At 42.5% G+C, this 144,179-nt stretch overlaps 3 protein-coding genes across 7 annotated transcripts; 1 reads left to right on the top strand and 2 right to left on the bottom strand.

The window, feature by feature from the left end:
• Positions 1–6,010: 6,010 nt before the first annotated feature.
• Positions 6,011–47,988, bottom strand: LOC141273106 (uncharacterized). 2 transcript variants are annotated; one of them, XM_073684495.1, is made up of 15 exons: positions 47,701–47,964; positions 43,706–43,842; positions 34,719–34,907; positions 34,520–34,643; positions 33,827–33,942; positions 26,856–26,958; positions 26,684–26,763; positions 14,067–14,204; positions 13,758–13,946; positions 13,586–13,688; positions 12,552–12,604; positions 8,869–8,940; positions 8,626–8,718; positions 8,367–8,463; positions 6,011–6,307 (listed from the first exon to the last, which is right to left on the bottom strand). In XM_073684495.1, exons 2-15 carry the CDS (start codon positions 43,781–43,783, stop codon positions 6,300–6,302), a joined length of 1,443 nt encoding a protein of 480 aa, XP_073540596.1. In that variant the 5' UTR covers positions 43,784–43,842; positions 47,701–47,964; the 3' UTR covers positions 6,011–6,299. The 2 variants fall into 2 exon arrangements, with proteins under 2 accessions (XP_073540596.1, XP_073540597.1); XM_073684496.1 differs by lacking the exons at positions 26,684–26,763; positions 26,856–26,958 and having other exon boundaries at positions 47,701–47,988.
• A 12,395-nt stretch (positions 47,989–60,383) lies between these two features.
• LOC141273104 (gastrula zinc finger protein XlCGF66.1-like) lies at positions 60,384–81,238 on the bottom strand. Of its 2 annotated transcripts, none has more exons than XM_073684491.1 (7): positions 81,047–81,238; positions 78,848–79,003; positions 78,607–78,747; positions 78,401–78,524; positions 78,164–78,318; positions 76,893–76,995; positions 60,384–62,760 (listed from the first exon to the last, which is right to left on the bottom strand). In XM_073684491.1, exons 2-7 carry the CDS (start codon positions 78,923–78,925, stop codon positions 61,874–61,876), a joined length of 1,488 nt encoding a protein of 495 aa, XP_073540592.1. In that variant the 5' UTR covers positions 78,926–79,003; positions 81,047–81,238; the 3' UTR covers positions 60,384–61,873. The 2 variants fall into 2 exon arrangements, with proteins under 2 accessions (XP_073540592.1, XP_073540591.1); XM_073684490.1 differs by having other exon boundaries at positions 81,063–81,236.
• A 33-nt stretch (positions 81,239–81,271) lies between these two features.
• On the top strand, positions 81,272–128,622 carry LOC141273108 (uncharacterized). 3 transcript variants are annotated; one of them, XR_012322062.1, is made up of 9 exons: positions 81,272–81,779; positions 102,750–102,847; positions 102,931–102,991; positions 108,472–108,569; positions 122,121–122,229; positions 122,848–122,936; positions 123,398–123,862; positions 125,200–125,644; positions 126,349–128,613. XR_012322062.1 is itself a non-coding variant. In XM_073684498.1 (8 exons), the coding sequence occupies exons 2-8, from the start codon at positions 102,791–102,793 to the stop codon at positions 125,536–125,538; spliced, it is 1,167 nt and encodes a 388-aa protein (XP_073540599.1). In that variant the 5' UTR covers positions 81,272–81,779; positions 102,750–102,790; the 3' UTR covers positions 125,539–128,622. The 3 variants fall into 3 exon arrangements, 2 of the variants coding, with proteins under 2 accessions (XP_073540599.1, XP_073540598.1); XM_073684498.1 differs by having other exon boundaries at positions 123,449–123,862; positions 125,200–128,622; XM_073684497.1 differs by having other exon boundaries at positions 125,200–128,620.
• The last annotated feature ends 15,557 nt before the right edge of the window (positions 128,623–144,179 follow it).

The raw sequence follows: 144,179 nt of genomic DNA, 5'->3' as shown, positions 1-144,179 counted from the left end.
ACACAACTACTATGTAGCTGCCACACTGTCTAGGACTATTGATTGGGTACGGAAACCAAATGAGAAACCTTGGCTTTCCTTAGAAGAGCACATGACTCCTATCCAACTGTGCTCAATTATCTTTTCCCCCTCCACACTTTCCCATAAAATTTCATTCTCCAATCCTCTCACAAGAGCATCGGTCAAAAGCTGGAAACTTGTCGCGTCCCACCTTGCGCCATCCCCATCTCCACTAACTCGAATATCCGACATCATAGCTCCAGACCTAGACTATGACTCATCCTCTACTACATCACCCTTAATAGATCAACTATATAATGAAGGCTCCTTTATATCCTTCCAAGATCTAAAGACATTACCCACAATGTCAAACTACACCTTCATCCATTACGAATCCCTAAAGAAAACAATACGACAATTCATTTCTAAAGGAGACTCCACAAGATCGCTAACTATATTCGAATCCATGTGCTCACAAGTAAAGACCCCAAAAAAGTTGCTTTCTTCACTCTATAATATTTTAAACACAAGGGATGTTTCTCTGAAAAGAGCCTTCCTATTGAGTTGGGAAAAGGAACTTGATTTTACCTTTACTGAATCTCAAATTAAACAAATCTATAAATTTTCCCACGGCCCCTCACAATGCGTTAGAGTCCAGGAAAATAATTACAAAATACTTTCCCACTGGTACAACCGCCCCATTCAGATGCACAGATGGTTTCCCACCACCTCAGATCTATGCTGGCGTTGTGTAACTGGAAAGGGTTCATACCTTCATATATGGTGGTCCTGTCAGGTCATCCAAACTTTCTGGAAAATAGTTTCCCAAACTATCTACGAAGTCCTCCACTTACATACAGCTCTAACACCAGAACATATTTTCTTGAACCTCCCTTTAGATCCAAGCAGAAAAACCGAGTCAAAGCTGTCTTTTTTCATTTTATCAGCTGGCAAACTTCTTATTCCTACACTCTGGCGCACAACCAACATCCCAAACAAAAAAACAACTTATTCTTAAAATTGATCAACTATACCTCATTGAAGAAGTAGCAGCTCTGGCACAAGGAAACCTCCCTTTTTTTACTCAAATATGGGCCCCATGGAGAAAATGTAGGAAATCTGTTAATTTTATCTCCTTAATCTCCTAGAATTACCAACATGACAACAAATCATTAATTTGCTTCCGGATCTAAAGCAAAATTTGCTTGAATAATTAGCGGACGCCATGTTTCGTTTGGGGAGCCCCTGATGTGCCTAAAAGGTTGAAACCCCCCACAAGTGACACCATTTTGGAAACTACACCCCTCAATTTTTTGATCAAGGGGTATAGTGAACATTTTGAATCCAGAGGTACGACACAGAATTTGATAACATTAGGTCATCATATTGAATAAGTTGTCATTAGTCTTGAGCACAAGTGCTCGCTACTTGAGTTTGCATCGGGTACTCTGGTATGCTCCAAGTATCGCGGGTGCTCGAGTGACATGCTCGAGTCCCCACCCGCATGTTTCACGGTTGTTAGACACCCAAAAAAAAAACATGCCGGGATCGCTCGTGCATGGCAGGCAATCACCGCAAGGTTTTTTTGGCTGTATAACAGCTGCAAAACATATGGGGCAGAATGTATACCCGAGCACCCGATGCAAACTCAAGTAGCGAGCACTTGCGCTCAACACTAGTCGCCATGTCGTCTTCATTTTTTTTTTCTTTACTTTTGAAAAAATCCCAACCCCAACACAACCCTAACAAGACCCTAGCACAGCCCTAACCCTAGCCCTAGCACAGCCCTAACCCCAGACCTAGCACAACTGCAACCCAAGCACAACCATAACCCTAGAGTTTATTTTTTATGCCGATCCTCGTGCGGTATAAGTGATTAGACCGATTTATTCTTCGGGTTGGTGCGATTACAGCGATACCAGATCGATATCAGGTTTTTATGATTGACAGCTGTCACACACTAAAAAACATTTTTTTTTTTTTGCAAAGACTAGTTTTTGCATCGCCATATTTTGAGAGCGATAATTTTTCCATAGTTTAGCCGACAGAGTCATGTGACGGCTTGTTTTTTGCGAGACAAGTTGACATTTTTATTGGTACCATTTTCGGGCACGTGACATTTTTTGATCGCTTTCTATTCTGATTTTTGGGAGGCAGCATAAACAAAAACCAACAATTCAGGAATCGTTTTTTTTTTTTTTTAAATGCCGTTCTGCGTGTGGTAAAATTAATAAGCCAGCTTTGTTCTTGGGGTCAGTACATTTCCAGAGGTACCACATTTATAATTTTTTTTTTTATGTTTTGGCGCTTTTACACAACAAAAAAAGTGTTTTATAGAAAAAAAGAATTGTTTTTGCATCGCTTTATTCTGAGAGCTATAACTCTTTTATTCTTTGGTTGATGGAGCAGTATGGCGGGTTTTTTTTACGGGACAAGATGGCGTTTTCAGCTGTACCGTATTTTTTAACATTCGTCTTTTTGATTGTGTTTTATTCCATTTTTTGTTTGGCGATATGATGCTAAAGCATTGTTTCAGCGTTGCACAGGCAGAAGTTACATTGATCGGACAATGCGCACAACATCCGGGTCACCATGACAACCACTGTACCCGGCTCAGACAGCGAGGGACGCCAGAGAGGAGGTAAGTATCGGCGCTTACCTCCCCTTGCCCCCGGAATTCTGCAATTGACATAGATCGCAGCATTTCGGGGGTTAATGTGCAGGGAGCGGTGCGGGACCGCTCTTTGCACATTGTCACAGATGACACCCGGCGACGTCCGCACATCCTGTGTGCGGGCGAAATCGCCAGGGCTTATTATTACGTATCTGGTCCAAAAGACCCAGGGCACAGATATGTATTAATACGCCCTGTAAATATCTGAGGTTGTGGGTTGTAAGCAATCACCTCAGCAGGTTAACGATGCAACAATATTTTATTAATCACAGCCATGATAATAACGCAATTTCAGGTAAATAGCCAAAATACAATTCTCTCAGTCCTTAAGTTCCCAATCTGGGTTCAGAAGTTCCACTGGCTTAGTATAAGGCCATACTCACAGTCTCCCAACTTTTGGTTGGCCCACAGATTTGGTCTCTCCAGCTAGTATAGTCTGTAGTCACAGTCCACGAACCTCTAGACAGCAGATAAAACGATGAAAGCACAAGTATCCAGTACCGACAGTCCTTTTAAGAAAGTTTAAATCCAAACAACATAATCCATAATGGTAACATGTTTATCCATCCTTCAAAGTCCACAGTCTCCATCCTCTTCCTTCAAAGTCCTTCCACATAACTCTTTGACTAAAATCATGTCTCTCTTCTCCTTCACTGGGATCAGCCCCCTGAATGGGCAGAAGAGCTCACCCCTCCCTCCCCCAGCTAATTGTGTCTTAGTGGAGATATTTTCTCAGGTGGAACCCATCCCCTGGGTTTGCATGTGAGACTCCCTGTGGTGACGGCTCCTCTGCATCCACTCTTTCCATCTACATAAGGGGTCTGTTGGCTGAAAGAACAATGGCCCAATGCCCCTGAGACGAGGTCACTGAATGGAATTGATACCCGAGATTGAACTGATGAGCAAACAAATCACTAACAAAACACAGCAAGCAAATTTCTAACAAAACACAAAAATAAGATCAACGAAAATGGGTGCTCAGTGCTGGAAAAGTATTTAGTAAGTGGCAAAGTCCTCACACGCCCCATGTCAGAAAGGGGTTAATTACCATACTTCTTACCATCTACCTCTGCTCGGGACTTTGATAGCACACTGGCACTTTACCTATCACCTGATTTATCTTCTCTGTTTACATCTTCTTACCCAATATCAACATACTGTCCTTTACTAATAGTCAGCATTCTTCCCCATGATTGTGGAGCCTGTGGAGCCTACTGAAACAGACTAAGGGACTTTTTAAACACTTAGGAAGCCTTTGCAGGTGTTTTTTGTTAATTATTCTAATTTACTGAAATAATGACTTGTGTTTTCATTGGCTGTAAGCCATAATCATCAACATTAACAGAAATAAACACATGAAATAGATTACTCTGTAATGACTCTATATAATGAGTTTCACTTTTTGTATTGAAGAACTGAAATAAATTAACTTTTTGATGATATTCTAATTTGGTGAGATGCACCTGTAAATATGTAGTCAGGCACTGCCATTCTATATATCCTGCTTTCTAGGACCTCTAGGTACCATTTTGTACTGTGTGCTCAGTAGACATATCTTTGTATAGGCAATTTGCAATTGTGGATTTATTTTGGGCATTACTATGTAGCTTGAAGTAATTTGTTACTTCTCACCCAACCAGCACTGTGGTATATGTAACATCTGTTCCTAGCCTTGCTTTCTCCACCTGTTGTTTACATTCCTTATCTGACTTTTACTAGAATTAATAAACTGTTATTTTAATTGAGTGTACCGTTGTTGTGTAGTCTTCTGTAGGTATACATTGAAAGTATGTGCAATAAATATGTAAAAGGTGCCGCTTCTATTTGTAGGGCTCCCACCTATCAGGAAGGTAGAAGTACTGTACCCTTCTCATGGGTGGAGTCCAGAAAGAGATCATGCATTAAGCTTTCTCCATTGTACTATATGCCTGACACAGCCACATTTTTCCCTTCTCTCAAACTACAATTTCACCCATTGTGCCAAAATATGGCTGCCCCAGAAATGAGCACACAGCACACCATTCATAATTACCCATCCCTACAGTGCTATGTACCACTGGTCTTCTCCATGACATGGAATATATATGGGACCAGACACAGCAGGCCGTGCACCCCGGGTCTACATGGACCTCACATAGGACTACCAGTTGAGTGGACCTGTTTGAGGTGAACTGCTAATACTATATTTAATTCTTCCATAAAAGCATACTTATATGATGGGTCAAGTCTTGAGAGAGCATTGGCTGGGGGGATGTTGTCTTTATTGTCGTGGATGATGAGGCTTTAGGTCACCATAGTTAAAGAGAATCTGTGAGCAGTCTATCTAGGGCCATAGAAAGTTGAATAGAATGATACCTAGATATCTGTAATCAGATATCTTATTCCAGAGAAATCCATATTTTTCTTAATATGTGTTGTATAATGAGCTGTAAAGAACTATGAGAGGGACATAGATCTCTCTGAGAATCTGTGTCCAGGGGTTATTTTAAAGGGAATCTGTCATCAGTTTTTTGCCATTTAATCTCAGAGCAGCATGAAGTAGGTGATGTGTCGATTGCTATAGTTTCAATACAATCAGTGTTTTACCAGCAGGAGATTATCACTGCAGGACTAGGTGTCCTGCAACAGGCAGTCCAGCTAATCTGTGTAACCCCGCCCCCACCACTGATTGGCAGCTTGTGGACAGTGTAAACAAGAAGCTGTCAATCAGTGGTGTGGGCGGGGTTATACGCAGCTCAGCATTCATAGCAATGCTACATATACAGCAGAGAAAACAGACTTTATCACAACTACACAAAGCAGCCCAGTAAATAATACATTGCTGGAATCAGGGTCTGTGCCCCTACACCATGCTGCTCTCGGATTCCACATCAAAACCTGCTCTGCTGATAGATTCCCTTTACGGCTACATTTCCACAGAAATGCAGTCATCCATATTCACTTGAACAGTAGGGGAAGTACCCAAACGTAGCCAAGACATTCTGAAAATGTACCTCATTTGTCACAGTGGTCTAATAGTGGATGATAAATCTGGTTTACACCAGGTGGCTTAATTTTAGACTACTTTCTAATCCCAATAAAGTGGGTGAACATAGTAGATTAGGTGAATTTTACAACCACTAACTACACCTTCTTTCACTAAACACTTTCTAAAACGGTCTACTAAGGTGCAAAAAGTGTCCACAACCCTTAATCGGTGCGACACACAGCATATAACCCATGATCTTGGCCCATTTTCATTAGTATACTGTATCACCCCCTACATTTTCAATTGTAACTGCCTAATTGTGCTAGTGCTACGTGCAACATCCACATCATGCAGACAAAAAGCATCTGTAAATTGTACATTTTAAATTTTATTCAACAAAAAATACTACATTTTTACAATTTAAAAAAATCGAAAGTCTTTTATACATATAATATTAAAAAAACACAACAACAACAAAAAGCGTTCTTTATTGACAATTCGGAAGCAAGATCATCATTTGTCAAGTAGAATCCACCAAAACTTCCGTATCAATCAGGATAAAGCTGCTTCTTTAAATGATCGATGTATGACAGAGGTGGGACACAATTTTTAGGTCAAACGTGCTATGCTTCAAACAAAGATGATGGACAACAATCCTCAAAATCCTAGAAAAGAAGAGGAAAAAAGTTGAAGTGCTTCTACCATTCTTACACGTGTCACTTTCAGCTACAATTGCCTCTGGACTAGTGTTGAGCGAGTACATTCTGTCCGAGTATGCTCGGGCCGAACTCCGAGTATTTACAGCTGCTCGGTGATATGGTTGAATCTCTCCTGTGTGCATGATTTGCAACTGTTTAACAGCTTTATTACATGTGAGGAATGTGTAAGAAATAGACATTCCTTACATGTATTAAACCTGTCAACCAGTCACAAATCATGCACACGAGAGCGATTCAAACATATCACCGAGCAGCTGTAACTACTCGGTGCTCGGCCGAGCATACTCGGTGAAAGGGTTAATAGAACATACTCGCTCAACACTACTCTGGACAACTGAGATAACTTAGCGTTGTGTAATTTTCTCCTGCACAAGACTATATTCCAAAATGAATAAGCACCACTCCAGGGTTTTTTTCCCCCATTTCCGCCAGATCTGTATCACTAATGCATGTTCCCGTCCCCTAGTATTACACTTACCAGCTGCCATCTTCTTCTGTTCTACAGGATGTGACCTGCTGGATTGCTCCAGTGTTTGCTGGGCGATCCGGAAGTCACAACTCAATGTAAGTCTATGAGAGCTGGAATGAGGTTCACTGAGATCTTGTGACCGTTACCTGTGATTCCTGGTCTGTCAGGCGCTGCGGTCACAAGATGGTTGAACGGGACAGGAGCGGCGCCAGGAAGAGCAAAAAACAGTGGCTGATATGTATTTCTCCTAGGGGCACGGAAAATGCATTAGTGATATTGCTCCAGGGGTGAAATAAATAAAAAGCACCAGAGTGGAGCTTTAAAGGGTTATTCTCTTCTTCTACCTTCAGAAGCACAGCACTCCCCTGCCTCCCAGCTTCCTGCTTAGTGTCAGGGGGGAAAGTGCGCTCCTGATGATTTGGAGCATTGGCATGGATGCGCTGCTAGCCTTAACAGTGCACTCGCCAATGCTGTAAGCAGAGGCAGCTTTTCCTCTGCAGTATCAGAGGAGAACAGGGCACTGAGGCTGGTGGGATCCAGTGATCAGGACAACGTCTGAGCAGTGCTGCAAACTTTATAGCAAAAAGCTTGTAAGTGCTGCACTACTTGCTTAGGAGACCAGCCACCTCTAATAGCTTACAGCGGTGGGTGGTAACCAAGGCAACGAGCAGTAAACTATAGCATTAAAGTTCTCTCCGTTTTTGATAACAGACAGGATTTTAAAGGGGTTCTCTGAGAAATTAAATAAAATAAATAAAACACATTTATGTATTCCAATTTGTATTAAATACCTTTATTTAGCAAAAAAGAAAGCTTTATTTAGTGCACTGTCAGGATTTTAAACATGTCAGCCCAGCAGTTTCCCAGCTGTGACATAGTAGGACAGGAGGTGTAAAGATATCTGCTGAGACAGACGTCGGGTGAGGGCAGCGTCCTGTCAGGTATCGTGAACGCGTATTCATCTGTTCATCGAACCTGACAGGACGAGGGGAGCAGCGGAGTGACTAAAGCAGAAGAAGATAACTTCTTTGCCAGACTGAGCAACAGTACAAGTCTTCTGTCAGCCCAGGCACTTCTGTTCAGTAAGTGACAGAATCCTCTCAGTATCATAAGCATCCTAAGTAAAAGTGTATGTTGCTCTGTATACATTGTCACCTGTGTATGTATGGTGTGCTACCTCCATCTTTTTTATATTACATTTGAGTATATACCTGGGAGGCTTTGCACCATGCTCTACACTGAAACAAAGCATTGATCTACCGCACAGATTTCACTTATTGCCCGACATGTAGAGTTAAGATCAGTGTCACTGCATAATATTTACAGGATATCAGCCTGAGGCCAAAATCAGACTTCAGTTTATCACGGTCCGAGTGAGAGCCTAATAGGCATATATCAGACTGTCAAGTTCAGGTCAGGAGATCCATGGCCACTCCGTGCATCACGCTCTGTACTTGGACTGTGATATACGGACTGCACTCATCAGTTTCCACCTCTACACCACTGCATATAGTGCATCTGCCAGGAAGATCTTACCTGGTCCCCACTCTGGGTCGTTTTGGAAGCACTGTGGGTTGTAATCTTCAGACTCCTTTACCATTTTCCGTAACCTATTCAAAAGAACTTGTAGGTCCTAATTGAATAAAAAGATAGTTTATTATTTCCCACAGAGTAAGACAATAAAAAACTAAATAATGGCAAAGAACGATGGGACTTAATAACCTTAATGTCATTTTTTCAGTTCTCCTCTACTTTTTGTTTGTTATATACAGTAGTTTGCACTACTTTATATTACCGGATCATTTATTTTTGACAAGGGAACTTCATCTTCTGATTCAGTTTCTGACTGGCTTTCATCATCTTCATAATCTTCACTGTCAGACACCGTCTGATTAACAAAACAAGGGAAAAAAATGCTTATGTCCGCAGAAAATTTGGGTAAAATTAAATAAAAATCATCCTCTTCCCTCCCATCAAAAATATATCTATATAAAAGCAATCATTTTGTGTAACGGTTTGCCAAGTTACAAATGCTTACCTCTTCGGAGTCAGAAAAGTCAGTATCTCCCTGGACTGTATTTGGTTGACTATACGGTGTATTTTGTGATGACTAAAAAAACAAAACAAATGGAAAGTTAAAACACATTAAAAAAAAACATTACAATTGTGCAAAGATGCTAAATATACTAGTAAATTTCCACAGGTGCGCGAGATCTGAAAACTCTGTGAACGTCATCTATATCAGGCCCTGTTCACACTACATTTATGTCGACATCTTTTTGTCAGATCAAGTACAAAACGAAGAAGTAACAGGTGAATTACAACTTCTTTGCTGTGGAGCAAAACTGTGTGGCAAGTCTTTCCATGTTTAGGCCTCCCCATGACAGGGCCTAAATTCCATTAAAGTAATTATGTAGAGCCTGAAACAGTTCTATTGGTTTAAGGAATTCAACTTTTTTGCAATAAGTATATATACAGTTAGGTCCAGAAATATTTCTACAGTGACAAGATTTAGCATTTTAGCTGTTTACCAAAACATATTCAAGATACAGCTATATAATCAATATGGGCTTAAAGTGCAGACTCTCAGCTTTAATTTGAGGGTATTCACATCCTAACTGGAATAAGGGTTTAGGAATTACAGCTTCTTACTATGTAGCTGCCTTTTTTTCAAGGGATCAAAGTAATTAGACAATTATCTCAAAAGCTCTTTAATGGGCTGCATGGACTTTTCCCTTGTTAATCTATCATCAATTAAACAGATAAAAGGTCTGGAGCAGATTCAAGGTGTGGCATTTGCATTTGGAAGCTAGTGCTGTGAACCCACAACATGAGGTCAAAGGAACTCTCAATGGAAGAGAAACAGACTATCATTAGGCTGAAAAAAAAGAAATCCATCAGAGAGATAGCAGAAATGTTAGGAGTGGCCAAATCAACAGTTTGGTACGTTCATCAAAAAAAAAAAAAAAAAAAAGCACACTGGTGAGCTTGGGAACTCAAAAAGGCCTGGGTGTGGTGGAAGGTCGCAGGATCCTATCCATTGTGAAGAAAAACGCCTTCACAACATCCACCCAAGTATTAAAGTCTACCACAAAGAGAAGACTTCATGAGAACAAATACAGAGGGTTCAGCATGAGGTGCAAACCATTAATGAGCCTTAAAAATAGAAAGGCCAGATTAGACTTTTACCAAAACATCTAAAGGAAACAGCCCAGTTCTGGCAAAGATTTCTTTGGACACATGAAACTAAGATCAACCTGTACCAGAATGATGGGAAGAAAAAATTATGAAGGTTTGAAACAACTCATGATCCAAAGCATACCTTCTGTAAAACATGGTGGAGGCAGTGTGATGGCATGGGCATGCATGGCTTCCAATTGCACTGGGTCACTAGTGTTTATTGAAGTGACTGAAGACAGAAGCAGTCAGATGAATTCTGATGTGTACAAGGCTATACTTTCTGCTCAGTTTCAACCAAATGCAGTAAGGTTGATTGGACGGCGATTCACAGTACAGATGGATAATGACCCAAAACATACTGTGAAAGCAACTCAGGAGTTTTTTAAGGCAAAGAAGTGGAATATTCTGCAATGGCCGAGTCAATCATAAAATCTCAACTCCATTAAGCATGCATTTCAGATGCTTAAGACAAAGCTTAAGGCAGAAAGACCCACAAACAAGCAACAACTGAACAGAGCAGCAGTAAAGGCAGGCCAAACATTACAAAGGAGGAAACCAGTGTTTGGTGACGTTCATGGCTTCCAGACTTCAGGCAGTCATTGCGTGCAAAGGATTCTCTACAAAGTATTAAAAAAGGTCATTTTATTTATGATAAAGTTAACTTGTCCAATTACTTTTCAGCTCCTGAAATCTGGAGGACTTGTAGAAAAATGGTGGCAATTCCTAAACCTGAAAGTCTACATTTCACTTGCATCTCAGTTGTTTCATTTGAAATCCAAAATATTGGCAGGCAGAGCCTAAATCACGAAGATGCATTTTTATTTATTTATCCTCCATATTATACTTCTGTATATTATGCAGTCATGACAGCTTGAACTTGTTCACATTTGCTGTTAGGAGGTGCTGGTCACTTTTTTGCAGTACACTATTGGAGGAGGTGATGGCCTACATATTTGGCTGAACACACCTCCCTTCAGCCTAAAGGTATCTTAGGATGGAATCCGCCTGAAAAAGTGCCCCATAGAATGAACATAGTACACAGTAATGTCAAAATGACACCGCCTCAAAATTCTGAATCCCTGCAGCAGTGAAAAGAAGTGACATGTTCAGGTGGTTTCCACTAGGAAACTGTCCGCTCTCTATACTACACCATATAGGGAGAAAGACGCCGGGAGCTGTGCCGCTGGTGAAGCAACCTGCCGGCATTTTGCTGAAGCGGCTTCACCTCGGAAGAGTTGGAGGCTGTGCCGGTGGCTAAATGACGTTGTGTGCTCATACTTTAAGACTGTTTTAATTGGAGCTGGATCCGACTTGCCCTTTAAATTTGTAGGGTTTTGTCCTGGGAGAGGCATGTTTGATAATAAATATTAGGTTTAGGGCTCATCAAAGAAAGTCACGCCTTGTCGTGGTTGGTGGGCTCTCATGAAATTTGCCTGTTAATGTGCTAAGTACCTTTATCTTTATAAGTATATTCTATATAGCAGTAATGCAGTCCAAATGTCATATATTCAATGTTTTCACACATTTTAGCACTTACAGGGGCTGCTGTATTGTTTGGATATAATTATACACACTACCTTTAGAGGTGATATGTTGTACTTCAGCTGATTTGTCCAAAAGAGAATATTTTATTAGTTGCTTTAGTGGGCATCTGTTGCCCCAGTATTTGTGTGGGTGGCTTCCAGTGTCAGACTGTGCTATGTATCGGCACTGACTGAGTTACTGCACTTGCACTCTCTAAAGATGGCAGCCGTCATTTTTTTTTCACGGTGCACGTGCCAATTATGTAAGTGACTGGATTGTTTCCTGGCTGATGTAAAGATGGGCAGTGGCAATACTGTTTTGATGTTATACAGAGTTTTCTTTGGGGGGCATGAGCTTTCACCCCCCTCAGATGCTGCCAATCACAGTTCAGCAGCATCTGAGGCTGATAAGACTGAATTATTGGCACCATCTGGGAGGGAGGGGTGAAAGCGCACGCCCCCAGAGAAGACTCTAAAAGAAACACCTTGCCGTACTGCAAGCAGAGATTTCATATATTGTGCTCCAAAAGCAAAAAATGTGAATATCTCTGCAATTGAGTGGCACAGCGCAAAACAGAAAAAGCAGCAGAATCAGGAGAGAGTAGGGATTTTTACAAGGTATTTAACTAACATATTTTGAGCAAGTGACAAGTATTCTTGATGACCCTCATACACATTAAACTAACGATGGCCAAACCCACCAGGCTCTGCTAAAAGTCTAATGTATTTGGGGAGCCTCCCAACACTACCCCGACAGACGATGTCAGGAGAGAGATGGGTCTGGCATGTCCAATTTTGGACTGCTGACCATTGTTCTTGGCAAGATAAGCTGCCACCAGGAGAGTCTGGAGAAGTCAGATGAGATGGCTGTCGGCTGAATGATCAGCCGAACCATCGTTCAGCTGACAGCTACCTATTGTGTCTTAAGTGTCACAAAACATCCCCAAACACATTTTCTAAAAGGTAAGGTGGCCAACTTTAAGGCATTGTATTTTAAATTAACTGGAGAAGTACTGACATTTCTGCAAGGTGCTGTATCTCTTTTCAGAAAACCTTGACTGGTGCGCTGACCTAAAGATCCAAAAAAAAAGAAAAAAATTCAGCAGTTAAGTTAACCATATGACATTCTTCTCTTAACGCCCCCTCACATAGAGAAAACCGATTACACACAACTTTCTAATACTAACATTCCACCCCCATTTGCCCACAGAAAGACAATTGTCTGAGTGCTGATAATTTAACAAACCGGGATAATAAAAGACCCCCTCTAGCAGTTTCAGCACCACGATTAACAAGGATTGTGACTCTTTTTCCATTATTTTCTCTAATTGTTCATGGAGCTGTGCGGCGATCCGAGCTGGAGTCAGCAGCAGTCTGTACATTGCTATGCGCCCTTGCACAGCTTGCCAGGAGAGCACATGATATATAGTCCTACTATTCTATTAGCTACATACAGTACAACCTAAGGGAGTTCCAAGCTTCCAGGATTTTCTCTCCAGAGTTTTTCCAGGTTAGTAGACCAGGCAGCAGCCACAGTGATACTACTCGTATAGGTTTGCTTTGGCATTACTTTACCGCCATCTTCAGCACATCCGGGCGTCACTCCACTTCTGCACCACCATCTTGTGACCGCAATTTCTGACTGACCGGAAGTCAGCGGCAACGCTTACAAGCTCTCAGAATGAGACTCTAAAGAGGATTACATTGAGTTGTGACTTCTTGACACTGGAGCGATCTGGCAGGTCACAAACTGCTAAAGACTGACCAAAGCGGAGCCGGGAAGAGTTGAAGATGGCGGCTGGTAAATATAATACTAGGTGCCGGGAGCTTAAGTTAGTAGAACCACTCCAGCGCTGCAATAAAAAAATGCTGGAGCGGTGCTTTCACCAAAGAATGCCCCTTTTGATGCAAACAGCCATAATAAATCTTGCCCCTTATGTGATCCAGAGACACCTTATAGTCAAACCGAATCTCTGGCAAAACTCAGTACTGTTGGCAGATATGCAGGCAAGCACTAATCTCTAGACATTAACACAGGGGGTTTCATCTTACCTGTTGATGTAAAGCGCTTCATGTACAGATCCTTGTGTTGTTCAAAATACTTCCACTCCTCCACAGAGAAGTAGACCGTAACGTCTTGACACCTTAACGGCACCTAACATGCAAATATAGTCATCATCCAGACATTACGCATGTAACTGGGCCATGTCCCAGCAGTGCTCACCTCTCCGGTCAGCAGCTCATTCAGCTTCTTGGTGACTTCTAAGATCTTCTGCTCATTGTGTAGCTCATGGGTCAGAGAGTCAGAGGTCGGCAGCATAAGCGGGCTCTGGATACTACTCTGACCGGCCGAGCCATGAATGGCGCCGCTGGGTATCACATGCTCACCAGACGACTTCAGAATTACATAATCCTGGAAATTGAGTAAAGTAATAAAATCTGTCCCTAATTAGCATCCAAACCAGAAGCTCCACAGAAGAATACTACTCAAAAACCAGCGGCACGTCATGTGACAATTCCCAGAATCCCTCACCCCTCTAGAGAGCAAGTAGATGATCTCCATTGTAAGGTCCAATATCCTCTTATTAATTTGACTCCTTTCCTTGTACATTATCAGATCTCTGAACACAGACTCCGGTGTAGGTGGGTGGAAATGACTGTGGGGGGACTTCTAAAACGAGAAGAGACGAGCATTAGCAAACCTCTAAGCAGCTCTAAATCTAATAATTACTTCCAAAAAATTACAAAACCTAGCCCGAATTATAAACGGGACATAAAACTCTGAATCATATGAATTTTGCTTTTCTCTTTACAAAGTTTATTTTATAATGCTTTTGAACTATATTTTTGCACAATATGGCATTACAGCAGGAAGGGGCCAATGCGATCACACTCCTCTATGTCAAGTAAAAGTAGACTTTTTGCACTCACCGAAAATCTGTTTCTCGCTTGTCTCATTGGGGCATACAGAACCATGGGACAGTCTGCTGCCACTATTAATACACCTAATTGAAAATTGGCTCCTCCTCAGCATACTATACCTTGCCTTCTAGCATCAGGCTTCCTCAGTATATTGTAGTGTCAGTTGGAGGCAAGGTCTGTCTCAGGTTAGACGTTAACCATTTTTCTTTTTTGTGTTTCAGAGGGATGTCTCTGGGTAACAGTAGGAAATTGTGCACTCTGTTTCACCCACATAGCGACGGAGAGTACAGACTGTAATTGCTCAGTCCGTATCCTCTTGTATCGATGTGGCCGGACCAAAAGTACCTTGACACAGTCGGTAGTCAGGTACTGGGGCGGAGGGAGGTCTGTAAGCCAACTAGCTCTTGAAAGCTGCTCCACTTAGCAGGCGTGTGCATGGAGCAGAAGATAAACAGATCTGGATTTTCAGGACAGGTAATTAAAACCCTGTAGTGAGCTTTTTCCCCCTCCTCCCTCTATGCCTTTTCTCGTTGTGGTAGCTTCTAGAGAGCACGCCTCCAGGGAAAAAAGGGAGTTATGGGGACACATTTCCCTGCCTTCCAGGGTGCATGCGTTTTTTTAGGAGAGGTCCTGCATGGTTGTGGTGGTGATGTTTGTCACATTAGGTGTTTAATCTTGTCGCCCGAGCATGCTCAAGCTAGGTACAGTATGCACGTATACACACTAAATATCAAACTTGAGTGTAATCTTGTGCTATTCTCACATTAGATCACTTTTTTTCATCAGCTCATTCACTGCTCCCACACCCCAAGCCAATCAAGGTTGTCTGTGAGCCTCACCTACTGGTCAATCAGCAGGTCCGGTGGTTTTCTGTCCAACAGCCAATCAGCAGGTTCAGTGTGCACACACCCCCAGCCAGTCAGCGTGGCTGGTGAGCCCCTGTTCGCCAATCAGTGGGCGACTGGCCCACCCTCTGACCAACTACAGTGGTCCATGCCCTTCCTCTTGTTTGGGCTCAATTTTCCCTGTGTGTGCAACCAGGATGGGTCTTCTACCATCACTCCTCGGCTTGCTCCAGTACGACTCAACGCACCGGCCGGCCTAGTTGCCCTCAATCACAATCCTGTTGGGTATCACCACGATCTCTGACCTTAGCGACCCTCGGACCAGGTAGGCGGTTTGTTGTTGGAGGATCCTACGCTCGCAGTGTCCCATGGCTCCCCCTCTCTTTGATCCCCATCTAGTTACCCAATACTGCTTGCATGTGTTGCAAGGTCGGGTTTCCTTCAGACCAGGCTGTAGCATTTTGCACTGCTGGTACCTCCCTCGTCCTCTGCCGATTGCTGCCCAGGGAATCTCTGTGACATGGGTATGAGGATGTGCCCCTCCCTCCCTATGGGCCCCCAGTTCCTCTGTACCTTAAACCTTGAATGCGGTTCTGGTTCTAGAATTCAGGGCCTTTACCACCCTTAGTACTATGGCCACTCCCAGTGTCTGCTCACAGCTTCACCTCATACCGCTGCCCGCAGTTATATGAAGTCATTCTTCAGCACCAACCAAGCGGTTGCTCAGTCAGGCGACCAACACTAGATGTGTCCAGGCAGTTGAGTCGTGCCCATCGGGGCCGAACCTGGGAGGGATTGTGTTCACCAGACTGCCCTGTTTCCCCCAAGGTAGGTGCAGGTTCTCAGTCTGTGGCGATTTACACTTCTGGCACCGTCTGCACCTTTGTTGTCACTTGAACACTCCACTCCTAAATGGGCTGTGACCTTGTCCCAGCAGGGGCCAGTTTGCCAGTGTGATATATTCCTGGTATGCGGTCATGAGCCATCTAACAGTCTACTCCCGGTCCTTGGTACACTGAACACCTCCCAGAGTGAATCAGAACGACCAACTGAGGCTGTACAGCCGGGTGAAGCTAGCAGAGAACCCAGCAACTCAGATGCTATTCTGTCTACCAACCGAAGTAGGAATGTCGGAAAGGCTGGCATCTGTGATGAGCACCTGCCACTGAATGGGATGACAAGAGCGACTCAGAGTTAAACAGGGGCTACGTTAACCACCTGAGAGACTGGTGACAACAAAAGGGGGGAGATGAATAATCCAATCCAGGGACTGTATTGATCTGACCCAAGAGGCTACAAGCCTGTTTTGTAGAGGCCTTGCTCAAAATTGAGCAAACTGCACTGCCTCAAACGTCGCCACCATCTTTCCTACTACCTTCATTCAAAATTGAAGGGAATGCCTGCCCGGATGCTTCAAAGTTCTGATGGAAGACTGAAGAGATAATCTCTTCTCCTCTGGAAGAAATACTGATGTCTGAACGATGTCGAACACCATTCCCAAAAACTGTAGCCGCTGTGATGGAACCAAAATAGAATTTGTGCTATTTTCAATCCAACAGAATCGCTCCAGAGTTTATAGAATGCTCTGCAGGCTCTCTAGATTCTGAGCAAAGGATGGCCCTTTGACAAGAATATCGTCCAGATAGTGGAAAACAGGCACAGGCGGTACAATAAGGCACAGAAAGCATAGAAAGTGACAAGTGCAGGCTGCGCTAATGGGCGTGCACAGTCCTTTCTCGACTCAGCCCCCAGTAGCCAACAGCCTACTACATCCATGTTGCAGGAATCTGTGCCCCGTGAGCTTGCTATCCCACGAGGAAAAAGACACTGAGGTGCTTTTGTGCCCCACACCACTTAAAAAGTGCCAGTAAGGTGGATCAGGAAGGGGCGGAGCCAGAGGAGGGGAACCCGGTATGCCAAGACACCGCTGCTGATTGGCTGAAAGACCGGCTGCGCTGATAGGATGGGAGTAACACAGCCGCCAACTTGTGGAAAAGTCCCACCCAATGAGCGGCCGAGGACTCCAATGGCCAAATACGCTTGCGATCTGCCTGCTGGAACCGGACCCGCACCAGTAGCATCTGGCCTGCTACTACCCAGATAGGGCGGTTTCAGAGAGTAACTGGTAACTACCACCCCAGGGAAAGGAATAGAGTGTGTGTGTGTGTGTGGGTGGGGTGGGGGGGCAGGGGGCAGAGAGTCATGACAGGGTTATACTTACCTGTCCTGAAAATCCAGATCCCTTTATCTTCTACTCCATGCACACATGACTATGTGGGGCGGCAGGCAAGAGCTAGTTGGCTTACAGACCTTCGCCCCGAAACCTGACTACCGACTGTGTCAAGGTACGTAGGTCTGGCACACCGACGCGAGAGGATACGGACTAAACAATTACAGTCTGTACTCTCAGTCACTACGTGGGTGAAACAAGAGTGCACAATTACATACTGTTACCCAGAGACATCAATCTGAAAAACACAAAGCATACATGGTAGCACCTAACCCAAGACAGGTCCGAGACAGACCTTATCTCCAGCTGACACTACACTAAACTGAGGAAGCCTGACTCCAGCATGCCAGGTATAGTCTGCTGGGGGGGGAACCATTTTAGTTAAAAGCAATAATAGTGTCCGCCTCCAGGTGGTAGCAGACTATACCACAGTTCTGTGTCCCCCTATGAGACGAACAAGAAATTATTATTTGATTTGTGTCGCCATTTTAAGAGACCTGTAAAGCTTTTATTTTCCACTTTTGAAGGCTTGTTTTTCACGTGGTGAGATGATGTTTGATAATAAGTATCTGCCTGTTTTTCTCAGCATTGCAGACACTAAGAAATGGCTAACGCTGAGGACCATAGATGCAGTGGTCAGCTAAGGAAGGTCAGCAGATACTTGTCTGTCATGTAATAACATCAGGGAGGCGTCTGATTGCCAATGTTATTAAGAACGATCTTCAGTGTAAAGAAGAACAAGGAGCAATGATCTCAATATCATCGAGTCTGCCTTACATAATGACCCTGGACACAATGATCCTGGAGGTCCCTTCCAACTGTAACATAAAGAAAAGGATTTGCACAAGCTTAGATTCACAAGATTTGATCCACAACCTCCCTGCAAAGTTCCTTCAAAATCTTTGCACAAGTGTACCTAGAGGAATTGATGCTTGCATGCAGTTTGGAAAACAAAGGGCGGTCACACCAAATATTTACAAGATTTAGATTTCTCTTTTATTCATTCATTCTGTTACTAGCTTTATAGTTTTGAAGGTAGACGTAAGTCCATTGAGATCAACCTATTGCCTAACATGTTGATCATGAGGAAGGCAAAAACCCCATGGGGCACACATTATTACCTCAATATTAGGGGAAAAATTCCTTCTCAACTATCAAACTAGTTGCCTCGATTAACACACCCATCACAGAATTTAGTGCCAATAACCTGTAATCTTATATTTTTCGAGAAATGCATCCAGGCCTACTTGTACTTTAAGTGAACAGACCATTATAACATCATGTGGCAGAGAGTTTCAGTCTCACTGCTCTTACAGTAAAGAATCCGCGTCTGTGATTATGATTAAACCTTCTTTCTTCTAAACGCCAAGGATGCCCCCTTTGTCCCAGTCGCAATCTAAAAAGACCATTAGAAAGAGCTCTGGACCTGCCTCTAACAATCGCAGGTGGAGTGGAGCTCCGCTCTTGATTGTTAATCTGTTAAATACCACTATCAATCTGTGACAGCGGCATTTAACATGCACCGGCATGGGTGCACGGCATTCCATGCGCTCATTGGCACGCCTGTGATGTGATCACAGGTAGCCAATGGGTTGCTATGACAGCCTGGGGTCTGTAGAAGACCTCTGTGCTTGTCATTACGGAGCTCCTTTAAAACTCAGCCTATGGCCGGGCTTCTAAGGAGACCATGATTTCTGCCATATGCAGTGATGCTGTGGTATCGCTGTATATAGAACAAGTGATCAGATGACGCTGCTTCAAGTCCCCTAAGGTGATTAATAAGAACAGTGAAAAGTAAAAAAAAAAAAAAAAAAAAAAAACAATGAAAAAAAAACAACCTTTAACGTTCAAATCGCTCCCTTTTTCTTCCATTAAATATGAAGATAATAAAAAAAAAATTAAAAATACACACGTGGTATCGCCAAGTTCAGAAAAGTCTGATCAAAATTAAAAAAAAAAATTAAATCAATCAATTTGTAAACATGGGAAATGGAAAAAAATTCAAGAACACCAAAATTACGGGTTTTTTGGTCACTGCAATTCCACAAAAAATGCTGTAAGAAGTGATCAAAACATCACATCTTGCCCTTTGGAAGTGCATTGAGCTGTAGGTTGGATTGCTGCTAAAAGGGGAAAAAAAACTCTTTAGATCTTCTTCCTTAGCGAGTGTGAACAAGCTGAGTGTGACTGGAGCGCAAGTGCAAACGGGAGTAAGTGTGTGACTTGTGATTGAGTGACTTGGATTCAGGGAGTTTGGAAGGGAGGAATTTGGACTGAATTGCTGTCTGTATTTTATTAATTCTTAACATTTCTTTTTACTTAACATTTCTGTATATTGCAATCCCCATTAGGAAATGAGCTCCATTATTGGCAATGCTATCCAGTGTACATCTTGCCACATGTATGCAATCCTTGAACAACCGGTCCTGGGTGCATACTGCTGTGCGAGATGTGTGCACGTTGTGCGTTTGGAAGCCCAGGTACTGGATCTAAATGAGCAGCTGGCAACACTGAGATTCATTGACAATATGGAAAGGAGTCTCCTGCTCACTGAGCAGCTGCTCACTGGGGTAGATGTGGGGGAGGGTGGTAGTATGGAGCTGCTGGACAGTGAGGCAGCTAGCTGGGTGACAGTTAGAAGGGGGGGTAGAGGGAAGAGTGCCAGGGAGGCTAGTCCTGATCTGGTACACCCCAATAAGTTTGCAAAGTTGGCAGATGAGGGAGGTGTCAGTACAGGGGTAGCACAGCTGCAGCAAGGCATGTCCTCTGAAAGCCGGAGGAGTGTCAGCTCCAGTGAGGGGGGAAATAGGAGAGCAGGGCAGGCCAGGCAGGTGCTGGTAGTGGGGGGACTCAATTATTAGGGGAACAGTTAGGGCAATCTGTCACAAAGACAGGGATAGTCGAACAGTGTGCGGCCTACCTGGCGCTCGAGTCCTGCACATCGCTGATCGGGTTGACATTACTGGGAGGGGCTGGTGAGGACCCAGCGGTCATGGTGCACAATGGTACAAATGACAAAGTTAGAGGTAGGTGGAAGGTCCTTAACCCCTTAAGGACCAGAGCTTTTTCAGCTTTTGCTTTTTCGTTTTTTGCTCCCCTTGTTCCCAGAGCCATAGCGTTTTTATTTTTTGGTCAATATGGCCATGTGAGGGCTTATTTTTTGCGGGACGAGTTGTACTTTTCAACGCCATTACTAGTTTTACCATATTGTGTACGGGAAAATGGGAAAAAAAATTCCAAGTGCGGTAAAATTGCAAAAAAAGTGCAATACCACAGTTGTTTATTTTATTTTTTTACCACGTTCACTGAATGCTAAAACTGACCTGCCATTCTTATTCTCCAGGTCATTACGAGTTCGTAGACACCAAACATGTATAGGTTCTTTTATATTTAAGTGGTGAAAAAAAATTACAAAATTTGGTACAAAAAATAAAAAAAAAATAGCGCCATTTTCCGAGACCTGTAGCGTCTCCATTTTTCGGGATCTGGGGCTGGGTGAGGGCTTATTTTTTGCGCGCTGGGCTGACGTTTTTATTGATAACATTTTGGGGTAGATCCGATGTTTTGATCGCCCGTTATTGCATTTTATTGCAATTTTGCGGCGACCAAAAAACGTAATTCTGGCGTTTAGAATTTTTTTCTCGTTACGCCGTTTACCGATAAGATTAATTCTTTTTTTTTTATTGATAGATCGGGCGATTCTGAACGTGGCGATACCAAATATGTCTATGTAGGTTTTTTTTATATATATATTTTATTTTGAATGGGGCGAAAGGGGGGTGATTTAAACTTTTATATTTTTTTTATTTTTTTTAATATTTTTAAAAACAATTTTTTTTCACTTGTTGCTTGCTTCAATAGTCTCCATAGGAGACTAGAAGCAGCAACTATCCGATCGGCTCTGCTACATACAGAGGACGAGCAGATCCCCTGCATGCAGCAGAAATGGTCCTGTGCTATGAGCGCCGAACACTAGGTGGCGCTCATAGCGACCAGATCATGACAACCACAGGCGTCTGCTACAGATCCTGGGTTGTCATGCCCACCCATCGGTGACCCGCGATCACGTGACGGGGTCGCCGATGGGCGGGGCTTATGACACGCTACCCGGAAGCGCACGTCAAATGCCGCTGTCGGAGATTGACAGCGGCATTTAACATGTTAACAGCCGCGGGTGGATCGCGATTCCACCCGCGGCTGTTGCGGGTACATGTCAGCTGTAAGAATCAGTTGACATGTGCTCGGTTCAGTGAGGGCTCAGCGCAGCAGCCCTCACTGAACGGAGGGTACGCAAATGTGCGTACTAATACGGCATGGGTTGCAAAGGAGTTAAAGATGATTTCAGGGAATTAGGCTGCAAGCTTAAAGCAAGGACCTCCAAGGTGGTATTCTCTGAAATACTACCTGTACCACGTGCCACGCCAGAGAGGCAACGGGAGATTAGGGAGATAAATAAGTGGCTCAGGAACAGGTGTAGGAAGGAGGGGTTTGGGTTCCTGGAGAACTGGGCCGACTTCTCAGTTGGCTACAGATTCTACGCTAGGGACGGACTGCACCTCAATGGGAAGGGTGCAGCTGTGCTGGGGGAGAAAATGGCTAGAAGGTTGGAGGAGTGTTTAAACTAGGGATTTGGGGGGGGGGGTATTCATTTTATAGGTGGGGAAGATAGTGCAGATAGTGACCTGGGCACAAATAAAGAAATTGGGGGTGGGGTTAGAACAGTTAATATAGTAAGAAGGAATAGAGGTACAAAGAGATGCATAAAATGCATGTACACTAATGCCAGAAGCCTCACCAACAAAATGGAGGAATTAGAATTAATTTTGTTGGAAAATAATTATGACATGGTAGGGATATCTGAGACATGGCTGGACGAGAGCCATGACTGGGCAGTTAATTTACAGGGATATAGTCTGATCAGAAATGACCGCACAAACAAGAGAGGGGGGGGGGTGTTTATATGTAAAATCATCCTTAAAACCTGTCTTGAGTGAGAATATATGTGAATCTAATGAAAATGTAGAGTCCCTGTGGGTGGAGATAAGGGGAGGGGGGAAAAATAATAAATTACTGATAGGGGTTTGTTATAAGTCTCCAAAAATAATGGAAGCAGCGAAGAATATCCTCATAAAGGAAAAAGATGAAGCAGCGACTCAAGTAGAAGTCATTATTATGGGGGACTTTAACTACCCTGAAATACATTGGGGAACAGAAACCTGTAGTTCAAGCAAAGGTAATACTTTTTTGACAACTATGAGAGACAATTACCTTTCACAACTGGTTCAGGACCCAACTAGAAGGGGGGCACTGCTAGACCTAATATTAACCAATAGTCCAGACCGCATATCAAATATACGAGTAGGGCGTCACTTGGGTAACAGTGATCACAAAAGAATACATTTTCATGTATCCTTTAATAAGATGTGTAGTAGAGGGGTTACAAGGACACTAAACTTCAGGAAGGCAAATTTCCAAAGGTTGAGAGATGATCTTAGTGCAATAAACTGGGATGATATCCTGAGACATAAAACTACACAAAGCAAATGGGAGACATTTATTAACATCCTGAATAGGACCTGTGCACAATATATACCCTATGGGAATAAACATGCTAGAAATAGGAGGAAACCACTATGGCTAAATAGAGCTTTAAGGGGCGCAATAAGAGACAAAAAGAAAGCATTTAGAGAACTAAAGCAAGTAGGTAGTGATGAGGCATTAAATAAATACAGAAAATTAAATAAATTCTGTAAAAACCAAATCAAGGCAGCAAAGATTGAGACAGAGAGAATCCTTGCCAGAGAAAGTAAAAATAATACCAAAATATTCTTTAACTACATAAATAGTAAAAAACTAAAAAATGATAGTGTTGGCCCCCTTAAAAATAGTCTGGGTGAAATGGTGGATGAGGATGAGGAAAAAGCCAATATGCTAAATGATTTTTTTTCAACAGTATTTACACAAGAAAATCACATGACAGAAAACATGATCAATGATAACAAAAATTCTCCATTAAATGTCACTTGCTTAACCCAGCAGGAAGTATGGCGGCGTCTAAAAATCACTAAAGTTGACAAATCCCCGGGCCCGGATGGGATACACCCGCGAGTACTGCAGGAATTAAGTAAAGTCATAGATAGACCATTATTTTTAATCTTTAAAGATTCCATAATAACAGGGTCTGTACCACAGGACTGACGTACAGCAAATGTGGTGCCAATATTCAAAAAGGGGACAAAAACTGAACTTGGAAATTATAGGCCAGTAAGCTTAACCTCTACTGTGGGTAAAATCCTGGAGGGTTTCCTAAGAGATGCTATACTAGAGTATCTGAAGAAGAATAACCTCATGACCCAATATCAACATGGGTTTACGAGGGACCGTTCCTGTCAAACTAATCTGATCAGCTTTTATGAAGAGGTAAGTTCTGGACTGGACCAAGGAAATGCAGTGGATGTTGTGTATATGGACTTTTCAAAAGCTTTTGATACGGTTCCACACAAAAGGTTGATACATAAAATGAGAACAATGGGGATAGGGGAAAATATATGTAAGTGGGTTAAGAATTGCCTCAGTGATAGGAAACAAAGGGTGGTTATTAATGGAAAACTCTCAGACTGGGTCTCAGTTAACAGTGGGGTACCACAGGGGTCAGTATTGGGCCCGCTTCTTTTTAACATATTTATTAATGACCTTGTAGGGGTCATACAGAGTAGTATTTCAATATCTGCAGATGAGACTAAACTCTGCAGGGTAATCAATACAGAGGAGGACAATTTTATATTACATGAGGATCTATGTAAACTAAAAGCTTGGGCAGATAAATGGCAAATGAGCTTTAATGGGGATAAATGTAAGGTAATGCACAGAGGAAATAAAATGTATAATTATATGCTTAATTGTAAAACACTGGGCAAAACTGTCACTGAAAAAGACCTGGGTGTATTGGTGGACGACAAGCTCACGTTTAGTGGCCAGTGTCAGGCTGCTGCTGCAAAGGCAAATAAAATAATGGGATGCATTAAAAGAGGCATAGATGCTCATGAGGAGAACATAATATTACCTCTATACAAGTCACTAGTGCGACCACACTTAGAATACTGTGTACAGTTCTGGTCTCCGGTGTATAAGAAAGGCATAGCTGAACTAGAGCGGGTGCAGAGAAGAGCGACCAAGGTTATTAGAGGACTGGGGGGGTCTGCAATACCAAGACAGTTTATTACACTTGGGGTTATTTACTGTGGAAAAAGGAAGGGTTAGGGGTGATCTTATTACTATGTACAAGTATATGAGGGGACAGTACAAAGACCTGTCTACTGATCTTTTTACTCTGAGGCCGGAGACGGGGACAAGGGGGCATCTTCTACGTCTGGAGGAAAGAAGGTTTAATCATAATCACAGACGCGGATTCTTTACTGTAAGAGCAGTGAGACTATGGAACTCTCTGCCGCATGATGTTGTAATGAGTGATTCACTACTAACATTTAAGAAGGGCCTGGATGCGTTTCTGGAAAAGTATAATATTACAGGTTATATATACTAGATTCCTTGATAGGGTGTTGATCCAGGGAACTAGTCTGATTGTCGTATGGAGTCAGGAAGGAATTTTTTCCCCAATGTGGAGCTTAGTGTTTGCCACATGATTTTTTTTGCCTTCCTCTGGATCAACATATTAGGCTATGAGTTGAACTAGATGGACTTAGTCTTCCTTCAACCTTAAAAACGATGTTACATCTATCTAAAAATAGCATCAATAAAAACAGTCTCACCCTGCAAAAAATAAGCAGTCACATAGCTCCATTGACTGAAAAATGAAAGTGTTCTGGATCTCGGAAAATGTTGAAAACTGCAAAACATTTTTTTTTGCAAACTTCTGATTTTCACCACTAAAATAATAAAAAAAAACTGGAATGTGTGGTATCACCATAATCCTACTGATGAGTAGAATCATATTGTGAGATCATTTTTACCATAAAATGTACACTGTAAAAACAATTCACAAAATATGTCAGAAATGCGTTTTATTCACAATTTCCCCCCACTTGGATTTTTTTTTACCGTTTTCCGGTACACTATGTGATAAAAGGAATGATGTCATTCAAAGGTACAACTCGTCCAGCAAAAAAAACAAGCCCTCATATGTCTATGTGGACAGAAAAATAAAAGATCTACGGCTTCAGGAATAAGAGGAGGGAGAAACAAAAAAAAAAATTTGCCCCGTCATGAAGGGGTTAATAAACTGTCTTGGTATTGCAGACCCCCCAGTCCTCTAATAACCTTGGTGCCTCTTCTCTGCACCCTCTCTAGTTCAGCTATGTCTTTCTTATACACCGGAGACCAGAACTGTACACAGTAATCTAAGTGTGGTCGCACTAGTGACTTGTATAGAGGTAAAATTATGCTCTCCTCATGAGCATCTATGCCTCTTTTAATGCATCCCATTATTTTATTTGCCTTTGCAGCAGCTGCCTGACACTGGCCACCAAACGTGAGCTTGTTGTCCACCAATACACCCAGTCTTTTTCACTGACAGTTTTGCCCGGTGTTATTTGATAAAATTAAACTAACTCTTCTATTTTTTAAAGCATTTTTTCCACACCTGCCTAAAACTTCTGCACAGTACTGTGTTTCTCTCCCTCTATTATCTATGTACACATCATCAACCACTACAAATGTATAGGTATATATAGAAATATAATGGCTGATGGTGTGTATATTTCCCCTAGGTTCCTGTCCTATACGGTGTAAATGAACCAGTCAGGCCATTTGGTAGCAGAGAACTGTGGATTTTCCTGCTCCATTTAGAGAAGTCCACAAGCTAATGGGAAATTTGCTGTGTGAGTAAAGCAATTGTCTTTTTTGGGATGCTGTGCACTCTTAGAAGTCTATGGTTTAATGGCTGGCCAGCCAAGCTTTTCTTTAGTATAATTTGTGTTTTGCTCAATTTTATACAAAGCCAATAATACTGGTGACAGCCAGTTGCATGACACTTGCCTTTTGGGAACGGTGTGTGAAAGTGCCCGTCTGCTCCAGGAGTCAGCGACCTGTGAGCGGATGCCCTAACCTGTCACTAATATACATATGTGTCTATACATTATATATACAGTCATAGCATTTGGCAAAAAATGTAGATACATAAAAATAAATATATACCTGCATAAAGTCTTCAGTCTTACATATGAAATATGGATTAATGGGGCACCCCTCTGACGTGCTTCTGATTGCGGATGTTTCTGTACGATATAAATAATGTGACTGAATGTAACGACTACATTGCAGTGAGTCCAAAATGAGCTAAAGAAAGATCAAACCGATTTGCTCTTACCTGGGCATATAGCTGTAGGAACAGCTTCCTCCTTACATGGATGAGGAGAGCTAATGTGATAGGAGTCTTCAGCTTCAACTTTAATACGTTTCATGACTCCATCCTAGATATTATACAGGTATTTAAAAATAGTGATACCCACATCAGTAAGCCCCTACATCACTGCCAGCCCCCATAACATCACTTCTTGAGGACTGTTCATCAGACACAGTCACGAGTCGGATTGGCTAAGTAGCAGGAAACCAGCACACTTGCATCCCCTGCACCCTATGCAGCATTTACATTTATAACCATAAAACAGGCATCACCAGCTGTGTGACCAATTTCTGGGGGCCTTTTGAAAGTCTGAGCTAGCTTATTCTAGCCCAACATGAGAATCCCACTTATGTGCATCAAGAGACGGTTGGTCAAAATTTGGAAAAGGATGTCCACCTTTCAACTTTATGGAGCTTGTAGGTCCAGAGTTGATGATCAATTTCTTAATGTCTTTGTATTGGAAAAACAAAGTTCCAACTGGTATAGATCTACAGCATACAGTTAAAAGATAAGAAACTGTCTGCCTACAGCCACCACTAGAGGGAACTCAAAGTAATAAATCACCAGGTACAGCCCCCGATTCCAGTAATGTGTTGCTGCCATTTTCATAAAATACCTGATTTCTCTGCTGCAGATCCAGCAGTTCTCTGAATGCTGAGCTCTGTATAATCCACCCACACCACTGATTGGCAGCTTTCTACCCAAGGACAGTGTACATAGAAAGATGCCAATCACTGATGGGGGCAGGGTTATATAGAGCTCATGAATGTGCAGGACTACAGGGCAGCAGGTTTACTAGTTCTCTAATGATAAATCTTCCTGTTACTAAAACAGTGATTTTTTCAAAACTACAGCAAGTAGCCCAGTAAGTGATATCACTGGAATCAGGGTCTCTGTCTCCACAGTATGTTACTCAGACTAGGTGGCAAAACCGATGAGAAACAGACCTCCCAGCTATTACAAGGTTAAGTTCCCATGAAGAGTTTTTGGTGAATTTTTTGATGCTGTGTACTTGCTGAGATGCTGAGATAAAAACACATTGTTATACAGTTCCAGCAAAGTGGATAGGATCTATAAAAATCAGAAGGTGTTAAAAATGCAAGTAATCCAATTTACCTAATAGGTGCAGAAATGTCACATCAAAAACTCACCAAATATTCATCATGGAACTGTAGTCTAACGCCCCGCCCACTATACTGCCCCGCCCACTATACTGCCCCACCCACTATACTGCACCACCCACTATACTGCCCCACCCACTATAACACTACATTGAGAGATTAATCAGCAAAACAACTTGAACCGATTTAAATGTACAACACCACCATGCTGTTTATTAGTAGACACTCCCTTTAAGCTCTACTAGACACTTTATGCAGCTTTTATTGGGAATTCTGGTGACAGTAGATATCTTACACCTGATGAAGCAGATCTATCTTCTTTCAAAGTCCATGTAAAAATGGCTTTATAGCTCGGAGATAGCTGGGCTCATTGTAAAATCAGAAGGGAAACATGCTTTTATACCCCTTCCTGAAAATGTGGGTGTGGTAGTTTAGAGCAGGCCAAGCAGCTCTGTCCTCACTATATCTGGGAAATGCTGACTGTGTTTTATATACCCATCTCACATTGATGAACTATCCAGTGGAGGAGTCACCAATCGTTAGACCCGGATAAGTGTGTTCTTCCATCCGCAGCATTGCCATACATGTTGATATGGTTTGTGCACACTGTGGGGCTCAAAAGGTGGCTTTGAGAATATGGATTTTTGCTGGATCGGTTTTTAGGGAGCCATGTTGCTTTTCCAGCGCCTTTGAACTACCAGGAATATGATTTTACCATTGACAGACGATATATCTGAGTAGTGGCTTGCTATTTTTTTGTGTAATAAGTTGAACCAGGGCTGTGAAGTTGGAGTTGGTATAAGATGGACCGACTCCCGACTCCTAAATATATAATAAATTGGGTTCATTAGTACAATGCAGGATGTGCTGGAAATGTTTCCATAAGAATTTGGGAAAGCTATGAAATGGCCTATAAATGTCTGTCCTGTTCCTGATCTAAGGGTCTGGACTTTTAGTGGAGATGGATCAGTGCTGCACTTTATGTACATGCTGAGGCCGTGCTGTGGAGTCGGAGTCAGTCGGAGGTATGGCTTACCAACTCCACAGCCCTGAGTTGAAGTATTTAGTGGTGCCATTTATTTAGGGAAAACAAAACATTTCTTTAGTCACTTCTTATTCCAATTTTTGAAAGACATAATGAACAAATAATCAGCAGTTCAGGAATTATCTTTATAATGCTTGACGATGTGTGGTAAACGTGATAAGACAAATTGATTCTTTAGGACAGTGCGATTATAGCGACATCAGGGTTATATCATTTTATGTTTTGCTCTTTTTGCACAGTAAAAATTGTTTTTCAAAAATGGATTTGTTTTCGCTGTATACTGAGAGTGAAAACTATTTTTTTTATGACAGTGAGGGCTTATTTTTTTTTGCAGCAGAATGAGTTGAAGTTTTTATTGGTACAATACTGGATTACATAACTTTTTTTTATTTTTTGGGGGTGGCAAAGTGAACAAAAACCAGTAATTCATTGTTTTAATTTTACACCATTCACTGTGCAGAAAGAGATAGGAAAACTTTTCTTTGAGTCAGTCCGATCACAGTGATACTACATTTATATATATTCTTTTGTGTTGCGGATTTTTCACGCTAAACTTTGTTTTTTTTTTACAAAACAATTTGTTTTTTGCATCGCCATATTCTGAAAGCTGTAACTTTATTGTTGGCTGACAGCAGTACATGAGGGGTTTTTTGAGGGAGGAGGTGATGTTTTAAATGATACCATTTATGTTTATGTAAGACTTTTTGATCACTTTTTATACTTCATCTTATTGGCACACAAAAATTTTATATATTTGGAGCTTATGTTCCTTTTTTTTTTACATCATTCACCATACAGGTTAAATTTTTGTATATTTTTACAAATTTATTTAGACTTTTTTTTTTTACCCAGTCACAGTATGAGATATCAACTTCAATTACTTGATTACTGGTCTAATATCCTGCAAGATTTATGTGTTGCAGGGTATTAGACCTGTCAGTCTGACACTGACAGGAGGCATGTTAGACCCTGCATATGGCACAGATTAACAGGCACCATAGTTGGGTGACGTTGAGGCCATTACTCGATCTGGGGTCATCATAACGAGAGGGAGTCCCTCAGCAGGGTGTCAGTTATGTTATACATATACAGTGATTTGCGAAAGTTTTCACCCCCTTGGAATTTTTCGTGTTTTGCTACCTCACAACCTGAAATTTCACTGTTTTTTTAGGGTTTGCATCAGTTCATGTAAAGAACATGCCTACAACTGTGAACATTTGGTTTTCTTTTTATTGTGAAGCAAACAACAAATAGGACAAAATAACTGAAGACTTCAGTGTGCATAACTATTCACCCCCCTAAAGTCAGTATTTTGTAGAGCCTCCTATTGCTGCAATTACAGCTGCAAGTCGCTTTGGATACGTCTCTATGAGCTTTCCACATCTTCCCACTGAGATTTTTGCCAATTCCTCAAGGTAAAACTGTTCCAGCTCCTTCAAGTTAGATGGTTTCCTCTGGTGAATAGCAATCTTCAAGTCTGACCACAGATTCTCAATTGGATTAAGGTCGGGGCTTTGACTAGGCCGCTCCAAAACATTCACACATTTCCCCTTAAAACACTCAATTGCCCTAAAGCATACTGCTAAAGCAACATTGTATTGTTGGAAGGTGAACCTAAGTCCCAGTCTCAAATCACTTACAGAAAAACAGGTTTTGCTCAAGAATATCCCTGTATTTTGCACCATCTATCTTCCCCTTGACTCAGACCATTTTACCTGTCCCTGCTGCTGAAACACACCCCCTCAGAATAATGCTGCCACCAAAATGTTTCACTGTGGGGATGGTGTTCTTAGGGTGATGAGCTGTGTTGGTGTGACGTTAGACATAGCGTTTACCTTGGTGGCCAAAAAGTTCAATTTTGGTCTCATCTGAACACAGCACATTCCTCCATACATGTGGGAGGCTCCCCAAATGTCTTTTGGGAAACTCAAAATGAGCCTTACATTTTTTGTGTGTAAGTAAAGACTTTTTTTTGCCCACTCTTCCAAAAAGGCCACCTCTATGGAGCAAACGGCTTATTGTGGTCGTATGGAGAGATACTCCAGTCTCTGCTTGGGAATTCTGCAGCTCCTTCAGGGCTACCTTTGGTCTCTATGCTGCCTCTCTGATTAATGCCCTCTTGCCCAGGCTGAGAGTTTTGGTGTACGGCCCTCTCTTGGCAAGCTTGTTGTGGTACCATGTTCTTTCCATTTGATGATAATGGATTTGATGGTGCTCCGGGGATTATCAGAGATTGGGGTATTTTTTAAAAACCCAACTCTGGCTTGTACTTCTCTACAACTTTATCACTGACTTGTTTGGAGATCTCCTTGGTCTTCATGGTGTTGTTTGTTTAGTGGCGCCTCTTGCTTAATGGTGTTGCAGCCTTTGTGGACTTTCAGAAAATGTGTGTATATACTGACAGACCATGTGACACTTAGATAGCACACAGGTGGTCTTCCTTTCACTAAGCATGTCACTTATGAAGGGATTTGCTAGGACCAGAAATTTTTAGGGGCTTCATCGCAAAAGGGGTAGAATATGTACACACATGCCAATTTTTAGTTATATGATCCCATAAATTGAATTTATGCCTATATTTTCTCACTTCATCAACTTAGACTATTTAGTTCTGATGCATCACACACAAATCAGATTACAAAAATATTTAAACACTGGTTGTAATGTAACAAAATAGGTAAAAAGTGTAGTGGGGTGAATACTTTTGCAAGGCCCTGTACAGCTGACAACTATTAAAGATTTTACCAGCTTTGCTTGCTTTTCGTGTCTGGTGGTTTGCAGGAACTCACTGCCTGCTGTGCCATACATACAGTACAGACCAAAAGTTTGGACACACCTTCTCATTTAAAGATCAAGAGAATGCCAAGAGTGTGCAAAGCAGTCATCAAAGCAAAAGGTGGCTACTTTGAAGAACCTAGAATATAAGACATATTTTCAGTTGTTTCACACTTTTTTGTTAAGTATATAATTCCACATGTGTTAATTCATAGTTTTGATGCCTTCAGTGTGAATGTACAATTTTCATAGTCATGAAAATACAGAAAAATCTTTAAATGAGAAGGTGTGTCCAAACTTTTGGTCTGTACTGTATATGGCAGTTGTCAGAAATGGCTGGGGTTGTAATCCTACAAAGACATTCGCTTTAATCCCTTCACACCTGGGCGATTTTTCGTTTTTTGCTCCCCTTCTTACAAGAGCCATCACTTTTTTATTCTTACAACCATTTGAGGGCTTGTTTTCTGGGGGACAAGTTGTACTGTTGAATGACTTGGTTAATTTTATTATGTGATGTACTGGAAAATGGGGGAAAAAAATTCTAAGTGCAGTGAAATTGCAAGAAAAAGTGCAATTCCACAATGGTTTTTTATTTACCATGTTCAATATATGGTAAAACTGACATTGCAAGAGGATTCCCCAAGTCAGTGCGAATACGCAAGTATCAAACATGTATAGTTTTTTTTTTTTTAAAGTGGTGAAAAAAAATTCAGAAATTTGTAAAAAAAATAAATAAATAAATAAATTTCTATTTGTCGCCATTTTATGAGACCTGTAACATTATCATTTTTCGGGATCTATGGCCGGGTGAGGACTTATTTTTTGTGCCCTGAGCTAACATTTTTACAGATACCATTTTTGCGGTATATACTATGCTTTAATCACCGCTTATTGCATTTCATTGCAATGTTGTGTCAACCCAAAAAATGTAATTCTGCGATTTTTTTTTCGTTATGCCATTTACTGATCGGATTAATTATTTATTTTATATTTTGATAGATCGGACATTTATGAACACGGCGATACCAAATGTGTATTTAAATTTTTAATAGTTCCATTTTTAAAGGGGCAAAAAGGGGGCGAACTTTTGTGTTTTTTTAATAATATTTTTTAACTTTTTCTTTTTTTTACTATATACTGTCATTAATAGTCCTCCTAGGATACTTGAAGCTGCGATCGTCTGCTCACCAGTGCTACACATAGCAGGGCTTCAGCACTTTTGCTAAGTATAGCAAAAATCCCGAACTCCTGTGAACACCGACTCGTGATAAGTATTCACAGGAGAATCATGATAACGGGCACAGGGGTCTTCAGCAGATCCCCGGCTGCCATGACAACCCATCGGCGCCCCAGGATCACATGATGGGAGTGCCAATGGGCGGGATCAATGACACGCTTCCTGTCTGTGCGTGTTAAATGCGGCTGTCAGTTATTGACAGTGGCATTTAACTGGTTAACAGCTGGATCCGCCTGCAGCTGATAGAGGCAAATAATGGCTGATTAATTCAGCAATAAAATAAAAGGAAAGGCTCACACGCAAAGGCAGAGACACGGCCGATTACGTAAATACAGTGCATTGTGAAAGTATTTGGCCCCCTTGAACTTTTCTACCTTTTGCCACATTTCTGGATTCAAACATAAAGATATAAAATTCTAATTTTTGGGGAAGAATCAACAACAAGTGGGACACAATCGTGAAGTGGAAAGAAATTTATTGGATACTTTAAACTTTTTTAACAAATTAAAAACTGAAAAGAAGGGCGTGCAATATTATTAGAATTTTATGTCTTTATGTTTGAAGCCAGAAATGTGGCAAAAGGTAGAAAAGTTCAAGGGGGCCAAATACTTTCACAAGGCACTGTATGTCATCAGTCGTGAAGGAGTTAATCTAATTTGCCAATAAACATGAATTGTAATTTTCTTTTTTCACAAGTTGAGAACATCCAAAATATTAATGTATGATACAATGAAGACTGAGCTTGTGAATTACATACCATTAAAACCACCTGCTGATCTTGTGAGCCATTGTGATTTTCCTTTTCAGCTGTCTGGTAAGAATGAGGAAGACTGGGACGTGCCTCTGATTCTGTATTTGTCCAAATGGAACCACCTGTAGCAACACACAAGAGTAACCAAATTATAGGTGCAGATCACATGATGATTGTATGCGTGTGTGCGCGCGCGAGCGTGTATAATATATATGTGCCCCTCAAAACAGCTCTCTTCTTAAAATGAATGTCAGCAGGTTTTTACTATGTCATCTAAGAGCACCATGATGTAGGGGCTGAGAACCTGATTCCAGTGATGTATATCACTTGCTGGTCTGTGTGTCACTGTTTCAATAAGTGTTTTTTTTTCAGCAGGAAATTATTACTATAGGACTAGATGTCTTGTGCCTCCTAATCCAACCCTGCCCACACCACTGATTACAGCTTTCTGTCAATGCAAAGTATACACAGAAAGCTGCCAATCATTGCTGTGGGCAGGTTAAACAGAGCTCAGAATTCAGAGAACTACTAGTTCTGCAGCAGATAGAGCCGTGATTGCATCAAAATAACAACATGCAGACCAACGAGTGATACATCACTGGAGTCAGGGTCTCTGTCCCAACACAAAGCTGCTCTCAGGTTACATAGCAAAAACCTGCTGACAGAGTCCCATTACCATTAATGAAAATCTCCTCCTACCTGTTGACATGAAAGTCTGCTGATTATCCATCATGATGTCCCTGTAGAAATCATTGTGTTCTTCTAAGTACTCCCATTCATCCATAGAGAAATAGACAGTGACATCTTGACTCCTCATAGGAACCTGACATATACAACGATACAGTCACCATCCAGACTCGTCCCCTGGTGTAAGGAGAAAAGGTCCAGCATCACTCACCTCTCTGGTCAGCAGAGCAATGATCTTTTTGGTGAGTTCTAGGATTTTCTCATCGCTGCTCTTCTCATTCTTCTCTGGGTGAGGTGAAGGCACCATGAGTGTGTTCTGGGCCAGGCTCCATCCTTCGGACACATGGGGTATACTGCCCGATGTTGCACCATCACCAAGCTTTTTAATGATGATATAGACCTAAAAGAAAACAACATACAGAGCTTTACTTACTATAAAACTGACATATGCTATTTATCTGTGCAGTTTATTTAAATTGAAGGCTCCTAAGTTCTTGTGTGTTTCGGATCACATGGATCCACATTCATAGTAAATAAGGATCCATGTGATCTGAAACGCGTAAGTACTTAGGAGCCTTTTTAAGCATGTGCATTTTTTTTTATCATGATCCATTAATAGTTAAAGGGGTATTCCCAACTCCAAGATCTTTTCCCAACGACCACTAGCAGCTAGCTATTAACTGTGACTATCAGTGGATGTAACCATGGATACCTAAGGTCCTGCGATGCCTGTGTATGAGGAAAGAGAGATAGCGAATCCAAAATACTACACTACATTTCTAATTGGAGGTATTTACTAATATTATAATTATTACACCTACTACATATTGGGATAGGATCTTAGAGATGGGAATACCCCTTTAATCTTTACTGCACTAGTTTTTTTTCTGTGGATGCTTGAAATTACATTTCATGGACCTTCTCCCAGTAAAAATGTGTATTTGTACGCAGGTGGGTGACCAAAGAGTTTTCTATAGTCTCCAAAATCACATATAAATAATGCTACTTATACACAGCTGACGTAAAAACAGCAGCTCTGGAGCACAAACTAGTGTTCTACCAAGTTCAAATCCAATAAAGGACTGAAAGGGGTGGTCAAAAACAGTTCTGAAACACCATAGGTCCCCTATGTAAAACAATGGCAGCTATACTTACTACAGCAGTGAGCTCTGTTGCAGCGATATCTGCGCTTTCTCTCCGGGGGCTCACACTGTGTCACGCGAGCCCTGGGTTGTTGTTATTTTACATGGGGGAACTATGGTGATGATAATGGTGTTGTTCAAGTAGTGGACAACCCCTTTAAAAGTCATATGGAGACACCATAGATATCAGTTTGTGGTGGTGCACAGACCTGGGGCATAATGTGACGTTTCAGCTCATCCTGAGCCTTTATTTCGCTGTGCAGGCTGTACCCAGTGCTACTATATCCGGGGGACCCATAGTGCTGCGAGGGCCCCACACCTTTCTATACCTGCGCTTTGTGTCCGGGAGTTCTTTGACCCATTAGAAGCCGATATCTACTGTGTGGCTATATGAACATATATTCTTCATTGGATTAACATGGAACCTGTCAATTAAACTGAATTACATGAGTTGAAGACTGGAGTATGCTCTATTCTCAACGGAGATTATTTCTGAGACTGTTCTCACTAGCACTTCCCACCCCATCTACACAGGATGGTACATTGATCTCAACATTTCAGGAACTTTCAGATGGTACTTTATTTATGCCAAACATAAGGATCTGTTTACACGCAGAGGATCTGTCAGGATTTAGGTGTGAATATACTGAAATGGGTTATTTTACATGACACATTCAGAAAAGTATTTACATGGAATAATGTACATGCTTTGGATTTTAAAATCATCATTCCTGTGAATTCTCGGAAGAAAAACTGCAGATTAGCTTCACTAAGTTACAACGCACAGCAAAAGTCTATGGGCCGTGTCATCTTTGCATTTCTGCCAGTTCTTTGGTATGAATAACTCACTATTAATTACTTTTTGAGTTGCGACAAATCCATAAAACAATTTGCGACTTTTATGGGCTAGGTTTCTGATTTTTACGTTAATGTAGCTTTTTTACAGATTCATAAAAGTAGGCATTAGACCAGGGGTCTTAAACTCAGCTGGGCATATGGGCCGCACACGGAAAAACATTTAATTTGGGGGGCCGCATTATTTGCATGACAAAGTGACATTTTTAGTAATACCATTTTATTTTCTATACACCTTTTGAACTGGTCCTCATCTTGCAGACATGGTCTACCCTCCAGGCCCCCCCAATACTGCGCACAGGGTCCCCGTCCCCCCATTACTGCGCACAGGGTCCCCGTCCCCCCATTACTGCGCACAGGGTCCCCGACCCCCCAATACTGCGCACAGGGTCCCCGTCCCCCCCAATACTGCGCACAGGGTCCCCGTCCCCCCCAATACTGCGCACAGGGTCCCCGCCCCCCCAATACTGCGCACAGGGTCCCCGTCCCCCCAATACTGCGCACAGGGTCCCCGTCCCCCCAATACTGCGCACAGGGTCCCCGTCCCCCCAATACTGCGCACAGGGTCACCGTCCCCCCAATACTGCGCACAGGGTCACCGTCCCCCCAATACTGCGCACAGGGTCCCCGTCCCACCAATACTGCGCACAGGGTCCCCGTCCCCCCAATACTGCGCACAGGGTCCCCGTCCCCCCAATACTGCGCACAGGGTCCCCGTCCCCCCCAATACTGCGCACAGGGTCCCCGTCCCCCCAATACTGCGCACAGGGTCCCCGTCCCCCCAATACTGCGCACAGGGTCACCGTCCCCCCAATACTGCGCACAGGGTCCCCATCCCCCCAATACTGACAACAGGGTCCCCGTCCCCCATACTGTGCTCAGGGTCCCTGTCCCCCCATATAGAGCTCAGGGTCCCAGTCCCCCAAACTGAGCACAGGTCCCCTGTGGTGTATTTCACATGACAGAGAAAAAAAAAAAAAAAAAAAAAAAAGATTCTCACCTGTCCTCCGTTCCCTCGGCGTCCTTTATGCACCTGTGGCCCGCAGGCACAGACCCCGTAACGATCGCGGCTCTCTCCAGCAGCAGCCATCAGCGCTGTAGTGTAGTGTATTGCTGCGCAGAGACCGGCTCTCTGCACAGCAACACCAGTGCCAGCCGCCGGCCTATCAGAGGGCAGCAGCTGACATCGGCGCGTGTCAGTGACGTCATACGCCGCTGCGCTGGGACGCAGACGTCAGCTGCTGGCCTCTAATAGGCCGGCGGCTGGCACTGGTATTGCTGTGTGCTGTGCAGAGAGCCGGTCTCCGCACAGCAATACTCTGCATTACAGCGCTGATGTCGGCGGCTGCTGGAGAGAGCCGCGATCGTCACGGGGTCTGTGCCTGCGGGCCGCAAGAAGCAGCCGGAGGGGCCGCATGCGGCCCGCGTGTTTGAGACCCCTGCATTAGACCTACCAGTAATAGGTTTTCCAGGAGTCCCTCATGACAGCACCCTCAGGAGGACGTCCTTCATATCTCTGATAGGGACAGGAAACACAGAAGAGTTTAAAAGGTCCCTCCCTCCACCCTCACTCCAGTGATTTTCCAAGTTTCCCACCAGGATGGATGCAACGCTATTTTATTTAGCTTCCTTCTATCTATGTTAACATCACACAGCAGAATGGAATATAAGGAGGGAATATAATAGGTGCTGTCATGAGGGACTCCTGGAAAACCTATTAGCGGTAGGTCTAATGCCTACTTTCCAGCATGTCCCTCCTGACAGCACCCTCAGGAGATTACCAGAGTATATATTCAGGGAGGGATTATAGCTTGGAGGACCTTCCTTCCGAAAGCCATTTTCTGGTTAGACAGAATGTCCAGCTTATAGTGTCTGCAAAAGGTGTTTAAACTTGTCCATGTTGTAGCCCTACATATTTGGTCCATAGATGCACCTGCTCGTTCTATCCATGATGTGGCCATTGCACGGGTAGAATGGGCTCTGATATTACCTGGATGGGTTTTTCCTTCTGAAGAATAGGCTAGATGTATCAGAGATGTGACCCACCTTGCCAGAGTCATTTTTGAAGCCTTTTTCCCTTTGTTTTTACCTGCAAACTGTACAAACAGGTTAGAGTCAATTCGACAGTCTTTTGTTGTTTCTAAATACTGAAGAACTACCCTCCTGACATCTAGGGAATGAAAGGCTAGGTCTTGCTCATTTCTATGGTCCGGACAGAACGAGGGTAAAACTATTTCTTGATTCATGTGAAAAGGTGTTACCACTTGGCAAGAATGCTGGATCCAGTCTGAGGATGATACAGTCATCCAGAATCTTTAGGTAGGGATCTTTTATTGAGAATGCTTGTATCTCCCCAATGCGTCTCACTGTGGTTATAGCCACTAGAAAAGCTGTTTTGAAGGAGAGAATTTTTTCACTTGCCTCTCCGAGGGGGTTCATAAGGATGTTTGCACAGATTACTTAAAACTACATTCAAATCCCAAGGGGGGGATATGAGTTTTTACTGTCGGTCTCATTCTCATTGTGGCTTTCATGAACCTCTCGATCCAAGGATGATGGGGTAGGGGAAATCCATGAAAATACTTAGAGCTGCAATCTGCACCTTTAGAGTGCTATGTCTTAGACCTTTGTCAAAACCAGCCTGCAGAATTTCTAATACCTCTGGGATGTTAGGACTAGAATCTTCCATTGCCGATTCCCCGTATAGCGTACAAAACGTATTCCATATTTTTGTGTAGATTGCTGATGTTACAGGTTTTCTACTATTTTTCATTGTTGAGATTATCGCGTCTGAGAGTCCTTTGGACCTTAGGATTTTCCTTTCAGGATCCAGGCTGAAAATTGTAGAAATTTTACCTTGGGATGGTATAATGGTCCTTGGAAGAGTAGATCCTGTCTTTCTGGCAGAATAATTGGATCCTCCAGGGCCATCTTCTTCAGTAAAGGAAATCAGCTCCTCTTGGGCCAGAAAGGTAAGATTATTATTACCCTGGTCCGATCTTCCTGTATCTTCCTTAACACTAGTGGAATTAAGGGTAGAGGAGGAAATGCGTAAGCCAGGTCCATGTCCCATTTCTGGGACAGAGCATCTACTCCGGTTGGTCTGTCTCTTGGGTTGAAGGAGAAATTTTTTTTTTGTTTTTTGCGTTTTTTCGGGTGGCAAATAGATCGACTGGAGGGGAACCCCATCTGAGTTCTATGTGACGGAAATCCTCCCAATTCAGCTCCCATTCTGTTTGTTGTATGTTTTTTCGACTGAGGAAGTAGGCCACCGAGTTCTGAGACCCTTTCAGATGTATCGCTGTTATTGAGAGTACTGTTTTTTCTGCCCACTGAAAGATCTTGTTCGATAAGGCTTGCAGTTGGTGATGTCTTGGCCCCCCTGATGTTTGAGGAAGGCCACGGTTGTCATATTGTCTGACAGGACTCTGACATGTTGATGTTTCAGATCCGTCTGACATGTTTTCAAGATTTTCCAAACCGCTAGGAGTTTTTTTAGGTTCGATGATCCAGGAAGGTATTGTGCGTGCCAGGTACCTTGTAGGTACTGATCTTCCACGTGTGCTCCCCAGCCTCTGCTGCTTGCGTCGGTGGTAAGTGTGATGAAGGGGGATCAACTTCCACATAACTCCCTTTTCCAGGTTGGTTCTTGAAGTCCACCACTTCAGAGATTTCTTTGCTGTTCCTGACAAGGTTATCTTCTTGTCCAGACGCTCCATCTTCCTGTTCCAGGATCCTCCACCGAACCGCAGGTATGGAGGCTTTCATCAGACCCAGAATCTTCATGCATTCTCTGATTGCCACCTTTGATTTCGTTCCGAAAGCGATGATTCTGTCTCTGAGATCTGTTCGTTTTTGTTCTGGAAGGAAAGACATCTGTCGTTCTGAGTCCAGAAGAATCCCTAGAAAGATCTTTCTTCTTCCCGGTAACAAATCTGATTTTTCCCAGTTTATAATCCAACCTAGATTCTTTAGAACTAATGTGGTTGAGGATAAACTGGCTCTTAATTGCTGAGGAGAGACTGCGATTAGTAGGAAATCGTCCAGGTATTAGCAATTAGAATTCCTTGTTCTCTTAAAAAAGCCATAACCTCGGCTACTAGTTTGGTGAAAATGCGTGGGGCCAAAAAGAGACCACACGGGAGGCATCTGAACTGATAATGCTGTATGTTCTGCCCGTCTTTCAATGCGAATCTTAGATATTTCTGGCTGTGAGGGTTAATGGTTACATGATGGTATGCCTCTTTGAGGTCTAATGTGCACATCACCATGTTCTCTCTGATCAGGGGAATCGTGGATCTGATGGATTACATTTTGAATTTTTGTACACCACCGACCTGTTTAATGACTTTAGGATTATAATTGCGCGGTAGTCGCCTCCTGGCTTTTTATCGAGAACAGGTTTGAATAGTATCCCGAAAACTGTTCGCCCACTAGCACCGGTATTACTACGACTGCAAGTAACAGCTTTCCGACATCTGTCCGTAATCTTTGCTGGACTAGTGGAGACTGAGTAGTAGTTAGATGGAATCTCTCTTGGGGAACCTTTACCATCTATATCTTGTACCCATCTGCAATTAACTGGAGTATCCATGGATTGCTGGATACCCCCGACCATGCTGCCAGAAAATGTTGGAGTCTCCCTCCTACTCTCATGGCGTCATTGTCTACATGAGCTATTTCCTGTACTAGAAAAGGTATTTCTGCTCTTACCCCCTTTTTAGTAGCTCCATCTACCCGATTTTCCCTTTCCAGTGTATTCTGGTCCCTGTTGGGGACGCGGTCTTCGAAAGGATGTTATTTTCCTGGGTTTTTCCTCTGGAAATCCCTTCTTTTCGTCCGAGGCCTTTTCTAGCATATCATCTAGAACTGGGCCGAACAATCGGAGGCCAGAAAAGGGGATGGAGCACAATTTGTTTTTGGAGTGGTTATCTCCAGACCAGGTTTTTAGCCATACTGCTCACCTGGCTGCACTAGATAATGCGTCATTTCTTGCAGCAAACCTAATTGATTCGGCTGAGGCGTCGGCAATAAACTCTGTTGCCGTTCTTAGCAGAGGGATGGAGTCTCTGATCTCCTCTCTGGAAGTTTTGTTCCTTAGATAGTCTTCCAACCAAATGATCAGGGATCTTGCTACCGAGGTTGCTGCGATGTTTGTTTTGATTACTGCAGCTGCAGTTTCCCAAGTTTTTTTAAGGAGGTTGTCTGCCTTCCTGTCCATAGGGTCTTTTAAGCATGACGAATCCTCAAAGGGGATTGATGTCTTTTTTGCTACTCTAGCTATTGGAATATCAATTTTTGGGATTTCCTCTGGTTCAAAAGGCAAACGAGATCTGAAACTTCTGGCAATTACTAAGCTTTTCTCTACCTCCTCCCATTCCTCTAAAATCATGGCTTTAATGTGATTGACAGGGAATACTCTGTTCATATGGGTTCTCAACCCTCCGAAAATTTCATCTTGTACTGAGGAGGGCGTCTTCCACTTTCATAGTGTTCCTGACTGCCGATAAAAAGTGTTTCAGTGTTTTCCCAAGCAAAAAGATATTTTTTCCTTTCTTCTGAGGGAACTGAAATAGATCCCTCCCTTTCATCCTGTTCAGGATCGGAGTAAACTGATCGTTCTTCCTCCTCCTCTGAGCTAGATTCTATCTCCCACCGGGGTCTCTTTTGCCTAGGTCCAGGTTGGGAGGTTTGTGTGGGGATTATATCTGCGACTGAACTTTGGACCTCCTTTCTTATTATTGATCTTATGTCCGACATAAAGGAGGAATGTTCATCCCTGACCACTCGGGCAATACAGTCGGTGCATAATTGCTTCCCATATGTGTCCGGTAGCTTCGGGTTACAGATGGCGCATCTTTTCCCTTTTTTCTTAGGGGTTGATGACGTTGTAGATTTTTAGAGCCCTCCTTGCCCTACAACAAGGGATCATACAGTAATATCCTACCGGGGACAGATGGTAGCAGGTAAACTTAGACCAGGAAACTCCCGTTAAACTCACATGTACCGGAGGGTTCTGCTGGCATATCAGGGCGACCAGTGGTTAATCCTTCCATGGCTGGTGACCAAGACACAATGATACCTCAGATCCAGCACCACAGTTAAGTAGCCTGTCTCACCTGTCTTCCATCTCCTTCGTCAAAATTAGGTGTTTCTCCTTTAATTGCAGGTCTGGCGCCCTTTTTTTCAAATGTAGACCGGAACCGGAAGTGCGTTCCAGGGTGTAACGCACGGCGGTTAATAGAGGCAGGCATTCCACTGCCCCTGTAACCGGAAATGCGGCTCACTCCTTCTCCCCTGCGCACATCGGATCGTGCACAGGGCTGCAGCGGCATGGACTCAGAGCCCCCTTTGCGGGGGAAAACGGTCTACCTCGGGAGCCACCTGCTTAACCGGCCAGGCTGAGGGACCCCTTGTCTGGCAGGGTGTCTGCCTCCGGACCGCGGCAGAAGGAAAAGTAGGAGTGCGAGGACCCCATCTCGATCCTCCTGTGTCCGGCCTCTGGAGCTCCTGCTCACTGGAGGTGAGTTCTTCGCAGTCCTGTCTCCGATAGGGACAGGAAAAACACAGAACGAGCAGGTGCATCTATGGATCAAATATGTAGGGCTACAACATGGACAAGTTTAAACACCTTTTGCAGACACTATAAGCTGGACATTCTGTCTAACCAGAAAATGGCTTTCGGAAGGAAGGTCCTCCCAGCTATAATCCCTCCCTGAATATATACTCTGGTAATCTCCTGAGGGTGCTGTCAGGAGGGACATCCTGGAAAGTAGGCATTAGACCTACCGCTAATAGGTTTTCCAGGAGTCCCTCATGACAGCACCTATTATATTCCCCCCTTATATTCCATTCTGCTGTGTGATGTTAACATAGATAGAAGGAAGCTAAATAAAATAGCGTTGCATCCATCCTGGTGGGAAACTTGGAAAATCACTGGAGTGAGGGTGGAGGGAGGGACCTTTTAAACTCTTCTGTGTTTTCTGTCTCTATCAGAGATATGAAGGACGTCCTCCTGAGGGTGCTTTCAGGAGGGACGTCCTAGAAATGTGACTTTTTTCTTTAAAGAAAAAGTCGCAAAATTTGGCAAACTCTACTCCAGTCGCCCCAGGGGTAATTACTTGTATGCCAGTTAAAAGGAGATTGAAAAGGGATTTAAAAAACAAACAAACGTATTTCTCATGCTCCTTGAATCACTCACCTCTCCGGTCAGAAGGAACATGATCTCTAAGGCAAGCTTTAATGCACTTTCATTCAGCTGACTGCCGTACATATCCATCCTGAAGACCCTGAGAGTGGACTACGGTCCTGATGGTAGGGGGCGAAAGGCACCTCTCTCTGGAAATAGAAAACAGTGGTCACCACTTCCTTTTTTTTATTAGAATTAATACATCTTAGAATTTAAAAAGACATTTTGGGCATCTGTCTGATTCCAGTATATTTTCCCTGAATAAAAAATGTACGGTATCTTAATTATGAATCCCTTCAAAAATATATTCTCATGTTATTAGATTACTTTAGTTAGCTAGACAACATAAAAATAATCACGTTTGCAATTTACTTGCTTTTTCCATCTACTCTCATTCTCCTGCATGAGAGAGCTTTTGTTTTGCATAGTGTACAGCTTGTTTACATGGAGCTCAGCCACTATACACTGGCCAATTGTGCACAGAAGTTACATTCCAGGAGAGGAGTTAACTCCTAACATACCAGCCACCTCCCTCCAGCACACCGATCTCTATAGAGCTGTTAGCTTACCCCTCCCTCTGAGCTCCTTACAAGATACTGTTATAAATTTTGCAAAATCATCAACTTGCAGTTGGCTGATTTCTGACCAATTCTACTAATCAAGACTTTCACTTTCCTGAGCTGTGTGCTTTTTCAAATGCCTTGTTATTTCTATGTGTAAATACAGTGAAAACAGTGTAGAATCAGAACTAATCAGAATTATAAGCTCAGTGCAAGTTCTGCTAATGCTACAGTTTTGCTAATAACCAGAACTGTCACTCAAGGAGGAGTGTTCACCCACCCACTCCTAGAAAGCAGGAAGTAAGGATACTGCAGAGCGGTGAGCTGCTGAATACACAAGTTGAGAATACCCTTTTAACTTTTTCTTGTACGTTAAGCAAACTGAACTGGGATACTTTCATTATAGTGACCAAGAGCTTCATTTTTCCTAACATCAAAAGCAGCCCACCAAGAAAAGCCCATCTATTGTGTAAACATGCTTTTATAGAAGAGCAATTCATCTCAAACAAGTCCACATCAACTGGTAGTCCTATGTGAGATCCATATACAGTTATATGAAAAAGTTTGGGCACCCCTATTAATCTTAAGCTTAATGTTTTATAAAAATTGATGTTTTTGCAACAGCTATTTCAGTTTGATATATATAACAACTGTTGGACACTGTAATGTTTCTGCCTTGAAATGAGGTTTATTGTACTAACAGAAAATGTGCAATCTGCATTCAAACAAAATTTGACAGGTGCATAAGTATGGGCACCTCACCAGAAAAGTGACATTAATATTTAGTAGATCCTCCTTTTGCAAAAATAACAGCCTCTAGTCGCTTCCTGTAGCTTTTAATGAGTTCCTGGATCCTGGATGAAGGTATTTTTGACCATTCCTCTTTACAAAACAATTCCAGTTCAGTTAAGTTTGATGGTCGCCGAGCATGGACAGCCCTCTTCAAATGATCCCACAGATGTTCAATGATATTCAGGTCTGGGGACTGGGATGGCCATTCCAGAACATTGTAATGGTTCCTCTGCATGAATGCCTGAGTAGATTTGGAGCGGTGTTTTGGATCATTGTCTTGCTGAAAGATCCATCCCCTGCATAACTTCAACTTTATCACTGATTCTTGAACACTATTGTCAAGAATCTGCTGATACTGAGTGGAATCCATGCATCCCTCAACTTTAACAAGATTCCCGGTGCCGGCATTGGCCACACAGCCCCAAAGCATGATGGAACCTCCACCAAATTTTACTGTGGGTAGCAAGTGTTTTCTTGGAATGCTGTGTTTTTTTGCCACCATGCATAATGCCTTTTTGTATGACCAAACAACTCAATCTTGGTTTCATCAGTCCACAGGACCTTCTTCCAAAAAGAAATTGGCTTCTCCAAATGTGCTTTTGCATACCTCAGCCGACTCTGTTTGTGGCGTGCTTGCAGAAAATGCTTCTTTCGCATCACTCTCCCATACAGCTTCTCCTTGTGCAAAGTGCGTTGTATAGTTGACCGATGCACAGTGACACCATCTGCAGCAAGTTGATGCTGCAGCTCTCTGGACATGGTCTGAGGATTGTCCTTGACTGATCTCACCATTCTACTTCTCTGCCTTTCTGATGTTTTTCTTGGCCTGCCACTTCTGGCCTTAACAAGAACTGTCCCTGTGTTCTTCCATTTCCTTACTATGTTCCTCGCAGTGGAAACTGACAGGTTAAATCTCTGAGACAGCTTTTTGCATCCTTCCCCTGAACAACTATGTTGAATAATCTATGTTTTCAGATCATTTGACAGTTGTTTTGATGAGCCCATGATGCCACTCTTCAGAGGAGATTCAAACAGGAGAACAACTTGCAAGTGGCCACTTTAAGTAGCTTTTCTCATGATTGAATACACCTGGCTATGAAGTTCAAAGCTCAATGAGGTTACAAAACCAAAAAAAGTGCTTTAGTAAGTCAGTAAAAAGTAGGTAGGAGTATTTAAAACAAGAAAATGATAAGGGTGCCCATACTTATGTACCTGTCAAATTTTGTTTGAATGCAGATTGCACATTTTCTGTTAGTACAATAAACCTCATTTCAAGGCAGAAACATTACTGTGTCCAACAGTTATTACATATATCAAACTGAAATAGCTGTTGCAAAAACACCAATTTTTATAAAACATTAAGCTTAAGATTAATAGGGGTGCCCAAACTTTTTCATATAACTGTAAAGAAGGTGCACAACCTGCAACCCGGGGGCCACATGAGGCCCGCTATGCCCTTCTGTACAGTCCATGGAAAAGACCCATAATGCCTAGCATTGTAGGTATTGTGGGTAACAATGGAAGGTGTGCTATGTGGTTATTTCTGCGGCAGACATATTTTGGCAGACTGGCGAGTCCTGACTCTTGTAGCACAAAAAGGAATAAATGAGGTGAAGATGTGGCCTGGCCACTGCTATTTCATTGTATTTACAAGCAAAAAAATACCCAAATACATAATGCTTGTGAATAGTACCACTATGTGTGGACAAAAATTTTCACAAAACAGAAAGAAAACAACTTGGAGGATGATTGGAGTCCAAGTGGTTAAAAAGTATGCTTTATTTTTACAAAAATGCCAATCATATTAAATGGTAGAAAAAGACAGATAACAATCACTGATGGCAAATATATAACTATGGGTAACTCAAAATTCCCTCAGTAATAATAGCATAGTGATCAGAATATATCAAACATGGTAAGTATCAGTTAGACAATAATTCTCCCAGACCATATTACCCATAGATAGAAAAGGCCAGAATTGTTACCAAGAAGTAAAAGACAAATCCCCAACGCGCGTTTTGTGTGTTTTCACTTGTTTTCTCAAGGGGAGAAAGCAAGTGAAAACACAATAAACGCGCGTTGGGGATTTCTCTTTTACTTCTTGGTAACAATTCTGGCCTTTTCTATCTATGGGTAATATGGTCTGGGAGAATTATTGTATTAAGTAGGAGAAGGGAAGCACTTGACTTTCAGCGTCAGACTTACACTACAATGTGGAAAGCTGATGCCACCCATAAGAAGGGTACCTCTACCTTCCTGATAGGTGGGAACCCTAAAAATGGAACCAGCACCTTTTAGTTATTCAGAGGATAGGTGGTGGCTTTCTGTAATAGAGCAAAAAAAAAACCTGTGTACCGAGACCCACATCAGATGGGGTGCAGTACAGGGGGTAATAAGGTCGCCTAAGTGTCCTGGCCAATCAGAAGTGCAGCAGGTAGAGAATGTGGGCACATTTCTCCTTATTGTAACCCACATGAAAGTGCTGTGCCAGGGAAGTCACTCTCACTATGCCTGTAGCATCAGAACAACTGAGTGCATCTAATCCAACGAACCAGTTAAAACCCCACTCACTGCTTATACGCATTTCTCTAATGACCGTCTATACTAGCCTCCATACTGCCCCCTGCTGACAGCAATAAAACTGAAAATACATACCAGAGAGTGAGGACCTTCACCTAGATCCGAACCAGCTTGGGCTATGCCAGACCAACGTGCAGGAAATCGCAATACCAATCACTTCCGGGTCCTGCGTTCCAAGGCGTTCATAGCTTTGCGTTCCATTCTGCTTCCCTTGCCTGGCCGAAGGGTCTCCACGTCACGTGCCTCCTTCACTGAGCTGTTACGCACTCTACTGAGCCAAAGCGCTTCCGGTGTGTGGCTGGCACTGTCACGTGGTGATGCTATTGGGTCATGTGATTCACGGCTCTGGAGTCTTAGTACGTAGGGTGTTATCTTCTCTTTATTATTTCCCTGGTTCCATAGGAGACATGAGCTTACGTCACATATTACACAACGACAGCCAGTATGGACCCTGAACTGAATACTTGGTCTATTGTGTGCAGCTAGAGACTACATTGCCATTAGCCAAGTGCCAGCAACCATGTCCCTTTCTGAGAAGACGTCTGTCACCATAGACAAGTGTATAGCAGAGCACCGCTCAGCATGCTTGCCTATTCCTGAGCAGGTGCATGATTTCTGCTTGTATATCCTGCATATTTATATGCCCCGCCATACCGTACACCACACCTCAAAATAAATGCAAACCACAAATAAGACCCCCACATAAATGCTCCAGATCAGACTGCCCCAAACAAACAGACCCCCAAAAACTGATAAAGGACCAGGTCAGACCCCTCTTAATGTGAACCCAACGTCTGTATCTATCAGTTCTCCCAGATCAGACTCGACAATTGTGCATATCAAATTTCCCACATCAGACCCCTTTAATATAGACCTGTCGTCTATGCATATCAGATCTCCCAGATCAGACCCCCTTAATACAGACCTGACTTTTCTGCATATCAAATTTTCCACATCAGACCCCCTTAATACAGACCTGTCATATGTACATATCAGATCTCCCAGATCAGACCCCTTTTAATTCAGACCTAACATCTGTTCATATCAGCTCTCCCAAATTAGACCCCCTTTAACACAAACACAACATCTGTACATATCAGATCTTCCAGATCACACCCCCTTTAATACAGACCTGTCATTTGTACATATGATCTCCCAGATCAGACCCCCTTTAATAAAGACCTGTCGTTTGTACATATGATCTCCCAGATCAGACCCCCTTTAATACAGACCTGTCGTTTGTACGTATGATCTCCCAGATCAGAACCTCTTACTGCAGGCATGATCTCTCTACTGTACATTTCCTTCGCTTCACCCCCATGCGCTGCTGCAAACACCATCCTGACAGTGGGGGCATCAGCAGGACATCATTTCCTGAAGAGCCTGGAAGTGAAGAGGAATACAATAACAGGAAGAGATGAATACAATTTAAAGGGAACCTGTCAGGAGATTCATGCTGCTCCCTTATTACTAATATCTATTATTTACTCTGAAAGCTGTAGCATTTCAGAAAAAAACATACGTTATTTATGGGCTGGGAACAAGGAGACAGACGGCTACTCCATGGGGCTGGCCCCCAATGGATTCTTCCCATCCATTCTGCTTGATTGACAGGTCTTTCCCTATATGTGTATAGTGAGAGATGTGTCAGTCTAGCTGAGCATACGGTTTTCAGCTCCATACACTGTTTACATCCAGCAGCTTATCAGTGGGGGTACTGGGGGTCGAACCCGCACCAATCTTATATTAATGACCTACACCATGGACAGGTCATCAAGTATGTTAGCACTGGACAACCCCTTCAAATACCAGCACTGACCTCCAAGTATTAATACCTGCCAGCCTAATGGTTTACCAGGTGGTTAGTAAATCTAATAACAAAATGGAACAAATGGAAGACTCTTTAACACAGGATAATGGCTGCAAGTATCTCCATCCGTCCAAGCATACTAGAGTTGGAGCATTACTACTTCCTTTCAAAGAAAATCACAAGCAGAAGCAGGGGAGTGTGCTGTTAGTTCATTAATACAGCCAAGGCCCAGGAGCTGTAAGTGCATCTTAATGCCCCACTGCACTTCCATACTTAAAGAGGTTGTCCACTACTATATAAAATGCCCCAATGTATTTAAAAGGTGGAGACAAGTTTTTTTGTAAATACCTTCTGCTGTGCGTCTTGCCTGTGAGCAGCGCTATTGCTCTACAGGCATCACGTGACCCCCGGCTGCAGCCGGCTCTGGCATTCTCTAATGTCACATCAAGTTCCGTCTGCAGCCGGGCGTGACTCAGTGACGCGCTACCCCTGATTGATGGGCTGTGGGTGAGGTTTCCCCACGCATCACAGCCCAGCACCCACCGTGCGCTTTCCCTCTCCTGCACTCATTGGGAAAATGCGCGGTGGATGCTGGGTGTGACATGCGGGGAAACCTCACCCACAGCGCATCAATCAGGGGAAGCACGTCACTGAGTCACGCCCGGCTGCAGACGGAACTTGATGTGACATCAGAGTGCAGCCGGAGGTCACGTTATGCCTGTAAAGCAAATTTTATATAGTAGTGGACAACCTCTTTAACTTTAAAACTCAATTTTTCACTGCTGCACCAGTGCTTTGGGGCCATTAAGGGGTCGTCGGACCTATCTTTTAAAGTGCTACATAATCATATAATCATCAAATAATGGTTTGGGCCAAGGAGGGGGGGGGGCATAAAAGTTTTGGACAAGGTCCCTTCAATGCCTGAAAATGACAGCGTTCTGATCCAGCGTTACTTCCAGTAACTATACAACTCTAGGCTATCACTACCATGATACCTGCTCCATTGGATGCAAAACCAGATAATCTGGACAAAAATTCCACTATGCATACTTCTGCGGGTTCACATGGCCGAATTTCATGCTTGCTTTAAAAATAAAAAAAAACAATATGTCTTATCAATGTAGTATGAAGAGGTCAATTTGTATGTATTATTTTGCTACTCACTTATGGTTTTGTCCAGCCAGCTGCACAGAAACAGTCCTAGAGGTACCCCGTTAACTTTAGATGGTCATGTCCAACTGGCTACAGTACAGACTAAAAGTTTGGACACACCTTCTCATTTAAAGATTTTTCTGCATTTTCTTGACTATGAAAATTGTACATTCACACTGAAGGCATCAAAACTATGAATTAACACATGTGGAATTATATACTTAACAAAAAAGTGTGAAACAACTTAAAATATGTCTTATATTCTAGGTTCTTCAAAGTAGCCACCTTTTGCTTTGATGACTGCTTTGCACACTCTTGGCATTCTCTTGATGATCTTCAAGAGGTAGTCACCGAAAATGTTTTTCACTTCACAGGTGTGCCCTTGTCAGGTTTAATAAGTGGGATTTCTTGCCTTATAAATGGGGTTGGGACCATCAGTTGTGTTGTGCAGAAGTCTGGTGGATACACAGCTGATAGTCCTACTGAATAGACTGTTAGAATTTGTATTATGGCAAGAAAAAAGCAGCTAAGTAAAGAAAAACGAGTGGCCATCATTACTTTAAGAAATGAAGGTCAGTCAGTCCGAAAAATTAGGCAAACTTTGAAAGTGTCCCCAAGTGCAGTAGCAAAAACCATCAAGCGCTACAAAGAAACTGGCTCACATGAGCACCGCCCCAGGAAAGGAAGACCAAGAGTCACCTCTGCTTCTGAGGATAAGTTTATCCGAGTCACCAGCCTCAGAAATCGCAGGTTAACAACAGCTCAGATTAGAGACCAGGTCAATGCCACACAGAGTTGTAGCAGCAGGCACATCTCTTCAACAACTGTTAAGAGGAGACTTTGTGCAGTAGGCCTTCATGGTAAAATAGCTGCTAGGAAACCACTGCTAAGGACAGGCAACAAGCAGAAGAGACTTGTTTGGGCTAAAGAACACAAGGAATGGACATTAGACCAGTGGAAATCTGTGCTTTGGTCTGATGAGTCCAAAGTTGAGATCTTTGGTTCCAACCACCGTGTCTTTGTGCGACGCAGAAAAGGTGAATGGATGGACTCTACATGCCTGGTTCCCACCGTGAAGCATGGAGGAGGAGGTGTGATGGTGTGGGGGTGCTTTGCTGGTGACAATGTTGGGGATTTATTCAAAATTGAAGGCATACTGAACCAGCATGGCTACCACAGCATCTTGCAGCGGCATGCTATTCCATCAGGTTTGCGTTTAGTTGGACCATCATTTATTTTTCAACAGGACAATGATCCCAAACACACCTCCAGGCTGTGTAAGGGGTATTTGACCAAGAAGGAGAGTGATGGGGTGCTACGCCAGATGACCTGGCCTCCACAGTCACCAGACCTGAACCCAATTGAGATGGTTTGGGGTGAGCTGGACTGCAGAGTGAAGGCAAAAGGGCCAACAAGTTCTAAGCATCTCTGGGAACTCCTTCAAGATTGTTGGAAGACCATTTCCGGTGACTACCTCTTGAAGCTCATCAAGAGAATGCCAAGAGTGTGCAAAGCAGTCATCAAAGCAAAAGGTGGCTACTTTGAAGAACCTAGAATATAAGACATATTTTCAGTTGTTTCACACTTTTTTGTTAAGTATATAATTCCACATGTGTTAATTCATAGTTTTGATGCCTTCAGTGTGAATGTACAATTTTCATAGTCGAGAAAATACAGAAAAATCTTTAAATGAGAAGGTGTGTCCAAACTTTTGGTCTGTACTGTACATAGAAAGAATCCATTTATATACTGAGCCCTAATATGTTCATGGGCTGTGCATGCACATCAGAGACTGCACATGGATTCATTATGACCAGTGTGCCAATGCACATGGCCGATTTTCCAGGCTGACCGATGGTCTGCGTGTAAAAAATTGCAGTATACACTACTTTTTTCCATGTTGCAATGTAAGTTTTCAATATGGCCATCAGAACCCAGACTTATTGTCATATCCAGCTAAATAGATAGACACAGTACTGGAATCCCCTCTGAAAATTAGTATAAAGATCAAGGGTATGTTGCATTTAGTTAGCTCCCACTAGTACCATTAACTGGATATTGTTGCCTAGCAACCTTTGGGTCATCTTAAAAAAAATGGGTGGTTGTTAGTGCATGATATACAATGGGGCTTTCCATTTCATTTCTCTAAGGAAACCTGTTACTTTATACATGCAGTCCGATCTGTGGACAGCATAACATAAAGAAGAAGCTGAGCAGAATGATATATAGGTTTGTTTGAAATGATTCAGTATACTTGTATTTTATTCAATGATTGACAGTTATCTCTCTATGCAAAGTCATACAGGGAAGACTGTCAATCACTGAATAGGCCCACTGGACTCATATCTATAGGAACACCTAGGATTTTAAAGAGAACCAGTCGTCAGCATCATGCATGTTAAACTAAAGGTTTGCCCATAATGGCACTGTTACAGTATACTGATTTAATAGGTACCTTCAGTGAAGAAATCCAGTTTGTTTTTTGTTAAATCATCATTAGAAGTCTGGGTTTCTGTGCATCGGGGCTGGACTTGGGGAGGGTCTTTGGCTCTGCCACAGCCCCTCTGCTGCCTCTGGTGTCTTTATCTTCTTCCTGATTTAAATTTCGGTACAATGCAGGGGACAATGTTGAGAGTTGTATTCTGCTCCCGATGTCTCCAAAACCTGTGAAAATAAGAATAAAATAAAAAAAATCATTATACTCACCTGGCTTGAGGCGACCGCACATGCTGGGGAGCAGAGGAGAATGACTATACAGCGAGCGGGCCCCTGACCTCTGCTGAGCTCAGTGAGTGACAGGACACCACTCACTGAGCTCAGTGAGTGACAGGACACCACTCACTGAGCTCAGCGTGTCATTCTCCCCTACTCCTCAGCGTGTGCGGTCGCCTCAAGCCAGGTGAGTATAATGATTTTTTTAATTTTATTCTTATATTTACAGGTTTTGGAGACATCAGGAGCAGAATACAATTCTCAACATTGTCCCTTGCTCGCGCTGATCGCAGCGCCAACAGGGGACAATGATGAGAGATTCATTCAGCACCCGGCGATTGGGAACAGCGTGAACTGTACCACTGATTCCCAGGCATCTATACATGTGATCCTGATGCGGCACACAGTTGCCACACAGGTACACACGGACATCTGCGGTACTGGATTTTCCAGTGCCAGATATATCAGGACATGTGAAACAGGCCTTAAAGATAGTCTACCACGTCCGATAACACTATTAACCTGCTTGTTTTCCCTCTATCTTCACCCCCTATGTTGACTGCCAGCTCTGGCTTCATAGGGCCAGAGAAAAGCGGAGATAAATGGAAACCAAGCAGGTGGGAGGGTGTATATAAATGATTGACCTCACCATGAAGCACTGAGCACCTGTACTTGGTGTGAACAGTTAACCTGTGCTGACAGAGTCCCTTTAATACACATCATATACCTGAACTGGCTAAGGGTGCGTTGACTGTGACTTTTCATTGAATTTAAGGCTACATTCACACATCCGTGAGTGTGTTACAATTCAAGAGAAACTGATTGATTATTTTCTCAGGTGCCATCCTAGTTGCATCCATTTATTATACTCATTTTTTTCCACTGAAGCAGGTAGCCTGTCTGAACTATTTTTTTATCCATTGACTCTTAATGTATTGGTTAAAACAGGAAGAAACACAGAAGTACACAGTATGTCTTTCATGTTTTTAATGGATCCCCATAGACTTTAGTAGCTAGGTCTGATCCAAAAAATGGATGAGAATAAGACCTGCTCTGAGTCTCAAGGACTGGAGACAGTGACGTTTTGAAAACTGATGTGTGTATAGATTAATGAAACTTTTTTTTCGCGGACAGCACACGGATTCACAGACTACACAAGGATGTGTCACAGAGATGTGTAAATGCAGTCTTAGAAATATCCCAAGTGAAGAGAGTGGTCCAAATAGTTACAAAAGCATTGGCTTGATAGTCAAGCCAAATTATAGAAAAAGACAGCAAAGGCATTAAATGTTCCTAGAGATACGGATGGAAACAGAGTTCACAGGATCAAACTTAAAAGAACACTGTCTACACTACGTACACTTGGCAGAAAGAGAAAGCGATGAACCAATGCCACCTGGTTTCTGAGGAGGCAGGTGGTCAAAATCCTTTGAGTGCCTGCAAGAGAACTGCAGCAAGATTTGATGGCAGCAGGCCATGAGGTCTCAGTTTGTACAGTAAGGCATTTACTGAGTGCTGAAGGTTTCCATTTCCAAATGCCAAGACATCACCGCTACTAACTCAAAAGCACAACAAAAGTCATCTCTAGCCTGCTAAATACCAAATAAAAAAACACAAAAGCATGGGGTTTCTCTTTGAAGAAATGAAGCAAAACTGGAACTTTTGAAATACATGGATCAATGGTATGTCTGGAGGAAGAAGCATAAACTGAAAAGAACATCCTGCCCACAGTGAAGTATGGCGGTGGCTCGGGGACTGCTTGCTTTACTCTGGCACTGGATAACTGTAGTGTGTGGGGCAATATGGATTCAACCAAGTATCAGAAAATCCAAGGAGAAAACGTCATACCTTCTGTGGGGAAGCTGAACCTTGGGTGTCATTGATCTTTCCAACTGAACAATTATCCCAAGCATACCTTAAAGTCTATCCATGGCTGGTTTCTGAGAGAAGTAACATGGAGTAACAGTCACAGTTGTCTGACTTGAATTCAAAGAAATTCTTTTATGGGGTGTAAAGAATGCAGTTACAGCACACAAACCCCAACATATTTGTAAGCAGGAGGCTATTGCCCATGAGGAATGGGCTAAGATTAGAGTTGGTACAAATTGATGCAACCTGGTCCATTGGTTCACTGTAAAAACCACCTCTAACCTAAAGAAACTCGTGGCTCTTCTGATGATTAGCCGGCATGATGTGACTTTATAGTTGCTGCGTAAGGTACATGTGACGTTGTACTAGATTGTCTGCTTAAAAGAAGAGACGTAGATGGCAGTTCTCAGGACTCCAGTCTAGCAGCCAGAGGTTAAATTGTGGCCGATTGACTGGTTTATGCAAATCTTTTCGGATAAACTCTAGCTAAGATTCCTCAGGAACACTGCCATAAAATGATATCTGGTTTGCAGCAGGTCATAGCAGCTAAAAGGTGCTCTTCTAAGTGCTAAAGACGCTTGTTATGAAGGGGTTTAATAATTCTGAGATTGCAGCACTCAATTAAAGTGGCGTTTGTGTTGAAATTGGAAAATCCACTTGTTATATTAGTTGTGCTGAGACATTTAAAATTGTTCTTGTTTGATTGTTTTGTTGCAAAGAACAGAAAGTTTGTACATTTTCTAATAAAGCAAATTTGCAACTTGGCTGGTGGAATAATTTTGATTATTACTGTAAATACATATTTATACGTATTTCACTGCTTGAGAAAGGTTTCCAATAGGTCCGATTAGTAGAACATTGTAAGACACATAATAAATGCTGAAATTAATCAGATTGCTGATGTCCACCCTTTCCTACTTATGATGTTCTGCAGTGGTCCTGTTGGATGGACTGTTGCTAGCTGGTACAACCATGTTTTTCCTTGAGTGACTAACTGTGCTGCCAGTGAAACTTCATGTCTCCACTTATAATACAACGAATAGACTTTTACTATACAGTTCTTTACAAACTGCACAGGGGATTTTATTTCTACCTCTTGTACAATTGTCTAACATAGTTTGCATGCCTTCTGATAAAGTTGTGATACAAGAAATACAAGACAAAAAAAGAGATAAGATAAATCTATAGAAAAAGATGTTTATTATATGTGTTATGGAAAATATAGGTAATATCCATAGCTTAAGATGTGTATTTTTTTTTTTAAAAAAAGGCTATTTGAAGAATAACTCTATGTTATGTGTACCTAGGCTGTTAACTACATTTTTCACAACCAAATATTTATAAAATTGATATGGTTGAAAACAAACAAAAAAATAAAATAAAAATGTTTCCATTAAATGTTAAAAAGCGCATTAACAATACTAGTAAATTGTAAAATTATGTAGTAAAATGTTTATAAATACAATAAATAAAGATTATGCCATTTCAGTTTTTCCCTCATTAACCAGCTTACTCCAAGACAGTTGCTTGCTTGAAAGAGTACACAACCCCTTAAAGGCCCCATACACATTGGGCTACTGTTGTCCGAACAAGCTGATATCGACAGGTTCAACCAATGGTCTAATGTGTATGGGGACGCCGGCCGACTAATGGTCGGGAGAGATGATGATCTCTGATTTCAGAATGCCGATTGCATTGTTCTCCATGAGATAAGCCATTGGCCGCCATGTTAGTCCATGGCTTTCTCAGCTGAAATTCTGCTCCGTGTATTAAAGTGTCGGCTGCGATGGCTGTCTGCTGAACGATCGGATGAAACATTGTTCGGCCGACAGCAATGTAATGTGTATAGCCAGCTGAAACCCTCATCAGATTTGTATGGATTGCTAATTAAACCTTTGCTTGCCAGTATTTTTACTACAAACCAGTCTTCTGTTATAAAAAGGCTTGATTAGTATTTCATGTAAGAAAAAACCTCACGTTGTTTAATTCTTCTGTAATTCATCTTGAAAGCAAAAAACTAAATGGACAACTGCGTGTTCAATTTTCTGGTCAATGCAGTATGTTCAGTCAGTGCTGAGTGTCTGACCCCATAGGGACACGCACACGTAACAGGATTGAGAAGACCCAGTTGTCCATTCAAGTCAATCTTAGAACATTTAAAACTAAAATATATAAAAAAAAAAAAAAACTTGTGAAACAGATTGACTGAAAAATCTGCTTTCTAGGTATTCTTATGTATGCTGTGGAGACTCAAAGTTTGCACATGAGATATTGCCTAAAAATTGGGATACATTAGGCCAGTGAATCGTTACAAAGTTCAGCCTTTCTGCATTAAAGGCTTAATAATTGAAAAAACATTTCTCAGACAATATTTGAAGGGAAGCTGTGAAAATGAAGGCTAAAAAGCACATTAAATGGCCTTTTCCATTAGGAAACAAATTAGGGAAAGGCAGCTAATGCTAGAAATTAAAGTAGGCATTACTTACCCACGGAAGCCCCTGCTGCTCGATGGAGTTCTTTGTGGACATGGCTGCAGTGGTGATGTCCTGTGTACAACATATGCCATGTAGTCAGGATGCCACCACCAGTAAAGCCGTTTAAAAAAGAACTATGGGTAGCAGCAGAGAGGGGAATCTGGATTGGCAGGGGCTTGATCAGGCCAGTTTGGCAAATTTTATCAACAGACTACCCATTCTGAGAAATTAGCTTAAAGGGGTTTTCCCATGAACAGTAGTTCATTTTAATCAATAGATCTGGGAACTATAACGATTTCCACAATTAGATGTGTTTAAATAAAATGTTCCTGTGCTGAGATAATCTTATAAATGTGCCCCTGCTGTGTACTGTGTAATGGCTGTATCTCACGGTGCAGAGACATGGTCTGATCATACCACAGCTCCTGGCCAGGGGAGGATACAGACATTACAGCAGGGGATCACAGCTGATTCTTTCTGTGAGGTAAAACATTTCCCTGCCTGTTTTTAAGCAAGGTTTTACCACAAAGAAAGATTTTGCGATCCCCTGCTGTATTGTCTGTATACTCTTTTGCTTACCCCTGGCCAGGATCTCTGGTATGATCAGACCATGTCCCTGCCCAGGAGCTGTGGTATGATCAGACCATGTCCCTGCCCAGGAGCTGTGGTATGATCAGACCAGGTCCCTGCCCAGGAGCTGTGGTATGATCAGACCATGTCCCTGCCCAGGAGCTGTGATATGATCAGACCATGTCCCTGCCCAGGAGCTGTGGTATGATCAGACCAGGTCCCTGCCCAGGAGCTGTGGTATGATCAGACCATGTCCCTGCCCAGGAGCTGTGATATGATCAGACCATGTCCCTGTACCGTGAGACACAGCCATTACACAGTACACAGCAGGGGCACATTTATACAAATCCAACTGTGGAAATTATTATTATTCCAAGACCAAGATCTATTGATTAAAATCAACTTTTGTTTGTGGGAAAACTCCTTTAAAGATGTTAGTACCATAAAAAAATCGGTATGGCTGTGTGCCCACTATGCGTTTTTTAAGCGTTTCCGCAGCGGCAATTCCGCCGCAGAAACGCTTAAAAAACGGTTGGTAGAAGGCCTGCCATGTTCCCCAATGATAATCCGCATGTGCTGTGCACATGCTGCGGAAATTTCCGCTGTGGATTATCATTGCGGAAAAATCCGCAGCACCACCAATTATTTTGCGTAACCGCGGCTTTTTCACCGCCATTGACTTGCATTGAATCGCTTAATATCCGCATCACTACATGTGCACATGAGGATATTAAGTGATTCAATGTGCAGATGGTACGCGGGTGTGGAGGAGAGGAGACTCTCATCCAGACCCGGGTACCATAGTACCTGTAAAAAAAAATAATTTAAAATAAAAAAATACATTATACTCACCTTCTGATGGCCAGCGGTCTCCATAGCGATGCGTCCTGGCTCCCCGGCAGCTTGTGATGGTCTAAAAGGACCTTCCATGACGTCATTTAGTCATGTGACAGGTCACGTGACCGCTGACGTCGGTAGTCGCGTGACCTGTCACATGACTAAATGACGTCATGGAAGGTCCTTTTAGACCACCGCGAGCCGCCCAACACACCGGACGCACCGGAGGAGACCGGGGGCCATCAGAAGGTGAGTATAATGTTTATTTTTTACCATTCTTTTACTATAACTTGGTTACACTATATAAATCCATGCCGTTCGCATGGATTTATATAGTGTGACCAAGTTGTCAAGCACTTTCCAGGTGATGCTAAAATCGCTTGGAAAGCGCTTGATAACCCGCATGCGGAAATGCATGTGAAGAACGCTTCACATCCGCATGTCCCTGGCAGGAAAAACGCATGTACAATCCACATGTACAATCCGCATGTACAATCCGCATGTACAATCCGCATGCGTTTTTTCTGCCAGGGAGATGCAGAAACGCTCAGGAAAAAATCCGGAGCATTTCTGCATCGTGGGCACACAGCCTAAATCATTTAGAGGCAAGAGATTTGCTTCTCCTGTGTACTGAACATAATTATATCTATCTATCTATATATATACACATTATATACAGTATATACAGTGCATTGTGAAAGTATTTGGCCCCCTTGAACTTTTCTACCTTTTGCCACATTTCTGGCTTCAAACATAAAGACATAAAATTCTAATAATTTTGCCCGCCCCACTCTTCAGTTTTTAATTTGGTAAAAAAGTTTAAAGTATCCAATAAATTTCTTTCCACTTCACGATTGTGTCCCACTTGTTGTTGATTCTTCCCCAAAAAAATTAGAATTTTATATCTTTATGTTTGAAGCCAGAAATGTGGCAAAAGGTAGAAAAGTTCAAGGGGGCAAAATACTTTCACAATGCACTGTATATACATATATATATATATATATATATATATATATATATATATATATATATATATATATATATATATATATATATAGAATATACACACAGTGGTGTGAAAGAGTATTAGTTCTATACATGTTTTTTCACAGATAGATGGTAATGGATATGTGTTCTATGGGACTGTCCACATATTTTTTGTGCACCAAGTATTCACAAAACAAAACACGGAGACATGCTTGTTTTTGATCTGATCGATCGTGGGTAGAACTCACACATTGAAACAAATGAAAGATCAGACGGCACACAGATGTCATCACTGCGTCATCTGAGTGCTGACCGCTTTTTATTGTTTAATGGGTAGACATTTGTAAAAAAAAAAAAAAAAAAAAAAATTCATAAGAATAACCATTGTCAAGAGGATGTTAAAAATGGATTAGGCCTTAGATAGCTTGTGTGCGACTGACAGCTATTCCTCCTAACCCCCACCCTATACACATATGCACACTCAGCTTGGCCAAGTATACTTGTGATCAATAGTAAGCCGCTGTCAGACACCTTTGGCGGGGCTTATTCCTGATGAGAACAAAAGCCCAACAGGCATCCGCCATCGGTAGACAGTCGGGGCACACCTATACTTATTAGATGGCTGGTTAGTTCACCTAACGTGTATGACTACCTAAGAAGCCAATGCTTGTGTGTCAATGAGAGTAGAGTCCAACTTGGTACATGCATACATAAGAGTGTGTAGATCTGAATCTGGGCATTTTCTGTGATGAACCTAAGAATCCTTTTTTGTTATGTAGAAAGCCAACAAGTAACAGGGTAGGTAGGCCATTATTATAGAAATCTTAAGGATAACTGTAGCACCCTGTGACAAGAAGCTGATGCCAAGGTATATGATAATGATAGGATACATTGTATGCCAAGGTATACGATGATGATAGGAAACATTGAAAGGAGTATAACAGCACATTATGAGAACAAAGACCTAAAAATATGGTCTGTCTCCTACTGACACTAAGCCAAAACCGATTAGCTTCATGCCAGTAGATGGGTGTATACTGCTGAGGAGGAGCTAACTTTTTTGCCTAGTGTCGGCAGCATACACCCATGGTCTTCTGTGTCCCCCAATGAAGAGATAGAGAAAGACTGTTTCTACACCGAAACAGAAAGGGATTCTTTCAGTAAGAGCAGTGAGTATGGATACCCTCTGCTAGTGCCACTTGTAATGGTGAATTCACTAATATAATTACAAGGAGTAATAACATTGCAACTCATGGTTACTAGGTTGCAGGAGATGGGTTATTGATCAAGGGATTCCTTCTGATTGCCACATTGAGTCAGGAAATAACTTTCATTGCTAAAGACAAGGAAATCTGGCATTGGCCTCTTGGGGGTTGTTGCCTTCCATGGGGTGAACATTGCAGGACATTAGGTGAATTTGTTTCTTGTTGGTGAAGCACAGCTGGGAGGAGGTTTTGACAGAAGCATATGCGTAGTACACAGGCCTTTATCTCTGGTTTAGCAACAGATCTAAACCTTTGTGCTCATGTTAATGTTCTTTTAATTTCAAAATGTGAACATAAATTGTTGTAATTGTTAAAGGGGTTATCTGGGATAAACTTGTAGTTAAGAAAAGGCTTGTAGATGTATAAAATGATAAACCAGTTCCCCACCCTCCCTGGGTACAGTGCTGCCTTTCAGCTGCTGCTCCCATCTTTATTGATGATTTGACATCTAAGCTTCAACCTAACAGCGCACATGACCACTGCAGTCAATCACTGGGCTCAGTGGCTCACACTGGTAGAGATGCTGAGTCCAGTAATTAGATTCCAATTGTTACAGATTTTTTCAACGTAGATTATGTTCCCTTCTCCGCTCTGTGCACTTTGTGATGTTGGACTAGATAAGCCTTACAAAGGAACTGTTTCCCACATGTCGAACATGAATATGGTTTATCTCCTATGTGGATTTTCCCATGGCGAACCAGGTCTGATTTTTGGGTAAACTTCTTTCCACATTCTGAACAGGAAAATGGTTTCTCTCCTGTGTGGATTCTTTGGTGTATCACAAGATGCGAGTTACTAATAAAACACTTCCCACATTCAGCACAAATAAATGGTTTCTCTCCCGTATGAACCACTTGGTGTTTGACCAGGTGGGATTTCTGTGTGAAGCGTTTGTCGCATAGAGAACAACCAAAAGGCTTTTCTCCTGTGTGGACCCGTATATGAGCAACCAGTCTAGCATTGTTGCTGAAGCACTTTCCACACTCTGGACAATTGAACCTTTTCTCCCCAGTGTGGATGATCTGGTGGATGGCAAGATGTGATTTTTGGGTGAAGCATTTCCCACACAATGAGCACATAAATGGTTTGTCACCAGTGTGAGTTTTCTGGTGTTTGAAGAGGTTAGAACTTTGATTAAAACACTTTCCGCACTCGGAGCAGGCAAACGGCTTCTCCCCAGTGTGGCTCCTTTGGTGCTTAACCAAATAGGAATTGCAAGAAAAGCTCTTTCCACATTCTGAGCATACGTATGGTTTCTCCCCTGTGTGAATTCGCCGATGAATGGTGAAATGCGATAGGCGGGAAAAATATTTTCCACAGTCTGGACAAATATACTGTTTCAGGTTCTGCAAATCTGGGTCAGACTGACCACTGGAGAGTTCTGAATGGTCAGCCTGGCTCATACCCTCAGATATGTCTTGTAAACTCAGATCTTGACCGTTGTATATGACTTCATGGTCTAAGAGAAAAAGAAAAGAAATTACATTTGTCAGAATAGCATCCACAGATCTGAGTCTAAACATTACAGCATTTATTGGCATTTTACATTTGGGCATTTGCCACAATTGAATTATTACAAAACCATTAATTAAAAAGAAAGGGTTGCCCTTTACAATAAAAAATAGCCACTTAACCAGTGAGTTGGAGCTATACTTCTATAGGCTTGGATCTTGGGAACTATCAGTTATAGTAAGATTCCATTAATATGTCACCTGGCACTCCTGAGTTCCTCCTCTCCAGAGCCCCCCAACATAGCACTAAAGTCAGTGTTAATGCAGATTTACTAAGGGCTCGGTAACTAAATTGCAGATGACTAGGGGTATTGCACGGTAAAGTCAGAGTTGGGTTGAGTCTGCTAAAGCAATTTCATTCTGTTCTTAGTACCATTACTCAGAAAGAATCAGGGTTAATTGGCCGTTTTTTGGAAATATATTGTTCAGAAAAGCATCAATGGGTTATTATTCTGAGACTTCAAGTTTCAGAACGTCATTGTTTCAAGCCCGCCATAAAACATTGGACGGCTGTCGTTTGAGGGTGTGACCTAACATGCATGCAGTGAGGACGTGCCTCCAGAGAACTCCCGCTACACTCGTCCTGTAAGGTCCATCCTGGGGCGCAGTCCAGGGGAGAAAGACTCCTACCCGTTGGGGCGATACCTGGAGGTGCTTTTTTCCAGGCCGAAGCGGTGCAATGACTCACAGCAGGAAGATCAGCAGGGAGGAAGGAGTGGCGTCACCATTATGGTGCCCACACGTCCTGTGGCTGGAGGCAGAGGGTCGTAGGAGGAGATGCAGCTGCCAGACTGGAGCAATATGCTCACAGTAGGGTCACTCATAGCCAAGACACAGCCGAAGGTCAGTGATAGCTACATAGGGGTTCAATAAAATGTCCCCAAAAGAGTCCCAGTTTGCTGCATTAACACAGGAGAAGGACACTCCTCAGGCATTAGCATCAACTTTACAGGAGCACAGTAATGCAGAGCTGATCCCCAGGAGCACATGGTGCACCCCTGGTGAACAACCCTTAGAGCGGTCCCTATCTCTAATCGATGTACTGAATGCTGTTAAAAAAATGGAACTCCATACTGGCCATGCTATAAGGCCAAGTAGGTTACATATAGGAGACAATATTGATAATTCAGCATGATGTGCAAAAAGTGGCATAACACACAACAGCAGTGGAGGGGAGAGTTGGTGAGTTGGAGGATGCTCTCCCTCCAGTATGTAGAGACATTCAGAGTCACACTCAAACGGCTGTCGCTTTACTGGCCAAAGTGGATGATTTAGAAAACCGCCAGAGGCTTAAGGTGGAAGGGAAAAATCCGGATGGTTTGTTTGAATAAGTGGCTACTGGATACCTTTGGCAAAGAGGTCCTCACCCCTTGCAGTTGAAAAGGTCCACAGGGTCCCCACGAGACCTGGCCCAGTCAGCAGACTCCCTAGAACTATCCTGATTAAAATCCTACACTATAAGGACCGTAACATCATCCTGAGGAAAGCTCGGGAGAAGCAGGACATATCGTTTGGAGGGCAGAGAATATCCCTTTTTCCGCACTTTTCTGTGGAAGTTCAGCGCAAAAAAATCAGTGTTCTTGGACATAAAAAGAATGAAGGCATGAGAAAGAATGAAGATTGCAAAACTCTGTGTTCTGTCCTGCAAAATTGAAAGTGGTTACTCTGATTTCTACTTCCATCTTTGAATCTCCAAAAGACGCTCTAAGATGATTGGACTCTCATGAACGTCAGATTCAACATGAGAATATACAAGCTGGAAGGGTCTAAGCCCATTTATGTCCTTGAGAGCAATTCTGGCTTTGTGGCTTAAATATTTAGTTCTCTTTGGCAAGGATCCTAGATTGGCATTTTTATTCGAACAATAAACAATGGGTGAGCATAGAAGAAGAGGGCTCAGATATACCATTGAGATACCTGCCGTGGTGCTCAGGAGATTTGATAGACCGTGTCAGATGTAGTATCACTAAAAGTACTCTTAGAACATTGCTGGCTTTGAGGAGAGAGGTGTTCCCTGGAAGATCAATTAGTCCACTCACATCACTTTTTCTTAATCCATCTTTTATACCTGGATACATGCGCAGTTGCAGTGGAGGACACTCGATTACATCAGATACTAGAAAATGGGAAGTTGCCTTCTTATGTTTATCTACAGGAATGGTCTCCAAACAAGAAACTCAAGTGGTTTGAATATCTACAACTGCAATCCTTTTTAGTAGCACACAAATTTGATAAATTATCAATTTCAAATTTCACCTTCTATGAAAAACTTTCTATAAGAAACTGGACCAGAGCACATCATATCAGTGATTTATGGGGGTTTAAGCAGGGAGGGAGTTGTGGGAAAACTGAAATTTCAACAGGCATGGGAAAGAGATTTAGGGGCCGAAATATCTCCTGTAGACTGGGAAAGAAAGTTTCTCTTTACTCATGAACTCTCTAGTGCTTGCACTGCTCAGGAGGCAAATTACAAGATACTCACAAGGTGGTATCACTATCCCTCTAAACTACACGTAATATATCCCACCACCTCAGAAATATGTTGGAGATGCGAAAGGGAAATAGGCTTTCTGATCCATATTTGGTGGGAATGTCCCAAAATCAAATCATTTTGGGAAAAGGTGTTTGATAATTATCAACGGATTACAGGAAATAGAATAGAGAAATATTTAGTTCTCTTAACTTTATCTGAATATGCTCCTTTCCTGCCAGGTTCACTGAGAAGATTGCGTTTCAATATTTGTTGACCTCCGCTTATGTGCAAGTTACCTGTATTGATTTTAGTGTGGCGGGCTCTGATTTGGAGACAGCAGATTCAGAATATTCTGATATCTGTTTCTATTTACTGCTTGAGCATGCACTGAATGGTTGAGCAGTTTTGTGCCCCATCCGTTACAGGTAAGGATAGGTTTACATTGGGGATTGCCTTGGGATGTGGGGGAGGGAGGGGTTAAGGCCTATCTCATGTGCAGATATGCTAACGTTTGGATTTCAATGAGGGTAAAATATCTTGACTGTGCGGCACTGACAAGGATAGTTTTTCTTATTCATTATGTCAGAAAATGGGTGTAAAAGTTAATTTAAAAGGGTTGTCCAATACTATTCAAAATAGCCCAATGTATTTTTTATAATGAAAAGAAGCTTCTTTCTAATTACCTCCCGCTGCTGTTTCTGCCTGTGAGCGGCCAGTGATAGCGCCACTCACAAGCAATAAGGACAGCAGAGGGAGGTAATTAGAAAGAAGCTTCTATTCAGCATAAAAACACATTGGGCTATTTTGAATAGTAGTGGACAACCCCTTTAATTTCTTGGACTATACGGGTTTTGAGGGATAACTCGAAAAGACATGCAGTTTTTGAATACAGTACAGACCAAAAGTTTGGACACACCTTCTCATTTAAAGATTTTTCTGTATTTTCATAACTATGAAAATCGTACATTCACACTGAAGGCATCGAAACTATGAATTAACACATGTGGAATTATATACTTAACAAAAAAGTGTGAAACTACTGAAAATATGTCTTATATTCTAGGTTCTTCAAAGTAGCCACCTTTTGCTTTGATGACTGCTTTGCACACTCTTGGCATTCTCTTGTTGAGCTTCAAGAGGTAGTCACCGGAAATGGTTTTCACTTCACAGGTGTGCCCTGTCAGGTTTAATAAGTGGGATTTCTTGCCTTATAAATGGGGTTGGGACCATCAGTTGTGTTGTGCAGAAGTCAGGTGGATGCACAGCTGATAGTCCTACTGAATAGACTGTTAGAATTTGTATTATGGCAAGAAAAAAGCAGCTAAGTAAAGAAAAAGGAATGGCCACCATTACTTTAAGAAATGAAGGTCAGTCAGTCCGAAAAATTGGGAAAACTTTGAAAGTGTCCCCAAGTGAAGTTGCAAAAACCATCAAGCGCTACAAAGAAACTGGCTCACATGAGGACCGCCCCAGGAAAGGAAGACCAAGAGTCACCTCTGCTTCTGAGGATAAGTTTATCCGAGTCACCAGCCTCAGAAATCACAGGTTAACAGCAGCTCAGATTAGAGACCAGGTCAATGCCACACAGAGTTCTAGCAGCAGACACATCTCTACAACAACTGTTAAGAGGAGACTTTGTGCAGCAGGCCTTCATGGTAAAATAGCTGCTAGGAAACCACTGCTAAGGACAGGCAACAAGCAGAAGAGACTTGTTTGGGCTAAAGAACACAAGGAATGGATATTACACCAGTGGAAATCTGTTCTTTGGTCTGATGAGTCCAAATTTGAGATCTTTGGTTCCAACCACCGTGTCTTTGTGCGACGCAGAAAAGGTGAATGGATGGTCTCTACATGCCTGGTTCCCACCGTGAAGCATGGAGGAGGAGGTGTGATGGTGTGGGGGTGCTTTGCTGGTTACACTGTTGGGGATCTTTTTTGTTAAGTATATACAGTCATATGAAAAAGTTTGGGCACCCCTATTAATCTTAAGCTTAATGTTTTATAAAAATTGGTGTTTTTGCAACAGCTATTTCAGTTTGATATATGTAATAACTGTTGGACACAGTAATGTTTATGCCTTGAAATGAGATTTATTGTACTAACAGAAAATGTGCAATCTGCATTTAAACAAAATTTGACAGGTGCATAAGTATGGGCACCCTTATCATTTTCTTGTTTTAAATACTCCTTCCTACTTTTTACTGACTTACTAAAGCACTTTTTTTGGTTTTGTAACCTCATTGAGATTTGAACTTCATAGCCAGGTGTATGCAATCATGAGAAAAGCTACTTAAAGTGGCCACTTGCAAGTTGTTCTCCTGTTTGAATCTCCTCTGAAGAGTGGCATCATGGGCTCCTCAAAACAACTGTCAAATGATCTGAAAACAAATATTATTCAACATAGTTGTTCAGGGGAAGGATACAAAAAGCTGTCTCAGAGATTTAACCTGTCAGTTTCCACTGTGAGGAACATAGTAAGGAAATGGAAGAACACAGGGACAGTTCTTGTTAAGGCCAGAAGTGGCAGGCCAAGAAAAACATCAGAAAGGCAGAGAAGAAAAATGGTGAGATCAGTCAAGGACAATCCTCAGACCACCTCCAGAGAGCTGTAGCATCAACTTGCTGCAGATGGTGTCACTGTGCATCGGTCAACTATACAACGCACTTTGCACAAGGAGAAGCTGTATGGGAGAGTGATGCGAAAGAAGCCGTTTCTGCAAGCACGCCACAAACAGAGTCGGCTGAGGTATGCAAAAGCACATTTGGAGAAGCCAATTTCTTTTTGGAAGAAGGTCCTGTGGACTGATGAAACCAAGATTGAGTTATTTGGTCATACAAAAAGGCGTTATGCATGGTGGCAAAAAAACACAGCATTCCAAGAAAAACACTTGCTACCCACAGTAAAATTTGGTGGAGGTTCCATCATGCTTTGGGGCTGTGTGGTCAATGCCGGCACCGGGAATCTTGTTAAAGTTGAGGGACACATGGATTCCACTCAGTATCAGCAGATTCTTGACAATAGTGTGAAAGAATCAGTGACAAAGTTGAAGTTACGCAGGGGATGGATCTTTCAGCAAGACAATGATCCAAAACACCGCTCCAAATCTACTCAGGCATTCATGCAGAGGAACAATTACAATGTTATGGAATGGCCATCCCAGTCCCCTGACCTGAATATCATTGAACATCTGTGGGATCATTTGAAGAGGGCTGTCCATGCTCGGCGACCATCAAACTTAACTGAACTGGAATTGTTTTGTAAAGAGGAATGGTCAAAAATACCTTCATCCAGGATCCAGGAACTCATTAAAAGCTACAGGAAGCGACTAGAGGCTGTTATTTTTGCAAAAGGAGGATCTACTAAATATTAATGTCACTTTTCTGGTGAGGTGCCCATACTTATGCACCTGTCAAATTTTGTTTGAATGCAGATTGCACATTTTCTGTTAGTACAATAAACCTCATTTCAAGGCAGAAACATTACTGTGTCCAACAGTTATTACATATATCAAACTGAAATAGCTGTTGCAAAAACACCAATTTTTATAAAACATTAAGCTTAAGATTAATAGGGGTGCCCAAACTTTTTCATATGACTGTAATTCCACATGTGTTAATTCATAGTTTTGATGCCTTCAGTGTACAATTTTCATAGTCATGAAAATACAGAAAAATCTTTAAATGGGAAGGTGTGTCCAAACTTTTGGTCTGTACTGTATGTCAAAAGGGTCAACCCAGAGATAATAGGGCTACAGAAGACACATATGACAAATTACTTCATTAATTTGATGCACAGGTTTTAGATGGATTTTGGCTCGCACTCTTTCGATTCCAACTACTCCATAGGAGTTAGTCTTCTAGTGCACAAAAATATTCCTTTTCAATGCATAAACTCCTTCAGAGATGATGAGGGGAGGTTTGTTGGTGTCCTTTGCTTATAAATATACCATTTTGAATACGCCATTGTTGTAGTCTACGTTCCCCCTCCATACTCAAACATTCCACTCAAAAAAATCTTAGTGAAACTAGCAGACTGGCCAGATATCCCTTTAATAATCAGAGATGATTTTAACAACATTTGTAACCCTTTTAGGAGACACATTTTTGGGTGGAGAGGACACTCTGTCTCCCTTCGGTCGCCTTATTAATGAGGTGGGCTTGGTTGATATCTGGAGGGAGATGTTTCCTAATGTAAGGGTCTACTCCTATGCCTCAATCCCTCTCTAGAAGTGATTTGTTAATATGCAATTCTCATATGATCCCAGCGCTCACTGATATAGAATATTCCCCTAGATCAATGATGGCGAACCTTTTAGAGACCGAGTGCCCAAACTGCAATCCAAAACCCACTTATTTATCGCCAAGTGCCAACACGGCAATCTAACCTAAATATTGAGGTTTTACTGATACAAAGAACTGATATAAAGAGCAGGCGAGGGCAGCATAGAGCAGCTACAGGAAGGAGCAGGGGTATGAGACTGCAGAAATAAAGAATGTGCTCACCTCCATCTTGGTATATGCCCCCATCCTTGTATATATGCTGTCCTCCCCCATATCCTTGTACATATGCTGTCCTCCCACATATCCTTGTACATATGCTGCCCTCCCCCCATCCTTGTTTATATGCTGCCCTCCCCCATCCTTGTTTCTATGCTGCACTCCCCCATCCTTGTTTCTATGCTGCCCTCCCCCATCCTTGTTTATATGCTGCCCTCCCCCATCCTTGTATATATGCTGCCCTCCCCCATCCTTGTATATATCCTGCCTTCCCCCATCCTTGTATATATGCTGCCCCCCCACCCACCTTCGTATATATGCTGCCCTCCCCATCCTCGTATATATGCTGCACTCCCCCATCCTTGTATATATGCTGCCCTCCCCCATCCTTGTATATATGCTGCCCTGCACCCCCTATCCTTGTATATATGCTGCCCTCCCCCATCCTTGTATATATGCTGCCCTCCCCCATCCTTGTATATATCCTGCCCTCCCCCATTCTTGTATATATGCTGCCCTCCCCCACCCACCCTCGTATATATGCTCCCCTCCCCCATCCTCATATATATGCTGCCCCCCCCCATTCTCGTATATATGCTGCCCTCCCCCCATCCTCGTATATATGCTGCCCTCCCCCCATCCTCGTATATATGATGCCCTCCTCTCATCCTTGTATATATGCTGCCCTCCCCCCATCCTTGTATATATGCTGCCCTCCTCTCATCCTTGTATATATGCTGCCCTCCCCCCATCCTTGTATATATGCTGCCCCCATCCTATGCCTTCCCTCAATCCATGTATATATGCTGCCCTCCCCCCATCCTCGTATATATGATGCCCTCCTCTCATCCTTGTATATATGCTGCCCTCCCCCCATCCTTGTATATATGCTGCCCTCCTCTCATCCTTGTATATATGCTGCCCTCCCCCCATCCTTGTATATATGCTGCCCTCCCCCCATCCTTGTATATATGCTGCCCCCCATCCTTGTATATATGCTGCCCTCCCCCCATCCTTGTATATATGCTGCCCCCCGATCCTCGTATATATGCTGTCCTCCCCTTATCCTTGTATATATGCTGCCCTCCCCTCATCCTTGTATATATGCTGCCCCCATCATTGTATATATGCTGCCTTCTCTCAATCCATGTATATATATGCCCCTCCCCCAGTCCATGTGTACATATGCTCTCCCCCCTCAGTCCATGTATATATTATCTCCCCCCCCCCAGCCTGCTGGCGCCACTGTGCATTGCATATAAAAAAAAAAAAAAAAACATAATAAACACTCCTACTCACCTTCCTTCTTCTCCCGCGCAGCGTCCTCTCTTGTAGCCGGCCGCCGACTCCAGCGTCCTAGCGACGGGGTGCATGACGTCACTGCCATGTGCCCAGTCGCGTGTACGCTGACGTCAGCTAGCTGCTGGCCTCTGATTGGCCAGCAGCGTGTACTGCAGCGCACGGGCCTGGCAAGTTTGTGCGCTGCAATACACTTCAGCTAGATGTGCGTCCGAGAACGCGCATCTAGCTGAAGTAGCAGGGCTGGTGTCGGTACTCGGGGGGCTCAGAGTTCTCACCCGCCGGGCCCGATCCAGTAGCGCTAGTGCTGCGGCGATGGCGCGCGTGCCCACCGGGAGGGCTCTGCGTGCCCCCTCTGGCACGCGTGCAATAGGTTCGCCAGCACTGCCCTAGATCTTTATCAGATCACTCTCCTCTATTATTTCAGCTGCACGTGGATCCGTTAAGGACTAGATTTTCTCAGGGTTGGAAGCTCAACCCTTTTTGGTTTAAAATTATCGAATGTAATAATCTTGGGGAAAAAATGTCGAAATTCTTTTCTATTAATTGGAGCTCGGCACCCATAAATGCGGTATGGGATGCCATGAAGAACTTTCTGAGGGGGTGTGTTAATTAGAGAAGCAAAGACTGTAAAAGATAAATCACAGAAGGTTATAGACCAGACTCAGGGAAACTGAATCGCTTTTTATTCAAAATAATATTCCTGAAAACTTATCACAGTGGAAGGAATCTCAGAAGCAATTTTGGTCACTTCAACTGGAGCAAGCCGATAATAAACGTACATTCTATGAGGTATGAGGAGAGGAAGAACAATGGTCGGTTAATTACAAGGATGGCGCAGATGGTAATGTAGCCTTCCAGGACTCCTGGAATACCAAGGTCTAAGTTTTATTCTCATCTGTATTCTTCCAGGGTTAATTACGCACAAAACGATATGTTGGACTGTCTGGGATAAGTCTCCTCTCTTTGGAGAATAAATATAGGGATTTTCTAGATCAGCCAATTTCCTTGGAAGAAGTCCACAAAACCGTGGGGAGAATGTCTAAGGCCCCTGGAGCAGACGGCCTTCCAAAATGAATCTACAAGCACTTTGAGGGGGAATTATTGCTGCATTACATAGAAATGATTAATAGTGCATTTTTATCTGGGGTGCTCCCAGACTTGTTATATGAGGCGGTAATTGTTGTTCTGCCCAAAAAAGGGAATGATAAAGAAGTACCTGACTCTGAAGCCACGTGTACATGTTGGGTATTTGGTCAGTATTTCACATCAGCATCTGTAAGCCAAAACCAGGAGTGGGTGATAAATACAGAAGAGGTGACCAGTTTCTATTATACTTTTCCTCTGATTGTTCTTCTCCTGGTTTTGGCTTACAAACACTGAGGTAAATTACTGCATTTATATTTTTCTGAACCCCAGAGTGTGTGTGTTATATTATGTGGGAGATATCGGGGGATCGTCTACATTACAATTGGCTATAGCCAAAGTACTATATCAATCCAGAAAGTCTATAGCTAAACTCTGACAAGCAAGTGCTGTTCCCTCAATTGATGAGGTTGTGAGGTGCTTGATTACCACTATTTTAATGGGAAAAAAAAAGATATAGTAACATAGTCTTCCTTCAACCTTAAAAACGAAGTCCATCTAGTTCAACCCACAGCTTAGATTATATATATATATTTCTGAACAGACTATATCCCTGTAAATTAACTGCCCAGTCATGGCTCTCGTCCAGCCATATCTCAGATATCCCCGCCATGTCATAATTATTTTCCAACAAAATTAATTCTAATTCCTCCATTTTGTTGGTGAGGCTTCTGGCATTAGTGTACATGCATTTTATGCATCTCTCTGTACCTCTATTCCTTCTTACTATATTAACTGTTCTAACCCCACCACCAATTTCTTTATTTGTGCCCAGGTCACTATCTGCACTATCTTCCCCCACCTATAAAATGAATACCCTCCCCTCCAATCCCTAGCTTAAATATTCCTCCAACCTTCTAGCCATTTTCTCCCCCAGCACAGCTGCACCCTCCCCATTGAGGAGCAGTCTGTCCCAGCGTAGAACCTGATGCCAACTGAGAAGTCGGCCCAGTTGTCCAGGAACCCAAACCCCTCCTTCCTACACCAATTCCTGAGCCACTTATTTATCTCCCTAATCTCCCGTTGCCTCTCTGGCGTGGCACATGGTACAGGCAGTATTTCAGAGAATACCACCTTGGAGGTCCTTGCTTTAAGCTTGCAGCCTAATTCCCTGAAATCATCTTTAAGGACCTTCCACCTATCTTTAACTTTGTCATTTGTGCCAATGTGCACCATGACCGCTAGGTCCTCAGCAGCCCCTCCCAGTAATCTGTCAACCCGATCAGCGATGTGCAGGACTCAAGCGCCAGGTAGGCAGCACACTGTTCGACATCCCTGTTTTTGTGACAGATTGCCCTATCTGTTCCCCTAATAATTGAGTCCCCCACTACAAGCACCTGCCTGGCCTGACCTGCTCTCCTATTTCCCCCCTTACACTCCTCCGCCTTTCAAAGGACATGCCTTGCTGGAGCAGTGCTACCTCTGTACTGACACCCCCCTCATCTGCCAACTTTGCAAACTTATTGGGGTGTGCCAGATCAGGACTAGCCTTATTGGCACTCTTCCCTCTACCCCCCCTTCTAACTGTCACCCAGCTAGCTGCCTTACTGTCCAGCAGCTCCCTACTACCACCCTCCCCCACATCTACCCCAGTGAGCAGCAGACTCCTTTCCATATTGTCTATAGATCTCAGTGTTGCCAGCTGCTCATTTAGATCCAGTACCTGGGCTTCCAAAAGCACAACGTGCACACATCTCGCTCAGCAGTATGCAACCCCGACCGGCTTTTCAAGGATTGCATACATGTGGCAAGATGTACACTGAATAGCGTTGTCAATAATGGAGCTCATTTCCTAATGGGGATTGCACTAGACAAAAATGTTAAGTAAAAATAAATATAAAGAATTAATAAAATACAGACAGCAATTCAGTCCAAATTCCTCCCTTCCAAACTCCCTAAATCCAAGTCACTGAATCACAAGTTACACACTTACTTCTGTTCACACTTACGCTCTAGTCACACTCAGCTCTTTCACACTCACTAAGGAAGAAGATTTAAAGAGGTTTTTTTTGTTGTTTTTTTTCCCTTTAGCAGCAATCCAACCTACAGCTCAATGCACTTCCAAAGGATATACATCAAAATGGGGGCCACTGCTAAATTTGGAAAACACGTAAATAGCAAAGAATATATTCTATAATAGTGCTAATGCAATTCTATAATTCTAAGTCAAAAATTGCTTAAAATATAGCTTTCATTATTCCATTTTAAAAGACATATAGACCAAATTAAAGTGCATGTGCTCCAAAAGCAAACAAAAAACCACACTAATATAAACAAAAAGGCAGGGATGACCTGCTCACACAATAATCCCAAATCCCAATTTCATATACTCCAACCCTCTCTTCAAAGGCAGGATAAACCAACCTGAATATAGGGTACGTGCTGTCCTGGTTCGTGAAATGTTTTTGTCAGCTGCAGATAGTATGTGGCACTTCCCACTAAACCCAGTTGGGTAAAAGTGCTTAAACAGTGCAGTTATATAAATATCACAGTATACAACCATGTGAAAAAAAGGTTAGTTTAATTAATATGTCAATGTATATCAGACAGTCCACATTGATCACTTTTTTATTGCACTCGGAGTCACTGGCCAGCTTGACATAAACCTGGTCAGGCTAAATACACATAATGGGAATGTAATTCACAGGGTATGTGTTGGCCTGGTTCATGACATGTTTTTGTAAGTAGGTGATAGTATGTGGCACTTCCCACTACACCCAGTTGGAAAAAAGTACTTAAACAGTGCAGTTATACAAATATCACAGTATTTAACCATGTAAAAGCAATCAATTCAAATAATGTGTCAATATATATCAGACCTTCCACATTGATCACTTTCTTACTGTACTCCGAGTCACTGGCCAGCTTGACATATACCTGGTCAGGCTAGATACACATACTCAAGATGGGGATATGATTCATATTATAGCATTATAACAAATGCCATGTTGCAGCTCTGGTGTTCTATTTCTTCAACACATTCCTGGTATATATTCAATAGATCAGCCAGGAGTGCCTATAGGTGGGGAATACCAGTTCCGGTTTTCTAGTATACCCGCTTTAATAGCATATCATTTAAAGGGTATTACAGTAAAGAAACATGGATTGATCTCTCCCAAGACTGTGGCATCCACAAAGTCAAGTATCCTCTCCTACGAACCTCCCAGGGAGGTTGGTTTATCCTGCCTTTGAAGAGAGGGTTGGTGTATATGAAATTGGGATTTGTGATTATTGTGTGAGCAGGTCATCCCTGCCTTTTGGAATAACGAAATTGGAATAATAAAAGCTATATTTTAAGTAATTTTTGATTTAGTGCTAACGTAAATTTTCAAAACAGTAGGGGGATTGGATGTGATGTTCAGTAATAGTGTTGGAGGTGCTGGCAGGGGATGTTATGTTCAACTCACTTATCCTTTAATAGCGATATACTATTTCAGCTGTAAGAAACCTCATTATTTTGCTACTCCTGATTTCCTATGATCCAGGTATTATACTCGGTATGCTGTTAATATGCTCGTTACATGGGCAGGTGGGGAGGGAGTTGGGATAAAATGTGTTGGTATTATGATTGTGTCACAGGTAACGATTGGTTCATTGCTTTGTTCATGTTCTTGTTATGGTATAATAAGAATATCTTTATCGATCATTTTGTGATCTTTGTTCAATGAAAACATTTTGATTAAAAAAAAATCAAAGTTTTCATCCTCTTAATATATTGCAGTCATCATATTATACAGCACTTTGTACTTACAATTGCTCATTTTGCCTTTCTATCCAGCTATTTCTTCAGTTTTCTCTGCTCTATGTAGAAACAGGAAGTCTCTCGTCCTTGCATTTAACATTCCCCTCTTCAACTCCTGACTCAGCTGCTCCCCCCCCCCCGTCATTGACTTTAGCGGTCACTTATGACTCATGCATGGAAAATTGACCTCCTGTTTTTGCATAGATTTTAGAAGGATTCAGCTAGTCAGTTTTTTAATCAAGTGATGTCATAGACCTAATAGAAAAGAGAAGAAACTGGGTAAAAGGGCAAAATGAGCAATTGTAAGTACACAGTGTAATATAGTATGATGATTTCAATATATTAAGATAAAAATTTTGATGGGAGTGCTGCTTTAACTCCCTCTGACAATCGATTGTCTGGGGTCCCCATACACATTACACTGTCGGCTCAACCCATCGATTTCAGTGGGTTCAGCCAACATTAGGTTAAAAGTACCACTCTAGAACTTTTTTATTGCAGTGCTGGAGTAGTGCTACTAATCTAAGTTCCCTGTCCTTAGTTGTATACTAAACAGCCAAAGTCTTCAGCTGTTCCTGGCGCCGCTCCTGTAGTTTTGTCACTTGCAGATCACTCCAGTGTTTGCTTGTCAAGCCAGATGTCACTACTCAATGTAAGTCTATGAGAGACAGAAGCAGAGTTTGAGACCATTACCTCTGACTTCCGGTCAGTCAGAAGTTGCGGTGGTCGCAAGGTGGCAGTGCAGGACCGGAGTGGAGCCAGGAAGAACAGATGAAAGCAGCTGGTAAGTGTAATAGGGTCAGGGTACTTAGATTAGTTGCATAAGTCCAGTGCTAAGGGGAAAAAAAACCTGAAGTGGTGCTTTGGGGAGTGGAGGGGGGCTCAGCAGTTCAGGCAGCCATGTTGCTGATAATTGTACTTACCAGAGTGAAGACAAACATCATTATCTTCCTCTTTAATCTTCGTCTTATCTTCCAGTTCAGTTTTTGGTGGAATATCAACAACTATAATATTCAAGTTCTCCTCCTGATTTAAAGGTTAAAGAGAAAAATCAATTTTACACCTTTTATGTTTTTCATTTTCAGAAGAGACTGGTAAACACTGGCCCTTATACCCTCTGGTACAGCACAATATCTCAGTCTGGAACCTTTAGGGGCACAGTCTCCCATATTCCTAAATAATGATAGAAAGCGCAATTCTAAATTCTACACCTCACAGCTCAGTAGATGGTGGATACATCTTCAGTTTCTATCTACTAAACCAAATTCTAACAATTTAAATCATTAAGTTATAACCAATTCATTAAGTTAAAAACAATAACAATATTTTGAACCAAATTTCTTCTGTTTTCATTTAATCCAAGACAATTTGGTCATTCTAGAATTTAATTGTAGACTGATGAAGATCGAGTTACAGACATTTTTTGTTTTCTGGATTATTTTCACGAATAAATTATCATCCTTTTTGAAGCACAGCTGAGGGCCAAGTCTTTAAATACTTATTAATGGGATAGGATCCTACTCGTGCACCAACGTACTGAAAGTGCCGTGTTTCACTTTTTCATTTATATCTGCAAAATGTCTGTAAGAGAAGAGTGAGGGGCCCCATACATAGACTGTCGGAGAAACATAACAATTTCAGCTGGTTCGGCCAACATGAGTCTAATATGTATGTGGGCCTTTATATTCATCTATTGATGAGATTTACAATGGTCCAATTGCCTAAAGCTGCATTTACACTGAAAGATTATCGCAAACGATTTTTAAGAACGCTGGTTTTACGATAAACTTTCACTGCAAACAGGCTGCCGATCACCTGATGAATTAGCGAAATGCTAGTTCGTCAGCTGAAATGATGTCCTGTGAAGGGCAAAAAATCATAGTTTCAGAGGTGCATCATCCTGTGTAAACAGGACTCATACCACCAAGAACAATAGCAGCCTATGTGCACCGAGCAACCTAGTATAAATTGCTCAGTGCGCATCATTCACTTTGGCCTACCTGTGTAAACAGACTATTAAACAACCAACGATCTGCAAATGTTTCCTGATCGACAGTCATTTAGGACTCATGGCTGGTCTTTGTAAAGGGACCCTTAATGTAAGACTTTCCCCTCACACAAATAGTTTATTGACCCATACAAAGAACATTCTAAGAGAACTCGTACCACTCACGCACTGTCATTAGAGTATTACCGAATAGCCATGGTCTTTCACAAAATCCTGAAGATAGACAGGACTAGGACATCTCTCTAGTATTCGCTTTTTACTAGACCTCGGACATCTCCCTGGAATACTCTTCTTATTGGACCTCGGACATCTCTCAGGTATAATCTTCTTACTAGACTTCTCTGTAAAAGCATCCACATATTATCTGAATATATTGTTTATATGAGATTTATCAGTAGATTTGTGCATATAGTAGGTTTTTACCTGGTGATAGGAGAGTCTTGGGAGTCTCTATAATGAAGTTCTTGTATAGATCCTTGTGTCCTTCTATGTACTCCCACTCCTCCATGGAGAAATAGACAGTGACATCCTGACACCTTACAGGAACCTGACACACAATAATACATTATCATCCAGACACTATCACTTGTGTTACATATAGTATGTCCAGTATTCCCAGCAGCGCTCACCTCTCCAGTCAGCAGATGGATGATCCTGCTGGTGAGGTCCAGGATCTTCTCATCATTGTTTCTCAGTGAGAGGTAAGGATTTTCCATAATGAGACTCAGGGTCTTAAGTTGTTTATTGGACTTTTTCATGGGTCCGTAATCCTAAAAACAGATGATGAATCTCAAAAGCCGTTGCTGCTAATCCATTATACACATCATGCTAATTTTGAAGATACATGACAAAATACCCAGAAGCTCTCACCTCTCCCGTCAGCAGGTAGATGATCTCCAAGGTGAGGCGCAATATCTTCTCGGTAATGTGACTATGGTTCGTGTTCATTTTGGTACTGTGGTATGAGGTAGTTTTACTTATACATGAGCTCTGTTTTAGGCACTCCTGCGACCCCGTTCCTCAAACCTAAGATAATAAGAAATATACCCTATATTACCTAAAATATCATATTACAGATCAGAAAGCTCATATGGTAAACCTTATGGTAACACTTTTTTGATGTGGGATTTGAATGGATTTTACTTCAAAAACAGCTTTAAATACTGTTTGAATATTCTTCATGTTGATTTCAATGCGAAAAATCCAAATTACTGTTCATAAAGCAAGTGGTTGTTTTTTTGCATTGCAGTTTTAAAACACGCAAAAAATAAGTGCCATTAGTTTGCTGTGCTGAGAGCAGGGCTGTGGAGTCGGTAAGCCAAACCTCCGACTCCTCAATTTCCATGACACCGACTCCACGACTCCGACTCCCTCATACATGGCTCATGTTTAAGTGATAAATTTACTGTAACACAGATTCATCTCAGCTAAAAGTCTAGATCCTTAGATGAGGAATAGGACAGACATTTATATGACATTTCATAACTTTCCCAAATTCTTATGGAAACATTTCCAGCACATCCTGCTATGAACAACTGTACCCAATTTATTATATATTTTAGGAGTCGGAGTTGGTCCATTTTATACCGACTCCACAGCCCTAGTAGGAACGTACGCGCATGCATCCATTCCGATTGGCTCATTTTACAATCTACACAGTAGGAACGTACGTGCATGCATCCATTCCGATTGGCTCATTTTACAATCTACACAGTAGGAACGTACGCGCATGCATCCATTCCGATTGGCTCATTTTACAATCTACACAGTAGGAACATACGTGCATGCATCCATTCCAATTGGCTCATTTTACAATCTACACAGTAGGAACGTACGCGCATGCATCCATTCCAATTGGCTCATTTTACAATCTACACAGTAGGAACGTACGCGCATGCATCCATTCCAATTGGCTCATTTTACAATCTACACAGTAGGAACGTACGAGCATGCATCCATTCCGATTGGCTCATTTTACAGTCTACACAGTAGGAACGTACCCGCATGCATCCATTCCGATTGGCTCATTTTACAATCTACACAGTAGGAACGTACGCGCATGCATCCATTCCAATTGGCTCATTTTACAATCTACACAGTAGGAACGTACGAGCATGCATCCATTCCGATTGGCTCATTTTACAGTCTACACAGTAGGAACGTACCCGCATGCATCCATTCCGATTGGCTCATTTTACAATCTACACAGTAGGAACGTACGCGCATGCATCCATTCCAATTGGCTCATTTTACAATCTAAGCAGTAGGAACGTACGCGCATGCATCCATTCCGATTGGCTCATTTTACAATCTACACAGTAGGAACGTACGCGCATGCATCCATTCCAATTGGCTCATTTTACAGTCTACACAGTAGGAACGTACGCGCATGCATCCATTCCGATTGGCTCATTTTACAGTCTACACAGTAGGAACGTACCCGCATGCATCCATTCCGATTGGCTCATTTTACAGTCTACACAGTAGGAACGTACGCGCATGCATCCATTCCAATTGGCTCATTTTACAATCTACACAGTAAGAACGTACGCGCATGCATCCATTCCAATTGGCTCATTTTACAATCTACACAGTATGAACGTACGCGCATGCATCCATTCCGATTGGCTCATTTTACAGTCTACACAGTAGGAACGTACGCGCATGCATCCATTCTGATTGGCTCATTTTACAGTCTACACAGTAGGAACGTACGCGCATGCATCCATTCTGATTGGCTCATTTTACAATCTACACAGTAGGAAAGTACCGGCATCCATCCATTCTGATTGGCTCATTTTACAGTCTACACAGTAGGAACGTACGCGCATGCATCCATTCTGATTGGCTCATTTTACAGTCTACACAGTAGGAACGTACGCGCATCCATCCATTCTGATTGGCTCATTTTCTGAGCCACCATAATTTGGATTTTATATGCAAAAGCCACCCCCAAGATTGGAGAAACTATAAGTATATGTCCTGAATACAAACCACACAGAAGCATGGACTATTGTAAATATAGCAACTATTCCTGATACTGTAACATGGAATAACTATAGACTTTACCTAAACTGCTCCTCACCTTCCCTCTCAGCTTCAAACCTCCAGCCCTCTCTGTGTGGCCCCCCAAGGTCGGCTCCGTGATGGCGTCAATAGTACAAGACTACGGGGAGACGGGAATCATGGGTAATGTAGTCATGGAATTCCCTGCTCAATGAATGACCAGTATCAGTAGCGTTGTAGAATATGTTATTCATCAAAGCGTCTGCACTTTATGGCGGCGGCCATTTTGTCGGAGACTTGCAGTGCGGGCGCTACATTGGATTGTGTACGGGAAGTTTTCTACAGCCTGCAAAGCAATAGCTACCTCTAGTGCAGTAAGGCACTGGATTCGTGCATGGGCACAATGCCTCTATTAGGCACTGATGGGGATTATGTGGTCACCTTGAGCTGTTACTACCGTAGAGAGGCGCTCTAGTGGTCACACAACACAACTGCCCACAAAACCATACCCAGCTATTAGTAGCAGTAAGTTTAGCACTGCGTAATAAATAATGGGCCTCGGCCCCCTGAAAGCTGGAACTACTAAGTCACAAGTATAGGAACGCACAGCAACAAGGGACCGGAAGTTTAAAGAACAAAACTGAAATCGTGACGTCATCGCGCAGGAATTCGCTGGAACGCAGAAGTCGGGATGCTAGCGGAACGCTAAACCCGGAAGTAATAGCGGCGGCTCGTCACAATGCAGATATTTCCACTTCCGGTGATTTAGTCAACAAGAGCAACGAAGCCTCGCTGTGTAAGTACGGCTATTATCTGTGAGATTCACTGCAGGACACGTTACATGGCGGCCATTTCTGTAATCCCTCTTATGTCCTCGGCTGATGAGTGGAGTCACTCCATTAAACATTCACGTGCTGTAGAGAAATAAGAGGTATTACAGAAGGGTTGTCCAGGATTTTTTAAAAAAATACTAAAAAAGCAGGGAACATCTTAAAATGAGAAATGCCTTCTATTACCTTGTTTATTGCTCCTCTACTCTGGTGGTCTCCCAGGCCTCTGCATTGATGCCAGCATGTATGGCACAAATCCACCGATGGGCTGCAGTGGTCACATGTGCAGGTACAGCCCATTATCGCTGCAGGACAAAGAAAAGATCATCACGGATCACCATGGCTGAAATGTAAGGATTTCCAGAGAACCGGTCAGCCCAAGCCATGGCACCACCACGCGGGCATCGGCTGCATGAAAGAAAACACAAATCCACTCTATAACCCAACATGTTGATCCAGAGGAAGACAAAATCCCCATGAGGCAGATGCTAATTGCTCTATATTAGGGGGAAAATTTCTTCCCGACTCCACATATGGCAATCAGACTAGTTCCCTGGATTAATGTCCCATCACTGAATCTAGTGCACTTAACCTGTAATATTTATCAAGAAAGGCATCCATATCTTATTGTATTTTAGTAGTGAATCACTCATTACAACATCGGCAAAGAGTTCCATAGTCTCACTGCTCTTACAGTAAAGAATCTGCGTCTGTGATTATGATTTCATTAGATAGATCTCTGTACTGTCCCCTCAGATATTTATACATTGGAATAAGATCACCCCCAAGCCTTCGTTTTTCCAAACTGAATAACCCCAAGTGTAATAACCTGTCTTGGTATTGCAGACCCCCCCAGTCCTCTAATAACCTTGGTCGCTCTTCTCTGCACCCTCTCTAGTTCAGCTATGTCTTTCTTATACACCAGAGACCAGAACTGTACACAGTATTCTAAGTGTGGTCGCACTAATGACTTGTATAGAGGTGAAATTATGTTCTCCTCATGAGCATCTATGCCTCTTTTAATGCAGTCCATTTTTTATTAGCCTTTGCAGCAGCTGCCTGGCACTAGTCACTAAAGCTGAGTTTGCTGTCCATTTATACGCCAAAGTTACAGTATTTTTTTAAGATTATAAGGCTATGTGCACACGATGCAGAAATGCTCTGGATTTTTCCTGAGTGTTTCTGCATCTCCCTGGCAGAAAAAACGCATGCGGATTGTACATGCGGATTGTACATGCAGATTATACATGTGTTTTTCCTGCCAGGGACAAGCGGAAGTGAAGCGTTCTTCACATGCATTTCTGCATGCAGGTTGTCAAGCGCTTTCCAAGCGATTTTAGCATCACTTGGAAAGTGCTTGACAACTTGGTCACACTATATAAATCCATGCAACCGGCATAGATTTATATAGTGTGACCATAAAAGAATGGTAAAAAATAAATATATGCTTACCTTCTGATGGCCCCCAGTGTCCTTGTCTTGGCTTGTTGGCAGCTCGCGGTAGACTAGAAGGACCTGCCGACGTCAGCGGTCACGTGACCCGTCACATGACTAAATGACGTCACCGCAGGTCCTTTTCAGACCATCGCGAGCTGCCGGCAATCCAGGACGCATCGCTATGGAGACCGGGGGCCATCAGAAGGTAAGTATAATGTATATTTTTTATTATTTTTTTTACAGGTACTATGGTACCCGGGTCCGGAGGAGAGTCTCCTCTTCTCCAAACCTGGGTACCATCCGCACATTGAAGCGCATGGATTCCGCATCTGCTGATGCAGTGATGTGGATTCCATGCGTTCTAATGCAAGTCAATGGCGGCGAAAATGCTGCGCTTCCACAAAATAATTGGTAGTGCTGCGGATTTTTCCGCAATGATAATCCGCAGCAGAAATTTCCGCAGCATGTGCACAGCACATGCGGATTATCATTGGGGAACATGGCAGACCTTCTACCAAGCGTTTTTTAAGCATTTCTGCAGCGGAATTGCCGCTGTGGAAACGCTTAAAAAACGCATAGTGGGCACACAGCCTAAGATGCAACACACCCCCCCTTCCAAATCTGGAAAGAAAATAGGGGTGCGTCTTATGAACCGACTGTAGCTTACCCACTGCAGGGGAATGTGGTCACAAGAGGCAGGGGCGCTGCTGCAAGAGGCTGGTGGCGGCAGGAGTGGGGCAGATCATAGCCACCGGGTCTCACAGAGAGCAGCGTGAGAACCAGAATGATGAGCGGTGACGTCACAGCTAATTATTCTGGCTCTCGCACTGCGAAGCGAGACCGGTGGCTGTGATCTGCAGTAACCTTACTGACGTCACCGCTCGTCACAGCATCCAGGTTCTCGCACAGTGCACCATGAGAAACTGCAGTGGTTGCTGATCTATTCATCTATTCTATGGATCTTTGTTCTCTGAATGGGGCTCCATACACTGGACGAAGAAGACGAGGATTGTCGTGTGACCTCCATATGGCGGACAGGTGCGGATTTTTCTTTTTTTTTAATAATTCCTATCCATTACTAACCTTTGGGCTTGATGTCAGCAGACATTTCACAGCTGACATCAACCCTAAAACCATTACACTGATTGCCAATGCACCAGGGCAATCAAGAAGAGCCAAGACTAAGTGACAAAGTTGGCACACTTAATGGATGCCCCATTTCTGGGGCGTCCCTGGGCTGGTTTTATTAGACTGGGAAGGGGCCAATATCCATGGACCTTCTCAGGCTATTAATATCAGCTCACAGCTGTCTGCTTAGCCTTTGCTCGTTATTAAAAATAGGGGGGGCCCCACGTCCGTTAAACAGGGCTGTGGAGTCGGTGTCCATTTTGGTGGAATCTATATAAAATGGACCGACTCCAGCTCCTAATATATATAATAAATTGGATTCATTAGTACAATGCAGGATGTGCTGTAAATGTTTTCATAAGAATTTGGGAAAATAATAAAATGTCCAACAAATGTCTGTTCTATTCCTGATCTAAGGATTTAGGCTTTTAGTTTACATAAAAATGTGCTTTCTGTACATGCGGAGTTGTGGAGTCAGTCAGGGAAATGTGGTCTGGCTTACCGAATCCACAGCTCTGGTCTTTTTAGGGTACCACCTTTTTTTATAACCACTAAAGGCTAAGCAGACAGCTTTGAGTTGATATTAATAGGCTGGGAAGCTCCATGATTATTGGGCGCTTCCCAGACTAATAAGACCAGCTCACAGCTGTCTGCTTTCACTTAGCTGGTTATTAAAAATAAGGGGCATCCTACATCCTGTTTTTCATTTATTTATTTTTTACCTAAATACATGTACAGTAAACTACACACACGATACTAATTATATAGCTCACCGATATCTATCTATTCTGTATCTTTGCACATCTAACACATAATCTGTCATTTCTATTCTGCATTCTATTTCGGTACGTGTCACACGGATGATACACTTTACAGTGCTGCTCACCATTATTGGCACCCCTTCATTTTTTTCATAGACTGTACAATATCTTCAGAAATAAATGGAAATGTACCAAAGTTATAACCTCAGGATTTTTTAATTAGTAGTCCAAAGTAATTGTTTTTCAACTTCCATGTTGTAATTTCAAAGAAAAAGAATAAACAGCATGTGCAGCAATAAAGGCACCCCTAATTAATACTTGGTTGCACACCCTTTTGCATTGATGACAGCCTCCAAATATTTCTTGTAGCCATCTGTAAGTTTGTCAAGGTACTCTTTGGCAAAGATCAGTTGTTCCTTTTTATGTATTTTCTTCAGCAATGGCTTCTTCCTTGACCTTCGCCCATAAAGCTCTGCTTAGTTTAGTGTGCGGCGTATGGTACTTGTTGAAACCATGACCCCAGACTATTCCAGGTTGGCCTTCAGGTCTTTGGATGTTTGATGTGGTGTTTTTTTCACCATTTGCACCAACCTTTGAAGACTTCTCTTGTCAATTTTCCTCTTTCCCCCACATCCAGGGAGGTTCTTGACGGCTCCATGCATGGCAAACTTCTTAATAACATTGCGCACTGTTGAAACTGGGATACCAAGGTTTTTGTAGATGGCCTTATACCCTTCAAGAGTTTTTTGTTTGCTAATAATAGCAGTTCTTATGTCCTCAGACAGCTCCTTTGTCTTCTCCATTGTGACAAAGGAACAGGGCCTACCATGTTCCTTTTTAAAACATTGAAGTCGTCATTCATTAGCTAATTCATGTCACATGAGCACCGACAATTAATCACAGGTGAATCTCTTTTGTGATTTACCACAGGCAAGTCAAAATGTGTTTCCATACTAAATTAATGTGAAGGATGCCAATACCAGTGACACAGCAAGCTTTAGGTTTTTCTATTTTTCCCTCCCATTGTTTTTTGTTTTAAATTATTGTTTATCGTTTGCTCTTTTGTATTTAACGTTAGTGCTCTATACAAAAAAACTGTTTCACTTCATTCATTTTTTAGGAGATATTCCACATTATGTACTTAAACTTCATGGGTGCCAATAAAAATGAGCAGGACTATGTCATGTGTGCGGGACGTATTGACGTCCATGCTACCTTAAAAAAGAACGGACATGTCCACGTGTGGGTCACATGAACACACGGACATGTGTGCAGCCCCATAGATTTAAGTGGTTCTGCATATGTGTCTCCAGTACATTCGAAAACTATCACCATGTGTACTGTAGACACTGACGTGTGAAGGGGGCCTTAGAAAGGCCCACAAGTTCTCAATAGGGTTTAGGTCAGGTGAGGAAAAGCCATGTCATTATTCATTCTCCTGTAAGGCCTTTACTGTCAGCAAAGCAGTGGAGACTTCGATGCATGCAATGGAGCATAAAAAATATGGCTTTCTTGAAAGATGCAGACTTTTTTCTGTACCACTGCTAAAAGAAAGTGTCTTCTAAAAACTGGAAGTGGGTTTGGGAGTTGATTTTGAGTCCATCTTCAACCTATCTTAACTCATCTTTAATAATACCAGCTGGCTGGCGTCTGAGTCGAAGTAGAGATCTGTACCCATTACTGATCCAGCCACAGGCCCGTCCATCTAGTCTGTTCACACGTTCAGTATTTGGTCAGTATTTTACATCAGTATTTGTAAGCCAAAATCAGAAGTGGAACAATCCTAGGAAAAGTATAATACAAACACGTCACCACTTCTGTATTTTTCACTCACTCCTGGTTTTGGTTTACAAATACTGATGTAAAATACTGACCAAATACTAAACATGTGAATATGGCCTAAGAGTCACTGTTATTTTACCAGTCCATAAAACCTTTGAAAATCCTATCTTCAGGTGTTTCTTTGCCCGGTCTTGATGTTTACACTTCTGTGTGGTGGTCGGGTTTCAGCCCTCCTTACCTTGACCATGTCTGAGCACTGAACACTTTGTACTTCTGTGTCTTGTTTAGTGGTGGTCGGGTTTCAGCCCTCCTTACCTTGACCATGTCTGAGCACTGAACTCCTTGTACTTCTGTGTCTTGTTTAGTGGTGGTTGGGTTTCAGCTTTCCTTACCTTGGTCATGTCTGAGCACTGAACTCCTTGTACTTCTGTGTCTTGTTTAATGGTGGTTGGGTTTCAGCTTTCCTTACCTTGACCATGTCTGTGCACTGAACTCCTTGTACTTCTATGTCTTGTTTAGTGGTGGTTGGGTTTCCGCTTTCCTTACCTTGGCCATGTCTCTGAGCACTGAACACCTTGTACTGCTGTGTCTTGTTTAGTGGTGGTCGGGTTTCAGTCCTCCTTACCTTGACCATGTCTGAGCACTGAACTCCTTGTACTTCTGTGTCTTGTTTAGTGGTGGTTGGGTTTCAGCTCTCCTTACCTTGGCCATGTCTTTGAGCACTGAACACCTTGTACTTCTGTGTCTTGTTCAGTGGTGGTTGGGTTTCAGTCCTCCTTACCTTGACCATGTCTGAGCACTGAACACCTTGTACTTCTGTGTCTTGTTCAGTGGTGGTTGGGTTTCAGTGCTCCTTACCTTGACCATGTCTGAGCACTGAACACCTTGTACTTCTGTGTTTTGTTCAGTGGTGGTTGGGTTTCAGTCTTCCTTACCTTCACCATGTCTGAGCACTGAACTCCTTGTACTTCTGTGTCTTGTTTAGTGGTGGTCGAGTTTCAGTCCTCCTTACCTTGACCATGTCTGAGCACTGAACTCCTTGTACTTCTATGTCTTGTTTAGTGGTGGTTGGGTTTCAGCTCTCCTTACCTTGGCCATGTCTCTGAGCACTGAACTCCTTGTACTTCTATGTCTTGTTTAGTGGTGGTTGGGTTTCAGCTCTCCTTACCTTGGCCATGTCTCTGAGCACTGAACACCTTGTACTTCTGTGTCTTGTTTAGTGGTGGTCGGGTTTCAGTCCTCCTTACCTTGACCATGTCTGAGCACTGAACTCCTTGTACTTCTGTGTCTTGTTTAGAGGTGGTTGGGTTTCAGCTCTCCTTACCTTGGCCATGTCTTTGAGCACTGAACACCTTGTACTTCTGTGTCTTGTTCAGTGGTGGTTGGGTTTCAGTCCTCCTTACCTTGACCATGTCTGAGCACTGAACACCTTGTACTTCTGTGTCTTGTTCAGTGGTGGTTGGGTTTCAGTCCTCCTTACCTTGACCATGTCTGAGCACTGAACTCCTTGTACTTCTATGTCTTGTTTAGTAGTGGTTGGGTTTCAGCTCTCCTTACCTTGGCCATGTCTCTGAGCACTGAACACCTTGTACTTCTGTGTCTTGTTCAGTGGTGGTCGGGTTTCAGCTTTCCTTACCTTGACCATGTCTGAGCACTGAACTCCTTGTACTTCTATGTCTTGTTTAGTGGTGGTTGGGTTTCAGTCCTCCTTACCTTGACCATGTCTGAGCACTGAACACCTTGTACTTCTGTGTCTTGTTCAGTGGTGGTTGGGTTTCAGCTTTCCTTACCTTGACCATGTCTGAGCACTGAACACCTTGTACTTCTGTGTCTTGTTCAGTGGTGGTCGGGTTTCAGTCCTCCTTACCTTAGCCATGTCTGAGCACTGAACACCTTGTACTACTTGGGTTCTCCAGAGAGGTTGCAGTTCTGGAATATGACAGCACTGGTGGATAATGGGTTCCTGGTCCCTTTACGTTTGATTCTTCTCACATCTTTGGCAGTTAATGTGCCTCTTTTTTTCTCAGCATGTTTTTTGCGGGCCTGTTGACTATTTGCAACAAAACTTTTGATGGTTCTGTGATCACCCCCAATGTCTTAGCAATTTCCATAGTGCAGTATCACTCTGTAAGGCCACGTTCACACGTTCAGTATTTGGTCAGTATTTTACCTCCGTATTTGTAAGCCAAAACCAGATGAGGAACAATCAGAAGAAAAGTATAATAGAAACACATCACCACTTCTGTATTTATCACTCATTCCTGGTTTTGGCTTACAGATACTGATGTAAAATCCTGACCGAATACTGAACGTGTGAACGTGGCCTAAGACTGGGAACAATTTTTGACTTTTCAGAGCCAGCTGAATCTTTTTCCATTCATTTTGCTAGAGAAAAACAAGCTGTCTAATAATTCTGCACACCTTGTTAAAGGGTAATGATAATCTTAGGCCACAGCCTCCATCATTACACAAATACACATCACCTGATCTGCTTCATCCAATAAGCATTCACGTTTATATAGCTGGGAGTTGGAAAATGGCATAAAATGATAGTCACTTTTATAATAATTCTGCAGAAAGTTTAGTTTCTTCTTTTGGGTGAGATTCGCCAATTCAAGCTTATGGGTGCACAAAAATAATTGTATCCCATACGGAGCCACTGTAAAGTAACCAATTTTTGCTTACATTGCTATTCTTTAACTTATTACTCTTACCCAATGTTCTGCAAAGCCCTACTTCTTCACGCTCCTCTCTGTGTACCACCCTACCTATGCTCTCCGTTCCACTAATGACCTTAAACTAACATCTTCTAGAATTCGAACTAAACCCCCCCACCCCCCACCGTCTCCAAGACTTCTCGTGCTGCCCAAGTTCTCTGGAATGCACTAACACTAGAGAATCCGATTAATTCCCAGCATCCAATTTGCCCTAAAAATAAATTTCCTTAGCCTGGCCTATCACTTCACCATATTAACCCCTTCATGACGTGGCCATTTAGCATTTTTGTTTTTTCCTCCTATTCTTCCCTTAGCCAGAACTTTTTATTTTTCTGTCTACATAGATATATGAGGGCTTGTTTTTTGCGGGACGGGATGTACTTTTGAATGACACCCTTCATTTTACCACATAGCGTACTAGAAAACGGGAAAAATATTCCATGTAGATAGAAACTGAAAAAAATGCAACTCTAACATTGTTTTTTGGGAACTGTTTTTACGCTGTAAAATTTTTGGTATTGTATAGCGATTTTTCCGTGACTCATAACTTTTTCAGTCGATTGAGCTGTGTGACAGCTTATTTTTTTTGCGTGGCAAGATATTTTTATTGATACCATTTCTGGATAGATGTGACGTTTTGATCGCTTGTTACAGCATTTTTTTGTGGTATTGCTGCAACCAAAAAAAAACATAATTTTGGCGATCTTGAATTTTTTTCATTTACAGCATTTACCGATCGGGTTAATTATTTTTATATTTTGATCGGACTTTTGTGAACGAGGCGATACCACATGTGTATGTTTTAATTTTATTATCTTTATTTTAAATGAAGGGAAAAGAGGATGACTTGAAGTTTTTGTTTTTTTTCATATTTTTAAAAATATTTTCACTGTTCTTATTAGTCCTCTTAGAAGATTTGAAGCTGCTATATACAGCAATAATTTCAGTCTACTTTGAAGCCTGGCCAGAGGCCAGTCCATCTGTTTATTATTCCCCTAAATCCCTGCCTATATGCTTATTTATCATATTGCCCCCTCCCCTGCACGTCACAGGGCCCCGCGACGCGCACTGTGCTCCCTGACATGCGCAAAGCGCCGCTCACATAGAGCGTGTTTTGCTTCCTCCCGGTCCCGTCTCCCTGTGCTCTGCACCGCAGGGTTCTATTGCGCAGGCGCCGGGAAGTGACAGTGACTCCCCAGCACCTGTGCAATAGAACCCTGCGGTGCAGAGCACGGAGAGATAGGGCTGGGATGAAGCAAAAGCGCGCCTTATGTGAGCGACGCTTTGCGCATGCCCGGCCAGTGAGGGAAAATAGTGCACGTCACAGGACCCTGTGACGAGGGGGGGGGGGGGTATTATAGATAAGCATATAGGCGGGGATTTAGGGGAATAATAAACAGATGGGCGGGGATTGCTTGGCGTCCGGGGGACACCTAGCTTGTGCAAAACGGCATTTCTAAAAACAGATTTCTCTGCAATCAAACCTCTACTATGGGCCATACAGGTATGTATAGATTTACTTTTCTATACCCTGTATGCCCATAGTAGAGGTCTGATATCTCCCAGGGGGTGACACATTCCCTTTAATAAAGAATTTAAAAAAAACGTCAAATGCTGATGGAAAAAAATAATGGAAGTAGCAGCTGGTAAACAACAAATCACAGTACAGTACAAGCATGGTGTGCACTTGGAATCACTAACACAATGGCAAGAACTGTAGGTAGGTCCAGAAATATTTGGACAGTGAAACAAGATTTAGCATTTTAGCGGTTTACAAAAACATATTCAAGATACAGTTATATAATCAATATGGGTTTAAAGTGCAGACTCCGCTTTCATTTGAGGGTATTCCCATCCAAATTGGAGTAAGGGTTTAGGAATTACAGCTTATAAATATGTAGCTGCCTCTTTTTACACTGTGTGCAGAATTATTAGGCAAGTTGTATTTTAGAGGATTATTTTTATTATTGATCAACAACTATGTTCTCAATCAACCCAAAAGACTCATAAATATCCAAGCTTAATATTTTTGAAAGTTGGAGTGGGTTTTTTTTAGATTTAGCTATCTTAGGAGGATATCTGTTTGTGCAGGTAACTATTACTGTGCTGAATTATTAGGCAACTTAATAAAATCCAAATATAATCCCATCTCACTTGTTTATTTTCACCAGGTAAACCAATATCAGTGCACAAAATATAGAAATAAACATTTCTGACATGCAAAAACCAAAACCAAAAAAATTAGTGATCAATATAGCCACCTTACTTTATGATGACACTCAACAGCCTTCCATCCATAGATTCTGTCAGTTGCTTGATCTGTTTTCGATCACCATCATGTTTTTCTTGAACGATACTGACTTCTTCCTGTACCACTGCTTGAAGAAGTTGTCTTCCAGAAACTGGCAGTAGGTCTGGGAGTTGAGCTTCACTCCATCCTCAACCTGAAAAGGTCCCACAAGTTCATCTTTGATGATACCAGCCCATACCAGTACCCCACCTCCACCTTGCTGGTGTCTGAATCGCAGAGGAGCTCTCTGCCCTTTACTGATCCAGCCTCTGGCCCATACATTTGGCCCATCAAGAGTCACTCTCATTTCATCAGTCCATAAAACCTTTGAAAAATCAGTCTTAAGATATTTCTTGGCCCATTCTTGACGTTTTATCTTATGTTTCTTGTTCAAAGGTGGTCGTTTTTCAGCCTTCCTTACCTTGGCCATGTCCCTGAGTATCGCACACCTTGTGCTTTTTGATTCTCCAGTAACGTTGCAGCTCTGAAATATGGCAAAACTGGTGGCGAATGGCATCTTGGCAGCTTCACGCTTGATTTTCCTCAATTCATGGGCAGTTATTTTGCGCCTTTTTTGGCCAACACTCTTCTTGCGACCCTGTTGGCTATTTGCCATGAAGCGCTTGATTGTTCGGTGATCACGCTTCAAAAGTTTGGAAATTTCAAGACTGCTGCATCCCTCTGCAAGACGTCTCACAATTTTGGACTTTTCAGAGCCCATCAAATCTCTCTTATGACCCATTTTGCCAAAGGAAAGGAAGTTGCCTAATAATTAGGCACACCTTATATAGGGTGTTGATGTCATTAATCAACACCCCTCCTCATTACAGAGATGCACATGACCTGATTTACTTAATTGGTAGTTGGCTCTCAAGCTTATGCAGCTTGGAGTAGGACAACATGTATAAAAAGTATCATGTGATCAAAATACTCATTTGCCTAATAATTCTGAACACAGTGTAAAGCGACCAAAAATAATTGGACAGACATCTTAAAAGCTTTCTAATGGGCTGCATGGGCTTTTCCCTCTCTAATCCATCAGCGGTTAAGCAGGTAAAAGGTCTGCAGCTGATTCCTGGTGTGGCATTTGCATTTGAAAGCTTTTGCTGTGAACCCACAACATGTGGTCAAAGGAGTTCTCAATGGAAGAGAACTAGACCATCATTATGCTGAAAAAAAAGAAGAAACCATGAGAGAGAGAGCAGAAATGTTAGGAACGGCCAAATCAACAGTTTGCTATATTTTGTAAAAAAAAAAAAAAAGGCGCACTGGAGAGCTTGGTAACTCAAAATGACCTGGATGTCTATGGAAGACAACAGTGGTGGTTGATCGCAGAATACTTTCCCTGGTGAAGAAAAACCCCTTCACAACATCCACCCAAGTGAAGAACACTCTCCAGAAAGTATCAGTATCTAAGTCTACCATAAAGAGAAGACGTAATGAAAGCAAATACAGAGGGTTCACCACAAGGTGCAAACCATTAATGAGCCTTAAATATAGGCCTAATTAGACTTTGTCAAAAAAACATCTAAAGAAGCAAAGTTCTGGAAAAATATTTTCTGAAGAGATGAAACAAAGATCAATCTGTACCAGAATGATGGGAAAAAGAAAGCATGGAGAAGGCTTGGAATGGCTCATGATCCAAAACACGCCATATCTTCTGTAAAACATGTAAACGCTGTAGAACATGGTGGAGGCAGTGTGATGGCATGGGCATGCATGGCTTCCAATTGCACTGGGTCACTAGTGTTTATTGAAGTGACTGAAGACAGAAGCAGTCAGATGAATTCTGATGTGTACAAGGCTATACTTTCTGCTCAGTTTCAACCAAATGCAGCAAGGTTGATTGGACGGCGATTCACAGTACAGATGGATAATGACCCAAAACATACTGTGAAAGCAACTCAGGAGTTTTTTAAGGCAAAGAAGTGGAATATTCTGCAATAGCCGAGTCAATCACAAAATCTCAACCCCATTGAGCATGCATTTCAGATGCTTAAGACAAAACTTAAAGGGAAGGTGCCACGATTTTTAATTTTGTATTAATAATTATTGATTATGTAATCAATTATTTTTTATATAAAATTAAATGTACCAGTTTTAATTTTTTATTCATTTTTACATTAGCCTCTGGGGACTGCCATTTTCATTTGGTGAGGGTGTAAGAGTCTAAGCAGGACTCTTGCACACCTCACGGCAGTCCTGTGCATAAGAGACTGTGGTCTGTGACCGACCCTATCTCTAACATTAGAGGCCGCTCCTCCTGCCTCTAGCTGCGACTTGGGCACACCCTCTGGGCTGTCTGGGTCGCAGCTGTGGGAGGAGATTGCTACCATCTTTGTGGAGCCCACAGTGTAAGCTGCGAGCTGCACTTTCCCTCTGCCATTGCATGCACTGCTCAGTCAATGCGTGCAATGACTGGAGCTGCCGGGGAGAGAAGGCGCCAGAGCGGAGGTCCCGGGTGAGTATCTGTGTCGGCGGGGAACGGTGATCTCAGTCTGTCAGCTGTTGTCACCGCTCACCGTCAACATCTTCAGAGCTCACAGACACAGCGCTGCGAGGGAGCGTGAAAGGTGGGTGGAGGGGCCATATACCCAGGTTGGGGGCTATATTCCATATATCAGGATGGGGGCCATGTACTTGAATGGAGGCATATGCCAGGATAGGGTGGGGCCATATAGCAGGATGCACCATACGGGGCCATTACACCGTGGGCCACTATATAACGCCTTTACACCGTGGGCCACTATATGACGCCTTTAGGCTGTGTGCCCACTATGCGTTTTTTAAGCGTTTCCGCAGCTGCAATTCCGCTGCAGAAACGCTTAAAAAAAGCTTGATAGAAGGTCTGCAATTTTCCCCAATGATAATCCGCATGTGCTGTGCATCATGTTATCATTGTTTTATCATTGCAGAAAAATCCGCAGCACTACCAATTATTTTGCGTAAACGCGGCGTTTTCGCCGCCATTGACTTGCATTGGACCGCTTGTCATCCGCATCACTGGATCTGTACATGCGGATTACATGCGTTTCAATGTGCGGATGGTACCCGGGTCTGGAAAAGAGGAGACTCCTCCGGACCCGGGTACCATAGTACCTGTAAAAAAAAAGAATAAAATAAAAAATAAATATTATACTTACCTTCTGATGGCCCCCGGAGTCCTTGTCTCAGCTTGCCGGCAGCTCGCGGTAGACTAGAAGGACCCCATCCTCATTTACTGATTTAAAATTAAATTTTTTGGGGGAAGAATCAACAACAAGTGGGACATAATCGTGAAGTGGAACGAAAACTCACTCCAGAAGTTCAGTGAGGATCTCTGAATGATCCAATGTTGTCCTAAATGACTGGTAATGATAACTAGAATCCACCTGTGTGTAATCAAGTCTCCGTATAAATGCACCTGCTCTGTGATAGTCTCAGGGTTCTGTTCAAGTGCAGAGAGCATCATGAAGACCAAGGAACACACCAGGCAGGTCCGAGATATTGTTGTGGCGAAGTTTAAAGCCGGATTTGGATACAAAAAGATTTCCCAAGTTTTAAACATCTCAAGGAGCACTGTGCAAGCGATCATATTGAAATGGAAGGAATATCAGACCACTGCAAATCTACCAAGACCCGGCCATCCCTCTAAACTTTCATCTCAAACAAGGAGAAGACTGATCAGAGATGCAGCCAAAAGGCCCATGATCACTCTGGATGAACTGCAGAGATCTACAGCTGAGGTGGGAGAGTCTGTCCATAGGACAACAATCAGTCGTACACTGCACAAATCTGGCCTTTATGGAAGAGTGGCAAGAAGAAAGCCATTTCTCAAAGATATCCATAAAAAGTCTTGTTTGAAGTTTGCCACAAGCCACCTGGGAGACACACCAAACATGTGGAATAAGGTGCTCTGGTCAGATGAAACCAAAATCGAACTTTTTGGCCACAATGCAAAACTATATGTTTGGTGTAAAAGCAACACAGCTCATCACCCTCATAACACCATCCCCACTGTCAAACATGGTGGTGGCAGCATCATGGTTTGGGCCTGCTTTTCTTCAGCAGGGACAGGGAAGATGGTTAAAATTGATGGGAAGATGGACGGAGCCAAATACAGGACCATTCTGGATGAAAACCTGTTGGAGTCTGCAAAAGACCTGAGACTGGGATGGAGATTTATCTTCCAACAAGGCAATGATCCCAAACATAAAGCAAAATCTACAATGGAATGGTTCAAAAATAAAAGTATCCAGGCGTTAGAATGGCCAAGTCAAAGTCCAGACCTGAATCCAATCGAGAATCTGTGGAAAGAGCTGAAAACTGCTGTTCACAAACGCCCTCCATCCAACCTCAATGAGCTCGAGCTGTTTTGCAAGGAAGAATGGGCAAGAATTTCAGCCTCTCGATGTGCAAAACTGATAGAGCCATACCCCAAGCGACTTGCAGCTGTAATCGCAGCAAAAGGTGGCGCTACAAAGTATTAACTCAAGGGGGCCGAATAATATTGCACGCCCCACTTTTCAGTTTTTAATTTATTAAAAAAGTTTAAAATATCCGATAAATCTCGTTCCACTTCACGATTGTGTCCCACTTGTTGATTCTTCCCCCCAAAATTAGAATTTTATATCTTTATGTTTGAAGCCAGAAATGTGGCAAAAGGTAGAAAAGTTCGAAGGGGGCCAAATACTTTCGCAATGCACTGTACACAAGTACCATGCTATGGAGGAATCTTGTCAAATCAAAATACCAGACAAGCGTCTACACAAACTGACATGAACCAGTATTGTACCATTGTAGATTGGCAATAGGTGAGAACTAAAAACACAGGACACATGAAGTATGTTATGCATAATGTGCATAATGTACTTTGTCGGGGGGTGGGGTGTAAGTCATGCCATTGTCTGCATCTATTTAAAGTCACAAGGGCCACCAATAAGGTGTGCTAGCAATGAGTAAGTTGCAGAGTGGGTGGTTATCAGCTACAACCGCATCACAAAACGTAATGATGTCAAATGCCGTTGAATGTAGCGAAACATCATAACTTCTCTTGGTAACATGCAGATAGCCTCTTCAGAGAAGGAGGATAGAAACTCTAGCACCATCTATTGGAGTTTGCAATCCTAAAAGCAGGGCTGTGCAGTTGGAGTCAGTGTCCGTTTTGGTAGAGTCTGAGTCGACTCCGACTCCTAAAATATATAATAAATTGGGTGCAGTAGTTTAGTGCAATATGTGCTGTTAATGTTTTCATATGAATTTGGGAAAATTATGAAATGTCCTATAAATGTCTGTTCTATTCCTGATTTAAAGATCTCGGCTTTTAGTTGACATGAATCTGTTGCATTTTATGCACATGCTCAGTACTGAGGCAGTGCTGTGGAGTCGGAGTCGAGAGTCGGGGAAATTGAGGAGTCGGAGGTTTGGCTTACTGACTCCACAGCCCTACCTAAAAGTCAATATTGACCCTTTAAAAGAGCTTTCCACATGAGTTGGGATAAGACACCAATCCAGAAACTCCAGTTGCAGAAAGAGATGTTTTCCTATCACCCATGATAGCACCACAACGAGAGAGGGGATCCGCCCTTCCAGGACAGGAAACCTACAGAATAAAAGGGCGGCTCCTCTCCACCACCTCAGTTGGTTTTCTGTCCTTGAGGGGGAACCTTGTTAAAACGGCGGCAGAATTAAGAAGAGAAGATTATTTCCAGACCTGGGCCGGTCGGTTTCCAACAGGGCACAGTCTCTGCTGCGGCCGGCGCCAGGGACCTGGAAGCGCCATGGTAGTTCCAAAGGGGCCTGTTCTGTCGAACGGGCGCGAGCAGCAGCTGCACCATTACCTTATGGTGGCCTGGCAGCCACACATCCCAGTTGCACAGGCAAAGGACGCTATCCAGGAAATCGTGCCCTAAGACGCACGCCGGTGAAAAAAAGAAGTAGCAGAGACCCAGGTCTTCTAACATGTTTCCGGCTACTGTTTTGTTCCAGCCTGCGGCCTGATGACTAGCGTACTGGAGGGTCCTTGATGGGAGAACCTTAGGCTTACCTGTTGAAGATCCGGATACGACTGAACGGCGCCCCTGCCTGGGGTCGCAGCTCCAGCTCCGTGCATCAGTGGAGAAGCTGCTGTGGAACCGCGCCCCTGTCTGGGGTCAGCTGCTCCAGCTCTGCACATCAATGGGAGCACCTATTGAGCTGCGCCCCTGCCTGGGGTCAGCAGCTCCAGCTTTGATTGGCGCACTATTGGAGGCGCCCCTGCCTGCGGTTGGCCAGCCCAGTATTGCTCAGGCACGGCCGGATGGAGAGGAACAGGCCTGTGACTTGGTCCAGCCTCCAAATTCGTACAGCTGGTGGTGAGTGATCTACGTGAATGTTTACCTTGTTTATAGGTCCCTTTCCTTGTTAAGGTTACTAGGAAAGGCTGAAGGAAGTTAGTGCAAAACTCAAAAATGGGTGTGTGTGCACTTTGTAAGACCCCATCTGGGCCATGGGCCTCGTGCTTTAAATTTGGCTTCAGGACGGAAGCTGGACCTTCGACCTCTAGGCTAAGGTTAGCCACATGACTGGGCCGTACAGAGCCTCATGATTGGGCTTCAGAATTTACCACAAAAATGAGCCTCAATCTGCTCAGTAAATGTTAAACTAACACTTAGAGGTTTTTACTGTTGTCCTCCAGTCTGTTTACTCCATCCATAGGACGGCACTTGGTGTTAATACAGCACATGGTGTTTGTGAAAGTCTGCTGTCCAGCTGCGTCTCATCAGTTGGCTCCTTCGGGTGGGGCTAGTCTGACAATTGAGATTTACCACCCAAAGGAAAGGTTTATTCTTCATTCAGATGGATTACTCTTTTAAATAAAAATCTGAGCGCAGTGCCTCATAAAGCCTTTTTGCGCTTCACAAAGAGCCCATCATAGTGCTTCATAGTATAGCGCCTCATGGCACATCATAGTGCGTCATAGCATAGCGCTTCATAGCACATCTTAGTGCCTCATAGCATAGTGCCTCATGGCGCATCATAGCACAGTGCCTCATGGCGCATCATAGCACAGTGCCTCATAGCACATCACAGTGCCTCCATAGCATAGCGCTTCATGGCACATAATAGTGCCTCATGGCACATAATAGTGCCTCATAGCACATCATAATATAATGCCTCACAGCACATCACAGTGCCTCATAGCACATCACAGCACATCATAGTGCCGTATAGCATCTCATAGTGCTTCATAGTGCCTCATGGCATAGCACCTTATGGCTCTCCATAGCGCCTCATAGCATAACATATCATGCTCATAGCATATCATAGTGCCTCATGGTGCATTCATGGTGCATCCATAGCGCCTGTTAGTGCCTCATAGCACTTCCCAATGCCTGTGAGTACCTCATGGGGCCTCATAGTGTCTTTCGGTGCTTCAGGGTGCCCCTGTGCCTTGTAGTGCTTTATAGGGTGCCTGTGCCTTGTAGCGCCCCTGTGCCTCATAGTCCCTCTTTGTAAAGGTACTGGTTTCACAACTAAGTTTATGTCTGACAAAACCAAGTTCAGCGACTTTAAACTGTGCATGGCAAGCTTACCAAATTCAGAGGGAAAAATATCCTAGCCTCTATTGAGACCGAGGGTGGCAGTATTCCTGGCTGGTGCTCAGCTGGCTCGGTGGAATGCCGGTTGGAGTGCTTCCTTAGTTTTGCAGGTTAATAATAAACCTTGTAGGGTTTCACACTTAAAGGTAGGAGGCATCACGTAGTGCTCATACAGCCATTGTGGGTTTTGGTCCAATCAAGCGCAATTTTATTGCTTTTTACAGGTTGCACAGAAATCATAAACGTTAATATTTCTGGTCTTGTCCAAGCGCTGACTAAATAGGATAAACCCAGACTACTCATATACAGCTCAGCTAACCCAGCTTGATCAAACAAAACAATATTTATCCAGGGCAACCACTGATACTTGCAGACTTGGCTCAGGTGGAGTCTGGCCTGTGTCTCTGATTAGCTCCAAGACACATACCATCTGCTCTGCTTTCCAGCAGTCTCACTAAGGTGAATGCCTAGCCTGCTCTGGTGCTTAGCTCTCCAGGGGCCCTAATCAAGACCTGTAAAGCTATTATTTAACCCAGTCCTACCTGGGTTTGCTACAACCCGAAAGGGCTGTACAGATTCCTGAGAGTTAGATCATTGGAAATGGACACTATAAGATTTGCTATTAAATCTGCTGTTCCAGATTGTTATATAGTAGTATAGGTGTTTAAGAAGGTATACAATCAGGTTCCAATTCACATGAAACATCAAATTTCCTGAGAATAGTTCTTAGCATAAAATGAGGATTTAGGCTTTCAGTTTGTGTCCTTCCATTCAGATGTTAATGAGCCTTAAGGCTTTATGGAGAATTATAGTAGTTAGGACAACTCTCATATTGAAGGAAGAGGCATTGATAATAGTTTACCTCATCTATTTCGGGATTATGGGCAGATCCATCGAGCGCTGCAGAACTCACTGGGCAGTGGGTAAGAGTTGTCTCCCAAGGTAGAATATGGAGTCCTGCTATATGTCAAAATTAATAAGCAGTCTGGCCACAACTCAGAACAAGGCAATATTGCTGTTAATAAGTAATCTCTTACATTCCAGTAGTAGCATGGTCACAGGTACACACCCGTGGGCTGCCTCTAAAGATCCGATTCCTCTAACCTAAAGAAGCTTTAGGCAGTATATAAGAAAGCTCCATTCATCTACACATGGTCACCATGTAAAGGTCTTCTCATACAACAGAGTAGCTTTAGCTTACATAAACCATTATGGAGGAACTCTGCCAAGATCCCTAATGACACTTATGTCTAATCAGTTCACATGGCGAAGTCTCACCTTTTATCTTTAACAGCACCTCATATAAAGAGGAAGAGAATTGCAAGTGGACCTTTTTAGCCGTAGACTACTGGAACAGTGTCCAACCTACATTGAATAAGCCAGGAATGTGAAAGTGAGTTTTGGATCTAGGCCCATTTTCAGTCCAAAGATGGCACCCTGGGATTTCAATCCATTGCTTACGGCTCTAACAAGCCTTCTCTTGAACTCATGGATTCAGGGTCTTCACATTAAAGACTATCATCCCGGTGGCCATGACTTCAGCATGGTAAGTTAGTGACATTCAAGCTTTGTCGGATAATCCTTTGTTTATACAGATCCTAGAAGATGGGCCGGTTCCGGATCTACCCTATTTTCCGAAGATAGCTTCCAATTTCCATAGAAGTCAAGAAATTGTGCACCCTACTTTCTGTGCTAATCTGGGGAATCCACGGCAGAACAATAATAAAGCGGATGTCCCCATCAAGCGTTTTGTAAGGTTGCGATTCAGTCTTCACCTTGCACCTTCTATAGACATTATAGGCTTGATCTGGGATCTTCTAATATCCTTTCCTTTAGGAAAGCTGTTCTACAGGCTGTGATCCCACCCTAACTTTAAAGTTTTTTTCTCTGTAAATCTCTCGTTGTGGTGCTGTCATGGGTGATAGGAAAACACTAAATTACTTACCGGTAATGTGATTTTCCTGAGCCCATGACAGCATCCTTATATTCTCTCCCTTTCTGGTAGAAGTTGATCACTTCATTTCGTTCGTGGTGTTTGATTCACACGGTGTGTAGAAGGAAAAATCATGGGATATATAACTATTAACTAGTGTCCTCTCATGCTCTGTAAACAACTGAGGTGGTGGAGAGGTGCCGCCCTTTTATTTTGTAGGTTTCCTGTCCTGGAAGTGCGGATCCCCTCTCTCGTTGTGGTGCTGTCATGGGCTCAGAAAAATCACATTACCGGTAAGTAATTTAGTGTTTCAGGCTGTGTGCCCACAATGCGTTTTTTAAGCGTTTCCGCAGCAGCAATTCCGCTGCAGAAACGCTTAAAAAACGCTTGGTAGAAGGTCTGCCATGTTTCCCAATGATGATCCGCATGTGCTGTGCACATACTGCAGAAATTTCCGCTGCGGATTATCATTGCAGAATAATCCGCAGCACTACCAATTATTTTGCGGAAGCGTGGCGTTTTCGCCGCCATTGACTTGCATTGAATCGCATAATATCCGCATCACTACATGCGCACATGCGGATATTATGAGATTCTATGTGCAGATGGTACTCGGGTTTGGAGAAGAGGAGACTCTCATCCAGACCCGGGTTCCATAGTACCTGTAAAAAAAGAATTAAATAAAAAAATACATTATACTTACCTTCTGATGGCCCCCAGTCTCCATAGCGATCCGTCCTGCCTTGCCGGCAGCTCGCGATGGTCTAAAAGGACCTTCCATGACGTAATTTAGTCATGTGACTAAATGACGTCATGAGAGATCATTTCACACCACCGCGAGCCGCCGAAGACACTGGATGCGGAGAAAAGACCGCATGCCATCAGAAAGTAAGTATAATGTGTTTTTGTTTTTTTTTTGTTTGTGTTTTTACAATTTTTAATCTTTTTGGGCACACTATATAAATCCATGCCAGTTAATGAGGTGCCGGAAATTTCCGCATCATGTGCACAGCACATCCGGATTCGCATTGCAGTACCTGGCAGATCTATTACAAGCGATTTCGCAGCGTTTCCGAGGCGGGAAAACCGTCGCAAAAATGCATCGTGTGAGCTTAGCCTCAGGCTTCAAAATTTTGCAGTGGTAAACTATATGTCCCTGAGCTCAGCCCACTTATATCCATAAAAATGCTTGTCATAATTGAAAACATTCACCTCTACCCAGCGTGTATATTTTTGTCATATTGTGTGTTTATTGTTCATTTATTGATTATGTTCGTGAAATTTCAAGGTAATCCGTTTTAGAATTAATGCATTTTCTTGCACTTTCAGCACCAGCATTTTACCACATGCCTCTACTGTGCTGAACAGCAATGGACAATAAAAAATGTAAGAAGGAGAATTCGAATTTTACCTTTCAGAAAACACAGGTAAAAATAGACCGTTTCGTATAGTTATTATTTTGCATATTTAGGTGCTAATATTTTCTAACATTGTTGCATTAAATATACAGGGTGAATTTCAAAGGCTTGTGAAGATCAAAGAGGAGGAAGAACCTACAGATATTAGCACAGGTGAGTATGTTACCAGCACATTAATATAATCTCACGATCTGTGCATCAGTGTAAGGTCTCATTCAGACATCAGTTTTCTATATAATGGCATTATGAGTGTTTTTCAAAGATGGAACTTGTATCCATTATAGTCTATGAGGCCGTTCACACGTTTGTGTTTCTTCACAGGCAGAGTCATGTCCAATTTCAATCTGAGTCACGGATCAATCTTCCCAATGCAAGTCTATGAGTCAGTGAAAAAATAGGACACCATTCTGATGCCATGTGTGTGCTATTCGTGTTCTGTTCGATTTTCATGCCTGTTAGTAACAGCTTGAGAATACTTCTTATGCAAAAAATGATGAAAAACTAATCCAAAACACTGATGAAAATTGGTCTTTTTTTTTTTTTCATACAAGAAAAATTGGCATCTGAATGAGCCCTTAGACAACTTCTCGTCAATCCCCCCACCTCCTAGACACCATTTACTCTACCTTTATACTTTTTGGATCACAACAACCATTGTCAGGCTGCAAGAAAATACTTATTAGAGTTTAGGAACATATGAGTGAGATTTTGGAAAGCTAGATTTTCTACTTTTACACTGATTTTACTTCATATAAAAGTACTACGAGAGCCAGCAAAAATGAGGACAATTAGGACTAGGAGGTCCTCGTTAGAGATGAAAGGATCAATTTGCGGGACTCTGGTCCAGCGTTGAGGTCAGTGGTACTTGGTGGATAAAGGGAGTCCCGCAAATCTCTTACCGTTCGATGTCTTCAGTATAGCATTTAACCGCTTCCCGACCGCCCACTGTAGATAAACGTCGGCGCTTGCTGGGCTCTGTGCAGCGCCGACGTTTAAAAACGGTGGGTGGTCTCGCAGCGCTCCGGACCCCCAGGGTCCTGCAAGCGCTGTGGGAGCAGTGCAGAGCGTTAGCTCTGACAGGGAACATCATCGGGACCTGATTAGATCAGGTCCCAGTGATGTTAACCCTTTGCTGTCTTCTATATGCCGCGATCTATAGTGATCGCGGCATATAGAAGACAGCAGGAGGAGAGGGGGTCGTCCACTTACCTCTCCGACGACCCCTTGATTCCTTTCAGGACCTGGCGTTGCTATGGCAGCTGGAGGTCACATGACCGCCTCCAGCTCTGCCATATATGGTGTCCTGCTTGCCTGGCTTCCGCCTGCAAGCTGATGCCAGGCAGGAGACTGTGAAACAGTCAGTGAAGATCTCATATAATATAATACATGTCTATTACATTACATGAGATCAGGGATCAGAAAAATAAAAATTAATGTCCCATACAGGGACTAAGTAAAAATGTAAAAAAAAGTAAAAAAAAATGTTTTGAAACTGTTAAAAAAAAAATACAAAATAAATAAAAATAAATAAATAAAATATTAAACCGATAAATCCATATATTTATGCAAAAATAAAAAAAAGTACACATATTTGGTATTGCCGCGTCCAAAACAACCCGAGCTATAAAACTGTCACACTAATTAACTCCTTCTGTGCACACCGTAATAAAAATAAATAAAAAACGGAGCAAAAAACTATACTTTTTCCTCATATCGCCAAACAAAAAGTGGAAAAAAATGCGATCAAAAAGCAAAATGGAAATAAAAATGGTACCGCTGAAAACGTCATCTTCTTCCGCAAAAAACAAGCCGCCATACAGCTCCATCAGCCAAAAAATAAAAGTTATACCTCTCAGAATAAAGCAATGCAAAAAAAATATTTTTTTCTATAAAATTGTTTTATTGTGTAAAAGCGCCAAAACATAAAAAAATATAAAGTACGTGTAGTATCGCTGTAAACGTACTGACCCGAAGAATAACGCTGTCTGATCACTTTTACCACACGCAGAACGGCATAAAAAAAAAAACTCAAAAAACAATTCCTAAATTGTTGGTTTTTGTTAATTTTACCTCCCAAAAAACGGAATAGAAAGCGATCAAAAAATGTCACGTACCCAAAAATGGTACTAATAAAAATGTCAACTCGTCCCCCAAAAAACAAGCCATCACATGACTCTGTCGGCCGAAATATGGAAAAATTATAGCTCTCAAAATATGGCGATGCAAAAACTAGATTTTGCAAAAAAAAAAGCGTCTCTTAGTGTGTGACAGCTGTCAGTCATAAAAACCCGTTATAAATCTGGTATCTCTGTAATCGCACCGACCCGAAGAATAAAGTAATCTAATCAGTTATATCACACTAGGAACGGCGTAAAAAAATAAATAAAACCAATTCTTCACATGCTACTGATTTGTTTATTATGTCTCCCAAAGATCGCAGTAAGGCTCGGCACACATTTATCCTGCGCTCTGCGCTGAGCGCTTACACCAGAGTTTCCGTGTAAATCTCTGAAATACGTGATTTAGCCGGAACCCATGACGGAAGATTCCCTGTAATGAGGCAGATATAGGCCACTGTGGATGCCGTCTGGCCTGTGATCCCACGGTGTCATTTGTTTTAGGCGTGCATAAAAGTGCGGTTGGCTACAGTTTTGTGCACTTCTGAAAAAAAGGACACCGCTAAACAGAGGCCAGACGGAGTCCAGAGTAACTCTGCTGCCTCATTACAGTGAATGGATCCTGCAGGGGTTTCATCTGAATGCCATCACTTGGAAATTTAGTTGGAAACCCCGATGTAAGTGCTCAGCCTAGAGCGCCGGATAAATGTTACGTAAAATGTTCGCAATAAAAGCTTCAACTCAGTCCTCAAAAAAAGCTAGTCCCCACTCAGGTCCGTTATCTGTTAAAAATATAAGGGACTTCCAAGTTACTGGTAGCAGAAAGGCTCTGGAAAAGCAAAATGGCCTTTGCCCCCCAAAAGAAATTCAGAAAATTTTGTGCTCCCAAATCCAAATGCCTATTCTACAATAATTTGTTCTCCAATTGTCGAATAGCGCTCCGTCCCCCCCAGATCTCGCCATATAGCTAAGCGGTACGATACAGCCACATATGGGGTATTGCCACTTTTAGAAGAAATTGTGTGACACATTTCGGCACCATTTTTACCCATTGCCCTGTGTGAAAATGTAAAATCTGAGGGTAAAACATTTTTTTGTGGTAAAAATATAATTATGCTTTTTTCACTGTCCAATGGTATAAATTTAAAAATTAAAAAATACTCACTACTTCCCTAGATGAATTCCTTGAGAGGTGTAGTTTACAAAATGGGGTCACTTGTGGGGGTTTCTGCTGTTTCGGCATGTCAGCAACTCTTCAAATGTGACATGGTGTCTGGTGCCTATCCCAGCCAACATAGCGCTCCTTTCTCTTCCGAACCCTGCCGTACACCAAAGCAGTGGTTTTCCCCCACATATGGGGTATCGGCGTGTTCAGGAGAAATTGAACAACAAATTTCACGGTGCAATTTATCCTGTTACCCTTATGATAATACAAAATTAGGGAATGAAAAACATTTTTTGTGGGAACAATGTGAAAATTTTATTTTTATGGCTCAATATTATAAACTTCTGTGAAGAAGCTGGGGGTGCAAGGTGCTCACCACACATCTAGATAAGTTCCCTAAGGGGTCTAGTTTCCAAAATGGTGTCACTTGTGGGGGGTTTCCACTGTTTAGGCACATCAGGGGCTCCCCAAATGCAACATGGCGTCCGCTAATTATTCGAACAAATTTTACATTCAAAAAGTCAAATGGCGCTCCTTCCCTTCCGAGCCCTGTCGTGCGCCCAAACAGTGGTTTGCCTCCACATATGGGGTATCGGCACGCTCAGGAGAAATTGCACAACAAATTTCATGGTGCAATTTATCCTATTACCCTTATGATAATGCAAAATTAAGGGATGAAAAACGTTTTTGCGGGAAAAATGTGAAAATTTTATTTTTACAGCTGATTATTATAAACTTCTGTGAAGCACCTTGGGGTTCAAGGTGCTGACCACACATCTAGATAAGTTCCCTAAGGGGTCTAGTTTCCAAAATGGTGTCACTTGTGGGGGGTTTCCACTGTTTAGGAACATCAGGGGCTCTCCAAACGCAACATGGCATCTGCTAATTATTCAGACAAATTTTACATTCAAAAAGTCAAATGGCGCTCCTTCCCTTCCGAGCCCTGCCGTGCGCCCAAACAGTGGTTTGCCTCCACATATGGGGTATCGGCGTGTTCAGGAGAAATTGCACAACGAATTTCATGGTGCAATTTATCCTATTACCCTTATGATAATGCAAAATTAAGGGATGAAAAACGTTTTTGTGGGAAAAATGTGAAAATTTTATTTTTACAGCTCAATATTATAAACTTCTGTGAAGCAACTTGGGGTTCAAGGTGCTCACCACACATCTAGATAAGTTCCCTAAGGGGTCTAGTTTCCAAAATGGTGTCACTTGTGGGGGGTTTCCACTGTTTAGGCACATCAGGAGCTCTCCAAACGCAACATGGTGTCTGCTAATTATTCAGACAAATTTTACATTCAAAAAGTCTAATGGCGCTCCTTCCCTTCCGAACCCTGCCATGCGCCCAAACAGTGGTTTTCCCTCACATATGGGGTATCAGCGCGCTCAAGAGAAATTGCACAAAAAATTTTGGGGTCCATTTTTTCTTGTTACCCCTGTGAAAATAAAAAAAATTGGGTCTAAAGTAACATTTTTGTGAAAAAAGTTAAATGTTAATTTTTTTCTTCCACATTCCAAAAATTCTTGTGAAGCACCTGAAGGGTTAATAAAGTCCTTGAATGTGGTTTTGAGCACCTTTAGGGGTGCAGTTTTTAGAATGGTGTCACTTTTGGGTATTTTCTGTCATAAAGAGCCCTCAAAGTGACTTCAAATATGATGTGGTCCCTAAAAAAATGTTTTTGTAAATTTTGTTGGAAAAATGAGAAATCGCTGGTCAACTTTTAACCCTTATAGCTCCCTAACAAAAAAAAATTTTGGTTCCAAAATTGTGCTGATGTAAAGTAGACATGTGGGAAATGTTATTTATTAACTCTTTTGTGTGACATATCTCTCTGATTTAAGGGCATGAAAATTCAAAGTTTGAAAATTGCAAAATTTTCAAAATTTTCGCCAAATTTCCGATTTTTTCACAAATAAACGCAAGTGATATCAAAGAAATTTTACCACAATCATGAAGTACAATATGTCACGAAAAACAATCTCAGAATCAGGGGAATCCATTGAAGCGTTCCAGAGTAATTGCTTCATAAAGTGACAGTGGTCAGAATTGAAAAAATTGGCCCGGTCACGAAGGCAAAAACAGGCTCTGGTGCGAAGTGGTTACTCAGCTAGTTCTAGGGCGACGTCATCTGTGCATCATGTCACACAGATGATGTTGCACCAGACCTAGATAATTAAATGCTGTTCCGGGGATTCAGGAAAGTAAAAGATTTGCAGGCTTCATATATAGCCGCCAGGTACTACTGATCTGAACGCTAGACCAGTCTCCCGAATCAATCCACTTATCTCTAGTCATGGTAGATCTTCACCTAAACATTTTGTTCAGTTTTTGTGTGTGTTTCCTACAGATTGCACCAGTAACAAAAATTCACCTGAAAAATGTCCAACTCCTCGATTTTCACAGAACCGCACAGAAGAAGTTTTTCCTCCTGAAAAGCATATTAAGGTATCAACTGCACACAGTCTTATTAAAAAATGGAATAAAATTCTCGTTATTTGGGTTAAGGAGCAATTCATTTTGTGCCCCTCTTGTTAATCCTCAAGACGGGGCACACTTTTTAGTTTGTTTTGTCTTTTTTTTAATTCGAGGAGTTTCTTATAGTTTCTGCACTTTTTTTTAAATTTCCTAGTTTAGAAGACCCTAGTTGGCACATACAGTGGGGAAAATAAGTATTTGATACACTGCTGATTTTTGCAAGTTTTCCCACCTACAAAGAATGGAGAGGTCTATCATTTTTATCGTAGGTATACTTGAACTGTGAGAGACAGAATCTTAAAAAAATAATAATTTGATACAATAGAAAAACAAAACTTAATATTTGGTACATAAACCTTTGTTTGCAATTACAGAGGTCAGATGTTTCCTCTACAGAAACCTTTGCAATTACAGAGGTCAGATGTTTCCTCTAGTTCTTGACCAAGTTTGCACACAGTGCAGCAGTGATTTAGGCCCACTCCTCCATACAGATCTTCTCCAGATCTTTCAGGTTTCGGAGCTGTCGCTGGGGAACATTGAGTTTCTGCTCCCTCCAAAGATTTTTTATTCGTTTCAGGTCTGGAGACGGGCTAGGCCACTCCAGGACCTTGAAATGCTTCTTACGGAGCCACTCCTTAGTTGCCCTGTCTATGTGTTTTGGGTCATTGTCATGCTGGAAGACCCAGCAGTGACCCATCTTCAATGCTCTTCGTGAGGGAAGGAGGTTGTTGGCCAAATTCCTGCGATAAGCACCCCAAAGTATGAGGTTTCCCGCACCATGCTTCACTGTTCGGACGGTTTTCTGGGGGAAGTCTCCATACAGCAGCTGACTATACGACTGTCCCACCAGTCGTATAGACATCATCATACAGGAATCTCCATCTAAAGACCTTACTTATTACATGGACACAATACCAAGAAACATTATTCTTTAGTCATTGTTAGATTCTCTTGATGGGATCCCCTATCGACCACACAGACACAAATTGCTGGATCTGGCTCTTAAACAAACAAGACCATGGCGCCTTCTCTGAATTCTTACAAAACGAAAAATTCTTCATAAGAAACATGAGATTAAAAAAGAGCTCTGGATAGGGCATCAAAAGACCACCTCTTGGGGGAGATAGACAATGTTTCTCCTGACTATTCACTCTGTTACCCCACAAGAAGTGAAAGAAGATATTGGTACTTCTGGGGAGTAACGCATCGGGCACCGGGAACACCACACTGATATAGAGGAAGAGCTGGAGCAGGAAGGTCTTCAGCAGGCGGACCTTCTCCAGATACGTCAGCTTCCAGTGTTTCCAGCTCTGCACCTTCTGCTCACACACCACCATCTTCCCCTCCCGGTTCACCTTCCCATCACCTACAGCACCAAACACAACTCCCAAAACCTTTCTGACCCTGAATTGTTCTGATGGGCACAGAGTAGACATCACTGTCAACCCCTCAACCACAATGCCTCGCTTTTCTCCATGCTCATAAAGGAGTTAGACACATTGGAGAAAGCTGTGATCTCTTGCTGTAGAGCCACACAGTCATCTCTAGAAGAAACCAGAACCGACATGTCATCCGCATAGGCACAGAACCTTACATCATCCACTATACTCTGCAGGTGACACCACAGCCCTGTAAAATCTCTATGATCCTGCACTTTTCTGAGGAAAGGATCCAGACTAAAGACCTACAACAATAGGCTGAGAGGACAGCCCTGCCTCACCCCTAACATGATCCTGAAGGGCTCAGCCAAGTGACCATTTATTAGTGTCAGGCTTATGGCCTCCTTATACAGAAATTGCAGTCACTGCACAAACTGCACCGGGAAGTCATAGTGTAACAACACCTGGTACAGGTAGTCATGATGGACTCTATCAAAGGCTTTACTGTGGTCTAAGTCCACAATATACGCTCCCACATTGTGCTGCTTACCACGTCACAGCTTCTCTCACCAGCAGCAATGAGTCCTCTATCGTCCGACCCTTCACACCGTCTGGTTGGCGATGATCAGCTTACCCGCCACCTCACTCAGCCGATAATACAAGATCTTGGCCAGGATTTTATAATCCGTGTTCAGCAAAGACAATGGACGCCATTTCTTTATATTTTTTAGATTTCCCTTCTTTGCCAGGAGAACCAGAACAGATGTATACTGGGACTGTAGGAGCTTCCCTGCAGAGAGGCAATCATTATAGACCTGCACCAGGTCCAGGTCCCTGAACTCTCTATAAAACTCGCTGGTCAGGCCGTCCAGCCCCGGGCTCTTGTTGGCCTTTAAGGAGTTAATGGTTCTTTTCACCTCCTCCTCAGTTATGGGACCGGCCATACTATCTGCCTGCACTGGATCTAACGTTGGTAGGGACACCCCCTTCAGATAGGCTTTCATGTCATCTTTATCTATATGAACCTCTTTACATAGATCTCTATAATAATCACCAATGATCTTGGGTACTTTCTCCTGCTCCGATTGCTTCACCCCATTCTCATTCAACAAGGCAGTGGTTAGCTTCTTACTAACCCTGTTCTTACAGGTAATAAAAGGGATCTGGGTTATGGACGCCCCAACTAGTAAACTCTCCCTCCGCCTTGATAGACTTGAGGCGATCATACTGCAGCTCCCTCATTCGCTGCTTTATATGGCTGCCGCTCCGTCCGCCCACCTCCTCTCCACCTTTCATAATAATAATCTTTATTTTTATATAGCGCTAACATATTCCGCAGCGCTTTACATACATTATCATCACTGTTCCCATTGGGGCTCACAATCTAGATTCCCTATCAGTATGTCTTTGGAGTGTGGGAGGAAAACGGAGAACCCGGAGGAAAGCCACGCAAACACGGGGAGAACATACAAACTCCTTGCAGATGTTGTCCTTGTTGGGATTTGAACCCAGGACCCCAGCGCTGCAAGGTTGCAGTGATAACCACCATGCTGCCCATCCTGCTATATAGCCGGCTCAGGAGCAGTCTCAAGGCGGAGTATCTCATATACTCCATATTACTAAGTCTCCTGGCTGCTCGTATAATAAACTGCTTGATGTCACTCTTCATGATCTCCCACTACTTGACTGTGTCATCACACATACATTGGGTGGTACTACGCTCATTATAGAATGTGGTGAAGGCCTCTTTGAACCGTGGATCTTGGACCACAGAGCTGTTCACCTTCCAATACCCCTTTCCACAGACATCTGCTTGGGCCAGACCCAGCGTCATGCTCACCATACAATGGTCAAAAAACTCCAGGGGGCTGATCCTGTACTGAGAGCATCTCACCTCTCTCTTCTATACACCCGGTCTGTTCTGCTGGCATTACCACCCTTATGGTATGTGTACATCTTACTGGTATGATGAGAACCATAGAGGTCTACTAGATGGGCCTGCTGGACTATATTATTAAGAAACGTCTCATCATATCTTAGTTTCTTATGACATCTGGATCTGTCCAGATTATAGGACACATTATTGTGTGTGGGAACTGTAATAAACACTTTAAAGTGAAGCAATATGACTTCATGTCATCAAATAGCTCCCTCCCCTGTTTTCTAGTCTGCAGAGTATAAATGTTTATCGATCTATAATGGATGGAGTCCAATGTAAAGTCCAGCATCAGACAGCGTCCCGGACAGATCTCCAGGACTCTGTCCACTTGGACATTCACGGTATTAAAGAGGATCCCTACACCATCATTTCTCTCCAGACCGAAGGACCAGTATGACGGCCCAAGTCTCCAGTCTCGCTTGGCTGCATACACATGGGCATTGCACTTCAGATACGTCTTCTGTAAGAAGAAGACGTCAGATCTCTTGTCAGACAAACGCTGGTAAATTGCCTGCCGCCGGCTCCCAGTCCTCACACTGTTCACATTAATGGAGCTTCCTCATCACTTAGACTTTCTGGTCTTCTTCCTTCCACTGCTGTCACCTGCAGTACCCCATTTCTTGGACATGGGAGGGTCAGGATCCACCTCATCAGAGACATTTTCTAGGATGTATGAAGGACTTTGCTCCATTTGTGCTGCTTCTTCCTGGTCTTCTCCTCCCAGTACATTATAACGTCTGTGACTTATCGCTAGCACTGGAGGCTCAGAGGTTTTCTGTACTGTTGTAACTTTTCTGGCAGAATTCACAGATGCATCTTTTTTTGTTACGGTCACAAAACCTTCCTCATCCACACTGGACACTGCGGGCAGGTTAACTGCTTCTACAGATATACTGGGCTGATGCTTGGATGGTTTGGTGACAGGTTTTCTGGACACCTTAGGCCTCTCTTAAGTGACTGGCATTTTAGGCCCTACTTTAGTGGCTGATCATAGTTTCTATCTTACTTTAGTGCCTGATGGTGGTTTAGGTCTTTCTTTAGTGGCTGGTGGTAGTTTAGGTCTTTCTTCAGTGGCTGGTGGTCCTAGCAGTGCAGCATCCATTAGTACTAAATCAGAGTCTGTAGCAGGTTCCCTGCAACTGTAACTTCTATCCTCATCAGTACCGTCTTCTGGGACAACATCAGTACCTCTGGTGACATCTTCCTTAATAACTTCTAAGGAGGTTTGGCCATTATATTTATTATTTTCTGCATGCGGGCAATCCCGGAACGTATGCCCTAGTTCTGAGCACAGGTTACAGATGACGGGTCCAGTGCATTTGTCCTTTGTATGTCCGAACTGTCCACATAATGAGCAAGTGATACGAGAGCAGTTTATGGCAAGGTGCCTGCCCCCACATCTATGGCACAGACGTGGCTGACCAGGGTAGTAGCATATTCCCCTTTCTGAGTCAAAGTAGGAGTGCGGCAGATGTCTGGTCACACCGCTCTCTTGAAAAAGCTAGATTTTCACCGTATATCCTCCATTCCATAACTGCCCCTCATAGATCTTCTCGGGATGACTTGTCACCATGCACTGCTGGATCAGCCAGTGCTGCAGATCTGCCAGTGCCACCACCTCAGACTGGAACAGGACAGTGGCCGTTATCTCCTGCGGCTTAGACAGCTGGATACAATGGAGATTATCCCAGATCTCATCTTCTCTGGTGTCATTATAGATGTTCCAGAACAAATCCAGATCGCATTGGAGCTTAAAGCTGATGTCATAGATCCTGCTGGATGGGATATGGATCAGAGCGTAGACCTCAGACGCATTAAACTTCATAAACTCTTTCAGGGGAACTTTCCCAATGTAAATTCTGGATGGGATGTTCTCTGGTCCTGTGTATTTTATCCTGACTGCGTTCCTCCTCTGAGGTGGAGGGTTCACTGGTCTTATGATATAAGAGAACAGTCTCCTGAATTGATGGTCAGCAGATGGGTCAATGCTGGAGCTTTCCCCTGCCGCAGGTGGATTAGTGCTGGAGCTTTCCCCTGCCGCAGGTGGATTAGTGCTGGAGCTTTCCCCTGCCGCAGGTGGATTAGTGCTGGAGCTTTCCCCTGCCGCAGGTGGATTAGTGCTGGAGCTTTCCCCTGCCGCAGGTGGATTAGTGCTGGAGCTTTCCCCTGCCGCAGGTGGATTAGTGCTGGAGCTTTCCCCTGCCGCAGGTGGATTAGTGCTGGAGCTTTCCCCTGCCGCAGGTGGATTAGTGCTGGAGCTTTCCCCTGCCGCAGGTGGATTAGTGCTGGAGTTTTCCTCAGTCGCAGGTGGATTAGTGCTGGAGCTTTCCTCAGTTAAAGGTGGATTAGTGCTGGAGCTTTCCCCAGCCGCAGGTGGATCAGTGCTGGAAATCTCCACTGCTGCAGGAGGATCAGTGCTGGAGCTCTCCCCAGTCCTATGATTACTGACCGCTGATTGTGTTGCAATAACGCCCAGATCCACTACTTACTGTTGCACAATGTGGTCTCCATTCACTGACATGGATGGTTCAGAGTCCATTACCACTGCAGTGTGGTCTCCATTCACTGACCTACATGACATAAAATCCATCACCACTGATTGCTGCACAATATTGTCTCTATTCACTGACATGGAGGGCTCAGAGCAAGGTCTCACAGTGCTGAGGGTGGTGTTACCCACAGTATCATTACAGGGGGCTCACTTCATTGCTGCATACAGAGGTCACTGCAGTTAACCCCTCGTTTGCTGACACACTTTCCTCTGCAGCGTTCCCAGCATTTTCTGATGTCTCAGACCCCTCACATTGTGCAGCTGACATCAGTGCTGCATTTCTTACTGGGCTTCCTTGCTCCACAATACTGTACACAGTTTTAGATTTAATGTCTTTATTCCCAATGAAGCGTTTTCTGCTCACAGTCTGGGCTCTGGATCCCCTCTTTTTCTCTTTAGCCCAAGTCTCCATTCTGGGCACAGAGTTTAAATCTTTGTCCAGTTTTTCTTTCCTTCTCACCAGCTCTCGGCTGCAATCATCCAGACACTCGCACTTCATCAGTTTTATCTTAGGATCAGTCTCTTTCTTAATTTCATCTTTTACTTTTGCTGATTTGCAATTCCAGCTTAAATATACTTTACCTTGTAACTTTAGCATTTAATCCTCCAACATAACAAGCAGGTTTAGAAGACTCACCAGCCACCATCTCAAGCTTTCCATTACCATCAGGTGCACGCTGCAGGCCCGACTCCAGACCAGGGGCTTTCCCTGGATCATCAGCCCAGCTCCCCTCCACCTGGGTCAGAAGCCATGCCTCCGCCCTGCTGGGAGCTCACAAACACACGTCTATCTCTTCAATGGACAAGAATAGAACTACCATAATACTGCCTATTATAGACAAGAGTATAGCTACTGTGTTATTTCATTTTATATACATGAATATAGCCACTATGATACTGCTACCCTATTACAATATAACAATTGTAATTCGTCTTCTTATACAACTACTTTAGTACCAAGTGTACAAGTACTATAATACTGTCTACTATAGACAAGAGCATCACTATTAAAATACTGCCCCCAATGCAAAAAAAATATATTATATTACTGCTCCAATCTAAAGGAAAATATCTACTATAATATTGTGCCTATTTACAAGAATATAACTACTATAATACTGCCTACTATAGATAATAATATAACTACTATAATAAAGCTCCGTTTGCACAAAAATCAAAAGCAATGAACTGGAATGTAAATTGGTGTGTGTGCAGGCGCATGTTCACACTGGCCACTAAACAGACAAAATTCAAGATAAAAACAAAATGAGCAAATGCCCTGCAGTAAATAAATAGCAATAATGAAAATAATGTGCACATAAGGGTTTGGCCTCCCTTTTCTTTGAGCTGGACATTACGTTTATATAGCTCCCCACTGCTGGTTGTCCATTAGTCAGGGCCTCGGTCCTTTTCGGCCCTTATTCACATTCACGTAATGAGACACATTGTAAGGTTTTAATCCTAGAGGTTAGGACCGTCCCGAATAGGGTCACCATGACGTGGCTTGGGTGGCTTTTACGTTTTTTTTAATCAAAATTATTAACCAATACCCTACATTATTTTTATGCTCTATTGCTATTTATTTAGTTTCTGCAAGGTATTTGCTCATTTTGTTTTTATTTTAGATTTTGTCCCTTTGTACAACAGTGTAACTATTATAATATTGTCTCCCATGTACAACATAAAAGAGTAGAATTATTATTTTACTGGCTACTATAGACAAGAATTTAACTACTATAACACTGCTTTCCGTAGACAAGACTAACTATTATAGTACTGCTGTGTACAAGTGTATAAGTACTGTTATAATTGTTCCTATATACAAGAATAAAACTACTATAATACAGCTTCCTATGTACAAGTGCATAACTATTATAATACTGCCACCTATGTACAAGAATAAAACTACTGTAATATTGTGCCCATGTACAAGTGTATAACTACTATACAGTAATACTGCTCTTACAAACAAGAATAAAGCTACTATAAGGTTATGTGCACACAAAGCATTTTTGCTGCGTTTCCGCGGCATTTTTTTTCACTGCTAAAAATTGGTCTGCCAGCTATTGCAATGGTAATCCTGATGTGCTGTGCATCTTTTTTTAATTCTTTGTACTTGACGCTGAGACACATTAAAGGTGCCAGCCACCTCTGCAGTGGATCTGGTCTTCAGCCTCTTGATAATCAAGGCTTTGGTCGCAGGGTGGATTTTTGGCATGTTGTCAGAGCTCAAGTTGCAGTTCAAGTGAAGGTCTGGGGTGCTGGGTTTCTTTTTATACACACCCACTAATTAACTGATCATTTATTGAGCACTGGTGAGGATGTAAACTAGGATTGGGTGCATTATATGACCAGGCGACAAAACTTTTGTCTTGCCAAAATCTGACCATTCTGTGTTCATTAAATGGTCAATATTTCAGCATTGATGCCAATTTATTTTCTTAGGCTGTGTGCCCACTATGCGTTTTTCAAGCGTTTTTGCCACGGAATTTCCGCAGTGAAAACGCTTAAAAAACGCTTGGTAATACGTGCCCCATGGTCCCCAATGATATATCTGCGGAATTTTCCGCTGCGGATTATCATTGCGAAAAAATCCGCAGCATGTCCATTCATTTTGTGGACACGCAGCGTAATTGCCGCCATTGACTTGCATTGAAACGCTTAATATCAGTGTCAGCACTTTTGCACACACGGATATTAAGCGTTTCAATGTGCGGATGGTAACCGGGGCTGGAGGAGAGGAGACTCTCATCCAAACCCGGGTACCATAGAACCTGTAAAAAAAAAGAATTTAAAATAAAGATTATACTTACCTTCCGATGGCCCCCGGCCTCCTCAGCGATGCTTCCGGTCTCTGGTTCGGCTTGCAGTGGTGGGAGGACCTGTTATGACGTCATTTAGTCATGTGACAGGTCACGCGACCACTGACGGCGGTCGCGTGACCTATCACATGACTCAGTGACGTCATCGCAGGTCCTTTCACACCACCGCGAGACACCGGGGAGACCGGACGGAGCGGAGAATAGCACTGCAGCCTTGCAGCGCTGGGGTCCTGGGTTCATATCCCACCAAGGACAACATCTGCAAGGAGTTTGTATGTTCTCCCCGTGTTTGCGTGGCTTTCCTCCGGGTTCTCCGGTTTCCTACCACACTCCAAAGACATACTGATAGGGAATGTAGATTGTGAGCCCCGATGGGGACAGCAACGATAATGTATGTAAAGCGCTGTGGAATATGTTAGCGCTATATAAAAATAAAGATTATTATTATTATAGAAAATACCGGGGGCCATCGGAAGGTAAGTATAATCATTATTTTTTATTTTTTACCATTTTTATTCTTTTTTTTAACTATTACTTGGTCACACTATATATGCCGGTTGCATGGATTTATATAGTGTGACCAAGTTGTCCAGCACTTTCCAGGTGATGCTAAAATCGCTTGGAAAAGCGCTTGATAACCCACATGCAAAAAACCGCTTGACAAACGCTTCTACCTGGCAGGAAAAACGCATGTAAAATCCGCATGTATAATCCGCATGCGTTTTTCCTGCCAGGGAGATGCGGAAAAAATCTGCAGCACATAGCCTTAGCCTAAACCAAATTTGGGAGGGTTTCAGCTTTCAAAAGAGTAATGTATAAAACCAATGGATGAATTTAACGTCCGGTTATAAGCTTTTATTTACATAACATGGATAAGCGACATAACTTCTGTCAGGGAATGTACACTAACATGAGTGATTTTACACTCCTGTCAGTATACACTGCTGTCTTCTACATCAGTGACATCAGTGATTGCTGATGTCACTGCTGTAGAAGTGACCGGATCGCAGAGGGACAATCGAAAGTGGTAATCGTGCACTGCGTCGTGACGGTGGACAGGTGAGAGATATGGATGTTTATTTTACTTTTTTTTTCAGAAGATTGAAGGCTTCGGGGACGGACAGCGCAATAAATTTTTTTTAAAAACCATGTGTTTTTTATTTCATTAAAATACTTTATTCTGGCTATGTCTTTTATTATAAAGGCTGCGATAACTTCACTACGCAGTTAGTAATGCTGGCGTCTTAGGTATATTTTTGAGTAAAAATGTACATTGTTGTTTTAGTCTATAAAGAGAAAAATCTGAGAAAATGAAAATTTTGCAGTGGTCTCTTAATTTTTGCCAGAGCTGTAATTACCCCAGTTCTGATGATAAGCCAAGGGTTTAAGCAATGTCCCACCAAATAACTTTATTTAGCTCCAAGAAGCATTCATTGATGTACAAAAACGCTTCAAAAACAGCGGTAAAACCGTGCTGTTTTTCCTTCCAAGGAGATGCAGAAACGCTCAGTAAATTTTTGCTTGAACCCAGGACCCCAGCGCTACAAGGCTGCAGTGCTAACCACTGAGCCACCATGCATTATGTACATGAATAGAACTACTATAATATTGCTCATTATGTACAAGAATATAACTACTATAATACTGCTCACTATGTACAAGAATATAACTGCTATAATACTGCCCCTGTTTACATGAATATAACTACTATAATACAGCCTCCTATGTACAAGGGTAGAAATACAATAATGTTGCCCACTGTAGACAAGAATATAGCTACTATAACACTGCTCACTTTGTACAAGAATATAACTACTATAATACTGCGCCTATGTACAAGAATATAAATGTTATGGTACTGCTCATTATGTACAAGAATATAGCTACTACAATACTGCTTATAATGTACAAGAATATAACTACTATCATACTGCCCCTATGTACAAGAATGTAACCACTATAATACTGCCCTACGTACAAGCATGTAACTGCTATAATACTGCCCCTATGTACAAGAATGTAACTGCTATAATACTGCCCATTATGTACAGGAATATAACTACTATAATACTGCCCCTATGTACAAGAATGTAACTGCTATAATACTGCCTTACGTACAAGAATGTAACTGCTGTAATACTGCCACTGTGTACATGAATATAACTGCTATAATACTGCTCCTATGTACAAGAATATAACTACTATAATACTGCCACTGTGTACATGAATATAACTACTATAATACTGCCCCCTATGTACAAGAATACAACTACTATAATACTGCCCCCTATGTACAAGAATACAACTACTATAATACTGCCCCCTATGTACAAGAATAGAACTACTATAATACTGCCCCCTGTGTACAAGAATATAACTACTATAATACTGCCCCTATGTACAAGAATGTAACTACTATAATACTGCTCCTATGTACAAGAATATAACTGCTATAATACTGCTCCTATGTACAAGAATATAACTACTATAATACTGCCACTGTGTACATGAATATAACTGCTATAATACTGCTCCTATGTACAAGAATATAACTACTATAATACTGCCACTGTGTACATGAATATAACTACTATAATACTGCCCCCTATGTACAAGAATATAACTACTATAATACTGCCTCCTATGTACAAGAATATAACTACTATAATATTGCCACTATGTACAAGAATACAACTACTATAATATTGCCCCTATGTAGAAGAATATAACCTACTATTAACTACCCTTGTGCATGAATATTACTACAACACTGCTCACTATGTAGAAGAATATAACTACTATAATACTGCCCCTATGTACATGAATATAACTACTATAATACTGCCCCTATGTACAAGAATATAACTACTATAATACTGCCCCCTATGTACAAGAATATAACTACTATAATACTGCCCCTATGTACAAGAATGTAACTACTATAATACTGCTCCTATGTACAAGAATATAACTACTATAATACTGCCCCTATGTACAAGAATATAACTACTATAATACTGCTCCTATGTACAAGAATATAACTACTATAATACTGCCCCCTATGTACAAGAATATAACTACTATAATACTGCCCCCTATGCACAAGAATATAAGTACTATAATACTGCTCCCTATGTATAAGAATATAACTACTATAATACTGCCCCCTATGTACAAGAATATAACTACTATAATACTGCTCCTATATACAAGAATATAACTACTATAATACTGCTCATATGTACAAGAATATAACTACTATAATACTGCCCCCTATGTACAAGAATATAACTACTATAATACTGCCCCTATGTACAAGAATATAACTACTATAATACTGCTCCTATGTACAAGAATATAACTACTATAATACTGCTCCTATGTACAAGAATATAACTACTATAATACTGCTCCTATGTACAAGAATATAACTACTATAATACTGCCCCCTATGTACAAGAATATAACTACTATAATACTGCCCCCTATGCACAAGAATATAAGTACTATAATACTGCTCCCTATGTATAAGAATATAACTACTATAATACTGCCCCCTATGTACAAGAATATAACTACTATAATACTGCTCCTATATACAAGAATATAACTACTATAATACTGCTCATATGTACAAGAATATAACTACTATAATACTGCCCCCTATATACAAGAATATAACTACTATAATACTGCCCCTATGTACAAGAATATAACTACTATAATACTGCTCCTATGTACAAGAATATAACTACTATAATACTGCCCCCTATGTACAAGAATATAACTACTATAATACTGCCCCTTATGTACAAGAATATAACTACTATAATACTGCTCCTATGTACAAGAATATAACTACTATAATACTGCCCCCTATGTACAAGAATATAACTACTATAATACTGCCCCTATGTACAAGAATATAACTACTATAATACTGCCCCCTATGTACAAGAATATAACTACTATAACACTGCCCCCTATGTACAGGAATATAACTACTATAATACTGCCCCTATGTACAAGAATATAACTACTATAATACTGCCCCCTATGTACAAGAATATAACTACTATAACACTGCCCCCTATGTACAGGAATATAACTACTATAATACTGCCCCCTATGTACAAGAATATAACTACTATAATACTGCCCCTTATGTACAAGAATATAACTACTATAATACTGCTCCTATGTACAAGAATATAACTACTATAATACTGCCCCCTATGTACAAGAATATAACTACTATAATACTGCCCCTATGTACAAGAATATAACTACTATAATACTGCCCCCTATGTACAAGAATATAACTACTATAACACTGCCCCCTATGTACAGGAATATAACTACTATAATACTGCCCCTATGTACAAGAATATAACTACTATAATACTACACCTATGTACAAGAATATAACTACTATAATACTGCCCCTATGTACAAGAATATAACTACTATAATACTGCCCCCTATGTACAAGAATATAACTACTATAATACTGCTCCTATGTACAAGAATATAACTACTATAATACTTCTCCTATGTACAAGAATATAACTACTATAACACTGTTCACTATGTACAAAAATATAACTAATATGTAATTGCTTTGTTCAATAATTTATCAAAAGTGTATATTTTTTGTGCAAGAATATACATACTGTAAAACAGCTGCTATATACAACAATGTAATTTCTGCTATACTGCCACCTATATATAACAGAATAACTACTATAATACTGTTTCCTATGTACAAGTGTATAACTATTATAATACTGCCCCCTGTGTACAAGAATCCAACTATGTTTGTGTATTTAGGAAGAAAACCTGAATATTGTGGTAGTTGATATTGGTCCAGAGATTCAAAGGGAAAATATAAGAAGTGTGAGGGTCAAAGAGGAGGAAATTCCTGCAGACATCAGCCCAGGTGTGTAATAACTACTAAGACACCATTCCATGTTCTGATGAGTAACATGTATCTGTGCAGGCCGCTGTGTATTACATGAGGACGTTGTATTTTATTACTGGAAATCTGATAATGTATGTTGCTCATCATGGAGAAGGCAAGCCATAGAACTACTTGTTCTTTAGGAAACTCATGTGCCAGGTCCCCAGGACATAGAAACAGATCAGTACATACAGCAAACATTTACCAGCATGAGCATATACCATTCATTCAAGAGGCACCGATCAGTTTATACGCCACTGAGCAATGTTCACACAACTGAGTCACAAGTATGAGCAATTCTTATACGCCACTAGGTTACTAGATATCAAGCAATGTCTATAATCCTCAATCACCAATTGGAAACACATGTAGGGATGAAGCAACATGAGCTAAACATTACAAAAAAGTAATGCACATATTACTCCCTAGGCCACAGGAGCAATCTGTAACCAAAGGGGAGAATGGTATATAGACCATTGGTTCACAAAAGACTGGGCATTATATTTATATTTACCCTGCTTGGTCACAAAATATCAAAGACTTTGTCACATGTGTGCCACTCTGTATGACATTGTGTTTGTTTATTAACTGTTTCAGTACATCTAAACACAAGGCGAAGTTCCCTTCGAAATCCTTACAAGAAATGGTGGTCTCCTGCTAAAAGCAGTCGTGCAGGTGCTCATAAGGTATATAATTGCAAATATTATCTCCAAACAAGAACCAATGTAGAATGGTCTTTAAAGAAGGTGTCTATTACTGGACAACCCCTATTGACTGCCCCTGTGTGATTAAAGGAATAAGAAAAATGCATACTTACCTCCCAGAGTGGCGCAGCTCTTCCCCTTCGAGTGCTGCCCCCCCCGCCCCCAGCGATCTCTTGTCATTGTTTGTCATGTGAGCGCTGCAGTCCATCAGCGGCCACTGATGGACTGCCACCTTCACAGTTCCATCTGACAGTCCGGGAGGTAAGTAGAAGACTTGAGGTTGTAACAACCTCTCTTTTTTTCTTTTTATAAACCTAAGTGCTTTTTTAATGTAGATACGGCTCTGGATTAAAATGGAAATTGGCTGCAAGGCAAAGCCTTTTGGTGGAGTTATTTTTAATTGCGGATTATGATGTCAGAAGTGATAAATGTTTTTTTAATAGATGGATCTCTCAAAAAAGAAAATTTATTCCGAATATCTCATGAATCCACAGTTCCTGAAAGAATTCATAGACATGTATCGGTCCTTTCCGTGCCTGTGGAACGTGAAGATCTCCGATTATTCCAATAAACAGAAAAGACTGAAGGCCTATGAGAGCATGGTCAACCTCTGCCGGTCTGTGTGCCCAAGCGCCAACATCCAGTTTGTTAAACATAAAATTGCCAATTTGAGAACAGTCTTCAAGAAAGAATTCAACAAAGTACAGGTATCCATAAAGACGGCCACCTCTGCTGATGACGTGTATGTGCCCCGGCTGTGGTACTTTGACCTGCTTAAGTTCACAATTGGTCAGGATTTACCAATAGAGGGATCATCCAATTCAGGAGAGTCCCAGGAATGCCGCCAGGAAGATGAGCCAGTGGAAGAGACCATGGAGATTCTGGAGGACTCAACTAATGTGTCTCAGGTATTTCATGTTCGGCTTTAATTCAATGTCACTTCCGGTTTACAGTCTCATCACCAGTGTATTATTATTAGCCATTATTTGCTGGAGGAAAGCATGCAGCACTGTTCACTTAACCCCTTTTGCCTGCACCTTACACAGCAAGTGCACCAATCTCCTCATTATAACCACTTAAATGCCACTGTCAACCTTTGAAAATGGGATTTAAGTGGCATGATTTCATTACCCATCCCAACCCCCTCCTTGCTATGCAATCTCAAGGTGCCAGTGGGCTGCCATGGTACTGAAGGCCACCAACTCACTTCTGTGAAGCTCAGCCTTTTGCTGGGCTTCATAATAGATTGTTAGTTTCACCACATACTGCAGTATGTAGTGAAATTAGTATATAGTACAAGCACAGGATAAAGTTTACTAGAGGAGTATAAATTAAAAAGGGGTAATTTTAAAAAGAAAAAAATTCCCAATACAAAAATAATAAAGAAACAAACATAGTTAGTACTGTCACGCCCACAAAAGTCCAATTTTACAAAATCTAAAACTATTTAATCTGTATAGTAAATTCCATAAAGAAAAAAAAATGAAATCATTTTTTTCTTTTGCCACACCTCCCCCACAAAATGCAATAAAATAGCTAATAAAAACAACTCTGAGAAGGATGACTCAAGCCAATTTTTATTTTCTTACAAAGTTCTGAATTTACTGAATGTTGATGGGAAAATATGAAATGATGTCTCTTGGATGAAGGTGAGGAAAAAAGAAAGCAAAAAAATGTCTTCACCACCAGAATAGCCATGTCAGTGCCCTTAATTGATTAGGCTATCTCACCACCTTGTCAACTCTGTTATAGTCCTGCTTCAAAATTATTAGGTGGGAATGCACTGTGTATGCCTGGTGGGGTAAGTATGGCACTTTAGGAGTCATCTAGTGGGCACCAGGCCAGTAGTATGTCAGAAGCATGCTGATCTTGGGAGGGGTAGTGGCCATTCCATTTGTATGAAGTTGTTTGTCCTTAAAAATGCAGATATATTCAGGACATAGAGGTACTTGGGGTACATATTTGAAGGAACATGGTCTGCCAAGTCTATTGCCTTATTTGGTGCATTGATCTGTCCATAAGTTGGTACTAGGCTGTGAAGACAGTAGGGAGAATTAAGAAGCTGCAGGGCATAGTGCATGGCACAGGGTCCCCCAGCAGCAGACTACTCTGGAAGTAGTGAACCGATCTCGTCCGTTAGTCCTTGTGATCACATTCCAGAAAGGACCCCCATAATACTTTAATAGTGATTTTTATTATCAAAAGCTTGCAGGAAGGTTTTGACGCTCAAACATGTGACTTTCAGGTAACCAGTAACAGCCAATCTGAGGACGTGGACTACGACCCACAGGAGGATATGCCATTTATAAGGAAGAGAAAGAAAGGAAAACTGTACAATGATGATGACCTGAGCAATGAGCTGCTTTCCCAAGCTGCAGCAATTCTCTCTAAAAACAATGACGAGTATGATGCCTTTGGCATAACAGTTGCGTCAAAATTACGAAGGATGGAGGAAAAACAAAGACTTGTTGCTGAGGTCCTAGTCATGGATGTTTTATACAAGGGCATGCTGAACCAGTTAAGTGAAGAATCGTACATTGCCGATTACCCCATTCACTACTACTCTTCCAACGCAATGAGCTGACCTCCTTCCTCCAGTTTCTCTCAAACCTATCCTCACCAAATGGCCAGGAAAAGCTGTGACTCTGCACCCATCTAAAATATTTGGGTCTCCTCATCCTGTTTAAAGGGTAACTCCACTCACAAGTTCAATATTTGTTTTCTATATGCCTTATGTACATATTATGTGAAGGCTGTATACACAATATACTGCTGATATTGGTTGTTTGTAGTGTTACTCCGTAGGGTAAACTTTCATTGCCTTCCATCCGTTATCCCTCAGCCTGCAATCTCCAGTATAAAAATCCTTTTGTCAATGGCTGGAGTGGGAACTCCGCTGAAAACACATACATCTACTATTACATGATTTCACCTTTGGAGCTGATAGAATTTTGTATTTAGGTATTCTTTAGATCCACGTTTCTTGAGATCCTGCTCTGCTCTAATTTCTGTAACTTCCATTCATTTTAATGGGGGTTGCAGTAACAGAGCAGCTCGTCTGCTTTAGGCTGTTTCCGTAGTTCCACCTCCATAGGTCTGAGCTTGGACGGACTTATTTCCCTGTCAGACATGAAAGGCTGAGATGGGAATAACCCTTTAATGCATATGTAGACCGTTACGGTGTACCCATCGTTATTTCCGATGGGAAGGTGAGGTTTTCACCAGAGTTCTCACTAAGGGTGACAACCATTAACTTTCCTGGGAGAAGGCGGTCACAGGCTTGCCTCGTTATAGATTCAATAATATGATCTGAAATATAGCAATGTCAAAAAGTAAAGTCGCCCACTGTCAATTTTCATATATGTAAACCTATATCTGATCTTCATCCTAACAGAATGTACAGATAAAGTAACGGTGCAAAAAGACGACAGTGATCTATGCAGCAAGCAGAAAATCCATTGCTACTTCCTCACATTGCTTCAACTCGTTGCACATGGACCTGCAGTTCACTCAGCAAGTCAGCGCTGCTCAGTGAAAAGATGCCACATAGTCACTTGCATCTGAGGAAAAAGAATAAAATCACAGCACTGACTGAATCCTAAGATTTAGAGGGCCGATTAATCAAAGCTTTAATTCTAGAATTCTGTCATAAAAAGCTCTGAAAACTCGAGGCTGCACTAACATTTTGCGACTTTTAACATTCCCGCGCCATTTTTGAGGCAATGTTTTAGGCTATGTGCCCACGATGCAGAAATGCTCCGGATTTTTTCCTGAGCGTTTCTGCATCTCCCTGGCAGAAAAAACGCATGCGGATTGTACATGCGGATTGTACATGCGGATTGTACATGCGGATTGTACATGTGGGCTGTACATGTGTTTTTCCTGCCAGGGACATGCGGATGTGAAGCGTTCTTCACTTGCATTTCCGCATGCGGGTTGTCAAGCGCTTTCCAAGCGATTTTAGCATCACTTGGAAAGTGCTTGACAACTTGGTCACACTATATAAGTCCATGCAATCCATGCGGATTTATATAGTGTGACCCGAGAGAATGTCAAAAAATAAATCTGTACTTACCTTCCGATGGCCCCCGGTGTCTTGCTTCACCGTCCCGGCTGCCGGCAAATCGCGTTACACCAAAGGACCTGACAACGTCAGAGTCATGTGACTGGTCCAACGTCAGCGTCACGTGACCCGTCACACGACTCTGACGTCAGCGCAGGTCCTTCATTTCATCGCGAACTGCCGGCATGAGAGGAGGAGCGCATCGGGGGCCGCCAGAAGGTAAGTATATATTTCTTTTTTCTTTTTTTTTTTTTTTTACAGCTTTCTATGGTACCCAGGTCCGGAGGAGAGTCTCCTCTCCTCCACACCCGGGTACCATCCGCACATTGGAACGCATGGAATGCGCATCTACATATATAGTGATGCGTAATCCATGCGGTCCAATACAAGTCAATGGCGGCGAAAACGCCGCACTTCCGCAAAATAATTGGTAGTGCTGCGTTTTTTTCCGCAATGATAATCCGCAGCGGAAATTTCCGCAGCATGTGCACAGCACATGCGGATTATCATTGGGGAACATGGCAGACCTTCTACCAAGCGTTTTTTAAACGTTTCTGCAGCGGAATTGCTGCTGCGGAAATGCTTAAAAAACGCATAGTGGGCACACAGCCTTATTCCAGAAAAATCCACGTTTTTCTTCTATGTAATTGAGCTGTTCCATGACTATGGGCCGGACACTGATCTGCATGAGAATCTGCCTCCAGGGATTATTTTGTGATATGTAATGGCCGCTCTCTGCTCTACTGATCTCACTGCAGAGATGTGTGTGATTATACCTGACACATCTGCAGGTTCCTTTCAACTTCCATACAGGCAGCCAATTTAGCAATATTGTTGCAATTCAGCAGAGCTCAGAGAGCTTCAAAAAATGTATTTGCAAGAAGACAAAGTTCAGTCCTACTGGTTCTGTGTTAGTTACATGCCTCACACAGGCAACTCACCCTTTTATTTATAGTAATCTCTGGAGGCAGATTCTCATGCAGATCAGTATTAGGCCCATAGTCCTGAACATTTACATGTATTAAAAATGTGGATTTCTCTGGAATAAGACATTGGATCACATATATCAAGGTATCATTTAATTCAGCTTCCTATGACAAACATGCCCATATAGAAGGCTTAGGACGGTTGAGCCTCCTGACAGATTCCCTTGAACATCTTCAAAGCCTTGGGCTGTACCAACCACTGCCTCTAAGGTACTGTTGAAATGCAATACATTTCAAAGCACTTGTGAGAAAGTATGTAAAGAAAATAGCATGAAAAACTCCAATAATAACACATTCTGACAACGAATATGTATCAGTATCTAGTCTGTATTAGTATTTACCACTATCTGAAGTTTCCTATTTTGTTTACTTTCCATAGGGCATCTTTACTTTTTGACACTACTTAATGATCATTAAGTTATTCACTATAGTTTATTTCCTGTTTTTCTAGGTGAAAATATTTAAAGCGCACCTGTCAGCAGGATTGTGCTCAGTAAACGACAGTACCCTGATTAAAATGATACCTTGGTTGATGAAATCAGTCCTGTGGTTCTTGTGTAATCTTTACTTTCAGTTTTCAGTTTAGAGATAATGATATGCTCGTGCTTTGGGGCGGCCTGCTGGGGGCGCTCTATCTGGTGCTTTGCTTACATATTCATCTGTATGCTCTTATGACAGGTTACTGTGCCTTCACTGCCCTGCCTCCTATTTTACCTAGCCCCGCAATACTAGATGCATTATATAAAATAGGAGGCAGGTCAGTGAAGGCACAGTGAGCTGTCATAAGAGCATACAGATGAATATGTAAGCAGAGCACCAGATAGAGCGCCCGCCCCGAAGCACGAGCATATCATTGTCTCCAAACTGAAAGTAAAGATTACACAAGAACCACAGCACGTATTTCTTCAACCAAGGTATCATGTTAATCAGTGTAATGTCGCCCATCTGACAGTGTATGTGGTTTACTGAGCACAATCCTGCTGACTGGTGTGCTTTATGAGAATATGTCAGCAGGTTTTTGCTATGTAATCTGAGAGCAGCATGATGTGGTGGCAGAGACCCGGATTCCAGCAATGTGCCACTTACTGGGCTGAGTATTGTTGTTTCAATAAAATAAGTGATTTATCAGCAGGAGATTATCACTAGAGGACAACTGGCCTCATACCTTCTGGTCCAACTACGCCCTCACCACTGATTATCAACTTTCTGTCAATATACAGTGTACACCGAAAGCTGCCAATCAGTGGTGTGGTTCTACAAAGCTCAGGATTCAGAGCTCTGCTAGCTACATCTGCAGCAGAAAATACTGTGATTCTATCACAACTGCTGCAGCTAGTAACTAAGTGATACATCACTGGGATCATGGTCTCTGACCCTACATCGTGCTGCTGACTGATTCCCTTTATTTATGTGAATAACAGGTAGGTACTTGACAACATAGCCATTAAAACATTGCGGCTGCTGCAAAGTACTTCAACAGAGTGTATGCATATTGAGTGAGGTGCCCCCTTAAGCCTATTTACACAACTCTTTCCCCTGTGAATTTCAGATTGATTTCCGAATTGATAATACTTTATGGCAATGGAGTTTTTCCTTTGTTCTCTTCCTTCTAATTGTCCGCCATTTCAGTCAGCATTCTGACCAACGATGTAAACTATGTTCTACTGGTTTTGTAATGTTGGTTACATGTTAAAGTTGTACTCTGCCAGACTAGACATCTTGTTTTCCTACAGGAACAAGCTCTGGCATATCTCTAGGACAAACCATAACTTACTGATCACTGGGCTCACCTCTGCTGGTACATGGAGCCTGCCTAGTTCATTGTCTTGTGGGATGTTCTACAGCACATTTCCCACAATGCCCGTTTAGTTAAGGCATAAAGAAATTTGCACGCAAGTATTATTTAAAGATATAGAAAAAATGATTAGTATTACTTATTATGTCATGTGTAGGAACAGCCAAGTTCCTTATGATAGCATGCTATGAGTGTTATTTACATAGAGAGGTCTAGAGAATTTTTCTTAGACAGCCGTTGGCATTGTGATGACTGTTGTAAGGCTTGGGGTGTGAATCTCTCTATTGGTAAGACGTACCTACTACAAAGCTAGATAGATACATGGAGTCTTAAGGACCCCATACTCATTTGACTAATGTCGGCCAAACCCACCGATATCAACAGATTCAGTTGACTGTCAAATGTGTATGGGGGTGCCGGTTGACTGATGATAGGGAGAGGTGTTGATCCCACATGTCCGATCTTGGACTACCAATCCCATTGTTCTCTCTGAGGTAAGCCGCTGGCCGAAGTGTCAGTCGGTGGCTTTCTCATAGAGAAGTAGGAGTGTTGGCTGAACCATCAGCTGAAGCATTGTTTGGCTGACAGCCATCTAATGGGTATAATCCGCTTTAGAGAACAGCTACATGGACGCAATGCTATGGCATCCCTGAAGTTTCTGAACCATGAATTGTCCTATTTGGCTAGAGTTGTCCCTTAATGTGTCATTGGAGTTATCCTTTAATGTAATCTATTTGTAGGTTATTGTATTACTCACTGTAGAATTAATTATTACAATATAATTTTACTTTGCACCATGAAGATGTTGTAAGTTCAGTAATCATTCGTCAGATGAAGGCATTTCTACCGTAGCCTGTGTAAGCCTTATCAGCCTAGTGTTATTGGACAGGATAATGTAGAATATCGGAGAATGGTGTAGACCCTTTCAGGAGCCACTGTGAGTTCTTTGTAGGCCAGCATTAAGAATTTTTACAAACCAAATCTTCCAATTAGAAAATTAGTAGCTAATGTGTAGGTGTGTACTGGATACCTGGTTTCAAGAAGTTGTCCATCCCCATATATATATATATATATACGAATGTTGGGCATAGCCTATCTCCAGTGGAAAGAAAAGGATTCAGCATTGGAATTCGAACAGCCTGAGCTTTTTCTTTTCCGACATAATCAATTGGGGGAGATTTGGGAGGACCCCATACATGTTGGATGGTCAGTCGATATATTTGAGTTTGGACGACTTTAATGTATATGGGAGTGTGTAGGACTTTATCTTTTGTGATTTGACCTATTGGATGAGGGTTCCTCATCCTATTTGAAAATGTAATTTATACAGAACACTAAAATCCCTGTACTATTATTGTTGCTTCAGTTTACTGATCATTCGTAGTCCAGAGAAAGCCTTAATTGTGCATTAAGTCAATGTAAATTCTTGGGATGAAGGACAATTAGTCAATCTAATGTTACCAGTTAATGGTTAATGTGAAAGTGGTACCATACTCTGTGTACCACGTTGGTGCTCTGTGGAAAGATTCTTCAACAATTATAGCTTTAAAGAGTAACTAAACTTTTATTTACTTTTTTAATAATGTTATCCAGCATAGAAAGTTCTGGAAATGTGCAAATCACTTTTTAGGGGATTTATCTTCATTCCTGTAAAACAAAATACATGTTAGTGACTTCCAAACCACAGCTTTTCCCCAGTCTATTATAGTGCTTTCAGCTACATTTAGTTCAGAACGGAGTCATTTGAAGTACAGATGATGGTAGTGAAAGGATCAGTACCTGTCTCCTAATTCTAGGATTCTGAATGGCACGACACTCTGAGGAGGAGATAGGTGCCAACCATTTTACTGCCAGCATCTGTACTCTTCACACTGAGCCCAATTCATCAAGACTGGCGTTGTTAATGCTGGAGTCTGACACTCCTGATTCATGAATAGGTGCACACCTCTTCATAAATCTGAAGCGTTTGACAAGTGGGGTGCGCAGCACCAGAAATCTCACTCCAGTCAGGTACTGGAATGAGATTTCTGGTTTAGGGAATGCCACAGCTTGCCATGAATATCATGGTATCTCTCCCCCATTCCACCCCAGCTTCACATATTTGTAAGAGCTGGCATTAACTGACGTGAAAACGGCAAAAGTCTCAAAAAAAGCCTAAATTTTGCAGCTTTTACGCCAGAATTCTAGTCTGAAACTTTGATGAATTGGGCCCTATGTTCTAATATCAGTGCAGCTGTATGTAGGCAGACAAATTAAAGAGGGGAAAACCAAAGTCTGGAAGCCACTTAGGGTAAAACATGATACGAACATAGCTTATGTTCAGTGGCTGTTTGGGGGCTTGCATCTGAAGCCCTAGAAAAAGGTTTCCGGACTTGAACGTATTCTGACATGCATGATTTGCAGAGACTCATAACTTCCCAAACTAGACAAAATTATATAAAAAAAAGTAAATAAAAGTTTTGTTATGTAAATGTAAGAAAAACACGGCAGTTGGCAAATTGATACATTTATTAGTCATCACTTGGATAAAAAAGCTATCACAAGTGCTTCATCCAAAATGCATAAAAGCTGCAATATTAATATTCAAAACATTGGATCTATTACACACTTTGCATGAAGCACGTGTGATATTTTATTAGCATTGTGATGGATAATCAATGTATCCTTATTACACTAGTAATGTTTAAATATCAGTGTACTCCGTCTGGGTGTCTGTCTCCAATAGGCATATACTCCCGAAAATTATGCATGTCAGAAGGCACGTTCACTGTCTGCACCATTATAGTCTATGGCCCTGTCGACCTAAACGCACGAATCCAGTTTTGGAAGGGCATTTGGACGTAAGCCCACATGTGACCAAGGAATGGGTGTCAAAATGAATGCAGTTTGAAAGCACCCTTTACAGCCCCAAAAAACACAACTGTTCATTGTATTTTTGAAATTTTACCAGAAAATTGTCACTCTCTTTAAAGGGAATGTGTCGTCAGAAAATGGTGCATTGTTTCAAAATTTGTGGCAATTTTTTTTCATATCACAATCTTTATTGAAAAAGAAAATGAGTAATCTTGCCATTTTCACACTGGCCACTGGGGCTATGTAAGACTCTCGTTTCCTGTCCTTTCAGGTACAGTGTACAGGGGTTTCTTTATCATTAGAGGCAGGGTTATAATTATTGATAACACTTCTATATCACAGCTGTTAATAGAGGATCCACTATAGGTGAGGTCACAGCTGACCCCGCTCCCCCCTCCCTTCATAATGACCTTTGCACACACTGATTAGTTGCTTCAGTACAAAAGATAGTCAGTCTGTTCATTGCAGCTAATGTATATGTGAATTTCTTGAAACTGGAAGTCAAAAAAACCCACAGCGGGGAGTTTGAAAACTGAAAGATTATTTTTTTATTTTTAATAAAGATTGTGTGTTAAATGCATTTCTTGGCAATATTTTTTTCCCTCAAATCACAAACTTTAAACTGTAGGTCATTTTCTCATGACACATTCCATTTAAAGGGATAGTCCACTACTAGAACAACCCCTCCTCAATCACTATATTCTACCATGTCAAATAAAAACAGCCTATACACACTTCCGTTGCTGCCGCTGTTATGTCACGTGACCCCTGTAGCCAATCAATGGCCGTTAATGGGCCACTTCACTCTCACTTCCTACTGGCATCCGGAGGAAGTTTCCTCTGGAGAAGTGAGAATGAAGCAGCCACTGATTTTCTGTAGGGCTTATGTGACATGACATCATGGAAGGCCCAGGACCAACATCATTGGAACAGTGCTGGCACCGTAGAGGAGTACTGGCTGTTTTTATTTTTAATGGTGGAATATAATGATTGAGAAGGGTTGTCTGAGTAATGGACAACCCCTTTAAGTAGTAGCCCCTAAAAGCACTAAAGTTTGTAGCAGAAAAGGTTTTATGGCATCAGTGAAAATTTGGTATTGAGTCATCAGGAGAGACTTAAGTACTATGCAAAAAAGAATTTAAAAAAACAACAGTATTTGTGTTTCTCGTATTAGCGCAATATGTGAGCATTCCATGTCTCCACCAGATTAATGAGCCCTTGTACATTTCATATTGTTAATTCTGACGCTGTAAACTAGAGGACATTGTTCCTATTAACCATCTTTATTTTCAGAAGAGAATGGTTATCTCCATCTATATTTTAAAACAAACATTTTAAAGAAGTGTTATATGTTGCCATGAAGGTTGTTGTAAAAATATTGAAATAAAAAAGTTGATTTAACACAAAATATTCACTTGTAGAAGTCGTATTTTTAAACTTTTTTTTATTGAAACTGTATTTTTCCAGTAAAACACAGGACAAGTTTTCTTGAATTCTGGATTACGTATTTGGAAGAATGTTTGAGTGGTTGACTCTTTGATTACTAACCTTCATGAACTGCATTGTTGCACTAGCCCTTTTTTCCCCAAAATAAAAATCTCTGATACTCATGAACATTTGTAAGAATGTCCTGGACTGGCAAGTACAACTCAGATTTTTGCATTAATGTTCAATGTTTGATTTCCTAGATAACTATAGATTACTAATAACTATTATATGATTCCTTATTAAACAAAAAAAATCATGCTAAACACCTGCATAAATAGTTAAAAGGGCTATTCCCATTAACGATTTATGCAGGTGTTTAACAAGATTTTTTTCAAATTTACAAAACATATAAAGAATGTGATAACGTGACCATTGGTGGTGGGGGTACACTACTGGGACCCACACCACCAATCACGAGTATAGTGCTCTATATCTCCAGCAGGCCCATATAGAATGTGCTTTATTCCAATGGGGTGTTTCAGACTATGAAGATGCGCGGTTGTGGATTTTAACCCCTTTACCCCCGAGGGTGGTTTGCACGTTAATGACCAGGCCAATTGTTACAATTCTGTCCACTGTCACTTTATGAGGTAATTACTCTGGAACGCTTCAACGCATGCCGCTGATTCTAAGACTGTTTTTTCATGACATATTGTACTTCATGATTGTGGTAAAATTTCTTCGATATCACTTGCGTTTATTTGTGGAAAAAACGGAAATTTGGCGAAAATTTTGCAATTTTCAAAATATAAATTTTTATTACCTTAAATCAGAGAGATATGTCAAACAAAAGAGTTAATAAATAACATTTCCCACATGTCTACTTTACATCAGCACAATTTTGGAACCAACATTTTTTTTTGTTAGGGAGCTATAAGGGTTAAAAGTTGACCAGCGATTTCTCATTTTTCCAACAAAATTTACAAAACCATTTTTTTAGGGACCACATCACATTTGCAGTCACTTTGAGAGGTCTTTATGACAGAAAATAACCCAAAAGTGACACCATTCTAAAAACTGCACCCCTCAAGGTGCTCAAAACCTCATTCAAGAACTTTATTAACCCTTCAGGTGCTTCACAGGAATTTTTGGAATGTGGAAGAAAAAAATGAACATTTAACTTTTTTCACAAAAATGTTACTTTAGACCCAATTTTTTTTATTTTCGCAGGGGTAACAAGAAAAAATGGACCCCAAAATTTGTTGTGCAATTTCCCCTGGGCACGCAGATACCCCATATGTGGGGAAAAAACACTGGGCGCACGGCAGGGCTCGGAAGGGAAGGAGCGCCATTTGACTTTTTGATTGGAAAATTTGCTTGAATAATTAGCGGACGCCATGTTGTGTTTGGAGAGCCCCTGTGTGCCTAAACATTGGAGCTCCCACACAAGTGACCCCATTTTGGAAACTAGACCCCCCAAGGCACCTGTCTAGATGCATAGTGAGCACTTGGAACCCCCAGGTGCTTCACAAATTGATTCGTAAAAATGAAAAAGTGGAAAAAAAAACACTTTTTCATTTTTACGAATCAATTTGTGAAGCACCTGGGGGTTCCAAGTGCTCACTATGCATCTAGACAGGTGCCTTGGGTGGTCTAGTTTCCAAAATGGGGTCACTTGTGGGGGAGCTCCAATGTTTAGGCACACAGGGGCTCTCCAAACGCAACATGGTGTCCGCTAACAATTTGAGCCAATTTTCCATTCAATTTGTTAGCGGACACCATGTCGCGTTTGGAGAGCCCCTGATGTGCCTAAACAGTGGAGCTCCCCCACAAGTGACCACATTTTGGAAACTATACCCCTCAAGGATTTTATTAAGGGGTATAGTGAACATTTTGAACCCAGAGGTACGACACAGAATTTGATAACATTAGGTCATCATATTGAATAAGTTGTCATTACTCTTGAGCGCAAGTGCTCGCTACTTGAGTTTGCATCGGGTACTGAGGTATGCACCATGTATCACGGGTGCTCAAGTGAAATGCTCGAGTCCCCGCCCGCATGTTTCACGGTTATTAGACACCCCAAAAAAAACATGCGGGGATCGCTCGTGCATGGCAGGCAATCCCCGTGAGGTTTTTTTGGCCGCGAAGCATATGGGGCGGAGACACGATCACCCGCGATACTCAGTGCATACCCGAGCACCCGATGCAAACTCAAGTAGCGAGCACTTGCGCTCAACACTAGTCGCCATATCGTCATCTTTTTTTTTACTTTTGAAAAAAAAAACAACCCCAAACCTAACATTAGCACAACCACAACCCCAACCCCAGCCCTAGCGTTTATTTTTTACGCCGTTCCTTGTGCGGTATAAGTGATGAGATTACTTTTGTTCTTTGGGTCGGTGCGATTACAGCGATACCAGAATCATATCGGGTTTTTATGATTGACAGCTGTCACACACTAAAAGACACATATTTTGTAAAATCTAGTTTTTGCATCGCCATATTTTGGCAGACAGAGTCATGTGATGGCTTGTTTTTTGCGGGATGAGTTGACGTTTTTATTGGTGCCATTTTCAGGCACGTGACATTTCAGCAGCAGAAGGGAAGGAAGGGAGACACAGATCCATTACTAGTGGGTAGGCGGAGCCCCACAGGATAGTTCACCTCAGATTAGAAAAAAGTGACGACTGGCCCCTCCAGCTTAGGCTCCTCCTACTCCCATGTCCTTCAGTCTAAAATTTGAGGTCGCAGAGGATAGTCGCTGCCTTTGCAGTTCCTCAGAAAAAATTTTTATATTATCATTTCCGGACCTGGACCCCCCGTGGTCTAGAGGTCTCAGGGGGTCTCGGCACTGCTGGGACCCCTGACCCTCCCCTGGCAGATCTGCGTACCCCCTAAGGAGGTCCCCGCAGAAGCCTGCCGGCCCCGGGGGATACAGGGCGCTCCCTGGCGGAGACGCACTTCTGTGGGGTCCCTGCGCGTCCGCCGTGGGGGGAAGCAAAGGGCCACGGCGCCACTCATCCCTGGGGGAGCATCCCTGTGTAACTCTCTGCTAGCAGGGGAGCAGGGATGGAGGAGCCGCGGGGGGCATGGCTTCGCGCCTCTCTGCTGCCTGTCATCTTAGCTTAGGCAGGAAGCGCCCAGAAAGCGCGCGCTGGAGCTGACCCAGCCCCTTCTTCTTCCGGGTCCTTCTGCCGGCGTCCATTACCTCGTGCAGCGCCTCCTGCTCCCCGCTCTCTACACCACTAGACACCGGGAAGAGCAGTCACTGCGGCCAGCTGGTGAGTCACTTCTGCCTTTTAAGGCAGAAGATTCCTTTTTCTCACTATTGCAGCGCAGAGCACCTTACTGCTGGCCTGTTAAGGCAGACAGGGTGTGCTATATCCGGCGCTGCTACCTCTCTGCTGAGGAGGCTCTGGGACTCGCACACCTCTGTCCTTTTAAGGCAAAGGTGTATTGCGTGGTCAGCAGCATTAACCCCTTCTGAACGGGGTCTGGCCTCATCAGGGCAGTTAACCCTTTCTGGATGTGCATGCTTCTGGGATCAGAGGGTGCATCACCCTAGTCTGTTATGTTAACTTTTGCTCTGCAGGCTGCTGGGGTAGCTCTTCTCCCTCTATGGAGGAGCTTTAACCCTTCAGTGCTTGGTGATTTTTTGTGTAGGAACAGGCTGTGGTAGCGGAATCACACATTCTCGGTTACGGTACCCATTGTAAGGGGTTATTACCGCCTTATCCGCGACGCTCGCAACTGTGTGGGGGCATGTCGGACCAGGGGGCGCGGACCTCTCTCCCGGTCCGCTTCAGGATCGGTCACGCGTATCTGATACGCCGGGGTCTTCGACGGCGTCAGGTTCGACACTGGTCGGGGGTCTCAGTGATGTTAAAGTGGAGGCGCTCACACGCTCCATTGACAGTCTGTTTGACCTCCTGGGTCATTGGGTATCAGCTAAGTCCCAACCGACGTCACGAGGCAAGAAGCGCCACAGGCCTGTGGTGGCGCTGTCTCCTCCGCGCAGTGCGTTGGAGGCTTCGGAATCACCGACAGACTCTGCTGGTGAGATCTCCGATTCTGATGAAGAGGATCGGCAGGGTCGCTCTGCTTCGCTTTCGGGCCGCGTGGACGCTTTTATTGGGGCTATGCGGGAAGCGTTACAGCTGTCTGAAGAGATGACGAGGCGCCCTGGCAAGTCGGCCCGGCTGTATCAGGAGTCGCGTCGGGCTCGTTCGACGCTGCCGGCGCACGATGAACTTAACGAGGCGGTGGAGCAGGAACGCCTGTGTCCGGATAAACGCTTCCAGGGGATGCGTTTTTTTGATGCCCTGTATCCCTGCTCCACGGAGACGATCGCTAATTGGGTCCCCTCTCCTGAAGTGGACGTGCCATTGTCTCAGCTGAGCAAATCTTCTTTGCTTCCTGTTAAAGGGAAGGCGAGTCTACAGGAACCGCTGGACAGAAGGACGGAGTTAGCGGCGAAGTCCATCTACGAGGCCGTGGGTCATGGATTCCGAGCGGCCTTGAGGGCCATGTGGGCTGGTGAGGCTTCTCTGCGGTGGTTGGATCAGCTGCGGACGGCGTGGCAAGATGGGACAGGAAGTGGGAGGAGGCCTGACAGGAAGTGGTGGAGGCGGAGCCTGCCGTGTGCTGCAAGAGTTGTGCTGTGTGTGGAGAGAGCTCCTGGGAAGGGAGGAGAGCCAGGCGGAGGTGACCGAGCGGACCGGGAGGACCAGTAGGAGGCGACCGGAGGGACGAGCGCAAGAGAGCGCTGTGGCAGCGTGCAGTGCCGGCCAGCGGAGGGTGCCAGGTGGTGGTGACCAGGAGGTGATCAGGAGGACCGGTAAGAGGCGACCGGAGGGACAAGCGCGCTGTGATAGCGTGCAGCGTCCCTAGAGGAGGTGAGTGAGGGGCAGGAGGCCGCGATAAGCGGCCCTACTGAACCCAAGTGTGTACTGTACTGTATTGTATTTGTATCTGTATTGTAATTGTATTGTATTCCCTAGTCCATATTTAATTGATTACCCCCCGTCCATATTTAATTGATCACCCCCGTCCATATTTAAATTGATTCCCCTGAACACCCCCGTCCATATTTAACTGATCCCTCTGACCACATTAAATTGACCCCCCCGTCCTCATTTAATTGATCCCCGACCACCCCCCGTCCATATTAAAGTGATCCCCCTGACCACATTTAAATGATTGACCCCCCAGCCCATAATTGATTGATCCCCCTTGTCCTATTTAATAGATTCCCCTTGTCCACTTTTACTCATCCCCAGTCCCTATCTATTTGCCTTATCCCCCACCATATTTAATTAACCCCTGTCCATAATTAATTGATTGATTCCCCAGACCACAATTAATTATTTCCCCAGTCCATATTTATTGATATTATTGATACTTATTGATCCCCAGTCCTTAGTTAATTGACCCACCGTCCATACCTATTTATTTGCTTTACCCCCATCCTATTTAATTAAACCCCCTGTCCATAATTAATTGATTGATTCCCTAGTCCACAATTAATTATTTCCCCAGTCCATACTTATTGATCCCAGTCCATAGTTAATCGACACACCGTCCATACTTAATTAATCCACCTGACCCACTCAGCTGATCCCCCGTCCATACTTAATTGATACTTAATTGATCCCCCGTCCATACTTAACTGATCCCGCGCCGATATCTAATCGATACACTTGCACATCCCTAATTGATCCCCGTCCATACACCTATATATAAATAATTGTGTTTTGTACTTGTACATATATACTGACTGTATCCCCATATTTAGAATGACGTCCATGTTGGCCGGAGCCGTGCAGTGTACATCTTGCACAATGTATGCATTCCCTGAGCTACCGCTCAGGGATCCATACTGCTGCGAGAGATGTGAGCATATCGTGCACTTGGAAGCCCAAATCCTGGATCTAAGTGCTCAGATAGCGGTACTGAGGAGCATCGACAACATGGAACGGAGTTTGCTGCTCACCGAGCAGACACTCAATGGGTCAACACTGGGGGTGGAGCTTAATGGGGAAGCGCAGGCTGAACAGGCAGGGAGCTGGGTAACAGTTAGAAGGGATAGAGGGAAGAAGTATAGGAAGGCTGGTTCAGAACCGGCATTATTGGAGCACGACAGATCCTCTGACCGCCGGTTGAGTGTATGCTCCAGTAATGAGGGGGAGGGGGGAAGTGTAGGGCAGGCTAGACAGGTCCTGGTAGTGGGTGACTCTATTATTAGGGGGACAGACAGGGCAATCTGTCACAAAGACCGGGATCGCCGAACGGTGTGCTGCCTCCCTGGCGCTCGAGTCCGGCACATCGCGGATCGGGTTGACAGGTTACTGGGTGGGGCTGGCGAAGACCCAGCGGTCATGGACCACATTGGCATCAATGACAAAGTGAGTGGTAGATGGAGGGTCCTTAAAAATGATTTCAGGGATCTAGGTAGGAAGCTTAGGGCAAGGACCTCCAAGGTAGTTTTCTCAGAAATACTACCAATCCCGCGAGCCACACAGGAGCGCCAACGGGAGGTTAGGGAGGTGAATAAGTGGCTAAAGAGTTGGTGCAAGGCAGAAGGGTTTGGGTTCATGGAGAACTGGGCCGACTTCGCTGTCGGCTACAGGCTCTGCCGTAGGGACGGGCTGCACCTCAATGGGGAGGGTGCAGCGGTGCTGGGGAAGAAGATGGCTAATAGGTTGGAGGAGTTTTTAAACTAGAGACGGGGGGGGGGAAACCAAGGAAATAGGTGGGATGTGAGGCAAGGAAGGGGAGAAGTGAATATAATGAGGGTGGAGAGGGGGGTGGGGATAGTACAGTTAGATCGTTAGAGAAGAATAGGATGCTAAATAACCCCAAAGTTTTATCTTGCATGCTGACCAACGCAAGAAGCCTGACCAATAAGGCGGATGAGCTGCGGGCGCTTATATCGGAGGAGAGGTATGACATCGTAGGTATAACAGAGACTTGGCTAGACGATAGCTACGACTGGGCGGTAAATTTAACAGATTATAGTTTATTTAGAAGGGACCGGAAACAGGGGAAGGGCGGAGGAGTCTGCTTATATGTAAAGTCACGTCTAAAGCCCAGACTAAGGGAAGATATAGGAGAGGGAGAAGAGGGGGTCGAGTCCATGTGGGTAGAGATAGAGGGGGCAAAAAATAATAATAAAATATTACTGGGGGTCTGCTATAAGCCACCCAATATAACAGAGGAGAATGAGAAACTGCTATTAGGACAAATAGACAAAGTAGCAAAACATAATGAGGTGATTGTAATGGGGGACTTCAACTACCCGGATATTGACTGGGAAACAGAAACCTGTAGATCGCAGAAAGGAAAAAGGTTCTTGACAAATATCAAGGATAATTATCTCTCCCAACTAGTGCAGGAACCAACGAGAGGGAAGGCAGTGTTGGACTTAATATTGACTAATAGGCCTGATAGAATAACTGAGGTACAGATAGGGGGGCACCTAGGTAATAGCGATCATAATATTATCAATTTCAAAATGCCCTTCAGTAGGGTTATCAATAAGGGAACAACTAAAACATTAAACTTTAGGAGGGCGAAGTTTGATCAGCTGAAAGAAAACCTTCAACTTATAGACTGGGACAAAGTTCTTAATCAAGGAAATACGAATAGTAAATGGGAAACCTTCAAAAGAATTCTGAATACTCAGTGCGAGAGGTATATACCGTATGGGAATAAAAGGGCCAGAAATAAGAGGAAACCAATATGGTTGAATAAGAATGTAAAAGGGGCGTTAAATAGCAAAAAAAGAGGCATTCAAGAGATTAAAACAGGAAAACAGCAAGGAGGCAATAATGTGTTACAAGGAAAAAACGAGAACCTGCAAAAAACAAATAAAAATAGCAAAGGAGGAAACAGAGAGACGTATTGCTAGGGAAAGTAGATCAAATCCCAAACTGTTCTTTACGTATATAAATAGTAAAAGGATTAAATCGAATAATATTGGACCGATAAAAAGTGATGAAGGCAAAATCATAGAGAAAGATGAGGATAAAGCTAATCTATTAAATACATTTTTTTCGTCAACTTTCACAAAGGAAAAAGAACTAACAGGCGAAATGAGAAGTGACAAGCTTAATCCTCCACTAAGTATGACAAATCTAACCCAAGCTGGGGTACAGAAACGCCTCAGTAACATTAAAATAAACAAATCACCAGGACCTGATGGCATACACCCACGGGTACTAAGGGAACTAAGTAATGTGATAGACAGACCGTTATATCTTATATTTAAGGACTCTGTTGAGACTGGGTCTGTGCCACTTGATTGGCGACAGGCGAATGTAGTGCCAATATTCAAAAAGGGAGCAAAAAGTAACACCGGAAACTATCGGCCGGTGAGTCTGACGTCCGTTGTGGGCAAAATTTTTGAAGGCTTTATTAATGAGGCAATCATGGAGCATCTTGACGCTAATAATCTATTAACCCCGAACCAACACGGATTCATGAGGAATCGCTCCTGCCAAACAAACCTGATTGACTTCTACGAGGAGGTTAGCTCTCGAGTAGATCAGGGGGAACCAGTGGATGTCGTGTATCTCGACTTCTCAAAAGCGTTCGATAGCGTGCCACATAATAGGTTGGTATACAAAATGAGAATGATGGGGCTGGGGGAAAATGTCTGCAAGTGGGTAGCTAACTGGCTAAAGGATAGAAGGCAGAGGGTGGTTATAAATGGAATATACTCAGATTGGGTAAGCGTCACTAGTGGGGTACCACAGGGGTCTGTACTAGGCCCAATGTTATTTAATATCTTTATTAACGACATAGTCAACGGGATAAATAGTAAAATATCAATATTTGCAGATGACACAAAGTTATGTAAAACAATTAATACAAAAGAGGATAGTGAAGACCTACAGAGGGATTTGGATAAGCTGGGTAGGTGGAGCATTAAATGGCAAATGAGGTTTAACGAGGAGAAATGTAAGGTCATACATATGGGAAGGAAAAATGGAAGTCACCAGTACTCACTGAATGGGAAATCATTGGGGAATTCAGAGATGGAGAAGGACTTGGGCATCTTGATTGATAGCAAACTAAATTGGAGTGCCCAAAGTCAGGCCGCTGCTGTAAGGGCAAACAGGGTAATGGGATGTATCAGAAGAGGTATAGCTGCAAAGGATGAGAACATTGTTCTTCCACTGTACAAAGCACTGGTCAGACCACACTTGGAATACTGTGCTCAGTTATGGGCCCCAATATATAGAAAGGATATAAATGAGCTTGAAAAGGTACAAAGGAGGGCAACAAAATTAATAAGGGGAATGGAGGGACTGCAATACCCAGAGAGGTTGGCAAAACTAGGACTATTCAGCCTGGAAAAGAGAAGGTTGAGGGGGGACATAATAAATGTGTACAAATATGTTAGGGGACAGTATAGAGACTTTGCCTGGGATTTGTTCAAAAGGAGGGATATTACGGTAACAAGAGGGCATTCACTAAGACTGGAAGAGAAAAGGTTTCAGCACCAGCATAGGAAGGGGTTCTTTACGGTAAGAGCAGTGAGAATATGGAATTCACTGAGTGAGCAGACGGTAATGTCGGATTCACTACACCAGTTCAAGCGGGGACTGGATGCTTTTCTAGATACCAGGCAGATTTCTGCATATACTTAAAAATAGAATAAAATAGTAGGTTGATACAGGGATTTATTCTGACTGCTGGTTTCAGAGTCGGGAGGGAATTTTTCCTCAGGTGAAGATTGGCTAAATCATTTGGGGTTTTTGCCCTCCTCTGGATCAACTTTAACAATTACAGAACTAACAGGTCGAACTTGATGGACGCAAGTCTTTATTCGGCTTTACTAACTATGTAACTATGTAACTATGACTCCGCTGTCTGAGGTGGAAAGGCTCTTCCAGCTGTTGGAAGAGGCGGCCCGATATGGCAGGGACGCAGTGCTGGATACTACTTCGGTTCTGTCCAGGGATCAATCCTCGGCCGTCAGTCAGGAGAGCAATGTGGCTTAAACAGTGGACTGGAGACGCAGTATCCAAACAAGGTTTGCTGAGTCTGGCGTACAAGGGCGGTCAGCTTTTTGGTTCGGACCTCACGGAGCT

This window comes from Phyllobates terribilis, unplaced genomic scaffold (genome assembly GCF_046119375.1).
Source record: "Phyllobates terribilis strain yellow unplaced genomic scaffold, ASM4611937v1 Scaffold_5__5_contigs__length_657084704, whole genome shotgun sequence".
NCBI lineage: Eukaryota > Metazoa > Chordata > Amphibia > Anura > Dendrobatidae > Phyllobates > Phyllobates terribilis.
This window is presented reverse-complemented; position numbering and strand designations above follow the sequence as displayed.

Bases quoted from the DNA above. Each gene is read 5' to 3' on its own strand.
- LOC141273106 (XM_073684495.1), bottom strand. From the start codon at position 43,783: ATGGATATGTACGGCAGTCAGCTGAATGAAAGTGCATTAAAGCTTGCC. The intron at 26,959-33,826 runs GTATGTAATTCA...TATAATATCTAG, and splicing joins ATCAGCAGGTGGTTTTAATG to GATGGAGTCATGAAACGTAT. The intron at 8,941-12,551 runs GTCAGTACTTCT...TTGTTTTTTTAG, and splicing joins ATACAGCACCTTGCAGAAAT to TCATCACAAAATACACCGTA.
- LOC141273104 (XM_073684491.1), bottom strand. From the start codon at position 78,925: ATGAACACGAACCATAGTCACATTACCGAGAAGATATTGCGCCTCACC. The intron at 78,748-78,847 runs GTGAGAGCTTCT...ATCTGTTTTTAG, and splicing joins TCTACCTGCTGACGGGAGAG to GATTACGGACCCATGAAAAA. The intron at 62,761-76,892 runs GTAAGTACAATT...TTTTTCTCTTAG, and splicing joins TGATGTTTGTCTTCACTCTG to ACCATGAAGTCATATACAAC.
- LOC141273108 (XM_073684497.1), top strand. From the start codon at position 102,791: ATGGACAATAAAAAATGTAAGAAGGAGAATTCGAATTTTACCTTTCAG. The intron at 122,230-122,847 runs GTGTGTAATAAC...TAACTGTTTCAG, and splicing joins TCCTGCAGACATCAGCCCAG to TACATCTAAACACAAGGCGA. The intron at 123,863-125,199 runs GTATTTCATGTT...TGTGACTTTCAG, and splicing joins ACTCAACTAATGTGTCTCAG to GTAACCAGTAACAGCCAATC.